This window comes from Pholcus phalangioides, unplaced genomic scaffold, assembly GCF_987345545.1.
Source record: "Pholcus phalangioides strain wild (caught in Gottingen) unplaced genomic scaffold, Ppha-v1.0 ptg000015l_1, whole genome shotgun sequence".
NCBI classification, from domain to species: Eukaryota; Metazoa; Arthropoda; class Arachnida; order Araneae; family Pholcidae; genus Pholcus; species Pholcus phalangioides.
In genome coordinates this window covers 64,087,694-64,195,658 of record NW_028301608.1, presented here as the reverse complement: position 1 = coordinate 64,195,658, position 107,965 = coordinate 64,087,694, and the positions used below count along the sequence as shown (strand labels likewise).

Below are 107,965 nucleotides of genomic sequence, written 5' to 3'. Positions count from 1 at the left end.
TTCGGATGTTTTTCCACTTTTGGCGCTCTCTCTTCTTTTCGATTCCCATTGTGCTTAACCCAATCTATCCTAATTTAAAAGTTTGACGATTGTTGTGGTAGCATTTTACGGATTAATTACCCCGTCATTTTTTTAGACGTGAATATTTTTCAAAATCTTACTGGGACTACGAGATAGATATTTCGCAAATTTCCGCCCATCCCATTGCGCTTTTTGCATGGAAAACTACACTATGTGCAAGAGAACTTCCTTCTGACGAACGAACAGTTCTGCAACTAGGAAGGGAGCGGGAGGGGTGTGGTTTCCCGGGCGTAGTATCAGAAGGGGCGCAAATTCCATCCCTTAAATTTCATCTTTTCAATTGTCCCTGAATAGTTTTTAATAACAAACGTACTGCCATGAGACATAGGCACCAGAACATGGCGGGGGGGGGGGGGGGGGGGCTATTTCAACCCCCAATAAATTTTGTGTTAGGGGGCTGAAAACCCCCTTCCCAATTAATGAATAAATAATGCGGGGCACTGCACCCTTCTGCATACGGGCTCGAGGCTCACCACGGAACGATTGGCAACTTTCAGCCCTCTCAATGTTTTTCATGCCCACGCCTTTGCCCTGGGCTGCAAAATGTAAAGGGTGGCAAATTTTTGTCGGAAACTGGAAAACCACTAAAAGATCATAAGTTATATACCACTATAAATCATTATGCAGTCACTGGGGCGGAAAAATCATTTCTTCCCCACAAAGACATCAAAAATCTTTTACAAAGAAAACTATGTACTGTCTATACCGGCGGTTCTCAACCAGTGCTCCACGTGCACTGGTTGAGGGGGCTCCGCGTTCACTCGATGAAAGTAAAATGAACCAGTAAATTTTATGACCAAATGAAAAAAAAAAAAAAACGTAGCGTACGGGGCTCCGTCGTAGAAATTATATACTAAAAAGGGCTCCGTGACTCAGAAAAAAGGTTGAGAATTGCTGGTCGACACTAATTTTCTACTCAATACTGAACATGTTCTTAGAATTTCAACAAAAAAATTTGTAGAGATTTTTCCATGAACGTCATTTCAACGTTTTCCAGGGTAGGGGGGAAGGCAAAGAGAGAAAACACGCATGAACCCAATTTATGTATATCTACTCTATAATATAAAACACAAACTCGAAAAGTGCCTGTTTCTAAGCAACCGAAATTAGTGACGATTCTATGTTACGGAAGTGGGTGACGTTTTTTGAGTGGCGGAAATCTGTTACGATTTTGGGTCAAGTATTCATTTAACTCTAGCTTATTCGGGACCCATTTAACCCATCGGGACCAAGTTACGTGCATTTACAGAGAGGCTCCCACATCCTACAGTAGGGCACCTAGACTGGAATAGATGGCGAGCCCCCAAACCAGCTTTTCAGGGGCCCTCTATGGTTAATTTATAGTGTGAAAAATCAAAAAGTGATAAGAATCGTTCCGGCCCCTGTCAGCCCTGCCCTTGTGTGTGTGGGGGGGGGCATGTCGAGAGGTATAATATACATATAACACCAGTGCTCCCAACACACAGGGTCGGGGTATCCGGGGGATTGCACGTATACCTTAATGGGGAAGTTAAAAGGTTTGATTTCCAGGGCCCTTGATGGATCTCGTTGTTTTCTTGCTGCTTTAACATTGAAAAATTTGCGATAGCGGAAGCCCAAGATATATCCAGTCTGGGGACCCCATAAAATTTGCGAATTCGGTCACGGGTAACTGAGGGGGGGGAGGGGCTGGAATTTATTCGTTGGTAAAATAAATAAAAATGAACATTTGCCATGGCACTCACAGGGGGATGTATGACAAGCTCCGAGTCAGAGGACCGTTTCATTTTGGGAGCCTGGATGAATCTCATTTTTTTCTGTTATTTAACATTTTAGAATTTGCAACAGCGAAAGCCCGAGATAAAGCCAATCTGGGGGCCCCCACTAAAAGTATGCGAACTGGTGTCCCAGGTAATTGGTTGGGGGCCTTGGACTTTATTCGTTGGTAAAATGAATACAAATGAAAATTTTTCATGGCACTTGCAGCGGGGAATGACCAACAAGCTTCCAAGTCGGGGCCCCATGTTTACAGGTTTCATTTTGGGGGCCCTGGATGAATCTCATTCTTTTCTGTCGTTTAACATTGTGAAATTTGCAACACATCGATAGCCCGAGATAAATCCAGTCTGGACCCCGCTAAAATTCAGCGAATTGGAGTCTGGAGACCCCATAGGCAAGTTTTCTGGGGGTACTTGATGAATCACATTTGTTTTATGTTGTTTTATTATTGTAAAATTCGCTTCTTCAGTAAGCTGGTGCTTTCATATGTCCCTTTCCATAACGCTGATGAAGTGGGACGAAATAAACAAGACATGTTGTGATGAGAAGGGGGGGGGGGGGTGGCCGCCAAAGGCTGCAGGGGCACAGAGCCCCTAGTATATATATATTTTAGTATATATATATATTTGTATGTACATATAAAATTTTTATTGTATTTTCAAAAGCTCCCCTCCCTCGAATGGCGCCCCTTGATTTGTCAATACGTTGATGGATTAGCAGGGGTTCTCAAACTGTGCGCGCCAACCTTCGTCAGGGGTGCAGCTTCGCAGTGGTCCTGACAAAGGTTTTTCAAAGAAATGCTTTGCTTACAACTGTTCTTCACATAGGCGTACGTACGGCAGAATTTTCTCGGGGAGGGGGGGTTCAAATTTGTTTTTCCTTCTGGGGGTTTTACGTTTTTTCCGGCAAAATAACACTATAATCTTGGCTTAGGTGGGGGGGGGGGGGGGTTAGAACCCCAAATCCCCCCCCCCCTTTGCGTATGCCAATGGCTCTTCATAAGGGAAATGGGTGACGCGGGTGGAAAATGTTTGAGATCCCGTTTTTTTAGGAAAACGAATAAACACCGTGATGATTGCTCATCGCTTACTAACATTGTCGAAACATGGTTTCTGTTTTTTCTCTTTTATTTTATTATACTGAATACTGTATCTATTATTTCCGTGGATTTGAATTGGAATGTCGTGTGTTATGAAAGAGACACAAGATTTTTTTCTGATGCAAATAATGAACATCTCACACACAATACATATTTCTGTATTTCTTAAAAAATCGAAACCAGTTGATTGCAGCATCCGTGCGTTCATTGAAATTGGTTATGCGCAGAACATGCCGGTTATAAGCAGTGCCGTCGTAAGGCATGGGCCCACCAGGGCAAGGACCGTGGGACCTCAAGATTAAAAAGGCTTCACAAAAGTGAGATGTGGTTGAGATTTTCGGGAATTTGCCTTGTAGTGCCTCAGAAAAATCCTTTGGCCCTTGGGCCCATGATGCTCTTAAGACGGCCCTGCATATAGGAGGAATCTGTAATTCTGGGATTTTATAAATAATGGATCCACACTGATAATTTGTGCTTAACCACCACGTATACATTTATCGCTAATAACAATCATTTTCATAATGATACGCTGGCCATAAAAAAATTACGGTTTCATCATCGAGGTGTATGGATAACTTCATCTCATTAACGGTGATATTTTGTTTTGAAAGTATCGAAATTAGCTTCTGCGGATTGTAGGCATGTAGTGTCTAACTAATTGTATTGTCTCTCTATCTTGATTGAAGTATAATTATTTCAATCTTTATACATATTGTGCAATAATATTCGAAACAACGGTTTGATACAAGAAGTCATTAAAAACATATATAAACAGGACTTGTAGTCTTTTGAGAATTAACGCGTTTATTGCAGCGCTTCTCAACCTTTTTTGACCCACGGAGCCCTTTTCCGGTATGTAATTTCTATGGCGGAGCCCCAGACGCCTATTTTTTTTATTTATTCATCAAAGTTTCTGACTTATTTTTATTATTCAAAAATATTAATTATTTTTTTCAAATTTACTGTTTTTTTTATTTATTTTCCTCGAGTGGCCACGGAACCCCTGGCAGTTTGCACGGAGCCCTAAGGGATCTGCGGGGCACCGGTTGAGAACCGCTGGTTTATCGGAATCCTCCAATATTGCCAAACTGATTGATTTGGCATGAACAGGCTGGTAGGGTTACTAGTTGGCGAGATGTCACGTTTCCCGCTCAAAGGCTTTTCTTCTTTACCCTTCAGAACGCCTGCGGTCATTTTCGCTCTCCTCTGCCTCCTCAGTATGTTACGGGACATCGATTCTGATCTCGATGTATTTTCTCTTTTGAAATCGCTCTCTTTGTCGTCTCCCCAGTATGTGTTCGGCCTTACCCTACGTGTTCTCTTTCTCTCTTACATGCATATAATAGAAAGATACAAGGCCGTAGCGAGGGGGCGACTTGGGGTTGTGGTTCTTCCCTCCCACCCGAAATGTGAGAAAATTACCAAAAGAAGCAGAAACATGACCAAATCTATAGTTCTATCACTTTGTTCCCCCTCCCCCCCCCCCGAAATGAAAGTGGTCTTCCTTCGAACGAAATTTCTGGCTACGGGCCTGGAAAGATACATTATGTGTCTGGGAGGAAAATCATTGAAAGGAGTATAAAAAGGAAGGAGGGGAAATTAAAAGCAATTTCTGTATAAGTAGGGTTATTATAAAGCTAGCGAAGTTGAAGAGTGAGGAAAGAAAACACAAAGAACTTTTGTTTGAATTTATTTCACTGGTGTTTGGACGTAATAGTACGTTTGTGATCGTAAAGAGGTTAAGCTAAACCCACCTCTTCCTCCTAACCAAAGCACAGCCGCTCTGTCTCAAGGAAGAGATGCAGTGATGCAAGAAATTATAGGGCCTGGTGAAAAATGGCAATTAAAAAAAAGTGGCGCAGAATTTTTCAAAATTTTTATCAGGGATTACGAATTCAATGAGAAATGACATCTTGAAAACTCATTCGAAAATTCTCAATAGTTTTGTAGCAAAAAATTATTTTCTCTTATCATAAGGATGTAAGTTAAAGAAAAAAAAAAAGCAATAAAAAGCCACTAATTTTCTCGCGTCTCTTACCTAATTTTCGTATCCTTTTGGACAGTTTTCATATCCTTCTGGGAGCCTCTCGTATAATTCGACACGGTTGTTTTCCGCGAAGCTCGATTCATAAAAATGGGACGGGACGAAAGGGTCTTACAGAAAATGATAAGGTCATCGTTTAAAAAAAGTGTAAATCAATTTTTCGAGAAATTGGTTAGAATATTATTATGGCTAAGACACTACTTAATAATTTCCTGAAGAACAACGAATTTTATTCTGGGTATAGAAGGGAACGGTCAGGCAGTTTTCTTTAACAAATTGGCTGAGAAGAATAGCAATAATTCAAGATGTGAACATTCTTCAGAGAAAATTTCGAACGTTTTAGAACTCTCTTGGACCAGTAGAAATACCCACAATAGATGATTAGGATGCCGCATACCATGTGTTCGAAAAAAAAGTCTTCCCTGACCACCCAATCTAAATTTTGAATTTCCATCAATGCTGAATTTTTATTAACTTTTATAAATCCTGAATTTTTATTAATTTTTATAAATCCTGAATTTTTATTAATTTTTATAAATCCTGAATTTTCATTCATTTTTATAAATCATGAATTTTCATTAATTTTTATAAATCCTGAATTTTCATTAATTTTTATAAATCATGAATTTTTATTCATTTTTATAAATCCTGAATTTTCATTAATTTTTATAAATCATGAATTTTCATTAATTTTTATAAATCATGAATTTTCATTAATTTTTATAAATCCTGGATTTTCACTAATTTTTATAAATCCTGGATTTTCACTAATTTTTATAAATCCTGAATTTTCATCAAAAATATTCATTCAGCCTGGGATCATTTTCCCGTTAATGAATTTTGAATGAAATATTTTTTTTTTTCGCCTCAAATTTATTTAATAACGGAATCATTTTTATTCAGTTATTCAATTCTGAATTTTAATTAATCGAGGAACAACTTTTTAATAAATCTGAATTTTTACTAGTTTTGAAATTATTCATCAATTTCAGATTGTCATCTTTCTCTTTTTTTTCTCTCTATCACTCCTGATATTTAGGGTGACCATACGTCCCATATTTCCCGGGACAGTCCCGGTATTTTCTGTTTTTTTGGCCGTTCCGACTTTTTGGCAAAAGTGTCCCGGTTTTTCCCGTATTTTACACGAAGCCTACTTGAATTTTTATTCTTTATTAAAGTCAAAGATTGACATTATTTTTCAACTCATAAATTATTTTACGATAATTACAACTATATATGAGAATATTAATCTCCCACATTTGTCTTGAACGTTTGTTTTTCGTGGAATACATTTTAATCCACTGCAATTTGCAGCGATGCATCATTTCCCGCCATTGTGATTTTTTCGTAATTTCACCAATATTTGGCAACTTTGTTTGGTTTTGGCGTTGTTTTTGGCGATAATTGGCGATGTCCCGTATTTTCCCGTATTTGGAATCCCAATGTCCCGTATTTCTCTCGAGAAAATATGGTCAGCCTACTGATGAGAGAGTGACGTCAGTATAAACATACTAACGTAGTTTCATCAGTTTATCATATTTGGCAAGAAATTATACTTTTCTATCTTAGAAATAAGTCGCCAAGATGACCTTATGTTGCTATCTTTCAAAACAGAACTCTATCGGGAAACCTTATGACCATGTAATCTGTATTTCACGGGACAAAATTACATAGAACTCTGAGAAAATTTCAAAATTTTCCCCGTTATCACGTCATTTCTTGTAAAAATACGCATTTTGTGGATTTTCGTCTTCGAGAGAAAAAGGTTTTTTCAAATCGGGAATTTTTAATTCTAATGAAAATTTCCCATCCATGAAATGTCTCGTTTTGAGATAATGGTAGGGTGACCATACGTCCCGTATTTCCCAGGATAGTCCCGGTATTTTCTGTTTTTTTGGCCGTCCCGACTTTTGGGCAAAAGTGTCCCGGTTTTTCCCGTATTTTACACGAAGGCTACTTGAATTTTTATTCTTTATTGAAGTCGAAGATTGACATTATTTTTCAACTCATAAATTATTTTACGATAATTACAACTATATATGAAAATATTAAACTCCCACATTTGTCTTGAACGTTTGTTTTTCGTAGAATACATTTTAATCCACTGCAATTTGCAGCGATGCATCATTTCCCGCCATTGTGATTTTTCCGTAATTTCAACAATATTTGGCAACTTTGTTTGGTTTTGGCGTTGTTTTTGGCGATAATTGGCTATGTCCCGTATTTTCCCGTATTTGGAATCCCAATGTCCCGTATTTATCTCGAGGAAATATGGTCAGCCTACTGATATTCCATTTTTTTTCACGTATTGTTATATTTGAATATTTTCAGAATTCCGGTACTTTCTGTTTCAAACAATATTATGCCCCTCCCTTTTTTTAATGCCGTTGTTCCCTTAAATATATAAGGTGTCCTGTAAGTGTTAATGCGGCCTTTACTTCATCAACTGTCCGTCGTAGAGGTATGATTTCAATTTAAAACATGCTTAAAATACATTCGAAAACCAACCTATGCACCAGTTTTGAGAGTGAAAATACAGTGTGTTAGAAAATGTAAAATCTAATTTTTTATGGTTTCCCCCCGCCCCCCATCCTCCGTCCTCTAACTTCCAATTAGAAAATTGTTACCCTGTCTTTTCTGAGTCCAACAGAAGAGATCTATGTTTTTAACTGCAATATTCGCTAAGATATTCGAATTTAAAAATCGGACAAAGGTTGAGAAAGGACAGCATAAATGAGGGAAAGGAGCGTTGTGTCCGTTAGTTTTTGCATTTCTCTGGAATTATTTCTTTCATTAATTACATTTTCATAGGTGCTGCAATTGTTGTTGTTTTTTTAATTATTTCTAATTCATCGTGTCTAAAATTTTCATCGGTTTCGGGAATGTTTCCTCTCATTGGTTTAAAATTACCTTTAGTGCTGAATTTCCATCAATTTTAGTCATAATTTACACTTCAATTGTGTGTTTAAAATTTTTTGTATGGACAATTCTCAGCCGTCCTGTACATTCTGAAAAATGCCGATTTTCGACCCGCACAAAATATATAAAATCGAGGTTCTAAACATTTTTGGTCACCCGAAATTGTAGAGACGCACCGGGCCCCGCGTCTGATAAGGGCGGCCATGTTGTGAGGCACCTTTCCAAACCGATGTCAAAAGCCTTCAAACTTTTGACAGGGTCGGAAGTAGGGCCGAAACTTAATACTTTTTCCGCCGGGGCAAACATGCATTTTGACGCACTCGTGCAATGTAGAAAAAGCAGTTAAAGGGTGAATTTAGCTAACCCTCTAGTCCAACGTCCAGGAACCACACCTGCCTCCCCCCCCCCCCCACTTCGAGTTGAGGCCCTGGTCAGAATTTATGTCAAACCTGTGGGTGCCAAACTTGAGCATTAGGTGGGGGGGGGGGGGAATTTTGATTTCTGTATCATAATTTCTGTGGCAGTTTGGAGTAATACCACAAATTACTGTGGGTGCTCGAGCACCCCGGCTCCGACGCCACTGAGCTTTGTTCAAAATGCATCTAATTGAAAGAAAAAATGCTTTTTCAGGGCGATCATTTTTGTCACACCACGTCATTTTCTACACTAGGGCTAATTAGATCGGGACCTACAATTTATTGCCGATTCCGAACGGCAGACTTGTTTTTATACTCATCGAAAGGTTGGTGCACTAACCCCTCAATGGGGGACTCTCTGAGGGACTTTTCAGGGCGAGATGACGTAAATCCAGTATGACGTAAGTCGAGGTAGAGCCCCTATAAATGTCCCTGTGATGAAATCACAAAAGAAAGTGAACTTTGGGGGAAAGAGGGGCCTCAGAGATCCAGAGTCGTCCTTATAGGGATGTGCGACAGGTGCGGTGACCCACTGGTCCCTTCCAGCACCTCCTAGAGATAGAAGGCCTCCGCACTGTTTGCCATAAACGTCATTCAGACTTCTTCAGACGTTTCTTCTTATTTTGGCGTAGAATCTTCCTGATTGGCTCACAAATACCGCATAGTGATTGGATGTGGGGCACGATCATTTCTTTTCCTCACAACGATGATACTACTACTTCACCAAACACCAACTCTGCCCATATCGCTATATTGCAATTTACTGCCATTAGTGAGATGGGCGCCTCGAGTTCGATATCCTCCCTTGGGTTCGAACCCGGGACCCTGACAACAACCTTCACGATGGTGGACGAGCATCTTACCGCCATGCCACTCGGGCGCAACGATGATACTGACACGAGCAGGGAATTTTTTCCCTGAGGAAAAATGGACTACTTGATGACGTCACAAGCAGACTGCGGTGGCAGACGGTAAGTTACTATAGAGTCTTTCACCAGTTCTTAAATTATTTCTTACATTAGTTCTTAATCTTCGATCATCTGCTTATTATTATTTCTTCCAATCATTATTTCCTCATCAATTATTTCTTCCATTTATGCTGAAGTTTCATTTACGCTGGAATTATTTCATTCAATTATTTTTAATTCAACAGTTCTAAAATTTTCATTAGTTTCGGGAATTGTTTCTCTCTTTAGTTTAAAATTACCTTCAGTGTTGAATTTTCGTCAATTTTTTGTGCTAATCTACTTTAAATGGTGTGAAAAAATGGATGACGATTTCCTTCCCCCATGAAATATATAAAATCGGGGCAAACATGTGGGGAGGGTTAACATTTGTTATGCCCCCGAAATTGTTGAAACGCACCTGGCCCTGCGTCTGGTAAGGGCGGCCCTACATAGATCACTAAGTTGCCCGGCGGCCCATGATGCTCTTAAGCCTGGTATTAAGCCGAACAGACTTTCACGGGGGCCCCTTTATGATGAATTTATAGCGTGAAAAACAAAAAAAAATGATTAAAATCACCCAGGGCTGGAGCCTTGTCAGCCCACCCCTTGTGGGGGCCAGGGACGTGCTCAAGTATTTTGCGGCCAGGTGCGAAAAAAAATTGCGGCCCCTCTGAACAGAGGTTTTTCAATACCCCAGGGTGTCCATGGATACTCTGGTGCCCGAGAATGACTATAAAGCTCCTTCGGAGTCATATAAAAATTCCATTTGGCAATAAATATGGACAAAAGTGTTCGCTTTCCAGTGAAAAAATTGCAAGTGCTTCCCCAGGCACTCGAAAATTTGGGGCTCTCCGGGCTAGAAAACCGATTATTTCCTAAAACCTTAGAGGATCTCTATCTTGGACTGAATTTTAAGCTATTGCTTTGCTAAGAAGTTGAAGTCAAAATGTAATAAAAACATTTTTATCCCCTTTTGCGACCCCAAAAATTTAGCGGCCCGGTGCGATAGCACCCTTCGCACCTGCCTAAGTCCGGCCCTGGTGGGGGCCATGGACAACCTAGAACCCCTTTATATACGTATACGAAGGCGTCTTAGGAAAAACCGCCTTCGGCAGAAACGTGTCATTTTATCATTTGCGTAGCGCATCATCTGTGTGTGTCGTCTGCACATCCACGTATTTCGGAACAGTAAAAGAAGACAGAAAGGAAGAGGGAGAGAAAACGACAAAAGTGAAGAGATAAGGGGAAAATGCGCGGCGCACAACGCATTTGATTCCTCTTGAAGCGATCGGCCGATCCCGCCCGACGTAAAGCGCTGGAGCGAGGCGAGTTGCGCTCCCTACAAAGTCGCTTGAAAGGTCTCTTAATGCAGCTTTGGCTCCCTAGAAAAACAGTCTCACCCACACCTTTGGTCTCACCGCTTTTGCTATTGGTGAGTGGACGGCGTGTCGCGCAAGGCGATTCACGTTGCACGCCGCACTGGAAAACCTGCTCCGACTTTATTACGTCGTCACGATTCACGATTACTTATGACGTCACTTCCATAAACAATAAAAATGAGCACAATCGGACCCTTCTGTGATTGGACAATCTGTATGATTTTTTTTGTTGTTGTTTATGAAAAATCTCTTTGATAGGGTGAGAAACTATGTGACGGTGCTTGAATTGAACACGTGATTGCAGCTTTGTGTGTGACATTCATTCATTGTTAATGCAAACATTAGCGGCAGATTTCCAACAACATCTGAAAAATGGATGATGTTCCCATGATAAAGCTAATCCTAGTTGGAGACGTCGGTAATTTATTTCACTCTTTCTTATCTTTAATTAATTTATTATAATTTTTCCGCACAATTCATCGTAATGCAGGGCAGTAGTGAGCCTTCTTGGCGCCCCGGGGAAGAATTTTCCTTGGGGATCCTCTTGTGCGTGTGAAAGTGTTATCATGCAAAACAAATGTGAACTTTTGTGGGCCCCAATTTCGGCTCGGGGGGCCTAGTTATTGCCGTGTCATAATTTCAAAATCGCTTTTCTAAATTTGTCTTGATTGATCTCTTGGCATATTTTGGGAAGTTCACCACAAAGCCGTACGTCATGTGGCTGAAAATTTCTATTTAGCAGATGTGTACTATAAGTATTTATAGCAGAAGTTCCCAAACTGTGGGTCGTGACCCCCCCCTGGGGCTGGACCGTCTTAACAACATCTGAGGTGTCACCTCGGCAAAGTGGTTTTTCTAAGGCCTTTACCCATGGCCCCACATCCTGTAGCAGGGCCCTTCTACAGTGAATTTATAGCTTAAAAAATTATGGTAATTGTCTTGGGCCCTCTGGCTGGAGACATGTCAGCCCCGCCCTTGTGGAGGCCTACCTTTATCCACCTAAAATACTCTCCCACCAATTTGTGTATAGGCTACTTCAAAAATGTTATTGGATCTTATCACGAGGCTTTCTCTGCACTTGAGATTGATTATGGGCCCATGCATTAAGATGGCACTGCCTGGAAGAGGGTGTAAATAAGTTAGAAGGGTCATGAAAAATTTTCCAAAATTTAAACGTAAAATAAATTAATTTTTTTTCTTTCGCAAATAAATATACTGTAGGCCAATATCCAATCTGATACACACCCTCAACTCTATGAGCCATAAGTGCCGAAGTTTGGGGGCTGCAGTCATTTCAGCCCACCCAATAAATTTTGTGGAGGGGGCGGCAGCTCAGCTTAATAATAATATATAACAACACACTCCCCTTCTCCTCCTACATACAGGCTCAAGTCTGTATATATGGGATGTCTGACAAATTTCAGCCTCTTAAATGTCGTACCACTCCAATGTCAATGCCTCTACTCCGAGCTTTCTTATTATCCATTTATGGAGAGGTGCTTATGCCCATTGGCACTCACTAGTCAAAAGGCACACAACTAATAAATTAGAAAGTACAGGGTGTCTGGAAAAGGGAGCATGCCTTCCCCCCACATCCTGGAGCAGGGGCTTCCAGGACTGGGGACTTTGGCAGGCCCCCAGACCAGAGACTTTTCATGCCCCCCATTTGTGAATTTATAGCATGAAGATACCAAAAAATGATGAGAATCATTCCAGGCCCCAGCGCTGGAAGGGAACTCCAGTATTAAAATTGAAAATCTTGAAAACGATAAATGAAAAAAAAAATCCTTTTTCAAAATTTCAAATCTAATTATCAGATTTGGCAAAATCATGTATATATATAGTTGCAGATTTCGATGATAAATTAAATTTTTAGATAAATTACTAGATTAAATTATTGCTGAGGTTGAAAAAAGTGGGAGGCTGTTGCCAAAAAAAATTCTTGTCAAGGGGGGGGGGGGGTCATGCTTCCAACAGTTTGGGAACCACTGATTTAATGTATAATCTCACTACAATAAAACTCAATACAACGTTGAATCCTTTTGCAACTCCGTTTTTTCTGGGTCTGAAGAGTATCATTATATTAAGAACTTAGTGTATTTGAACCAGTGCTTCTCAATCTGGGGGCATGAGGTTCCCTAGGTGGTCCTCAAATATTCTGAGGAGGCCATAGGTGATGATGATGATCATGTGAAAAAACTTGCTGGCAGGCGGAAAAGAAAGGCATGGGCCACCAGTTAACCTGTTAAAAAAGGGCTTGGCCCTGAGTAGTAAATTTATGGTTTAAAAAAATAATAAGATTCATCAAGGGGCCTCCAGGCTGTAAATTGCCCCAAGGAGATATGCCTGGGTTGTTATTGGCCATAAAAAGAAAGGTATGAAAATTTTATAGACAGAGGCACATTTGTGATTTTGTCGCCTGTTGTAGAAGGAATGTGGCAGATGAAGACAAACACTTCCTCTACAATTCAAAGATATACTTAAACATTTATTACACACATAATTAAATTTACAGAACCTACAAGAACGAGCGGGCCACATGACTCTCTCGTTTGAGTGGCAAAACGCAAATCCAGTTCCACCATCGTGCAGGTGCGCTCTTTTCCTTATTCTGAGGTCAGTGCCATCCAGTGGTGGGTGCTGTTGCCACAGTGCTTAATTATATCTTTGAATTGTAGGAGGAGTGTTTGTCTTCATCCACCACATTCCTTCTACATGCCCTTCTTCCTGGTCTAATTTTTTTGACCTGCTTAGCCCATGCTCTTGTAAATATGCCTCTGTCTCTGAGTCGCTTTTTTTGTCACTCACATGCTTGTATACTCTTTTGGTCATTCCCATTCTCACACAATCTTTAAAGTTACTCGTTTGGTTACTCAAATATTTTTACTCTAGGTCACTTGGGCAGTCACCGACCTAGTACCACACTCTCTTGCTCACTATTCTGGTCACTCACTGATCTGATCCCTTACACTCCAGGTCATTCTTTTGGTGATTCACATGCTTGCACACCCTCTAGGTTACTCACATACTTACAAACTCTCTAGGTTGCTGGTTTGGTCACTGACTGACCTAGCTCTTTGCTGTCTCGGCAGAAGCAGATCTATGACTTCATTACCTAGTATACAAATTTTGCAATCACTCATTTCTCAAATTTACCGTTCCTCCGAACTTGCCGCCTTGGGCTATTGCAGATAAGCTGCCCTTTAAATACGCCACTGTTTATAGACCATAATTTTACTCAAAAAATCAGTTCAACAAATAGAGGATGAGGGTGCTGAGGGACGCATACACTATGGGGGGGGGGCACGAGCATAAAATATGGGCAGAAGGGTTCCATGGGGTAAAAATATTAAGGAACACTGAGTTATGTAATGGTCACAGAAGGTAATTTGCCCTTGTGATGACTGCATATATATATATATATTTCAGTTTAAAACACTAGTATTTACAATACGACAATGTATTTAAAATAATCATTGAGGAATTTCAGATTCCAGAATAATGACACATTTCGAAACTGGTAAAATTCAAATGTGATTAACCAGGGTTGCGAATGGTCAGGAGAGTGAAATTAGGTAAAATTCCTATATAGGACTAAAAGCAAGTAATGATAGGCCTCTATCATTAAATATTAAACTTATTCAAGTAACTTATAGGCCTCTATCTAATTATTCGCATCAGCTTTTATGTAAGCTTCATCTAAATAGCATTCCATTCACATTTGAAGTTGGATTTTCTTTTTTTATAATTTGCAATCAAACATTTTATGCTTATATTTGATTTGACTTCAGGTGTTGGAAAGACAAGTATAATAAGGCGTTTTGTTGAAGGAACTTTCGGTAAGCATACGAAATCACTCTGTATTGTACTGTATTTTCATATGGAGAACCTGTTATTACAGTGCTAACTAATTGTTTGAAAAACAATGTTTTTATTTTTTATCTTTAATTAGAACTGAAATGACCTATCGAATAATTTGTGTAATAATTATTTTTTATTATATTGATAGTGGGATGGAATTAACCACACTTTAGTTTGGATCATGTCCACTATTAAACGGGTACTTTCCACTTTGAGAATACATAATCTATGTAAAATTGTTATTAAAAGTTAATTAATGATTAATTCATACAATAAAAAAATAGATATAGATAGATATAAATAGATATTTCATTTTCTCTCAAATTCTGAAGGGGGAAAAAATCATTACAGCATCGTGACTGTGATATGATTTTTTTCTTGTGTGAATCAATTTGAAGATAATCACTATATTAAAAGCTGTCTCCCCCCTCCGCTTTGTTTGTGATTGGGGGAATGATCCCATAAACCATTTTGTGTATTGCACTAGCAGTCGAATAGCACACATCTAAAAGAAAAACAAAAGAATTTATACAGTGAAACCTGTATGAGACAGAACGTAAGAGACTGAAATAATATTCCATTTTAGACAGATTTCCGTTTTATAAAGATGCAAATCAAAGCGCTAATAATTGAATGAACTATATTTTGATTCCATTCAAGACAGTTTCCATCTCATACAGTGTCGATCTTAGACAGGTTTCACTGTATTATTCATGATTGTTAATTTATTCATTAAAAACAGGCCTTAACGGTTCTGAGAAAATTAATTAATTATAGTGGTTATCATATCCACTATTAAACAATTTTTATAATTCAAACAATATTTATAATTCAATTATTAAATTATAATTATATTATTTTTACTAGCAGACGCTTAATTTGGTTGTTATTTTAAACATCCATCAGTTTATCAAATTTATAGCGCTGCAAAGTATTCAAATTATATAGTTCCATGTACCTCGTCTTAACCAGATCATGGCCTACTGCTCTGTCTCAATGAAGAGATATAAGCAGGTGATAAAAGAAGACTTGGGCCATACTGGAAGCTGTGAGTGCACATTTTGAACCAAATGTGAAGTTTGTTTCTGTATACCTAGTGCTTATTATAGCATTTCCATCCGCCATCAATTTTTCAAATTGTGAGTGAAGTGTAATGATTGAATTTTTGTAGGCATGTTGCTCTCTGTATCAAGACTCTTCAACCGTTAAATTGGCTTTTACATTCATGCCTCAAAGTTGGGAGCCGCAGAAAACCAACTTCAGCCAACCACCACAGCGGTTACTTCCATGTACCAAGTGCAAAGTACTCCAATTATAGTTTAGTTAAATATTTCCCATTCATATTTTTATTTATTTTTATTTTCTTCTTATTCTTTTCATAATCGGTAGATAAAGATTTAAGAATTAGTTGTTGGACAACGATAAAGTCAGACAACCTGCATGATGTATGAGATCAACTCAGAAATTCAAAGAAGCTGGTTTCATATTTTTATCTCTATTTTACCCTGTAGTAAATTTTCTAAATTTGTACTTACTGTATATTATTTTAATACTGTGTTGTATCCATCTTTTCAACATCATATTTTATTTATAGATACTCACACGGAAGCAACTTTGGGACGGGAATTGAGAATTCTGTATAATATTTTCATAAATGGTGTGAGATGCCTATTTCAGCTATTTGACACTGCAGGGCAAGAAAAATATGAGAGTTTGACCGAGAGGTGAAGTATATATATATATTTTATGAATTGTATCAGGACAACATTATCTCCTTTCTGTGGACCAAATCCAGCCCATCAATAGGTACTATTCAGTCTACAGAATGTAGCGCCAGAGTGGCATGTTGGTAAGATGCTTGTCTACCACCATGAAGGTTGCCTCCCAGGTTCAAACCCAGGGGAAAATATAAATAAGATATTATCGCCGCTGTGGTGGTCGAGTGGTTATAGTGCCGGACTCGTGATGCGAGGATCCGGGTTCGAACCCCACAGTGGTGGTCGGCTGAAGTTGGTTTTCTGTGGTTCCCAACTTCAAGGCGCAAATGCGAGCCGATCTCCCCGTTAAAAAGTCTCGCCACAGAGAGCAACAGTCCTACAACGGTAAATCATTCAATCATAACACTTCACTCATAGTTAGTAAAACTGGGGGCAGATGACCGCACTACACATAACAAGCATTACACAGAATCAAACTATACGTCAGGTTGCACTACACGTACACGCACATTCCCGCATTTACCGATTCGTTGGGGGGTTCCGCGGGGGGGGGGGTGTGGTGTAGCAGTAGTAGGTAGGGGCTCGGGGATCCATGATGTTCTTAAGTCAGCCACCTCGTTGGGCAATTTGCCTGTTGTGGTGTTGTATTTGTATTTGTATTTGTATTTTCCTAATGAGCTTGAGGCAACCACTGATAGATGGTGTCTTCATTTCCAACCAAACTCATTGATGGCAGTAAATGGCAATATATCGATATGGCCAGAATTGTTTGGTGAAGTAGTCTACAGAATGTATTCATAAAAAATCCACAGAATATAATAGATAGGTACACCAATTTGTGGTCTGTCAGGGAGACAGCCATCATGGGCAGAGATACGGCCCCCCCCAGCATCAATGACTGAGCTGACTAATATAATGCATATACATATATCATATGAATTGACATCGCCGTCATATTCTCTTTCCCCCCCCCCCCCCCCGCAGCCTTTGAAAAATCTAATAATAAGCATAATGCAGCAAGCCCCAAAGAAACTGGTTTTAATTGTTTTGATGGCCATATGTCTTTTCAGAATTTTTTTTCTCCAAGCGTTTTAGCATTATCCCCAGAAGGTAATTAAGTCCATTGTAAGCATTTGGTGGGTACAGGTCTGCATATAAGAGATACATAGGGTACATATACAATATAAGTTCTCTCTATCACATTTCCTGTAGAATTTTCTTTGGTGTGGTGCTTTGCTTGCTGGAAGTGTCAAATCTGCCATTCATAAAAATGTCGAGAAAACAAAAAGTGCTTTCTCTAAAAAAACTGGGAATTTTAGAAGAATTTTAAATTAATAACTAAAGTTGATCTTGCAGTTGATATATTCCTGTATCAACTTTAAAAATTATTATAAAGCAGAGAATCAAAATCAAAGACCAAGATGGTGGTTGCAAATCATCTACTGCCAAAAAGAGACTCCCAGATGGGAAATTTTCTTAAGTTGAGATTTTGTTGTAATTTTTCACCCAATGTGTTGTGTGCCAAAGGTAATGTTGTGCTAAATTTTATTTCTTTAAGTGATTTGAAATGTGATTTAATTTTTTCTCCTCAAATATGATTGAAATATTTTTTAACAGAACTGGAGGGGGAAATTCCTTTTTTAAAGAGTTTCAGTTCAATTCAACTTACCCATTTATATGACGTTTTGGCTTGGCCTCTTGAATGCCATATAAACGAGGTTCCGCTGTATCTCTTATTGAGTAGGGATTCTGCCAGGACCAAAGAAAATATTGCTATAGATAGTATCGTTATCAGGGCCATAACTTGGGGGGGGGGGGGGGTCAACTGGCCCAGACAACAAAATTTAGAGGGCAGCAATTTAAGGTAGGAACAAAGAACACTGATATAAAATTATCAAATTTTGAAGTTGTGGGGCCGACAAAAATCCCAGTTACAGACCTGTCATTATACACAGGTTTCACTGTATTAAGTGAAAAAAATTTATAGCAGGAAGATTAATTTGCGATGAATAAGTACTTATGTCTATTTTCAGGCGATACTGACAATGCTGATTTAGAAGAGTTGTCAACAACACAAATTTGATGACAATTGTTGTCTCTCAATATAATATGATACTCGCACTGCGTTTTTTCTTTGTCTGCAAAGTATCATTATATACAGTTAGCTGATACATTGGGAGGTCGTCATATCTGAAGTTTGAAAAAAATTACCTTCTTGAGACAATTCCATATTTAGAAAGAATGAAAAAAGCCATATTGCTATATTGTAAGCATTTCTGCGGTTTTCCAGCTTCGAGGTGCGAATGCAAGCTGACCTTCCATTTAGAAAAGTCCATTAAAAAAATGCTGATCTCACCACAGAGAGCAACAGATCTGTAATGATGAAATTAATCAATTATTTGTACTTCACTCATAGTTAGAAAAAATTGACAACAGATGGCAGCACTACACTGAAACAGACTTCACCTTAGGTTCACAACATATTCCTGCACAGCTCCAGTATTCTTTGATCACCGGCTAAAATCTTTTCATTGAGACAGCGGCGGGATATGACCTGGTTAGAAGGAGGTGTCACCCTTATTAAACCACCAAAGATTATTGTGATTTTGTCATATGCAGATTCTCCTAATTACAGCATTTTAATAATGCCATTTTTTTTTATTATTATCAGAGAAGAAAAAAGAATTTGTTTTACTAAATATGAAAAATTTTGAATATTTCTTTGTTGATAATTTCTTTTACAGTTACTACCGCCGAACCCACGGTGCAATTATTGTGTTTGACGTGTCGGATGTTGAGTCTGCGCACTCTGTTTCTTCATGGATGGAAAAAATAAAAGAACGCTGTGGAGAGGCAGCCATTCTTATTGGTAAACTGGTCAATTACTTTCTTACTTTCTTTGTTGTGAACAAATGTAATAACAAAACACAGGTTCGTTACTAATATATGACCAAGTTAAATAACTTCTGTCTTGGTTATTATTTTGGAGATGAAATTACATTTTATTTCCCATTCATCAGAGACAGAACAGACCGAGCACGACCAGGCTCTGTCGCTCACAAAATTTTAAGCTCCATCAGAGACAGTATAACTTTGAGATAAAGATACAGAGTAAATTTGAAGAATTTGGTACATTATTTATATTTTTACATAAATGTATGATCTCAGCACCTTCCCAGTCCTGGTGGAAAGGTCATGGGAGAATGGTGAAGGCCAAGATTGTCATTGTGATGTAGTTCATACATTCACTCAACATACATGCTCATCAAATATATTGAAATTCCACACACTTTCATAAAAAATAATTACATTAATCATTAAAAATAATCATAATTACACAAATCTTATATTCCAACAATAAAAAAAGTACTTGTAACATACCCAGGATGTTTCACAAGAAGTGCTCAAAAGTAAGGTGACTGTAAAATATCTAGCAAAGGATGCATAGTCCTTCCCCTTAAAGTGGAAAAACCGGTTTTTTGTTCAAAGTGGCATCTAATCATTAAAAAAAGATATGCAGAACAGCTATGCTGCTGTAGTGATAATATTTGAATCACACTTTGTACAAGGATGGGGGGGGGGATAAGCAAAATAGGGAGAGCAGCTTAAGGGAGGGTGCAAGGGCATCTCAGTGCACCCAGGGGACAGGTTACTGTAGAGGGCAGCAACATAAACTTTAATTTGATTCCAAATGAAAAAAAATGTCAACTAATAAAATTTAGCCTTTCACTGTTATACCAAAAAAAAAAAAAATCCTGTAACAATTAAATGAAAATTCCCTTGAATATCTGCTTGAAATTCTTGATTTTTTTGCATTCTTCAGTAATTTTAAATTGACAAAAAAATCAAGAATTTCTATCATTGATATTTCAGCGGATTTTCACCATGTGTGTCATTGTATAAAAATTTATTATTTTAGTATAATAAAGAGAGGCACAAATTTTACTTAGTGACATTTTTTGAGATCGGGAGTCGTGTAATAGTTTTGAAATTTTTTACATTCTTTAATTACAGTTCTACGGAAGTACTACTATTACAAATAAAATTCTTCGAGTTTGCTGGTAATTTTACATATTTTACTTTAGTATTGGCTGTAGACTTTTCATTTTTTCCAAAAACTCTTCATAAACCAAGAGTGGCAAAATTGCAACTACTTTGAGTGTTTCTTTGATGCTTAGGAAATTGTGTAATTCACGAAAGTCAACTCTTTCTCTTTTCCCCCCCACCTCTATTAGAAGATCCATCATTTGATAGATCAACTTTAACATACAATTTTACACTTTTCTGATAAGGGGGGGGGGGGAGAATTCGGCAAAAAATGTGGTCCCATCACAAATATCATTCATCTCGATCATTAATGTCTCTATGAACTCCTTCCTTTTTTTTATTTGAAGTCTTCGATCACACCCTGTGCATTACACTGATAATTTCAAACTAAACCAAACTCTTCAATACAAGTAATCAAGAAAGAAATTCTTATCAAAGTTAGGGACCAATATAAATCATTTTGCTGTTATGAATACAGTCTAACCTTGTTAATGTGAAACTCAAGGTTCCTCTAAAATTTTTCATGTTAAACAAACTGATAAGCAGTGACAGAAAAAGGATTTTTGACATTCCATTTACATTAGTCTGAAATTTAAAACAGTATAAATTTATGCAAATATAATGCACTGAATTGATCATCAAGTTATTTTTTAAAATGCTCTTTTTCTCACAATTTTCAAAGCAAAAAAATTGCATACCAGCAGCATTCAATAATTTTTTTGAAAAGTCTGATAGTCCACTGCTCTACAGCTTCATTTTCTTTGTAGTACACAGTTGCAGAAACTTTTCAATTTCATCCAAATAATTCAGCATACAGGAAGCATTTTCTTAGTCCATTAAAAAGTTCCTAAGTGGCTTCTGAAGCTTGATTTCCCGAAACATCTGGTCAAAAGTCGGCTTCTGGTTCATCATCGAAATCATCTGCTTCTGTCACTGCACCATCTATAATTTTTAATTGCAGCTTTTGAAAACAAAACAACAATGATCCAACTCAGAGATAAGAGAACGCACATCACTCCACCTACCCCTAACACATGCTCAGAACCCTGTCCCCAATAACAAGCAAAGTCGTACCCCTGAGTCTAGCACATTAATGGCATTCACCCAATTCATTTTAATGTTCTTCACGGAATTTTTCTTAAGGATATTTCTTTATTCAGGTTGACAAATCCTTTCATGTTAAGCGACCTTCCATTTTAAAGATCCCCGTGGAGGCAGAGATGAATTTTCTTCCTAAAATCATCCTCTCCAAATATATACAGTCTTTTGAGGAATTTTGTATGAAAGGTTGATGTTATGAATATTTTTAACATTATATCGTCATTGAGAATGACAAAACCAAGAATTCTTTTCATGTTAACTAGAGTTCCTTGTAAAGCGGGTTCACTTTAACTAAGTTTGACTGTATGGTAAAAAATAATGTTTTAAATCATGGTTATCATTTTTTGTTTCAGTGGGGAACAAATCAGATAAACTGAAGGAGGAGGATTGTAGTAAAAATGCCAAATCAATGGAACTAATTGATGAGCTCAAAAAATATGAGTACATCGAAACAAGTGCCAAAACAGGTGAAAACATTAGAGAGGTAAATGTATTTATATTTCCGTATTCTTTTCTATTTTTTTGTTATTTTTAATAATCAATGAAAAAAAACCCAGAAAAAATACATATTTATGCTGTTAAATATTCATGTTATTCTCAATATCTTTTAATCTTGAATATCAATTTACAGTAGTTCATTTCAAAAGAAAATAGTTTGTCTTGTTATCTTTTTATATTAATTGAGCTTGATGATTAAAAATATGTTATTGGCAGGCATTCTCTCTGTTGACAAGATTAATACTCTTCAAATGCAATCTCATCGAAGAAGACAAAGAGATCGATATTCAGGCAGCAGCATGTCACATGAGCTCACCATTTGACGAATTTTGTGATGACTATGAAACAGTAGAAAAACAGAAACTTTTCAAACAGAACCTCAATAGACTCATTCGAAAGGAGGTCAATATTTCATTGGAAGATACTGTCAATAGAGCCGAACATTTAACATCAACATCGTTCACAAGTGAAAGGACACAGAGATGTTGTCACAATTAGATATACTAATAACAACTGACATACAGTGAAACACCTGTATAACGGTAATCAAGGTATCAGAGAAACATATTGTTATAAAGGAGGTTTTTTTCACAGATGAAATATATTAACTTTATTGAAATGCATTGGGACTAGAGAGTAACATCATATACTAGAGCAGCGGTTCTCAACCTTTTTTGACTCGCTGAGCCCTTTTTAGTAAAAAAAATTCTATGGCGGAGCCCCATAGGTCCATTTTTTAATTATTCATTAAAGTTACCGATTTATTTTTACTGTTTAAAAATATTTATAACTATTTTTAAAATTTTACTGTTTTTTTTTAATTTCCTCGAGCGGCCGCGGAGCCCCTGGAGAGTACACAAGGAGCCCCAAGGGCTCCGCGGAGCACCGGTTGAGAACCGCTGTACTAGAGGATACCGTTATATAAGATTTTCACTGTAGGCATCTATATAGTTATTCTTTTATATTAATAACTACGTTGCGGTGAAGAGCAAAAAATATTTATGTAATTTTGCATATTTTGTAGGACTGTTGGTGGCGCTGCTGTAACTTATATATTTCACGTTCTTTGCTGTATGAACTCGCTTTTGCTTACGCGCCTTCATAGCAGCTGGCTGCCTTAACATTTTAACTCGATTTTAATCATTATTTTGTTAAATTTGAACAATGTTTTACTAATGGTGAAATAAATGTTAAAATTAAATTCTCATCACATCGATTCTTGATTGCTGATATTACTACAATGATGGAGTCAGATAGTCACAGAATAGATTGATAAAAGATATTAATTATGATCCTCAAGTTACACTGGTGATTGCTAAAACTACAGTGGAACCTTTCCTAACAAACACTCCCCGTTAATGGACATTTTCTGATCCCAGTCCAGTGAAATAGGACTTTAAAAATTGGGTAAACTCTAATTTTTTTTCCAAACTATAATTTATTAATTTTGTTCGTAAACTGCGAATATATCATATTTAACTAAGATTATGTTTAATCCCAAGCTGGTGTTGATAAATATGATAAATCATCAATTTATTTATTTGATTAACTGATTATAACTGTGGTCCAGGATGGTGAATTCAAATAGTTATGTTTATTTTGTTTGCACAACATTACAAGACTGTTAGTGTTGTTATGAATGTTTATTTTTTCTTCACACTTATTTTATTTAAATTTAATTGCAAAATATATGTAATGCATCTATCATGTATGGGTAAAAATAATTAATTGGTTTAATGAAACTACTGAAAGGTTTAAATTTTTCCATGTTTATCAGACTTTCCAAATTTATTTGGGAATTATGCATAATCACCAGTAAAAGTAATAAATGTAGTGAAATTTAATCAAACTTTCTTTATTGAGATGATTGTTAATCATGCACAACCACCACTGAACCACTTTCACACACAGTAACATATATATTTTAACATTAAAATGTATAAGAAATAATTGTGACCAAAGCTAAACGTCATATAAATGTAAAAGTCGTATAAACGAGGTTCCACCATGTATCCTACCTCCCCATTAGCAGACACTCCCCGTTAATGGAAAAAACTATGGTCCCATTGGTGTCTGTTATCGAGAGGTTCTATATTATATTGATGTATAAATTTCTTTTCCTTCTTAAATAATTTTTGTTGGTACTGTTACTGTCAAAAATTTTAAAGAAAAAAAAACTTTTATTTCCATTTTAACAGGATATGTTGCCCTTTAAAATAAGGTAAGAGAGTGAGAAATGGTTTCATATTATTCAAATCATATACTTATCATTCCTGTGATTAACACTAATGTTTGTAAAAAAAATTACTATAATAATACCTGAAACAAGTCTTCCAGTGAATATAGCTTGCATTTACAGTGTTTGATTGCAACCAAATATAAAAATTTATGTCTAGACTGAATTTTACATCATTTCTCTCATGTATGATTTTTGGATATTCGAGTTAATGAGAGATATACATGACTTTTTTTCTCAGTCCAATGTATCAAGGAAACAAAAATTCCTGTATGTTATGCTAAGGTGTATTCGAAAAAGAAAGTCATCTTGTCTCCGCTGGGATTTGAACCTAGGCCCTCTTGCAATCTGGGCAAGCATGGATACCATCTACATCACTAGAGACATGACCCTGCCTTCCTTATTTTATGCACGATGGCGTGAGGTGCTCAAGTAAAAGTATTAGTGGTCTCTCTTAACTTCAGCAAATGCCCCCAGGTGGAATGATAGAGATATATATGGACAGCTTCTTTCCCAAAGAGAAACAAGAGGGGCCTGGGTTTGAGTCCCGGCATAGACAACATGATTTTTTTTAGAGTTCACTTCAGCATAATATCTAAAAAACACCTGTTTCTTTGATGCATTGAGCTGGAAAAAAAACTGTCTATATATCTCTACTGTCCCACCTGGGGGCCCATGTGCTGGTGTTAAGAGAGGCTACTAATGCCTCTACTTCAGCACTGCAAGCCACAGTGCATGAAACAAGGAAAGCAGGGTTGTCTCCAGTGGTGTATGCAAAGGGGGGTTTTGGGGTTCTAACCCCTTCCCCCCTGAGCCAAGATTATAGTGTTATTTTAATTATATTAAATTAGTGTTATGTTAATTCGAGCGGGTCTCCCATTTGCGTAGTCTCTTAGTGTATAGAACAGGCAGACTTTCAAAACGATACTTACGTAACTGGAAAATTCTGACATTTACTATTTTTCTCTTGAAAATATAGAAGACAGATGGCAACACCAGTGTAATGCAGGCAGCGAGCTGCCAGTTTTCTTAGTCGTTCTGCTGGTGTGGCTTATACACCCGAGAGGTGCCAAAACTATGTGTAAATAAATTCATAGTTTGAAAGAGGGAAAAAGTCATTAGTTCATTTGATTAGTGTAGGGGTTCTTAACCTTTTTCAGAGGTAACCCAAAATCGCAACCAATGGGACTGTTTGTTTTTCAAAATTAGTGAAACCAGTGATGCAATAAATGCATTTATGACAGGACTGTAAGTGTATTTGTACAACCCATTTTGGAGGCTTCTGCAAATTTAAGTTTGGGTCATGACCCATTGCTCAAGAATCCGTGGCTTTAAGTGGATTCATAACTTCTTGGAAGACCCTGCGAATCAAATTTTGGTCGTGACAAATAGCTCAAGGATTCCTGGCTGTAAGCAAATCGCATAACGACCCATTTCGGAAACTTTTGTGACCCATAGGTTAAGAACCTTTGGATTCGTGCATAGCTGCAAAATTACACGGTTTCGAACCACCGCGTTTGTTTTACAAAAAATTTTGCATTTTCCCCACCAATAAATTGTGATAATTATGACGGAAAATATTCATCTCACAAATTTTACCAACAACAAGATTTTCAACATTTTTTAGAATCCATCTTGATCCACTGAGGTTTGGCAGTAGTTTTTAGCAATAAAATCAGCAACTTTTCTCCATGTTTCCCCACAAGGGCGAGGCTAACAGGGCTCCAGCCCGGGACAATTACCCAAGAGTACCTATCTACACTGCTCAAAACAATTAGGAGAGCACATGGTTTTAACAAAATTACGCAAAGATGTATACCGATAAGTAACATAAAATGAATCATCCATAATTTAAAGCCTAGCAGGAAACGGAAGAAGAAACTTCATATGCAAATCAAAGTTCATGACGTCAAAAACCAGAAAAAGGAGATAAGGGCAGAAATCGGGATGTTGCAGAAACGTCTGTTTTACTGCCGTAACTGGGAAATTCGATTGCGCAGTATTTTTTTTTTGAGACAAGGTGACTTGAGGATGTCTCAACAACGTGATTTACCAGAATCCATGGCATGGCGTGTTATAGGCAGACTGGAATCCGGGCAAACACAACGTAGTGTCGCGGACGCTGTTGGAGTCGCCAGAAGTGTTGTTGCAAGGCTGTGGAATCGATTCCAAGAAACAGGAAATGTTAGACGTCGACCAGGGCAAGGTCGGCCACTACAGCAACTGATGACCGGTATGTACGGTTAACAGCCCGTCGAAACAGAACAGAGAATGCTACGCAGCTGCAAAGACGGTTGCTCTTGGCAACAGGACGAAGGGTGTCCAGCCAAACAGTACGTAATCGGCTTCATGAGGGAGGGCTCTATGCACGTAGGCCAATGGTCTGCATTCCGTTGACCCCACGCCACCGTGCGGTCCGAAGAAGATGGGCTGCTGAACATCGAGTTTGGGAGCAACATGATTGGAGCCAAGTGCTCTTTACAGACGAGTCCCGATTCAGTCTGGAATGTGACACCCGACGTGTTCTGGTATGGAGGGACAGGGGCACTCGAAATAACCCCGCATTCGGTCGTGAAAGGTCACAATACAGACGAGCTGGTTGGATGGTATGGGGTGGAATCAGCATAGGCGGACGTACGGACCTGCATATCATTCGGAATGGCACTTTGACGGCCCGAAGGTATGCAGACGAGATACTGCGACCTCGTGTCATCCCTTACGCTGGAGCCATTGGAGATTCCTTTGTTTTCCAGGATGATAATGCCCGACCGCATAGAGCTCGTCTGGTGGAGAACATGCTTGAAGCTGAAACAATACAGCGTTTGGAATGGCCAGCGTGCTCTCCTGACCTGAATCCTGGACGACGCATTGCTGCGCGACCAAGGCCGCCTGTTACTGTCCGAGACTTGCAGATTGCACTTCTTGAGGAGTGGAACAGTATTCCCCAAAGTCTGATCGATAACCTCATCGCATCCATGGCAAACAGGTGAGCAGCAGTCTTAGCTGTTCGAGGAGACCACACGCCCTATTAAAACTCATGCATCATGTCTAAACAGTACTTTTTTTTATCGTTTACATGTAACCAAATTGTTGCCCTAAATCATCTTTTTTCCATATTTTCAAAGAATTAAAGCTTAATTCCAAATTTTTTTACGTCTTTTTTCTGTATTGCGCATTGATACGCGTGTACTATCCATTGTATGCCAATACGTGGCTGTCTCGCACGGTTTTCTTCACTTTTTTTGCTTGCTCCCCTAATTGTTTTGAGCAGTGTAGTTGCGGTCCGGGTAGATAACCAGTTCTGTAACCCCGGCAGTCCCCAAACCTTGAGTGCTTGTAGGTAAGTGTGCCCTTGCAATTTTTTCGCAGAGAAGCGGACACTCGTCCAAATTCATTGTCGAATGGTTCTTTTTATGACCATGAAATTGTAGTTTGGCCCCTACAAGGGTGGGGCTGACAGGGCTCCGGGCCTGGGACAATTACCTCCATTTTTTTGTTTTTTTCATGCTATAAATTCACTAGAAGCAGTGGCGTCGGAGCCGTGGGTGCTCGAGCACCCACGGAAGTTTGTAGAACGGGTCCGAGCACCCACAGAATTGATTCAAAAATCGAAATTTCCTACATGAATCTCAAGACCGGCACCCACAGGTTCAAAACACTTCCGACGCCCCTGACTAGAAGATACCGTGGAAAGTGTCTTATTGTGTGTGGGGAGGGGGTATAAGCAAGTGCCGTCTCTGTCTTAAGGCATGGGCCTCACAAAAATGAGATCTGGCTGAAATTTTCAAGAATTTGTCTGGTAGGCCCTCAGAAAAATTACTTGGCCCAGGGCCCATGATGCTCTTAAAACGGCACTGGGTATAAGTTTGATATTTATTCACCCATGTAAACCTCATGGCGTGCACCAGAGTGTTCAGGGGCAATTGGGGATCGGGAAACCCCCTTTTTTTTAGGGGACCGCTAAATATCTGACCTGCTTTTCTTACCGCTATTGATGTCCCGTATTTTTCTTCTGAAGGATATGGTCAATCATACATACATAATGCTTATAATGGGAGAGGTGTCACGTGACGAATCTATTGACGTCACTACACGTCTTGAAAGAGTTAAACTGCAAATCTGGTTTTACGGCTCTCCATACAACCTGTTGCTAGGCGCCAACGAAAAGAAGGCTGGAGCGGCGGTGAGTGAAGAGCAAACTGTTGCAGACGACGTCCCACTGTGAAGAAAGAAAAAAAAAAGTTTTTTTGTACATAAAAATTATGTACCACGTGTACCGCCATATTGGAGCGACATTGCTGAGAAACACCAGGGCCGTCTTCCATATACGCACCATGTCCAGCGGTTTTCTTATCGACGATCCCAAGTATTCATTCCTGAAGGAGCTCGGGCTGGAAAAGAAGAACTTGGGTGTTTACAATGGCACGTGGACTGCTACCGGTCAGGTAAAGCCTATCGTATTTTCTCCGGGCATTGGCCAGTTCAAACATATTCAATGCGTATGAATAGCTATGGGATTTTCAAGTGTTTATTTTAAAAATTTGATCTCTGGAATCCCGTGCACAAAAATGTTCTTCAGGTCCGTCAAATGGATCCCGCTTATACAGTTTGTTTAAAAGAAAACCCTCCATGATAAAAACCTTATTAGGGCCTCTGGATGGGTCTGGCACCCTGGGCGTCAAACCACAGAGGGCGCAAATTTGATACTTTAACTCAGGGGTGCCTAAACGCGGCCTGCCAAATGTGCTCGGATAAGCAACAGGATAAATATTGTGGCTGACCATATTTCCTTCGCCAAGATGGAGGGAAATTATGATCCATACAAGATATCACCAAAAAAAAAGAAATGTTGCATATGCAAGTAAAGTCACCAGTGCAAGCCAAAGAAGTTGTCAAAAGCAATTGAATTGCCAATTATAGTCAGGCACGGATCTAGGACAATGTGATGAGAGGGGTGTATTGTTTAAGTTCGCTCAATCATCCCGTTTTTTTTTTTAATGAGACGGATAAATTTTCCCATATTGGGCCTCTCTTAGGAGGGGTGGTCATTCCTATTGTCCCTCCTCCCTCTGGAATCTTGCCTTAGTGCAAACAGACATCTTCAGCTCCCAATAAAGTAAAGGCAGACATCTTCGGATTCCTATAGATTGAAGGTAGACATCTTCGGATTCCTGTAGATTGAAGGTAGACATCTGAAGTTGTGAATGGTGTGGACAGGGCCACAACTAGGGGGAGCAGGTGGGTCTGGTGCTCCGGGCGCTGGACCAGAAGGGGCACTAAATTCACCCTTTCACTGCATTTTCTACATGGCAAGGGGTGCCAAAATGTCAGTTTGCTCCAGGTGACAAAGTATTTAGTTGCAGCCCTGGGTGTGGAGGCAGGCAGAACCAAGGTAATATGTCAGAGAAGCTACTGATTGTATCTGTGCATCGGATCATCCCATATTTTCCCTGTATTATTCAGCTGTTGGGAAGGGCAATCGCCCCATCTGGATTCATACTTAATTATAGTAGAAAAATGTGTCGAAGGCAAGTAAATTTGCCAATTACAGACAAAAACAATTGTCAGAGGTGAGTACAGTTGTAAATTATAGCTATAAACAATTTTCAAAGAAAATTAAAGTTGCCAACTGTCACTAAAATTGCCAGTGGTGTGAATTGAAAGGTTACTGTAAGTTGCAATGGGCAGGGCTGGCAAGGTTTTGGACAGTACGGTAAAAACCCTCCTGTCCAAAACTGTCCAAATCCTCCTATTTATAACTAAAGTGAAAAACTTTGCAATTTGATGAAGAGGTGACTTCTATAATCAAATAATAAACTTTATATTATATAAATAATATTATATTATTAAAATTACATTAAATATAATAAAATTTTGAAATTCAAAACAGTATGTGCAAAGGGTTATATGAATGAGGTTATCAAACAATTGAAAACTGAACTGTCTTGAGGTTAAATATTAGATTTATGGAAACATGAAAGATACAAGAATGGGATAGAAATTTGTCACATGAAAATTAGAAAAAAGCAATAGATGTGACTGCAGAATGAAATTAAACTTTTGTAATCGAGCACTAATAATCAAGCGCAGCTGTGCCTTTTAACATTCAATAACACATAATTAATTTAGCTGCCCTGTCTGTGCCAAGATAATTTCGAAGGTAACAAAATTTGAAAATATTCTTTCAATTGATGCATAACTTGGGAGACATGAAAATAAAAAAACAATGTATTAAAGACAGTCTTTTGATAAGCCTTCTTCCAGTGTTTTTCATATTGCTGTCCCCCATATGATAGAATTGTAAATATAGCTTGAATTTATTCGGTGAAATATTAGCTCCTAGCCTCATAAGAGCAGCAATTTAAATTTAACAAAATCTTTGGGTCTTGAAGTCTTTTATCATCATATAGGCGTAATCAGTGTTTGTGAAATTGTGTAATGTTAGTCATGAGTAGGTGCTACATAGTGGCCTCATTTTCTTCGGATATTTTCCTTTATTTATTAGTTTTTAAAAATTGAGAATGTAAAATAGATCAATTTAAAATTTGAAGAAAAAGTTTGAAAAGTCAAAATAGAACAATTTGCATCAAATAAACACTACACCATTGATATATATTCACATCATTATATTGCTATCTAATAAAAAATATTTATGCTGAGTTTCACAATAATGCAACGATTATAACTGACTATGAGTATTTGGTACCTTCAATATAATGTATTTTTTAAAGAAAAGTGTTTGGAGAGATCATCTCCATTCGGCAGGGTTTTGGATAATCACTGTCCTAAATACAGTACCTGCTTCATAATCATACATGAAAAATAAGATGTGAAGTAGAATTATACATTGTATAATTGTATACATTGTATACAATTGTACATTTATAACAAACTAAAAAAATTGAAAACAGTATTTATTTAAACAGTTATATGAGTGATATTAATTTACTATCAGATTTCCAGCTTGAAACCATCAATTTGGTGAAACAATTTACTTAGGGGAAAAAAAAAACAAAAGACACCTTTTTGAAATATTTTTGATTTAGTTTTATTTTCTGCTAGTACTTTTTTTAATAAGTTAGTATCATGAAAAGAAAAAAAATCCAAAAGGTTTCCACATAACATTTTGAAACTTGGGAGGTTTTGAACAGTTTCAGACACTTTTGGACAGTTTTAGACAGTTTATCCCACGTGTCCTGTCCAAAACCCCAACCCTGGCAATTGGTAAAAATGGAATTGACCTAAAAGCAAGTTGTGGAGGGGGTGGAAAACATGTCATTTGGGAAAGATTATTACTTAACCTTACATGCACCTTGTACACATACACAAACTGCCATCTGCCATCAATTTTTCTAAATATGAGTGAAGTGTAAGGGTTGAATACTCGTACAATTGTAGGCTTGTTGCTATCTGTGGTGAGACTTTTTAACTGGGAGATTGCCTCTCGTATTTGTGCCTTGGAAGTTGGGAACCAACTTCAGCCGACCACCACTGTTTCAAGACGAAAGACTGATGTACACAGCTAGCTGGGATTCTCATTTGCCAAAAAGGAAAGGTTTAAGAACCCGAGATATTTTGGAATTGCCAATATAAAACAAATCAAGTTAGATATGGGATATTTCGGGATTGCTATTGGAAGGGTAAGTAACACCAGAATACATAATAGAATACAGTCAAAACTTTAAAATGCTGACGTGATAAGCAAAATGAAATGTAATCCTCGTGGTCTGTTAAGAGTTGTTTAACTGTATACAATTCTTTAAAATATAAAAAATGATTTCAATTCCGAATTTTCAAATCATAAATTTTGTCCTTTCAGCTTATAACATCAGTCTGTCCTGCCAACAACCGTCCTATAGCGGAAGTAGTTCAGGGAAGTGTGAGTGATTACAACAAGACTGTGGACGAAGCTAGAAAAGCATGGTCAGTTTGGACGGATATGCCAGCTCCTCAGCGAGGCGAAATCGTCAGACAGATTGGAGATGCCTTGCGGAAGAAAAAGTCTGCTCTAGGGAAACTTGTGTCTCTTGAAATGGGAAAGATTTTACCAGAAGGCGAAGGAGAGGTAACATATATTTTGTAGCAGTGTTGGCAGGTTTTTTTTGATGGTTTAAACCATCACTTCAAAAACCTCAGATATTGCTCTTCAATATTAAAATTCCCACTGAAAATACACACGATAATTGTAGGTAATGTTTAAAATGGCTATGTCATGCAAAGAATAAACACTTGATATGATTGTAAAATAATTTTTCTACTCTACAGAATTATTTTGGACAATGATTATTTATTTTTACTTGTAAAATATATGATTTGAATGGAGCCTAGTATAAAAGCTGAAGGGAAAACTGGAATGATTCTATATTCTTCAATTCAAGATGATTCCAGACCTTCCAAAATTCCTTCAATTGGTTACATATGTGTGTTTAAAAGCTGCTTTACTCTTTTTATAACACATAGGTGTTAAAAAAGTTCTTGTACACCATATATGTAATGTTGATTTCTGTTATTAAATTATCTACACTGCTCAAAACAATTAGGGGAGCACATGGTTTTAACAAAATTACGCAAAGATGTATAACGATAAGTAACATAAAATGAATCATCCATAATTTAAAGCCTAGCAGGAAACGGAAGAAGAAAACTTCATATGCAAATCAAAGTTCATGACGTCAAAAACCAGAAAAAGGAGATAAGGGCAGAAATCGGGATGTTGCAGAAACGTCTGTTTTACTGCCGTAACTGTGAAATTCGAGTGTATGAAATAGCAGTGCTGAGTTAAAATAAACAAATTAATTACAGTAAAACACTTGTATTACAAATATACAGGGAGTCAAAGAAACAAATAGCTATGAAGGAGTTGTTGTTATCGATGGAGTACATATTAACACCATGAAAAGTGCAATGGGACCAGAAAATAATATTTTTATACAGGGTGAACATGAATTATCTGCCAAATGAAAAGCGATGATAGACGAGGCCATGTGTAACATTAGTTTGCGTATAAATCTTTTAGAAACTTTACAACTTTGGGTTTTTCTCAGATTTCATGCATTTTTCCCCCATAATCAGTTATTCACCATAACTCAAATGGTTCAAGATAAGATAGGGTTGGCAGGGTGTTTCATGTTCCACTTGGGCTCGTCTATCACCCCCTTTTGTTTTGCAGAACAGATCATGTTTACCCTGTATAAGCAATTATGGTTATAGAGGGCATCCTATTCGAGATATTTACTGTGTTGTTATTTGCTTACATTTTTGTTGCATTATTGTTTTTTTAAATAAATAAATTGCTATTTCTTGCTGCAGGTTCAAGAATATATTGACGTGTGTGATTATGCTGTTGGTTTATCGAGATCATTGTCAGGCCATATTTTCCCATCGGAAAGACCATCCCATGCACTGTTGGAAGTTTGGAATCCTCTTGGAACTATTGGCATCATAACTGCATTCAATTTTCCCGTTGCTGTGTATGGTTGGAACAGTGCCATTGCGTTAGTCTGTGGCGATACAATGATATGGAAAGGGGCTTCAACAACAAGTTTGACGAGTATTGCTGTGTCCAAAATTGTGGCTTCTGTTCTTGAGGTCAGCGTGGGTTTGTTGTTTTTGATCTCTATTTTTCATAGAACTACAATGTTTCATGTCATGTCTGTACAAATACATGCAATACATACAATACAAATACTGATGGAAAACTTTTTAATTTTATTATTATAATTATTATATGTATATTCTGCTAGGGTGAGCAAATCATTGAAAGACTGTTTCTCAATTTGTGATTTTTAGGGGAATAAGCTTCCAGGTGCAATCTGTTCATTGGTTGCTGGTGGCTCAGATGTTGGTGAAGCCATGTCAAAAGATGCACGTTTGCCTCTGATCTCATTCACTGGAAGTACCCAGACTGGTCTCAAAGTTGCTCTTGAAGTGCAGAAAAGGTTTGGTAAACAACTGCTGGAACTTGGTGGTAACAATGCCATAATTGTTGCTGAGGATGCAGATTTGGACATGGTTATTCAGTCTGCAGTTTTTGCATGCGTTGGTACTGCTGGTCAGAGGTGCACGACGACAAGAAGACTGATAGTTCACGAAAAGGTGTGTTTTCAATATTTTATTTCTACAAATGTGTAAATGAACTAGTTCAACATTGTATATTCATTCACATGTATGTGATAATTTTCATATGCATCATTCACATAAGACAAGGGTCTTTAATACTTCTTGAATTACGAGCACTGCCTATGCTTATCAAACAGAGGGTATCCCTTACAGCAAAATTTACCTACTAATGCCTGAAATCTGCATAATCTTAATTCCTGAATGAAATTTTTACAGGGTATTTAATTCAAGCGTTAATAAAGTGCTTATGAGCACAAAATTGGGCATAAGCATTGAGTAATCTTGGTGCTTCAGAGAATACAAGGTTGAAGATGGTTGACATAATATATCTGACTGACCAAAATTTGATTTGGTGGTGAAAACATCTTTTTAGGTTTCAGTTCATAGCTTTGTGAATAAAAGAAATTAAATCTCTGATTAAAGGAACTTGTTAAAACTAGGAACATGGGCAAAAAATGTAACATCAGAAATGCATCGCTCCTGTACGACCTACAATCACCTTTTATAAAAGTATGGTTATCGTCCTGGTTGATAATTGTCTGGGGTAAAGGAATGTCATTTCTGATTCTGTTTAGAAATTTATAGTTTCTTTCAAATCCTTGTTGGTTTTTTTTATTGTAGGTATATGACCAGGTTGTTGATCGACTGAAAAAAGCTTACCAGAAACTGAAAATCGGTGATCCTCTAGAGCCAGGTGTTCTGTATGGTCCAATGCACAATAAGCAAGGTGTGGATTCATATATGAATGCTGTTGAGGAAGCAAAGAAAAATGGAGGCAAAATTGAATGTGGGGGAAAGGTAATGTGTATAAAATTTCCCATGAGGTTTCTGTTTTTTTCTTTCCTGGTTTTGCTCACCAAATTGCAGTTACATTTCTCAAATGTTATCAGGAAGTAAATATGAAAATGAATTACAGCAGCATGCATAAATACCCACATTTGCGAATTGCATGAATTTTAGATTTTTATTAAAATTGTATCATGCCTTGATTTATTTTTTTAAATAATTTAATGCGACTTTGCATTTTACAGCTCATAGATGGACCTGGAAATTTTGTTGAGCCAACAATTGTAACAGGCTTGAAGCATGATGCAGATCTTGTTAGAACAGAAACATTTGCTCCAATCGTGTACATTTTGAAGACGTCTAGCGTTGAAGAGGCCATATCTTGGAATAATGAAGTTGAACAGGGACTGTCCAGCAGTATCTTCACCCAGTCTCTGGGCAGTATATTCAAAGTCAGTGTAGATATATCTCTGGGTGAAAAACTCAGTTGCTAACATGAATTATACAGAAACCAGTGTTCTTCAACCTTTTCACACCCACAAACCTGTAAAATGGCTTAAACAATTTTGTTGACCGGTGGAATGAAATGTTTTGTAAATTGGCAGAAAATCTGGCAGTTAAAGACCACTTATTTAAGGGATCTCGCTACCCTTATAATCAAATTTTCGAAAATGACTTCAAAAATATTTCATTGAATCGCAAAAGAAATACTAAAAATTTTGTGTTAATCTGTTAATTTTTTCTTTCATAATTAAAGAAAGAAATACTGAATTATAGTGTAACTGTATACAAGGAAAACACTTTGAACACAATTTTATAAGATTACAGCTTTTAGCTCATCTGTAAAATTAATAAAAAAACGACTGCCCAAAAAGTCTAAAATTTTGCAGAAATATTTATTTGATAACTGTTTGTAAAATAGACCTCAAACTTGGATATCTGATTTCATTAGAATTTTATGAATGTTTAAAGTTTGAAAAAAGTATGTAAATTTCAAAAATCTAATTTCAAAATTTTTTTTACAAGTACTTCCCATTGGTCAATTGCGAAGTCTGTGGTCCATTTTACTAATGCATGTTGAATAAATATTTTTGCAAAATTTCAGAATTTTTGGGCAGTAGTTTTTTTTTAATCTTACGGATGAGCTCAAAAACTGCAATCTGAGAAAATCACATTCGAAGTGGTTTTTTTTTTCCCTTGTATACATTTACACTATAATTCATTATTTCTTTTATTATGAAAGGAAAAATTGACTGATTGTTGCAAAATGTTTGGTATTTATTTGCAATTGAATGAAATATATTAGTCATTTTTGAAAATTCAACTTTAAGGAAAGCAAGACCTCCTTGAATCATTCAAACTTAAATATAGAAGTTGTATAGGTGGGCATTCGAAAATCTGGCACCGATAATTGAATTCCTTCAGATTTTTCCGGCGTAGATTTCAGAGTGCATTTCTAAATTGATGGCGTTGGTGCACCCACTGTTTTCTGGAGGCATCGTTTATGGTTTGATGGTGCTTTAATCAATATTAGTTGCTGTTATTGCTTACATATATTCCTTCTTATTTTATCATTTATTTCTGCTGCTATATAGTCCCATTATGAATTCAGTAAAGAAAAGAGGTGGCTGAGTCATAAACATTGTGCGTTGTCAATTGTAGAGAATGATATGCAAAAAAACTAGATAGTAGCATATCTGTGTGAACTGTCTGTAAAACACGACATTGGCTTTTCAGCAATAAATGATATTAAAAACAGGGAAACCAACTTTTTCTGTTAGTTGTAGAAAAGCAGATGTTAGTTAGAAATTCAACGGTGTAAGGGTTTTCACCCACACCACCCCTTTCCCACAATCAATGCTTATCTGCGACTTCCACAAAGAATCACTTTGAAGAACCCTTGTCAGGGACACCGCGGTGCACAATTTCAGAACCCCTGGTGTAGGAGGAGAAATTTGGAACTGAACAGAGTTCTCATCACATGGTGCAATCTTTGTTAAATTAAAAATGTGAGGCGAGAATATTCTTGGGAAATAAGAATATTCTGGATATAAAAATTAGAGAATTTTATTTTTCTTGGATATTCTTTTTTCTTTTCTAAATAATTGCAAAAAAATCACATTTTGGTTATATGAGGCATGTTTTTCAAGTAAGTACCATTTTGAAATTCCACCACTGCAGCCCTGCGGTCAGCATACCGCACAAATGTGTGTGTATCTACATCTGTTGGTAAACCAGACGCAATTATGGAAACATTCGGCCATGTTTAAGTTAGTGAGTATTTAAAATGCCTCTGCAGATTAAGAATGCCTCCGACTGTGAAATACGCACTGTGATGCGGGGGGGGGGGGGGGGATTTCCGCCGTAAAGAATTTAAAATCAAACATTTCATTCCTTAGCCTCCAAATATTTCATAGTGATCACGACAATAGTGATCTCCATGATGAAAGAGTTGTAGGCCCTTAAATAAATAATTTTGGGTCTGGCGCTCTACATCACAGTTCACGGTCAGCCTCAAAATAATTTTTATTCATTTCCTCTCAACAAGGTTTAAGCTGTGGTTTTAACCCTGATCAATAAAGTCCATCTTGTATTTTCAAATGATTTTTTTTAATGTATAGATTCAATAGAATATTTAATACTTTTAATTCATTTCAGTGGATTGGGCCTAAAGGTTCAGATTGTGGAATCGTCAATGTAAACATTCCGACGAGTGGAGCAGAAATCGGTGGAGCTTTTGGTGGAGAGAAGGTTAGCTAAAATATTTCATATATATAAATATTAAATATATTATTATATATATTTATATATAAATATTAAATTATTTCATTTGTTTTACGCATTCTGTTGAGATATTGCTACAGATTCTATTTCAATGATGTATATACATATCATGTTTCTAATCCCTAAAAATGTGCTAGTTTGTAAAGTTCCAGAGCAACACTTAGTGTTAGAATCTTTTTAGTACAATTAAATAGACGTAAACACTGACTTATTGTGTATAAAAAAGTTTTTGAATTGATAATATTGACAATGTTTTGTATGTTTTAATAGATGAAAATGTTTAGAGCAAATATTCTCATGTTTGTTAGCAAAGTATAATTCATTCATTGGAGGTAATGTGCATGCTCGACCACTTGCAATAATTTGTAGTACAGGTCGAGCATATCCAGAATTGTTTCATAAATCAAAATTTCCTACTCAAGATGAGCAGTGGCAGCGTTGGAAAATTCTTGCATTATATGAAAATGACTAAAATTTAAATCAATAGGCTTTTTGGATATGATGTGGAGGTGAGCTTGGAAAAAAAGGTGTTCCCGCCACCAGGAATCAAACCCAGGACTTCTTGCACTCTGACCATTATATCACAGAGCAACCACCTTCAACCTGTTGCTCGCGAATACCATGGTGCTTCCCAAAATACGAAGAGTGCTCTATGCTTGTTCTCTCAACTAAATTAAACATTATGTATAAATTACGTCCAAGGATGTAAAGTTATACAGATTTCAGGGATACTTATGTTAAACTAGCCATAACGATGCTCTTTTCATGATGGGTATCGGCAATGCTTGCGACTCAATAAAGGTTGAATCCCCCCCCCCCCACATAGAGAGATTATACTTTTTCTGAAAGCATGCACAGTACTATGACTTAAGAGAAGCTGCAATGCCTCTACTACTATAACTTCAGTTAATGGCTTCCAGGCAGTGGGCAGTAGAGAAGCTGTAATGTGTGTCTACTCAGCAAAGGTTAAAAGACATTGCAACTAAGTTCACTTTTTTTTCAAGTTCACCTTGGCATAATATCCAGAAAGCCTATTGTTTTTCATGTTGGTTTCTAATCCACTTAGCATCTTCAAGCTTATGATTTCATTAAGGTCTTCCTCTATCACATTGAGTCAACAAACACTAAATTACTTATGTATTACGTTATGGGTGTATAACCAGTATTTTCCTCTTTTTAAAGCATACTGGTGGAGGCAGGGAGAGCGGAAGCGATTCTTGGAAGCAGTACATGAGGAGATCGACATGCACCATAAACTACGGAAAAGAACTTCCTTTGGCTCAAGGAATAAAATTCGAATAAGAATTTTTTTTTAATTCATTTCCTTTGCTAACTGATAATAGCAATAAAGCAAACGCTTTTATTTTTTATAAGAAACATTTTTATTAAATTTTTGTACAATCTGATCATAATTGTTAATCGCCTTTACATATCAACTTCAAGCACACCATATGCAATTAAAAAAAAGTATGTGCCAATGATTTTTTCAAAATTGTTATTTATTAATATTGTGCCTTTATAGCAGTTATTTTGATTTGATCTTCAGTTCAATTCTGCTCAGATATGTTCTATTGTAGACTCACTCTGTTTATATTCCTTATTCTCTAAATAATTTGAATTATTCAAACACTCTTTTAAAAATATAATTATTTCTTGAAGTACTAAATTTTATTAGTTATGTGATTTTTAAAATATTTTTCAACTGTTCTTTCTCAGATTTGTAAAATACATTGATTTTTGTCTTTTTTTAATCCTTATATGACTTATTGAATGTAAAAAAATGACCATTATTATAATGCACCATATGATTTTACCAGTGAATATTATTGATTTTTCATTGTCAAAAAAAAGGATGTATTGATTATTGTGCCATGTACCTGTTAACTTGTAATGCAGCCCATGAATGTATTTCAATGCTTTTGGAATTCCATCTGGTGTTTTTTTTTTTTGTTAAATGTTGGTATACATATCAATATTTTTTTTTAAAGATTGTTACATTATCAAAGGTGAATCTTGATTTCAGTATCTTTTGAAATGGTTTATGGAAATCTGTTTTTTCCTACTTTTTGTTAATAATAAAACTTGTTGCACCAATCAGTTTCATTTATTGTTTTCTTTGTGAACAACTTACTGAGGGTTTTGTGGACTTTTTCCTTAATGTCAAGGGCCATTTTTGTAAGAATAAATAGATGTATCAATTCGCTATAAATTCCTCAGAATATTTATACACATACAGGGTGATTTCATAATTTTCGTTCCACATTTTACTGTCAAACCATTGATCCTAGAGGCATACTTCTAGTTAGAGAAGTATCCAAATATATTGTGTAGAACTCTCAGATACGTGTCATTCATATTGCAAGGGGTTGTAATTATGAAAATAGAAACTTTATACAGACCCTCAATATAACCCACAATAGACGCATTTTATAATGTCCTTAAAAATCTAAAAGTTACCTGTCTCCTGTGGAGAGGAACCCTAGAAACGTGGATTCTTTTTGTTGAGCTCAGAAGAGTTTTTGAGAACAACAATGTCCGTATAAAAAATTTTACAACCTCTCGGAACATGAATAACGTATCGGAGTTCTGTACCTTATTTGCATACTACTAATTGGAAGTATACCTCTCTAGGATCTCTCGCAACTATTCGCCAGTAAAATGCAGCTGACTGACAGGTTCTTCAGTGATTCTTTGTTAGATTGCTTTGGACGAGTGGCGGATAAGCATTGACTAAAGAAAATTGGGTGCTTGGATGGAAAAAACTCACTAGTCACTGTTATACAACACGGAGAGGAGCCACAGCAGATCGGCGCATTCGCTTTAAGCATTCCGTCCCCATCGCTATCACTCACTGTTCTGTTCCTCGCTCTGTAGGTAATTCTTTTGGTCATTAAAATGGTTGGTCACTCTTTTGCCCATTCACATGCTTGCAAATTCTCTAGGTCATTTTTATGGCCAATCACTGACTTTGGGCAGAAGCAAATTGATTGAGGGTTATACAAATTTTGCCACCCTTTTCCCATTGTACTAATTTTCTTGGCCACTCATTCCGCAAATTCTCCGCCCCTCTGAACTTGCTGCCCTGGGCTGTAAATACTCCAAGGGGTGGGTGGCCCCTACCCCTGTAAATACTCCAATGCCTTCCACGTGAGCTAATTAAATTTTAAAAAAATTAGGGCCCGAATGTGTGTGTGTGTGCGTGTGGCTGCTTCAAAGATTGTTATAGCAGTGTTTTTAAGCAACCGTTGCAGTTTTTGTCACTATCGTCAATTGAGTGTTTCTTGGAGCGAAAAGCCGTCGACGTTTTGCACAACCTCATTTTCTTGAGATTTCCCTGACGCTGGTGGTTGGCATCATCCGGCGGTGTCTAAATTTCACACTGATTTGTTGCTTGCTCTTTAAGGTTTTCCAATGACCGCAGTGTGTACTCATGTTGCGACGTGTAAGGTGCTGCCTTGTCATGAGTGGTCGTTGTGGATTTGAACTGATGTCTCAAGTGTTATTCATATAACCATAGAAGACTGAGGGAACAAAACACACACTAAATGATCCGATTGATTGTCTCACTCGTTTTTCTGGTGGCCACAAAATAGAGAGGATCTCAAGTTCTTCGTAGTAAGGCTCCACTTTTCCTGCTGAGCTTCATTGCTTCCTCTCCCTGATTGTAGAACTTTCATTTTTAAATGTTTCAATTTCTCTCCTTTACTAAATATATAAATTCTTACGTGATTGCTCATTTTGTACTAAGCAAGAATTTGCATTTATACCCCTTCTTGGGCCATGTGTGGGTGCACCTGCCTAGTTATGGCACTGCTTGAAAGTCTCAACCCTTTAAATGGTTTTTAAAATTTTCCTGATCCGCATATAACTGCCACATTAGGGGCCGTTCAAGTATTACGTCATCATCGATGGGGGGGGGGGGTTTCCGATTTGCTGACTTTTGATGACAAGGGAGGAGGAGGGGTTTGGATAATGCTTACGTCAGCAACCACCCTTTATGAAAATATGAGTTGGGATTCAGAGGAGCAGAGCTGATGACGAAATTTTGCTGACTTTTGTTGACAAGGGGTGGGAGGGGGTCAAAAATGGCCAACAATTTGCTTACGTAATACTTGAACGGCCCCTTAGAAATAAAAGCATGTTAAGAACCAGAGATATTTCTGGGTGAATGGAATAAAACAGATGCAGATTTAGTTTGACGATATCTCAGGATTGCCGCCGTAAGGGGTAAATAAACATTGATCCACATGGTTATGTACAAGAATTTTTATTACAAATTATAAGCTATACATTATCTCCTCGGAATAAATACATTTTTTTAGATGTTTCAATTAATTAACAATTCTTAAAAATTTTTCTCTCCTGTGGGATGATTTTTTTTGACTTGAATAAATCCATGTAACATAATGGTGAATGAATAAAATATATGTAAGCTAAAGAACCATGGTTCTTCACCATAGTTGTGATCGGTTATCTTGATATCCTAACGGCTGCCCGGGATTCTCCACGTATTGCTCTCTGCACTTGCTCAAGGTCCTTGGCTAAAGTTGAAGCTTCTCCATCTATTGGATCTATAATGAATTGAAATGAATGTAGCATCATTTGATAGTTCTGGATTTACCCATAATTATTAGTTGAGAAACTTCTTGAAAGAAATTTACCTTTAGATTTTTTTTTCATTTATGATAGCAATGCTTCTATGTGTGCCTTTCACATGCTTTGATACACGGAAAATCAGAAAAGAATTCCCTTTAAGGCACACACAGTTTAATTTTTTTTTCTTTCATGTGTCAAATAATACACATACATTATTTTTCACACTTTTTTTGTCAAGTTGTATTTCACATCACGAGGACCCAGATTCGAACCTTGCTTTGTCAACTTGGTTAATGTTCTGTGGTTTTCCAACTTCAAAGTGTGAATATGAGCCGGTCTTCCATCTGATAAAGTGTCTTCAAAGGGAGCAGCGCAAAACTTCAAACCAATACATACTTACAGAAAAAATGAATTTAAAAAAAAATAATAACGGGAAGAGAGCGATAGAAATACATCGTTAGGTGCAACATGCTTGAAAAACAGTGAATTTCGATACGGGTTCAATTTAAGCATTTGTTACAAATTTTTTTTCAACAGATCGCGCTGCACGCAAATATAAAATACAAAATATCCATCATTTGTAGCAACAGCACGGTATGGTCTCGGAACGAAATTCGTAGAAACCCGTGGAAATGTCTCAGCTCCTGAATTAAATTTACACAAAATTCCCAAATTAGTTACAAAGTTCCCCAACAGATGGCGCGGCAATATGGAAAATTAAAATACGATATTTTCAAAATTCCAATGAGAGACGTTTGCACGAGTTTCCGCAAATTTTGTTATTAGATTACACCATGTTCTCGTTTCAAATGGTGTATATTTCGGAAAACTGCAGTTATTTCTAGGCTACAGTGCCATCCGTTGCAAAAATTTGTTACTAATTTGGAAATTGACTGAAAATTGACTTTTCCAAGTGCAATGCAGCAAATGATGCAGTTTTATAGCTTAATTTATTTTTATTATTATTGTTATTTATTTTCAACTCTACCCTGCAACTCATTGGGCATGAACACGATAATTCAGATATTTGTCCTCTCACTTCAAATAAGGAAGACAGATGACTGCATTTCTTTAACACAAAGCACGCACAACTTTGACACTTTCCAACATGCACTAATTCGTTTGAAGTTTCCCGAATAATGTTTACGCGGTGTAATAGTAGTCTATAGAGGTCTACTACGATTTTTTTCGAATGGAGCACAATTCCGGTCTACCGCCATGGGCAATTTACTACCGAATCAGTTGTGCCAGAAGTGTGCATGTGTTACTAACAGCTTAAGCATGTATCTATTGTTGTGCATGAATTTTTAGTGCTGTCATCTATTTTTCAAACCATGAGTGAGGTAGTCGTGGCATTCCCCCGCCCCGAGAGAAATTCGATAATTCATGAGATTTTCGGAACGTCTTTATGATAATATTGCATTCAATTAATTCGTTAGAAATCATCAAATAGATGTCAGCAGATGTTCGCGATAACTCGAGCAATTCAAAAATTCATATGGAGAAAACACACACTCACCTTTTCTTTTCTTCTCGTTGCCATTCTTGGAGGAGTTCCTGCGCGATCCTGGCATAAGCATGTTCAGTAGCGGCGGCAATTTAGACGGTGGCGTTTCCAGGCCGTCTTCACTCTCACTGTAACCATTCTCCCGGCTGCTCGTACAAGGTTCTTTAGGCGGTGACTTGCTCTTTCTGGAAGGATCTATCGGTTTCGGTATTCCACTGCCCCAGGAGTTTCTGCGCAAAGTCCTACCAACGTTCTTGTCAGCGAATCTTCCTAGACCTCCTCCTCCATGGTCCGTATCGTTCTGGTTGGCTGAGATATCGTTCAAACTAGTGGAAAATATCGGCAATGAGTTTAAACACTTAATGTTGTCACCGGTTACTTATTTATTTTTTATGTGAATACGTCTTTTAAGTCATCTGACGATACTGGGAGCACTTGCGAAAAGTAGCGTGACGACATTCTTTAAGCGCCCATATCTCAGGAAGTGCCCAGCACAAGTCAAAAACAACGGTATCGTCAGATGCACATTGCAAAGATGCATTCAACGATATCACTTCGGTTGCAGCATCTCTTCCCATCTTTGCACGACGAGGCTAGCTGCTCTGATTCGTAACAAATTGTTTTCCATTATATCTCGAGCAGTTCACAACAAAAATAGACGGCGTTGGTACGGTTTCTTAGCTATTCCAAAGACAAAGCCGATGATAATGATTTCATTATGTCAGTACCTACCACGCGATTCAAGGCACAAAAAAATCGTATTCACGTCTAAACTTGCGGACATGTCTATATGACACAGACAACCCCCCCCCCCGCCCCTATTTGTTTTTCTTTCGGGAACCTTTTCCATGTATAGATTCAGTATTTATTCAAAGCCAATTTATCATCCCAAAGGTGAGCATATTAACCCCTCTGAGCTGCATTGAGGAGATATCTTATCTTCTTCAAAGCTTCTAATTTTAACATTGACAAGCCCAGATATTTTGTAAAGTTGATTTCTCAATGAAACACTTTTCGCTATACACCATATATGCTCGATCCATGACCCTGTAAGCCAAATGTGGCTCTTGGGGTCATCTGATGTGATCCGCGATATGAAACTTAATTTTGTAGAAATGAACTAAGTGGCACATTTCCAGATCACTAAACTGAGTTGCGGTGCAGTTCCACATTATTTAAGTGGCCCGTGGCACATTTATATATCACTTAAATGACCCGTAGTGCAGTAATGCGTCACTTGAGTGGTCCCGACACATTCCCAGATCACTTGAGTGGCCCGTGCAATATTTACAGATCATTCAAGTAGCCTACTGTGTCGCATATAACAGGTCAATTGAGTCACTCGTGATACATTTACCGAGCACTCAAACGGCTTGCGGCTCGTTTACAGATCACTTAAGTGAGCTGCAATGCTGTACCAGATCATTTCAGATCACTTATTTAAGTGGCCCACAACACATTTTCAAATCAGTGAAGTGTCCCACACTCTCCTAAAGGTTGAACATCCTTGCCACACATCTTACTTTTCACCTGTTGAAAATCGGAAGAAAGCCCACTTCATTAAAAAAAAAAGGATGTGACATTTTATAGGAGGTTTAATGATCTCTATTATGCTACGGAAAGGGTTAATTTTTTGTAGAAGATCTAAATAATTTCAGTATCGCATAATTACCTCTTCCCCATGCTGTCTTTCGTCTGTGATAGGTGACTCACATCACCGTTGACTATACCTGCTCCTCGACTATGGACTGTGAACGCATTATTACTGTTCTGATTTTTGCCGTTTCTTCGGTTATTGATGTTGTTGTTATTGACATCATTCAAATGCTCGATCTGGAATAATTAAAATAATTAAAAGAGAAGAAACCATGAAAGAAGAACTAATCGTCTGAGGAAAGAGAGACATTCAAAAATTTCATTGTAGAAGACAGAAAATAACAACACACAAAGCCCCGTTTTTCCAGTATTATTAAGGTTGAAAGTAGAATCATTTCGTCAATAATTCATAAAATAATTATGCCGCATCATTATGTCCGACCGTGAAGTACCGTTCGGTGAATGGTACGGGCTCGACATTAGTTATACGGTACGTACATATTCTGTGTAGTAGACTAATAATAGGGTAAAAATGAAGAGAACACGACAGAATAGGGTTTCATTTGTACGAATGACATGAGATTTTTCGATCGATCATGCTATATTTAGCTCATTTCAATACCAAAAAAACCTTATTATAATTTTTCTGAAGTAAATTGACGAAACATTTTCGTATTAAAAATAATAATATTTTAATAGTAATATTTCCTTCTTATACTCCACAGACGCGTAATTAATTACAAGTTTATAAATACACTGGAACCTCCCCTAACGGACACCTCCCATTAACGGACACTTTTTTGATCGCCGGTCTTATGGAATAGGGATTTAGTGTATTTCACTCCCCGTTAGTGGACACTCTCGATAGCGGACAGTAAAATCAGGCAAACTTTTATTTTTCTCCCACTCTAATTTAATCATTTTTGTTCGTAAACCGAAAATTTATCATATTCAATGAAGATGATGTATAATCCGAAGTTCGTGTTGGTAATAAATCGTCAATTAATTACTTCATTAATTGAACATACCTAATTCTTGTCCAGGATGGTGAATTCGAATGGTTTTGTTTGTTGGTTTCGTTGGTTTTGTTTGTTGATGCGTGTGAAGGAAGGCAACATTACAAGATTGATGATGTTGTTATGAATGTTTTATCTTTTTCACACTTATTTTTATTTAATTTTTATTGCAAAATGTGAGTAGCGCACGTATCACGTGCGGGTAAAAGTAATTAATTGGTTTAATGAAGTGAAGAAAAGTTATAAATTCTTCCATATTTATCAGACTTTCTAACTTTATTTTGGAATTATGCATAATCGCCTCCAAAAGTGATAAATGTAGTGAAATGTTTGAGCAAACATCCTTAGAGACGATTGATGGCTATGCATAACCACCGGTGTATTTCTTTTTCCAGTAGAACTTATTTTCATCCAAACGTCCCAGAAAAATACCTTCAGATAAGACGCAGTGGTATGCAGGGTGTCCTGTAAGTGCTAGCACGACCTTCATCTCATCAACCATCCGTCGTTGAGGTATGATTCCAATTTATAAAATGCCTAGCAGGCGTTCAAAAATTACCCTGTAGCAGTTTTAAGAGTGGAAATACAGGATGTCACAAAATGAAAAAATCTAAATTTTTATACGTTCCCCATTGCCTCTGTATCTCCCGATGCCAAAAAAATTAATGTTTCTAAGCGCAATGTTCACAGAGATATTCGAATGAGAAGAACAGAGGAAATTTGGGAAAGAACAGCGTTAAATGCGGGTAAAACGGTTTTTCCGCGTTCAACACTGCTCTATTGTATTTCTTATAAATAACTCTTGGCGAGGAATGAAATGCTTAGCAAGACTTCAGTATATAAAATTTATTTCACAAAAAACAAGACTATGGTAAATGAGTGCAATCTCACACATTTTCCATAATTATCATAGTATAATTTATAAGTTAAGTAAATTATTCTTATACCTGATTTTAGCAAAGGTTAAAAATAATCAATAGTGATGTAAGATTCGTTGGGAAAACGGGGCAGAGAAAATATGTTGGGAGGGGCAAAATAACGGAAAAACACGGAATGTCATGTATGCGGGTCGTATCAACAGTCAAGTGGGGAGAGTGTCAAACATTCCCTCAGTGTGATGAGGTCCAATTCTAGAAAATTCCATAGGATAATACTATTAAAACAAAAAATGTGACGCTACATATACAGGGGGATTGTAATTAAAGTTCCCGTGTACTTGGTAATTTTCCTCAAAAACTGCTTATCCGAACAAAGCAAAATTTTTAGGATATTTTAATCAGACCATGGGAGAGAGCGATTTCTGAAATTAAAAAAAAAAGTTTAATTTTCGACCACCAGGTCTAAAGCGGCTCTTTTTTTAGTTGAATTTTCCCTTTTTTTCCCATGGACTATATAGCTTACATACCAAGATTCAATGGAATACGTCCACCAGAACGGGCGCTACAAATGGATTAAAAATTGAAGTATTATTTTTTATTTCCCATGATCTCATTAAGATATCCTAAAAATTTGGATGTATTCGGATAAGCAGTTTTTGAAATAAGAAAAAAAAAACCTATTCATAAAATACCGTTACAACCGAGATCGTTATAAGCGGGTTTGACTGCAAATGATTTGGTTGTATGGGAACTTGGCTGGTATTTACGTTGTTGTGTGTACGTATTTTATTAGTAATAAGCGTGTGACTAACCTCTTTATCGACGTCTATTATCGATCTCCAAGCTCCGTTATTCCAACCATTCGCCGTATCGTGTATAACTGTGTCAGATGAGCCGAGGACAGCTCTTGACGTGTCTATCGGATTCCTTCGTCTAGAGAAAGCTGATCTTGTTCTGATAGGAGGATAAACCCGAACACATTTCCGATTAGGATGTGGTAATTTATAAAAGGGGAAATAACTTCTCTTTGCTTTTTTTTTTTGGAATAGGAGGGTAAATCAAGCATTTTATACATTCAATTTTGCGCATTATTTTACGCATTTTAATTAACATTATACATTGTGTGGTCTAGAAGTCCTGACATGATTTGAAAAAAAAAAAAACTATATTGAAGATGAGAGTCAAACACGGCCTGAAGCATTTGAAAGAAAAGGTTTTCTGTCTCATTTTTTTATTTTGAAAAAAACGCAACAAGTAAAAACTGATACAACTAGGCAAAAACAGAAATATGCACGCACGCACACACACATATATATATAGATTAGGAAAATTCACTCAGTAATCCAGTAGGTCTACAAAAAATTATCTATTGTCTGTTGGTCCATGACAACCGTCATTCATTTTTCAAGAATTAGTTAATTTATTAACAAATTTAATTATTAAATTTAAAATTATTAATTTTTTTTTTGAAATATAAAGTATCACAAAGTGAACTAATAAATAGCAATTTATGTGTACAGTTACATTCTATCGCATTAGTGTAATCGGTATTACATATACATTTCTCTTTTTGTCCTCTTTTTTGATCAATAAATAAAATTTGAAATATGCTCATGCATGAAAGAGGGGGGAGAAAGAGACATCTACATTTACACTGTGCAGTGATTGTAAAGATCAACTTCTTTTTCTAATTACTACAAAATTTCTACACGTACAAACAAAGACCTTTAGTTACACAGAGGATATGAAGTCTATATAGCATTTTTTTCCATTTTATATGAGAACATGGGCGTTGCAAAGAATGAAAGTAATGATTTGAAAGTAAAAAAAAAAAACTTTGAAACCTTCTCTTTCAAAGTTTTAAGTCGTTTGTCTCTATCTTCAATAGATTTTTTCAAAATTTTTTTTCCCAAAACATTCCAGGACTTCTGGACCACCCAGAATTTTATGCAAGTACAGATATGAAAAAATTAAAAAATCCTGAAATTCATTCAAAAAAATTAGTGGCCACAGACCAATAGAATAAAATGAATAATTTATTTTTAAAAAATATTATTTTTCATTTCCATCCAGATACTTCCATTCTATGTAACACCCATGTTACAAATAACATGGCAAGAAATGCTATATAAACTTGACATCCTCCGTTCACTAAAGGTGCACATGTAGTAATTTTTTAATAAATTAAAATAAAATGAGACCTTTTCTTTCCGAATGCTTTAAACCGTTTGTTCTATAACATCTTTCCTTTTATATTATTTTCAAAACAAGCCAGGACTTTTAGACCACCCTGTATAATTTTAATAATGCGGAAATCACCTGTCTTTCTGGAGACGCTCGTTTTCTTTGTTGACTCGCTCCAATTCTCGCGTTAGAAGATCGTTGGTGAACCTCAGCTCCGCATTTTCTTCCCTGTTAACATTAAGAAAACAATATTATGGAATATATGCGTGTGTGTTTTAACTGAAATCTCTTCTTCAATAAAAATTACAATAACAAATAATTTAGGTATTTGCTACTTCTCAGTACCAATTATAGGGCACGTTTTCCACGTCTGAAACATAATGGTAGGAATTTATTGAATTCATTTACTCAAGGGTTTCCCAAAGTTACTGAATAATTATTATATCAAAAAACAACTGGGTTAAGTGAATATAAATTTTTTTTGTTCCTTTTTTTTTCCAATAGATTATGAATGAAAATACGTTTATTTCAATGTCAAATATGCACTAGAAAGTAACTGCTTAATCAATTCTCTGGAAATTACAATGATACCTCGGCTTACGAATTTTTCGGCCAACAAAATAGTTTTTCTTAGATTTCGCTGCCTCGGCTAAGAAATACGGATTCAGCTAACAAATATTTTCGTTGATATGGATATACATGCATACAGCTAAATTGTGAACTGAATTTTAGCTCCAATCGTAAAATCACAATTACTGTCACTAGAGCCCGATAAACTCATGTCCACCTCAGAATCTTTCTTCAGATGAATCTCCACTACTGTTTCTGAAAGATTTTTAACCATTTCATGAATAAAAGATTCAACTACTAGAAAATTCATTAAAAAAAGAAGCCCATGTTTTTAGACATTCATTGAAAGAATGCATGATCTGAAAAGAGCAGTCTGGACATTCTGGACGGCTGTTTACTAAACAGCTCCACAGCTTTGCATGTTTTAGTAAACTTATCTGTAAATTTTGGGCGCATATTGGAACGAATTTAATCATTTTCTTTAGAACCTGAGGGGAAATCACGTTTCGGTTAACGAACATAATTCCAGAACGAATTATCTTCGTTAACTGAGGTATCACTGTACTAGAAAATGTAAAGAAGTTTACCTGAGTGATTCGTTTTCGTTCATATATTGGCTTAGCATCACCTGCACCTCGTCGGGCTCCATACCTAGTCCAAAAAGCAAAATTAAACATTATATTTATTTTATTGTTGATTTTTTTTCCATGGTCGAAACTTGAGTGGATAATCGATCAATACTTGAATCGGCTTCTTAAATTAAGCCCTGAATGTTTTTTGAGGTAATGAAAAACATTCGAAGCTGCCAAATTGTTTGATTTTGGTTTTTGCTCATGAAGAAAAAAATGTTGACTTTAATTCATAACGTGGCAAAAGTTAAGAATTTCAGTCACCGATACCTTTACGAATTATCATTCGATTGTAACGGGATAAATTTCTTTCGTATAACATAGGAAAGACACAAATTTTACTGGTTTTCGATTTTCTGATTAGGGCTAGTATAATTTTTTTTTTGTTTTTGCATTCCCTCTAATAATTATTCTCCTCTTTCTGTTGATCATTTTTCACATTTTACTTGAATTTTAAAATGAATCGTAGAATCTTTGTTTTTCTAAAACACATTTGGTGAAACACCCTGTACAGAATTATGCTATTTAATAATCACATATCGTAAGTATGATTCATAATTTCTTACTTTCGGTCGCCGCCCTCATTCCAGCTCCTTTGTTCGTTACCAGACCATTGTCCAAGTGGAGCTAAATTAAAAGGAAAAATTGAAGGATTTAGAAAAATGTGGAAAAGAATTCCAGCGAGTGGATGGAGAAAAGAAAAAAAAACCTTTCATATACGAGTACAATATTTTGAAATGAATCACCTTTTTATCAGAAACTCAAACAGAGCACATGCAGGGGAAGGGAGGTACTACAGGGGGGGGGGGAGGAGGTCGTGTCCCTTTCTCCAAGCCGACCAAAAATAAAAAAATTAAATTTTCGCATAAAAATAAAATATCAAAAGAAAATGCCTCTTATATTAATTATATATTATATTATATATATTATATATATATATTTACTATATTTATTATATTATATATATATATTTATTATATTATATATATATATATATTTATTATATTATATATATATATATATTTATTATATTATATATATCATATATATATATTTATTATATTATATATATCATATATATATATTTATTATATTATATATATATATTTATTATATTATATATATTATATATATATATTTATTATATGGCTATTTTAATCGATTTCTGTTAATTTAATCGTTTTGAAGGGTGATAACTCGTAATTTCTCCGAACGAAAATTTTTGTGTCCCCTCTAAAAGTCGATCCTGAGTACGCCCTGATTCAAATATTTGCTTCTGAACGACTTTTATTACGGACATATGACTCGTTTTCAGATTCAACTACTCACTTGCTGCCTCAAAAAGCTGTTTTCCATCCGTAAGACTCTGACTTCCCTTTTCAGGCTCATGATCAGCTGCTCTCTGGGATCCTAAAAGAAAAAATATGTTCGGTGTGGTATAATGAATAAAATATTTATTCATATCGGAGTTCTCACCATTAAAGAATAAAATGTAATTTATATTATAATATTTTCATTACCATGCGTATCATTGGTTTCGTTTTTATCCTCTTAGCTCTGGAAGCGTAGCGTAAAGTGTTCAATGTCTCTGATAGATTTGCTCGACTTGGCGACACACAAGCTACCTAAAATAGGAGGATTATCAAATGATGGACTTAAAATATGTTTTTCACTTCATCCATTCATTGCATCAAATAGTTTTAAAAATAAAAAAATTTAAAGAAAGATAATTGTCGTATTGAAGTTGAGAGTTGGGAAACTTTCAACAATGGTTGTATATGGTTGTTTCGAAGTACGGACAAACAGAATAAACGAATCGCAAACTGAGGTTGATTACGTGATTGCATACTAAGGTTCTATATGATCCTGTAGTTCCTGTGTGTCGATAAGTATTTGAACTATGGTCCTTAAAAATTATCAATTTCTGGGTTCAAATCGTAATAATTTTCTACACTGACTGATTTTTAACTATGTTTTTTTTTGGTTGAAAAATATTCCAGAATCAAGAATTTTCGTGTACAGCTTCGTAATGCAGTATTATTTTTTTTATTTGTTAAAAAAAGAATAAAAAAACTGACGAAAAAAATATTGAGACGTCTAATTAAGATACAAGACACGGAAACATTGGGTTCGCAAGTAAGCCGACTATAACCGTATATAATTGGGTGTCATTATAAAACCAATCAGATACAAAATAAAACGCGATTTGATGAAACTCAAGGAAAAACGATGCCTCGGCTTAAAAGAAATGGGTTCAATTCAATTGCGCTGCACTTTTGATCGAAATTTCGAGGTTTTCAAAATAACATTGCAAAATAATTTAGCAACATTGGGTTGTAGATCAATACGTTTATCGTGATATTTTGCCTAAAACAGAAATGCGCTGCCTTACCATCAGAGCCAACCCACTTCCGCCAAGGCTATCAGCCAGCAGTTTCGTTAACGTACTGTCTCGATATGGTATGTGCCCGCTTCTTTTCCGTGGATCAGCCAAGGCTGATATACAATTGCCTGAAATGACACGACCATAACATAATTACAATTGATTAGTTTTTAGAACATTTTGCGTTTTAAACTACATTATTCACAATCAGAGCAACTTGATCTGTTTAGAAGAATGTTCAAGAAAATACAATTACTATATATGTATATACACACGCACACTACCCAGATTCAGCCATTAAATCCGGCCCCAGTGGTGCAGTGGGGGCGCGGTAACCCGGTGGATAAGATACTCGCCTAAAGTACCAAAGGATGTTTAGAGGTGTCATGAATTCGATACCCGGTTCGTCCTTGTAAAAAAAACTTGCCATACACAGGGGTACAACAGAAACGGCGACATGACCACAGAAAAAATTGTTACCGCAGGGAGTCCCCCATCGAGGGATTAGCGCGCCAACTCTCAATGAGTATAAAAAACAAACCTGCAATAAATTGCAGGTCCCGGTCTAATTAGCCCTCGTGTGCAGAAAATGACCGTGATGCGACAAAAATGGTCAAGTGCTGCAGTGGTAAGATTCTCGTCTTTCACCATGAAGGTTACAGTCAATTTCTACGAGCTAGAGTCCGGGGAAGAACATCAGGAGCAAGTTTTTACCTACCGTGCCTGGGGCGACCATCGATAGATGCCAATTTCATTTCCCACCCAAATCCACTGGTTTTAAATTATGTATGGCGATATATGACCGGAGTTGGCGTTCGATAGAGTAGCCATTAAATCCGTACGAGGGTGATAGTTTTGATCCACCAACGCTGTAAATTCTGTAGGGCCGAGGAAATTCAACATTCAAAAAATTAACACTGATCTTAATAACTGATATCAGCAGGTACTTGTAAACACACACAAGTACAGTGATACCTCGGCTAATGAAGATAATTCGTTCCCGGAATCACATTCGTGTTAGCCGGAACGCGATTTTCTATAGATTTTCATAGAGTATTGACGACGTAAATGCGGGATGACTAAGTGGGGGAGGGGGGGGGGGTTTAGCGTTTACGAAAATATTAAAATAAATGAGACTTGACAATGAAAAAGACCTAACGTTATATATAATACCAAAATAATGCCTTACCTATAGCTCATGCTTCGATTCACTGCCCTGACTGATAATTGAAGAAATACGGTATATATTTTACATAATTTCGTCTGAATAAACGGATATTGATTATTATTATTTTAATTTCCAACATGGATGTTAAAATACACCAACGGTGCCATCTTGACACTTTTCCGAAATTCCGAATATGCTTCCCACTGCTAACATTTTATTGGTTTTTATCCTGGGTCGGAAGATACGCCGTGAGTCTCTTCAGTGATAATTCCAGCCCGAATGAGGCAGATAGATCTACTTATCTGCGTTATTTCGTATGTGATAATGGTTGGGAAGAAAGAGTAGTGAGGTGGTAGTGAGTGCACAAATGCCTGCTTCATAAATCAACGGCTGAAACGAGACGACCATGCCCTCATACTAATATATGATAGAGGAAATGAGTGCTTGCCTTAGCCGTTAAATATAACTTGGCTGTCATACCCGTACACAATCATACCTGGCTTCTAGCGATACGTCATTTATAGAGCAAAACTCGAGCTGGAGTAATGTGGGTGGGAAAGGAGAGGGGAGAATTCATTTCTATTGCACGTATAGGATAATAAAGCTCGTCTCCGGATCAACTTGAAATAAGAAGGATTAAGTTGCCATCAAAGCGAATATTTACGAAGTGTCGAAAAGTTTGCGAAATTGAAAGCTGATCATTAAACTAACTTCGAACCACACACATTTGTAACAATAGTTACTTCGTTTAGTAGAATTATAACCTCATGTAACTTCTTACTGTATTGGCCTATACGCACAGTAAACATTCCGAAATTATTTTAACGCGAAAGGCTTATGGGAATGGAATTTGCGATGTTTTAATGAATTAACAAAGCCGCTAGGGATTGGATTTCCGGATTTTAATTGTGCAAAGACATGTAAGGTCATGTTTTACCAAAATCTTTGAAGATTTAAGTGTGGCGATACGCATTTGTTATTTTTGAAACAAGCTATTTACACAGCATGATAGGTCTAGTGAACCCATATACTGCAGTGTACAATCAATAATGTAACACTAACAGTGTAGAACCAATTTTGAAAGAGTAGGAAAATATTTATGGGTTGTGTGTGTTTTTTTAACCGGAATTTAGAGGTTTGCTGCAAACCACGTAATTGCTAGTTTATCCGATACATTACTCCTTTTTTTAATGTTGCCCACGTTTTCGTCCAGGGAAATTGCTAGAATTAGCACACATTTATGCTCGAACAGCCGAAGACTTAGCGCGATGACCACTTCACTCGGAAGTTCATAGCAATGCACTGTGTGTGAAGCTTATATTTTATTTTTATTGCATTAAAAAGAAAATTAAATGACGTACAGCAGGGCTTTCAAACTTTTTTGGTTGTAGCGCGCGGTCAAAGTGGCCTACAACCTTCCTTGTTTTTACCTACTCGGACCTGTTGTTAATCCTCATGCATAATTTGGACATCTACGATAGAACTAACAAATAATTTTCGATTATTTTTCTTTTCCCATAGTTTTTAATCATTTTATTTATAATTTTGTATCAATACCACCAGAAAAAAGAAAATATGATTAGACAAAAATAATCATAATTTTCTATTTTAAAAAATGTGTTTTTACTACATACATCTACTTCGTAGGTCGTGCTATCATATACAGGGTGTTTCAAAAAGAATCACCCGATTTGGAAGGCGTATATTACGAAAAAATATTGAAAATAGACACTTTTAAGATTAATTTTATATTACACATAGCTAATCATAAAGTGTTTTACAAACCAAATTAAAGGTGCTCAATATGTCCACCTTGGGATGCACGGCATATGTTTATACGGTACTCAAATTCGTTCCAAACTTTTGCGAGCGTGTTTGCATCCACTGCGAGTGGATTTCTGTGAACTACGTGCGAAACTCTGTCGGATGCGCTCCACATTTTCGTCTGACATGCGGAGACAGCCAGGGGATTCCCCTGTACATAGACAACAGGCATCTCGGAATTGTTTACTCCATCGCCTAATGCTCTGATCGGTAGGAAGTTTAACACCAGGGTATTGTCGACGAAAAGCACGATGAACAGTTGTTACGGACTCACACTTCGCGAAGCTTAGAACACAAAACGATTTCGGTTGTGCAGTCGCCATCTTGACAAACACTTAAGTGGCGGCCGAAGGAGCGCTACCTGTCGGCAACTGCGTGAAACTCGAGATTTCCTTCTTTCTACCCATATATTATTTGATCAAAAACGATTAAAAACTGAATAGTTATGATTTTTTTTTAAAATCGGATGATTCTTTTTGAAACACCCTGTATATTCATGATCAACATAAACACAAAAATAGAAAATAAAAACATTCATAGCATGTGCCACCTTACTGCCACAGAGAGCAACAGGCTTAAAAAACGGTACAAATATTCAATCATTACACTTCACTTCTGAAATATAGATGGCAGCATTTAAAAAAAAAAAAATCAGACATAACACTAGATACGCACTCAGATTGTTAGGTACATACACTCACACTTCCGGCACAACTCACTCAATAGTAAATTTCTTATAGCGATAGACCTAAATTGTGCTCGGTTTGAAAGAAAGAAAGATACCCTTTTTTTATAGTAAAAAAGCAATTTTTACTATAAAAAACGTGATTTTTTTCGCATAAAGCTATTATTTGGTTCATTGGTTCTTGACCTTCTTTCCTTCCCGCACTTCCAATGCAATACGACTCTTACTTTATCTCCCGCATACCCCTGGATAAGATGTTTTTTATCTGTTAGAAAATTCAGGGTTTTTTTCTGTGATTAATTACATTAGTTATCCAATAATTAACTTCTATGAATTATTTACTTAATTTTTAAAGTATTTTCTGCTTGGCTAAAATTTAATTTTAGCTTCATTTTGTTTTTTTTTGAAAATTAATTTAAAAACAAAACTAAATAAAACACTGTTTTTTTAACTTTTTTTTAAGATTTGTAAAAACTATTCCTTAAATAGTTCTTCTCTTATTGATTCCAGCCGCAACAACTATAAATTAATGTTTCTTTGACACTTGACAATTTTTTGACGTTATTCCTTAGTCGTGTGTTCACGACGGTTCCAAATCTAAGCCCAACATGCTACCTACCCAACACCGAGTAATCAGTCAACTTGTTCTAATTCCCCCCCCCCATCTCACCCCCCCCAAAAAAAAAGATCTCCCGCACCTCCAGTTGAGATCTACTGACTTAGACATTGCTAACACATACGTATATTTTATACGTATATTTCTTGATCTACAAGGAAAACATAGCCAGCATTTGCCACCCTAAGGGCCCTTTCACACGGAGCGGATGCGGATGCGGACGCGGATGCGAATGCGGGTCCGGAAGAAGTTTTAACAATTGGAATATACTGCGCCTTTCAGACGAGCCGAAAAATCTCCGCACCTAGGAAATGTTCATGCGGGTCCGGACGTCGTCCGCATGTGTCAAAACCTAAGTGCGGGCTCCGCATCCGCACATAGAAGTTTTGACAATAGGTTTATTCGGCGCTATTCAGACGATGCGGATGCGGAGCGAATTCGCCCGCATCTTTGGCTACTTTTTGAAGGTGATTTTGTACGGAATTTTTTTAATTATTTGCCATAAATACCCTTAAAAACACCATATGATGGTCCCTGCTCATTAATATAATGTACCTACATACGTCTATCCCTCCGTTTCCTTCTGAGATGGAGATATAGCAACTTCAACTGCCTTTTGTCCATATTTCACAATTTTATACAATAAAACCTGTCAACAAGGGCCACTGACGGGACCAAAATTATAAGCCGTTCTGTTCATTATGAATATTTAATTGACTACATACTTTAATAACTTTCAATTTTAATTTAAAAATTTTAATTTTTTTCTTTTTAAATTTTTTGAATTATTTAAAAATATAAATATCTGAAATATTATTTTAAATATTTGTTAATTTTTTAAATTTTTAATCTTTTAATTTTTTTAAACTTTAAAAAAAATACTTTTATTAAACAACGTTATCCACGTACGGTGTTCACTCAGGGCCGGATTAAGACGTTTAAAGACCCTAGCGCTTGAATAGTTTTGGTGGTTCCCTCGATACCTACAAGTATATTTTACTCAATATTTAGTCTATAAACTTAAAAAAATGAAATTTTATATTTCAGAAGGGACTAATCTAAGGATGGGATTTCACTCCAAAAGGTTTATGAAAGTTATTTTATAAAACTTGAAAAAAGCAACTAATAAATTGCAAGTGCAACCGATAAATATATTAGTTGCTTTTTTTAAAAGAATTATTATAAAATTTTTATAGTGTAATCCATACTTGAGGCCGGGATTATACTATAAGGTTTTGTAAAAGATCTTTTATAAAAGTTGAAAAATTCAACCAATAGGCGCATCGGTTGCATTCAAGCAAATGCAACCGGTGATCTTAATGGTTGAATTTTTCACGTTTTATCAAAGAGCTTTTACAAAACTTTTATAGTGTAATCCCGGCCTAAGACAGAATTGTGATGTGAATATTTCTAAGCACAGACATTTTGAAAGTCCCAACCCCTCCCTTTTTTTATACTTGCAAATTCTTTGATATTTGCTGAATTTTTTTTTTTTTTTTTGGAACATCGAATGTTTTGGATGTTTTTGGATTGGATTTTTCGAACATTGGATGTGTTTTTGAAATTTTCTTTCATATTTTTCCGAAAAGACAGATTTTTTTTCAAAATTTTTTGAAAATATTTTAAGATATTTTCTCCCATCGACTACTTGTGAGGATCGGAATGGAGGCATCTTTAGGCTCAATGATAAAAACCACCAAAGAATGCCTCTAGGCTGCCTATGGGCACTGAATCAGGGGTGAAGGAGAAAAATAATTACAAAAATTGCGAAAAAACAGTTTTTATGCACGAATTTCGAACTAAAGATGCGGGCGATTCGTCCGCATCTTCAGTGCTCGTTTGAAAGGGTATGCGGACCCGTGTCCGCATCCGCTCCGTGTGAAAGGGGCCTAAGGGCCGTATTCACCGACATGGTTTAAACCTGTAGTTACAATTTTTGGATAAGATATCAACATAGATTGGTTAAAACACTGAATTTAACCAATCCGTGTCGATCTCTTATCAAACAATTGTGGCTATAGCTTAAACCATGTCGGTGAATACCGCCCTAAGTGGTACGAATTAAGTTCATTTTCGGAATTGGTTCATGGACTGAATTGCAAAAAATAACACGCAACAACGTACAATGTAGTAAATTCTCAATGAAGACAAACATTCCATGTATGCAGAAACAGGTTTGGCCTTACGTGGCGGCACACGCGCATAACTTGGGGGGAACATTGGTTAGGTAACAGCTACTATGAGCATGTCTACATGGGTCTTCACCCCCATACCCTAAATGTACTCCGGCAGTGAAAAAAAAACGTTTAATTTTTCCTTTCAAAATTTTCGAAGTTCTACCGTCTTCCCTGAGAAATATCGGTGCCTACCCAGGTCTCACAGTTTAGAAATACCCACGAGAGAGGTTCCACACGGTAAGATGTTGCTTTATTGGATATACTGCATTCTTCGAAACATGGAAGACAGATGGCAACATCACTAAAACAGGAAACACGTATAATCCGACAACGTAAACACGATTAGGCCATACAATGCACTCAGAACCTACGTTCCAGCATGTACCAATTCGTTAGAAATTCCTCACAGGAATGTTCACGAGGCTCATATGTACTCGGTAAAGTAGGAGTTGGTATTAGAGTTATGGGTCTTACCGAGAACTAAGAGGGACTTGTTGATGTTATTGGCTTCTTTGAGTGTTTCGCCGCGGCTGTTGGTCTTCTTAGTCTTTTCGGAACCAGCCAAATCGACTAGGAATAATTTTCCGTATCTGCGAATGAAGTGAGTCTGGTCTTCGGGATCTCTGAATTCGGACGTCAAGGTGAGAACCAGCATGGTGTGACTACGGCTCGAATGCTCGTTCATGTTGTGGCTTCTTACTTGGCGATTCTTCCTCCCTGGAAAATGCAAATTTAGAAAATATCTCACATGGTCAGATATCAACCTTCACATCAGAGGTTCGTAACCATTTTCAGCCCCCAACCTAAAATCTAAAACAAGATTAGCTTCGCGACCCATGAGACAGTTTTTCTAAAGCCGTGTTTTCATCGAGCTTATATTACGTGGCATAAGCTCGATGCGTGTTTTTCTAAGAGCAGATATAATATATATATATATACGGGGTGATTATAAAAAAACTATCCCGACATATGGGCCCCTAACTATCATACCATTCACAGAAACTGAATGAAATTTTGGCATAAGGTATTTTGAGGTATGCGCTCAAGAATGATATGGAAAACAACTGTGTCACTCTAACAGTTACGGTTACAGTGAGAAAATTTCGAAAATATCAAAGGGCAACACCAAGTTTTTTGTATTGGAATGCGATCTCCATACTGAAAAACACTAAATAGCGTTGGAATGGCACCTGTAGCACGAAAATCCCCGGAGCTAGGCAAGGAAAAAGTAAAAAGGACTTTGCCGTGCACCAGAGCATTAATGTTCGTTTCATTCGTCACACCGTTTCTTCGGCTGAGATCCCAGCCTGATTAGTCCTCGCTCCACAAGGTCATGTGGAAAATTTGTGAAACACAATAAAATGCTTTATTTTATGCTGCTTCTCTGTCCTTATTGGTTGTCCTCACTTTTAGCCTATCTGATTTTCATGCTACAGTTGCCGTTCGAACGCTATTTAGGGTTTTTCACAATGGAGATCACATTCCAATACAAAAATCTTGGTCGTGACCCATAATTCAAGAATCCCTGCCCGTAAGCGGATTTGTACGACCCATCTCGGAATCTCCTGTGACCCAAGTTTGGGTCGCGATCCATAGGTTAAGACTCCCGTCTTCACATTTTTCGGTCAACATTCAATGACTCTTTCGTGAACGTCTCGGAATCAATATAAGCTTAGTTCCTAAATATGTGATGACCATCACCTTCGTCGAGAACACCTTCAAGATCTCCAGCATCTTCACATTCGACAATGAACAGATTCTCCGCGTAGAAACCTTTCTCTTTCGACCAGCGGACATTCAAGGGCTTCGTAGAAGGATTCAACAAGTCCAGTACCTACATGGGAAAAGAACGAATGAATTAATTTTGTAATCTTTTTTACACTATATTACGTTTCTCTTATACGTATTTGGATATTTTTCCCGTTTGAATCCCGTTCTAGACAATATGTTAGATCAAAGCAAACATTCGCCATTGTCAGGGATACCTTATTTCATGGGCACGACACGGCCTAGATCAATATTCCTTCAACCTCGGTCCGCGATTATATGCTGCCGTTCAGCGAAAAAATTCGCCCAATTCAAAAAGATGAATAATTTGAGACTTAATTTTTAAATACTGTATCTTATCTATGGTGGTTTTTGTTTGTGTCTTAGCCCATCAGCAGAGATCTGTGAATTATTTCTCCCATTTATTCAATAATATTTTGCCTTCCTGTAAATTATTCCTATTTTTTTCCTGATCCGCAAATGAGTTCTATTCACTGTACCTTTGCCGGTCCGCAAATCATTAGTGCCATTTATTTTTTGTTAGTCCGTAAATTATTTCCCCAATTTATTTATTTCTTCACTGGTCCGCTAATTATTTCTCTCATTTATTTAGTTTTAGCCGGTTCAAAAATTAATTCTACCATTTATTTTTTTGTCGGTCCACAAATTATTTCTGCCATATTTTTGCCGACTTAAAATTATTTCCTTATTTACTTTTTTTTGCTGTGATCCGCAAATTATATATTTTATTTATTTATTTTTTTGCCGGTCTACATATTATTAGTAACATTTTTTTGCTGGTCCGTAAAAATATATTAGTTCTCCCGTCTATATATATATATATTTGCTGGTCTGAAACTATTTCTTCTAATTCCTCTATTAAGATTTTACCGGTGTTCTTGATGGTGCTGAGGGAACAAGAACACCTCTTACATGATTTTATACTATTTGGCAGTATTATTGATTAGCTTCGGAGTCTTGATGATTTTCTATAGCCTAAATATGAAAATATAAAATTTATTTTCTGTCTGTCTGTCGCTCTGCGTGTATGTTCTTTACACAAATGTACAATTTTGGACTGATCACTGACAAATTTTTCACGTTTACCAAACAGGACCCAACTTGAACGATAGACAACTTTGAAAGTTCGTTAGAGCAGGGTAAATGCTCGAATTGAGCAAAAAAACGGTCAGCAACAATGGTTTCAGGACTTCAACAATGACTTTTGAAATGTATACTTTGGTTACCGTGGTTCCCCCTAACAATAGTCTCAGACATGTTTATTCCTTTACAATGTTTCTCGCTTCTTCAATGCACCTAGTATATAGAGAAAACCCGGGCACAGCGCCGGGTATTATAACTAGTACAATAAGTTATTTATATTACGAGATTCGAACTATATGCGTCTTTTGAAGTCATTGACATAAAGATATGCTGCATATACGGGTACATACCTGCTCCTTGTATATTTCCATGTAAGACGCTTGCACTGTGTATTCCACATCTTTCCTCTGCTTGATTTGATTGAACAGGTACGCGAAAGTCATATGCACGATGCCTGGAGAGTGCCTTTCTCCCGGTCTCGGCAAATCGTCACTCTAAACACATACATTAAAGCAATATTATACACGCAAGTATTTTCTTATAGAGTGTATCAAGAGTTGCAAAAAATTAAGATTTCTTTTCCGTCTCAATTCGGGAGTAAATTGCGGACATACCTGAGGGCCAGTCAGGGTGTACGTTTTGCCTGCTCCTGTTTGGCCGTATGCTAAGACGGTGCTTGCAAATCTGAAAGATAATTAAGAAAATAATACTGTGGAAGAATGATAATAAAGTCGAATTCGGTTATAACGAACTCGAGGAACAAGCTTATAACGTAACTTCGGTTATAACTAGCGTTAGTCCGATAAATCGACCAATAGGATCGGTTAATCAATCGGCGCACAGAAGGCAACGACTCTAAATCTTTCCTTAGAGCTCGTGTGTTCTGAAACGGGATCGTACATGGACGGTCGGACCTAACTCAGGTCAAAGTTCACAATTGCTGACACTGCCACCAGATGTCGACTCATGCAATTATGATGTCACTCTCCGCTATTCATAGGAAGGTTTTTAACAGCTGGCTTATGTGAAGGTGAATTTAGGAGAAAGAAAATTCAACTGCCCTTTCAGGGAATCGAACCGACCCTGAAGATAGGACGTGGGTTCGATTCCCTAAATTCATCTTCGCATCAGCTAACTGTTTCAGCCAAAACCTTCGTATGGATAGCGGAGATTGGCATCATCCTTGGATTAGAATTTATATCTAGGTATTTCGATTCTGCCGAATGTGCGAGGTCGTGTTTTTCAAATCATTTATTTTTCTATTTCAGCTACTCCCTCTTTCTTGAGGCCTGAAAACGGGAAAGAATGCAGTCGTTGTTGTCCCGACTTTCCCAAATTTTTTAATCATCCTGGTGTTCATTGTGGTCGTACCGATAAAAAAGTTTGCTGTTGCTGGAGAGAAGAAATAAGATCAGAATATATTATTTTTTCTGAGTCTTAAACGATTGTATCACGGATACAGTACAGTTAATTTTTATTTTCTGAGAATAAATATCTTCACGTATGCAGCTTAATTTTGTTATTTGGTTATTGAACAATATATTTCGCATCGCATTGTCACTGAGTGTTTTGCTTGCTCGGCTGATTAAGTATCTAGTTGCGGCCTTGTAACTACCACCCGTGTGAAACATGAAATTGATGAGTTTTGAAGAAATTGATAATTTTTTTCTAAATGTTATACAAATAATGATAATGTATCGTTTATCATAGGTCAATATTAATAAAAAATTAAACTTCCTTTAATCTTCCAACTTATTCAACAATATACTGACATGTCTGTATTTAGTCTGATCATATTTCATGAAACTATTTCAGATGAACAAACGCTAAATGCTAAACATTATTTCTAAAAATGGGTTGGAGAAAAACTGAAAATTTTCATTTCCATGCAGTTGAACTTGTTTTTTTATCAGGGCGTACAGTCAAATCCAGAGCCTTGATTATGTACCCCATGCATATTTAACTCCATATTTTAGCTCCGTATCATATAAATGCATAAAATCAACGAAATTTTAGAATAAGAGCATAAGAGTTTAAACATTTTTTTCTATTGATCACATTATAATAATGCTTGCAAAATTATTTTTTCATCTTTTTATACTCTTAAAATTTTATCTAATTTCTTCAAGACAATATTTTACCGTTGCGTATTGTTAATTTTAGGGCATATTAGGGATTTTTAGATGCATATTTTTGCACTTCTATAGATACACGTGTTCTTAGGTTAGGTCATACTTCAGTGCTTTTAACATGCATATATATTTTTTATTTCATTTTTGTGCGTATTTTTCATTTTTAATGTCATACATGATGGATTTGTTTTCATTTTTCACACATATTAGTCAATTTCAAGGCACATATTCTTTAATTAATATTTCGGGCTATTTAATTGCAGATTTATCTTTATTTTTTAATGCATATTTCAACGTTTTTCAGTGCATATTTTGCCACTTTTTAGCGCCTATAATCCGGGCTGTAGTCATATCCTTAGACACTCTTTATCGTTTGAACCGTTGGCGAAAGAGAAAAATATATTGGCTATTTTTCAGTGACAAATATTAGTTTTACTTAATTTCGACAACTTTATTTGGAGATAATTGTACATGTCCCGCATTTTCTGGTGTGGTTTTTTGATTCCCTATATTTTTATCGATCAAATATGGTTAACAAATGAAATATGTATCGTAGTGGTACTTTTCTACCGAAATATATTTCGTGGGCCTGATGGAACCTCTTGGAAGGTCGCATTTGGCCCACGGGCTGGAGGTTGGGAATCCTGCTCTGTGAATAAAGATCACACTAAAATCTACCACTAAGTATATTGATCATGTCTTACCCTTCCAGAGACATATCGATGAGCTTTTTTATACCACAATGATCGAACACTTCTTCTTGAGTGGCTTCAGGTTCAAATACCACATGGAACGTGAAGAGTCGAGGCTGAGGGGAAGTCGGATCATCCAACTAGAAAAGATGTTATGAGACAGATGTTATGCCTATGATAATAGAAACCCTTTTCTAATAATAACCGTAAAGGCTTCACACCATTTTTAACGCTAATGCCATTTGTGATTCTGAAATTCTTCATTCGTGAAACGGTACATCAATGAAAGCACAGGATGTCCCAAAACTAACTAGTGGGGAAGGTGGCTATTTGAAAAAATGAATTTTTAAAAAAAAGGTAAGCGATAAAAATGCACCGTTTTGCTACATTGTATTTGGGAAAACGGTAAATTTTCAGTCAGACATAATTTCTAAATTAGTTACAAATTTTTACAAGAGACGGAGTCTCTCAAGAACCAAAATATATTTCTGAACTATTCGCCATTTGCAGCTTCATCAACAACACGGTATAGCTACAGTCTCAAGAACAAAATTTGCAAACGTGCTATCCGGGATGGTATGCATTCAATTCAGACTAAATTTTGAAATCAGTTACAAAGTTCATTAACAGATGGCGCTGTTAAATACAGAAAAACTACACATCGGCAAAAAAAAATACTGAATAACCAACACGTTCTAACGAGTTTCTGTAAATTTTGTTCCGAGACTGCATTATGTTGTTGCTGCAAGCGGTGGATGTTTCTGATTATTTCTAAAACAATGGTTCCCAATCTGGTTTGCGAGAGACATTTTTGGTGGTGCGAGATGGAAAAGAAATTAGAACATGTTGACTCTCTCTGATTACTCAGGGAAATTTAAATGATGATAAAAATTGAATTTTTCAATTCCTAAAATAATGTGAATCATACTAATATTTTGACGCCCCATCTTCTGACTTTTGCTTGCAAAAATGTGTCCTACGAATTTTGCGTCGTAAACGTTTCTTTTTCGATTAGAGATTACAATTTTTTTTCCATTTCGGTTGAGAAAAATACCATTATTTATCTGAACTATTGCGTGGTTTGTTTATTTTGGTACCTCTTGTTATCAGCATGTTGTTAGATTCGGAACTGTCGTGAACACACGACTAAGGAAAAACGTCAAAAAATTGTCAAGTGTCAAAGAAACATTAATTTATAGCTGTTGCGGATGCAATCAATAAGAGAAGAACTATTTAAGTTTTTACAAATCTCAAGAACTGTTGAAAAAAATAGTAACTTGTTTTTAGTTTTTTAAAAAATTAATTTACAGCAAACATGACGCCAAAATTAAATGTCAGCCATAGCCGAGAAAAGACATTGAACAAATAAGTAAAAGAATTCATAGAAATTAATAATTGGATCATTAATGTAATCAATTTCGTGCTCGCGAGCACTTGATCAACATTCTAGTTAAAACACCTTGCAAAAATTGTATTCAAGGATTGAAATCATCCGGATTTCATGCATTCGAATGTTAAACTGGCCGTAAGTGTGGTCTTCTGTTTATGACGGGCACAGGCAGTGTTCGCGACTGGGAAAAGGTTCAAGACCTTTGGCATAGGGGATATATGTACTTAACCGTAGGGGATATGTGTACCATATATGCACCTCGTACAGATTCCTGTGCGGAATTTCTAAAGCATTGGTAAACGTCGGGAAATGTGGTTCCTTATAATTAATGTTGTTAGAATTGTGCTTGCTGTTTCAGCTGGGATTGTTTAAGACTGCAGCGTCATCTGTTGCAACCATTTTTAGCCAATCCTGAAATTTTGTCTGGCTGATAATTTATTGTTTTCTCATGTACCAATTCAGCAAATGGTGCATTTCTCTCACTGGATGCTTTTTTTTTTTAAATGGGCCCCCATCAATTCTGGGATACCCTGTACTTACGTGTCGGTCAATATCATAACTGGACATTAAAAAATTCTTTCCGACAAATACAATTTTTCAATTATTACCAATATTTGTCCTTCGGCTGGGAACTGTATGGCTTGAATGTCTTTCCGTCCTTCTTCCTGATGTGTGAGAGGACGGACTCTGTAATTAGACATGAAAAATTTGTTTGTGTTTATACTGATCACATTTCAAAGAAATTCTTTCCCTATAACATTTATTGGATTTTGTATGCTATTATTTATGTAAAATATTGTTCATTAATTTTCACATTTTCCTTCGCTTATTTTCTATGTTAGGTGCTGTTTACGTTTTAAACACGGTATTTGAATAATCTCATACTGCTGCATTTCGTTATGCGTAGAGTCTGTACAGAACAGAACACGATTAAACTTGAATTATATTAGGAAAAATGAAATTACCGAACAACGACGTTGATGCTATTGAATCCTCCGCCATCTTCCGAGCCTATGGACATCACAGAATCCTCAGAAGCAGCTGAGCTAGGCCTAGCAATGAAAAAAAAAATCGATTATCTCAAATTCGTATTTTTCCAACAAAATTCTTTCTTTCAAACCGAGCACAACGCAGGACTATCGCCATGGGCAATTTACTACCTAAGGAGTTTTGCCGGAAGTGTGTGTACCTAGCAGTCTAAGTGCGTATTAAGTGTTGTGTGTCCGATTTTTCAGTGCTGTCATCTGTATTTCAGAAGCGAAGTGTAACGAAGTGTAACTGAATGTTTGTACAGTTTGTAAGACTGCTGCTTTCTGTGGCGAGAATTTTTAACGGGGAGGTCGGCTCGCATTGATGCTTCTCGAAGTTGAGAACCACAGAAAACCACCACTGTCGCGCCTGTGGGGTTCGAACCCATGACCTCGCGATGTGAGTCCGTCACTATGACCACTCGATCACCACAGCAGCTCTATAACGAAATTCTAATGATAGTTTATTTTCATCAGTGCCAGGCACGGTTATATGGCTGGTACAGAGGATTCTTCAACTCATGGCCCGAAATTAACATGTTGCCCACGAAGATTTTTTTGCAGTAACTTGAAGGCGAAAAGGCTTACACAGTTAATGAATTATTGAAAGAAAAATATTGATTTTAGAATTATAGAGAGAGAAAAACGATTCCAGAATTAATGGGAGAAACTATTTCAGAATGATTGTAAAAGTAATTTCGGAATTAATGAAAAATAATTTCGGAATTAATGAAAAATATTTCCGGAATTAATGAAAAATATTTCCGGAATTAATGAAGATTCATATTTAATGAAAAAATAGTAGAGCCATGTTCGTGAACTGGCCATTTACTATTAGCTGACTGGAATGGTGAAAGTGAGGAAAAAAACTTTTTGCACTGATAATCATTTGAAAACTAGAGAATAACTTTCAGAATTACATGTCACAAAACATTCACAAAACATGTAGACGTTGCACAGAAAATAAAAGTAGAGTTAAAAGAAAATTTTAAATTAAAAAAATAATTTCAGACTTTTTCCATCTTTATTCCCACATTTTCACGCGTATTAGCCTCCAAAAATCTCCATTATATTTTTCATGAGCTCTCCCTGATACATATGCTCCAAGTCGAAAATTCCTTGGTAAAGGTGCTCTACTGAATGAGCACCGATGCTTGTTAGATGAATGTGGAGGATGTAATGTGCCACTTGAAGAGACATTGGCTATTCCATTTTGTAAAGATTTTTCTGTCTTTCCCACAAGATAAAGATGGTTTATGATCCCGCGATTGCCTAAGACGCCATTAACCATGCAAACAAGCTTCTTTTTTCAGTCTCGGAGTATCCATGCACGGTTAAGGGCGGTATTCACCGACATGGTTTAAGCTTTATTCACAATTTTTTGATAAGAGATCGACACGGATTGGTTAAATTCAGGGTTTTAACCAATCTATGTTGATCTCTTATCCAAAAATTGTAACTACAGGTTTAAATCATGTCGGTGAATACCTCCCTAAGTAGTAGTAATAGCAGTCTCGGAGTGTATTACCGCAACTTCCTTGTATCCCACGTTCTTAGGGAATTTTCATCAGGATGGATAAGAGAGACCATGAGTAATTAATAGACCGCCAATCAACTGCTTCGACAAGGGGACACCAGTATAGATTGGTAAGGGATAATTCTAGGTTGGGGTGTCGCGAGAGTTGTGTCTAATAGAGTTGTGAATAAATGGAATAGCTTATCTCCTGGGGTTGTGAATTCTAACACGACTGACACGTTTAAAAAGTAAAAACAATAAACATATTGGAATAAATCGAGAAGTTATCCACATACTTAGACATGAGACAACCATAATTTTTCTTACGGGCGGTATATTTATATTTTATTACAATTATTGATTTTATATTGCTCTTTTTGGGTTGCTGTATTTTTGGTATAGTTTAGATATATATCCGATAACCGTAGTTTTATGAGCATCTTTTTTCAGCCACTTCGTTGGGCATTTTGTCTGTTGTTGCCATTGTTTTTCATGCCTTTTGATGTGATATAATAAAGCCTCTCTTTTAATCTTTGACTCAGGAAACGTAAGGAATATGTTGTAGGCCTTTTTAATGCTACTCATTTCTCACCTAGGGCTTTGAGAAGTTATTTAATGTAACCAATTTTTATGTATAATCTTGGCATTAGTACTTTTCCCAAGATCAGACATGCGAAATGAGCGAAATCTAGCAATTTTATAACATCGCATGACACAATGCCCAATATTGAAAAGCTGTGACTACGATTACAGTCCGCTGTTTTTCGTTTGGTTTAACTTCGCTTTTTCCAATGGATGGCAATGTGACCGTTTTTAATGATGCATTGGTGACGATTGCATGTATGTCCCGTATTAGGTTAAATGAAACATAGTGACCATTGGGTTCCATGATTTGCCAGAAATTGATCCTTATTATAAGATACTGGCAATTCTAGCGAAAAACTACCATTTACAGCATAATATTTTCGCGATACTTCCTAAAAACTTCACATGATCCCGCTTTTTGGGTACTTAACCTCAAAAATAACAAAACTTTGCTCTTCCGAGTTCAAAAGCAAAGTGCAAATCATAAAATTTTTATTTTTATTCGTATGTCTGATAAAGACACGTAAATTTCGCTCATAAAAAAAAAAATCGAAATTTCGTGAAAGTTTCGAAATTGGTTCGCCTATATTTGCTACAACAAAAAAATTCAAATAAAAAATTTTGCATTTGTTCGCTAAAAAGAAAATTTTTTTCAAGTATAATTATACGGCCGTTTTTCACAATTATGGTATGTTTTTAAATATTATAAATTAATATCCACCTCGAGAAAAGTTCATGTACCAACTTTTTTTTTCACTTGAGATCCACTACTACGATTTCTTAACCGTGCATTCAACTCGTGAAATGTCCAACAAATTGGTACCATGCAGGAACATGGTGTGCATATATGCGTGACCCTAATATATTTATGTTGCCGAAGTTATACATGTTTTGGTTTTACCGGTTTGCCGAAGTATACCGCTTATACTGGTGATATTTGAAGTCTGCATGACATAAACAGTCCGTTGGTTTACCCCACCAGAAGTAGCTGTCTCTATTAACACGATCGTTTCCTCCTATCCCGTGTCACGTGTTTATAATAAAAAATATTTTTCGGAAAAGGCTTCCAGTAATAAATTTAGATACAATGATGACATAGGTGGCGTCAGATAACCAAATTATTTATATGCTGGTAGGCCTCATTCGTTGCGTTGAATACCATGTGTGTAGAATCAATTTATTTGAATAATTATCGGCTGCTGTCTTTAGCATAATATATATATATATATATATATATATCGCACCCCCTCTTTATTTCCCAATTCTCATTTGCCAAAATTTTTCTATTCTTCTTTCAAAAATGATCTTACTTCGACGTGTGAAAGATTTCAAGACCATTAACTTATTTTACAAGAAAACAGATATTTTCTGGATTTTATGCCGAAGTGAACTTAGAAAGAAAAGGCGTCTGGTCAGGCAAGCATACTACCCCTCTTACTATACTACAAGACTTGTGCGAATGAGTAGTTTTTGATCGTTCCAAATTGTTGATTAATTGCATAATTTCCTTGGACCAGTGTGTACCCGGCCTTACAGAACTCGGAAACAAAAGTTAACAGAACACGCATTATACGAGTTAGAACTTCATTTTTAAAACTGAGGAAGATTACATGAACCAGGCACATATTTTGCAAAACAATCACATGCAAAAAGGTGATCAAGTTTTTTTATGCCAGAGAAATTGGCTTTTAAACCACAAGGCACAAGTACGGAATAAAATAATGATTAGTTTTTGCTTTTAAAAAATCAAACTATCCATATTTCACGAAAAAATAATAAAAGATCAAATTTTCACATTTATTCGCCAAAATTCACAAATTCCGCATCCATTTCGTGAATATGAAATTGACGTATCCCTAGCCATTGGACAATGAGGCTTGTTACCCCCACGAAGAAAAACCGTGTTACATGGTCTAATTTATGGAGTAATTTCCAACAATGGATACTCTTGATAATACCTCATCTGTTGAACTTCATTTTTTTAAAGGCTTTTTTTTTTACTATAAAAAAAAAAAATCACGTTTATATTTTCAAGTTGAATCAATAAAATCACCACACATTAGACGACCATGACATTGTAAACTTTTCCAGCATACACACATTCAAAGCTGGCAGCTGTCAAAACGCTACACAGTTAAATGAAATGATGTTGGTACTTATAGCTCATCTTCAATGCCAAGGATGTCAGTTTGCATGATACAGACCTGCAATGGTACAAATATTCAATCATTACGCTTCACTCAAAATTTGAATTATAGATGGCAGTACTGAAAAATCAGGCACAACACTAGTTATGCGCTCAAACTATTAGGTGCATACACTCGAACTTTCGGCAAAACTCAGTCAGTCATTAATTGGTCATGACGATAGGACCGGGTTGTGCTCGGTTTGAAAGAAAGTAAGTCTGCATGATTACGACAGATTCAGCCAACAATAGATAAAGCGAATGGGTTGTTTGTTGTGTTTAAAATTTATTTCCAAGTAATTACACCGGAAGTATCTCTCTCGTAAACACCAATGACGATGGAGAGGGAAAAAAAAATCTATTATGTCTAGTTTCTGTTCAATATGCTTCACCGTCCTTCCAGACGATTCGTTCCACAAACTCATTTCCTGCGAACACCGTTGCTGCAAGTCATGTCTGGAGAGTCACTTGAAGGTCGGAATAAACGAAAACCAAACTCTGTCCTGCCCAATTTGTCCGCAACCACTTCACCCGCAGGACGTACTCTCCATTCTGGGCCGCGGTGAGCTATACGACAAATACGAAGAGTTCGCGTTGAGACGAGCGCTACTTCAAGATCCGGATGTAAGATGGTGTCCGGCGCCGGACTGCGGATACGCTGTAATAGCCAACAACTGCGCCGAGTGTCCGAAACTTCATTGCGAGAACCCCGAATGCGGGAAATACTTCTGCTACAAGTGCTATTCGAAATGGCACGAGGGCGAACCCTGCAAGACCGAGGATCAACGGGGTGTTCGTATCGAAGACGTAGATCCAGCCTCGTCGTCATCGGCCGAACTAAAAAAGTGTCCACGCTGCACGGTTCCGGTCTTGAAGGAACCGCAAACTTGTAACATGATGACCTGTCCTATGTGCAAAGTCAAGTTCTGTTGGTTATGTTTGCAGCAGGTTAACTACATGCACTTTTTTGATCGGAATTCCGGTTGCAGCCTTTACAGTGAGAAACTCCCACCGATCTCGAATAGAGAACTCCTTTTGTGGGAGTTTGGCGCGCTGCTTCTGGCACCTTTCGTGATATTGCTGGTGACCGCCATCATAACCAGCGTCCTGCTGTTTGCCATGCCGTGCTTCGTCGGTAATCATCTTCGTAAAAGATACGGCAGCTTCCAGATGGGTTGCTGCAGAGTTTCTTTCGTCGTTTTCGTCGGCGTAATCATCTACACCCTCGTCACGCTGTCGTTGCTGCCATTCTTCGCCGTGGTTTTAATTCCGCCGGTATTGATCTGCATTTACGTGATCGCAATCTTCTCATTATTTCAGACTTTCGTCGACATCTTGTGTAACTGTTGTTGCCGAAAAGCCGATCATCAGCGCGCAGCGGAAGAAGCCGCTGATCCTCTAGCAGCTGATCCAAATACATCCAACGATGCTACACATGGCTCCAGAGAAGTAATCGTTGATGTGGAAGGACCCGTTTATGCCATGATGGCCGAAATCGAGTCTGATAAAGCTTTCAGCTAATTATTCCGGTTATTTCGTTGATAACCGTGTAATTATTTAAAATAAAGTAGAGTAAAACACACAAGGTCACGTGTGTGTGAAGATCACGTGCGTTTTTTTACACTTAAATACGGAGAGGTTGTTTTTTAACCACAGTGTCATTTCTTTCATCCTGTCGGATAATATTTATACAGGGTGCTTCTAAATTCCTTGGACAAACTTTAAGAGGTGACGCTCCTAAACAAGTATTTTTGGTAATAGAATGTGCGGTCGAATCGCAAAAGCAAATCCGGTAGAGGATGTTCTTAGACAGTGAATAGTAGCACTTCACCAAAAGAATATATATTTTTCCAGACGTTATTTTCTGCGATATGTGCTATCAATTATTCGAGGGTGCAGGGGGTTGTAATGTTGCAGGATTCCTTATGATGCAACCTGGTCAACGGGAAATCTACCACAAGCCATTGTATCGCTTCTCACATCAAGGATCCAGAAAGAGGTGATGGGGGCGATCACTCCTCCCAAGAGCTGAATAATATGGAAAAAAAATTGCTGTGTCCCGTATTTTACAAAGCCCTTTTTAAAAAGAACTTGCACACAATATAAATCGCCTTCCACCCCATTTTTCTGGATCCGCGCCTGGCTTGTCATTGTTTGGCACAGTATGACCTTGATGGTCCACGCACGAATAAAAACCAAACTTTTTGGTCTAAAAAAAGTCTAGTTTTTATTGGGTACATAATTTGCCCCGTCGGATTGGATTGGAGTTTGATTTTTATTCGTGTTAGGACCAATCCGAAATAATTTGAAAATTCATTGAAATTGACAGAGCTGTTGTATTTGAATGCGCGTGCAGGCTGTGAGTCCAGAGGAGACTAAAGATGGATGTCAGTCGATCGCTGAATGCGTTCGTGGGTTCGCTCACCACATCCGGCATATGGGGCGCCTGTGGACACATCGGAGGATCTTGAAGCGCAGATTGTTGTCGCTGCCGCAGACATTAAAAGCATACCTAGTATCTTCGAGAGCATGCATCCGGGAATCGTTTTTACGTCGTTGTAGATTGTGCAATGACGTCAGTAGCCGCCACTTCCAACAACTCTTGTAATAATTAATCAAATAAGTCTTTTTGTAGTTATTATTGTACTGCTTGTCGTTCCAGCGTGACGTTGAAGCCTGCATGCGTTTCTCGCGATTTTCACCCTCTCAACGTGGTTTGCGGCACTATGTTCCATTGCAATTTTTGTTCCTCTTGATGTCTACTAACAACCCTCTGAGTTTGTCGATCCGTTAACAGAACACCCTGTATATTTATATTGTGTTATATTTGAAGAAAAAAGAAGATATTGAAGAAAGTTTCTCTCTTGATCCAGAAATCTTAGACTTGCTTTTGTGCAGCGGTTCCCATCGACAAAATTTAGAACTAAATTTTTTTTTTTTTGTGCGGAGAAAAATCCCCGATCGTGAGAATAACTTTATCGCAAACCACATTCAAATGTACCCATTCCTTCAATTTTTTAAATTTAAACTATTTACGAATTTATGTGGCACCATAATAAAAATTGTGGCAAATTTCTGCCATGCTTTGTAGAAATGTTTGCGTCCGTGCAGACCAATATCTTTTTATTATATACTCAAGTACCGAGAATAAATTTAAACCTTGGTCTAGAGTCTAGACTAAAACTTCAACTACACACAATAAAAAGTGTGCTTCGTTTATAATTATTGACATCATTAATCAAGTTCATAATTGCCATGTTTCTATCTCAAAATCACGAATGGTCATTGATTTTGACTTCAAAATGATTGAAACTAATTAATTTCTCAACGACGCTAACCACAGAATATTTATTATTTGTTTTCTTTTGCGATTATAGCTGTTATTCACGCGCTTTACAGCCGCAAAAGATTTTTTCCTCACAAAACAAAATCATACATCGATTTTTCTTGATTCGCATATTTCCAGGACAACAACGGATCGACCGTGACCTTCATTTCACTCCCTTTTTTCGAGATGTCATGCAGAGATATCGCGTGACATGAAGGCAGGATCCATACAGTAAAAGGCGGACGGTGCAAATCTTCGTCAGCATGTCCATCAAAATATCCAGGTCAGGTTCAAGATAGAACAAAACTCAAAAACTTTCGATGGAAACTGAATTTAAAATTCATATTTCTAAATTTATGACACTGTCGAGAATTGTCATAAGTGGGGGAAAATATAGATTTTGTTCCAAAATATTCCCAGAAAGTTTTTTTTTTGTAATTTTGCTGGTATTTATGTATGCTTAAATATGCCAACACATTTATATGGTATGTGCAATTTTATTACAGGCATATCTAGCAAATCAAAAAATTATGATCAGTTTTTGTTATGTTGGCATTACTTCTGGAGCAGCTGTTTCGGTTCATTGTCAGGTGATGGTGACGAAGTGTGCGGTGCTCGAGCTACTGTTTATTGTGAGCGAAGATAAGCGGTTTTCTCAAATCTCATTGTTCCGATTGATATAATCGCGAATTTTTGAAAATTAGTAGAATTCTTCTTGACTCTGGAGTGAGTATTGTTACAGGATTTTCTGCGCTGGAAGCAAAGAGAGCATCCTCGAAATGTCCCCTAGGCGAAAAATCTGATGAATTTAGTTCAAAACTCGGACTGAATGTGAGTGTACCGCTTGTAAAACGTCGGCTGATCACCATGGACTTGTTTGCTAATCTTCCAAGTGAAAAAAAATCGTTATTACTTAATTACAGAAGGGAAAGAGAGAGGAGGAGTTATGCTAATTTTCATATTGAGGAGAGAAACAATCCAAAGTACAATTAGGTTTTATATGACACATATATGAAGTATTTACAGGCTCTTATAGGTATTTATAAGGTAATTATTAAGATTATAGGTTCTTGAAGTTCAACACGAAGACGAAACTCCTCTGCTAATGATTTTGGTATACTTTACTTTATAAAAAAAATACAAGGACAAGTTTCGTTTCAAAAATATATTTCATAACCACAATGCCATCCTTTACGACATGCCGCATGCTACTCTTACCGATATTCTAGCAGGAGAGGTTTGTGGGTGGTAAAGTCAGAGTCATAACTTAATTTACTATCAAGGATTTATGGATTGAGTTCAATAGTTCGAGTCCGAGTCAAAAATTATCTGAATTCGATGAATTTTTTTTTAATCGTGCGAAAAAATAATGGTGGGGAAAATACTCACTGATTAACTTATTGAGTCCATACCAAAACATGACAAGTAGTTTTACAATCTAAGCTGCTTCCAGCAAAGTTTTGACTCATTCCACTTTGTTAAGGTGTCAAATGCATGACTGTTTTGATTAATTAGTAGGTGTTTGCTTTTTTGTTTGGTTGAGTCAAAAGAAACTTTTGAGTCAACGTAAACGTAAATTAATTTTTTTCTGGATTTAAAATGTTTTAGATACGCAATTTTTTGTTCACAGTAGATTGTAATAAGACTCGGTGTTTATGTTTATATGAAACATAAGCAAAACTGAGTTTCCCCTTGCAAGTGCGCGACAGGTACAGTCGCACCGAGCCCCGCGGTTTAGAGGGCTAAGTAGCCCCAAAAATATTTTCGCACCGGCGTCTGATAAGAGGGACCCTTGTTCCATAGGAAACCAGGGTTTTTCATTAAAAAATGTAAATACAAATTTTGCACACATTTATGGTTATCAAAAGGCTTTTGAGCGCTACTATGCATATTAAAGTTAGAAAAGATCAAAAAATGAATGTTTTATAATAGGAAGAAAAAAATCTTTTCAAGAAAATACAGAATGCTAAAAAACAGACAACGCTTGTGTCCACGCGTAACAATACTTCATCAGCAAATTCCACGTGTAGTAAGTAGACGTAAAAGAGAACATACATCAGGCAAGCAAGAGTCAGTTTCCAAAAAGTTCATTGGCTTCTCTTTGTCTCGCTAAAAATAAAGCCCCTAAACATCCACTACATAGAAATTTATATTCTGCCCGTTGACACGCGGAAATGGCAATTACATTGCCTCGTCGAAAGAAAAATGTGAAAACACCAGAGAACAAATATTTTCCTTTTCCTCCTCTTTCGTTCCACCATCAATTGTTGATCTTCGATGATCAATCTTCAACGAAAAAATTTTGCATCAAATATGTACAATATCCATGTTTCATTTTGGGGGAAAACTTGTAAAAAAACTGTTCGAGACGGTGATATGCGTGGCTGATAAGACTGCATTTTTAAGTAGGATGCATTTCAGTCGTGTCATAAATGCATATTTGAAAACAGAAATGTGTCCATTGTTGTTTGAATGATTTATCACTCTTAGAAAACTTTAATTTTCAAATGTCATATCAATATTGCTATCGAGCGTATGTTATTTTATCCCTTTCAGACCCTGGTGCCAAAAATATGTGGATTGCTTTTCCTCACTGCAGAATATTTTTCTTTTTACCTCAGACTGTTGATCCTTGACATGAAGGATTGCGTAAGTTTTGAGTTAGAATGCTAGTTTGGAGGCTTCCATTAGAGGTCAGCACTTAAAGTTCAACTTCGAGGAAGCTTTTGAGATGACTTCTAGGAGAAAGTTTGATTTATTACGTAAAATTTAGCAATGAAATTCTGAAAAAAACTGTATGTGAAGATGAATGCATATCATCTTGGCTGACGAAATTTGAACGCAGTGGAATTATTTCTTCACAAAAAAGCAAAACATTTGAAAAAATACTAATTTGCTGACATTTATGTTTTAATGCATTTTTTGAGTATGAAAATTCAAAAACATTTTGAAAATTCCAAAAAATGATGCTCGGGTCTGAAAGGGATAGCGCGAATCGTAAAATTGTAATATTGTTTCAAAAGAGGAAGTATTGTTTTTGTACTAAATTCATTTTATACTCGCATTTTTTCATTTAATTTATACTCGTATTTTCTTCATTGAATTCATAATTATACTTTCTTCATGGAATATGTGACCGCTGTTTAAAAAGGAACTAATTTAATTTCGATATGATTGAAAATAAATGTAAATTAAAAATCGCACAATTTTAAGTCAAAGCAAAAAAATTCGTGAAAAATCCGAAATAATTTTTCTCTATTTAAAAATTAAACTTTTTTTTTCAAATCTCATTAAGATTTGCATCTGTGATGAAACGTACAATGAGATGAAATAATATTATTTTCATAATAATTGCGTTACTTAAGTTTATAATTAAAACTTAATATATTATAACGTACCGATACCAATTTAACCTCTCTTCTCCAGATGAAAAAAATAATAATTTTTGAAAATAAGCCTAATTTGTTTATTTTTTTACGTATTTTATTTTATTTCATTTACCATCTATTTCACATTCCAGATATTGAGATCCGCTTTCAATTTCATCCTCAGACTTTTTCTCTTAAACATAACTCATTTTTTTCCCTCTGCTTTATCAACTCAATGTATGAATTAAATAAAGGGAAAAAATTCTGTCAAATAACATACCCAACATTTTGCTTTTTCGTTCAGAAAACTTAGACATTTGCATGCATATGTACTGCATTGGCATGGATATCCATTATTATATTATACATATGTTGATTCATGTTCTTATATCTCATAAGCGTCACAGTACCTTCAACCCCGTTACATGTTTGTTATTCACACCAAATGTGTATAACTGCCACTACTTATTATTATACACTAAATTCAATTACATTTTTCTCTTTCCTGTACCGTAAAAAATATATTAAACAAAGAGGAATTTAAAAGAAAAACAGCATATGATTTGTTGAATATTTCATTTCAATATGCACACAATCTCGTTTCTTAAGAAATTTATTAAATCATTATGGACAAAAAGAACATGTTTGTACACATTTGCCGAATATAATATGCAAAAAGCTGCGTAAGTAAATTGGTTGTTTGTCTAAAAATAACAAAAATGAAAAATGCAGTGGATTTCCTAGCAAAAGAGGAGCTGTACGTATGCGATCAAAAATAGTAATTTACAAAATGAAAAATGAAAAAAGCAAGGAAAAACCACTCGATCGGCGGAATTGGTTAAACGAGAGGGTCAGTGCACTTGTGGTTAGTGTACGAATTAGATGGTGTAGCAGTACAAAAACAGCCACTACTACTACTGTTACTCCCATTCATCTATTTTGAGGACACAACCCTTTACATTCTTTTTGTCTCTCTCTTATGATCATTATCTTCTCTTCTTTACGTCAAACGTTCGGGTATCAGGGTAATTGAAATCGCATAGGTGATTGGGAACCTGGGTGCATTTGGCACTTCAGGTTCAGGTATCAGGATACACGATGGTAAACCCTTTTTCATTATATTCTTCTTCATTGTCCTGAGAAGTTGGACCATATGTAAACTTATGCCTTTGATTGCAATACATCTAATACAAAACGATTTCAAATTTATAAAACAGTTGAATCAAATGACATTCAAATCACGAACTTGCATTTTTTACTACAATTAGTATTACGAAATTTCATCTGAAATTGAATTTTGGTCTGTAAATTTTCATATAATAAAAAAATTTATTCATTGTTATGTAAATTCACGAGTGTTTTGAATTATAAATTTTGATATGTTTGTGGTAACGTTTAAAGAACGGCCACCGCGCAGATGCGGTCCCCCCCCCCGTTTTACGCCAAATAGTAATTAAGTTTTAATTCGGCCCCTCTCTTACGGTCGAACTTTTTCGTTCCGTAGGCAGTTTTCGCAATACAAACCTAGGTGCGTGATTCACGCATCACAATTCAATTTTACTCTTCCAAATTTCGTTGGGAACTGAAAATACTACTCGATTAATCTTAAATTTTAGGTAGTTTTTTTAATAGAGTTATTTTTCACCAATGAAAAAATTACACTTTTTTTTCATTGGAAAAGTGAAAAAAATTATACTCTTCAAAATAATTTTTTTTTTCAGATAAAACTACCCGTCCGTGAAAGAGAATGTTGCACTGTATTCACGTAGTAATTATTCATCTCGTGATCTTTTTCTAACCATAGCACATGGATTTGAGGATAAAAAAAAAGAAGAGTTGCACCATTCGTACATTGAACTAAGTCAAAAACTTTTATTTTTTTGAAATAATTTTTTTTTTCATGTCTCATGTATGATACTTTCCAAGCAGGAAACTTGAATCCTACTATTTTATGACCAGGAGGTGATCACAAAATAAATACTCGGTGCATTTAAGAAGTTTTATCGAATGAATGAACATGTCTCTGCATTACTTGACAAAAAATTGTTTGAAATCATGGTAACCAAAGTTTCGAAAGTCATTGTTGGAGCCAAGCAACCATTATTAATGGCCAGTTTTTGATCATTTTCGATGTTCGAGGTTCCGACAAAGTTTTAATGCAGCTCATCGAGTCATCTATGCTGGATCAGGTTTAGTATAGTCATTCAAAGTTTATGTGCGATTTGTTGGAAATTTGTATTGGAGTCATATAGACACACAGGCAAACAAACGGAAAATAAATTTTATACGCAATAGATATGTGATGTTTTTTTTATAGTTGTCAAGAATGTAGAATCGTATCCCTCGGAAGAAGTGCTGCATGGGCGTATGCACGCACACACACACACACACACATCGCATTTTAAGATGATAAAAATTCTACTTTTATAGATTACTAATTTCTCATATTCTTCAAACGATTACACAGGTCTGCGATGAAAGAGCTTTCTTGAAAATATTTAGTGTGTTTTTTATAGCTTTTTGGATGGCAATTACTAAAAAAATAATTAAAAAATTCCATTATGTCTGGTTTTTGAGATAAAATGAAAATTAAATTTCACCAGTAATGCATAGGCAGCATACAAATCACATTCAAACTGTGCATTATTTAGTCAAGATAATTCAGTAGTTTTAGAGTGATTTTGGGGGCGCTAATTCCGAATCTGGCATCTGTTTTGTCAGATGAGCTCTACTTTTGAAAATGTTTCAAATTTCAATGAGATAACACATAAGCAGCATACAAATCACGTTGAAACTGTGCGTTATGAATAAATATAATAAATCATTGTGTGCCAAAGATATTTCATTGATTTTAGGGTGATTTGAGGACTTATCATTATAATGACAGAGCTAGGATATGAATGTCAGGTATGATAAATGAGGTGAAAAATAAACATAAAAGTTTCAAAATATTTGGATTTGAGTTATTTTCCCCAAAATATGAAATCGTTTTGTGAAAACACCTTACTTGATACAAAGAAAATGGGTTGCATTTTTTGAATCAACACAGAAAATAATAAAATAATCAGTTAATCAAAGCTAAAAAATTGTCTCAAAAAGTATTTTTTGTACACCTGTGTTTTTAGTCAGAAAATGCTTGCGAAATGCTCGAAACCAATTCTGGAAAATTGGATAATTACTAAATATTGAAAAATAAATACAAGTAAGGAGTCTAAAACACTATTGTATAATCTGTTTCAGACCCGATCATTCACTTTTTGGAATTTTCAAAATCTTTTACATTTTTGATACTCAAAAAATACATTAAAAACGTAAATGTCAGAAAATCAGTATTGTTTTCAAATTTTCAATTTTTTGTTAAGAAATTATTCACTCTGTTCAAACTTTTTCAGCCAAAATGATGCAGAGTATATTCATCTTCACATAGAGTTTTTTTTCAGAATTTTATTGCTAAATTTTATGTAACAAATCACACTTTTCCCGGAAGCGCTTTCTCCTAGAAGTCATGTTAAAATCCCCCCGAATGTTCAACTTAGTGCTGCCCCCGATGAAAGCCCCTAAAGTTCATATTCACCATATTTTTAACTCCAAACTTACACAATCCTTTAAATCAGGGCTTAACTCTCTGAGGTCGAAAGAAAAAATTCTACAGTGAGAAAAAGCAACCCACACTTTTGTAGCACCAGGGAATGAAAAGAATAATTTTATACAAATACAAATACAACGCCACAACAGGCAAATTGCCCAATGAGGTGGCTGACTTAAGAACATCATGGATCCCCGAGCCATTTTTTGGAGGCCCTACCTACTACTGCTACACCCCAAATGCACTCCCCCCCCCGGAACCCCCCAACGAATCTGTACATGCGGGAATGTGCGTGTACGTGTAGTGCAACCTGACGTAAAGTTTGTGTCTGTGTAATGTTTGTTATGTGTAGAGCTGCCATCTGCCACCAGTTTTTTTTCTAACTATGAGTGAAGTGTTATGATTGAATGATTTATCTTTGTAGGACTGTTGCTCTCTGTGGCGAGACTTTTTAACAGGGAGATCGGCTCGCATTTGCGCCTTGAAGTTGGGAACCACAGAAAACCAACTTCAGCCGACCACCACTGTGGAGTTCGAACCCGGATCCTCGCATCGCGAGTCCGTCACTATAACCACTCGACCACCACAGCGGCAACATCAATCCAACTACATATAGAGTTGGCTATATTGTTTCGGGTAAATAATTTTTTAGAATAACTTTTTTTTTCTTTCAATGAAAAAAAACATTAAATATGAATCTTCCACATGATTTTTGTATTTATAAGTTAAATTTATATTCATGTATGTAAACATTAGCTGCAAAGGGTCAAGAGTGCTTCATAGAAGCAAATATACTTAATGAAGATGTGCCCTTCATGAACGTTTTGTTTTTGTTTTATGTAATATGTGTTACACAGGGGGAGTATGAAACCTTGATAAATTAAAACTACTTTCGTAATTTTACTCAGTATTTACTGGGAAAATAAAAATTTATCTCCATCAACATTGTTATCATAAAAATTTCGTATTCTCAGTGAAATGCCAAATGTAACTCTACTTCCAAGGTCCTATCGTCACAGTCGTTAGTAAGCGTTATTTTACGCCTAGAGAATACCTATTTTAATACCTAGAGAATTCTCATTGTTAACTCAGATCGTGTTGGTTTTCCCACCGTGATAAATTTCCATATTTATGCTAGAGGAGATTCAAAACTACGCGCGCGAACATTTATCGCAATCACCGAGCACAGTTATGGAGGTTGTCGTATTTAAATACGAGCTCTCGGTAGAATTTCAAATCGAGTCGTGGGAAGTAACGTGTTCGAATTACCAAAATATTTTTCGTAACCATCACAAAAAAAAGGGTTTTCTTTTTTCTATTTTTTTCCTCCTTAACGACGAATGAATTTCGCCATTAGGATGAACAGTAGGAAAAAAAAAATACCGTATGAGCATTTTTTTCTCTTTCTACCGAAGTTAATTTCCATTCACTTTAAGCTAATAACAGTGGTCGAAAAAGAAAACTGTACAGATATTCTTATATGACCTTGAAATAAAACACTTGATATGTTTTACTGTGATGTGTATCCAGCACCAGAAACAGTCTTAATACTGTATTACAGTGAGACATCTGTTAGATCGTTAATCTTGCCAAGAATAGATAGAGGTTATACCTATAAAAATGGACTTCATACTCTGCGACGCAGAATCTGCCGTTTTTATAGAAAGAAAAGAATACCTACAAAATGCTCAAATACACACAGATGAAGAGGGTTACAATTGGCATACGCATTCACATCGCGTATGTATTTGATAGATATTTCAAAACCAAGAGTAGAAAAAAACCTGGTGCTTTTCTGTTAATAGAAAGAATTATTAATATTTTTGTCTGTTAAATTTTCTATAATTTAAAAGCGAGATAGTTTGCAATTACTGAAAAAATAATTAAAAAATTCCGTTATGTCTGGTTTTTGAAATAAAATGTGCGTTATATAGTCAACCATTTCCAAAGATAATTCAGTACTTTAGAGTGATTTAAAGTAGTTTTTATTTGTAGTTATTATATAGTAGTTATAGTATAGTTTTCATTTGTTTTTATTTGTAGTTTTAGAGTGCTCATTATTGTACGGTGCTTGAAGTGTTTAAGATGCTAAAGGGGATCGATGGGCCTTAAGTTATGTCAATGCTTTGACAAGGAAACTCCATCATCGATTAGTTAGGGATAAATCCAGGTTGTTGTGTCGGAAAAAGAGTTTTTTTTCCCCAACAGTGTGTTGTAAATACTTGGAGTAGCTTACCATCTCATGTCTTAAAATCCCCCATAACAAACATGTTTGAAAAAATTATATTCATGGTGGGAGGAAACGAAAAACTATCTATGCTAAGATCAATGACACCCGTATCTTTAGGTATCTGAGGCAAGGTATTTTCGTCAGTCACTTTTCAATATTTTTGAAAAAAATCTTCAGTTATACAATAAAAAAAGTTAAATAGATTGATTTCTCTTTTTTGCAGAAGCATTTCATTCAAAACGTGTAACTCGGTTTTATAGAAACATTGCAGAGACAGCAATAAATTCGCTTTTGAAAAAGTTTTTCGTGATATTCCTTTTTTCAAATTAATCCCGATGTTTATCAGAATCACATACATTTTTTAAATACTTCCTCTTTTCCTGAATGAAACTCTTGTAAACCGCTCTATTTCTGTCATTAAACCCCTGAATAGATGCTAAAGTTTTGCTCATTGTAGGGAAAAATTCAATTTTCCCAAAGATTTCAATACCGTGTATCATATTTTAACGTGCGTGTATAAGGAACCCCTGTTTGCTAAAAATTGGGTCCGAAAAGCAGGGAGGGTTTCTTATACACGGATAGTATTATAGGTATTAACAAATTACTCAATTCTTTGCAATTTACGATGAGAGTGAGTCTGATAATGAAATAGCGATATAGCCGATTGTGATGTATCAAATGAATCAGATGAAGGTGATGAGGAATACAATGATTTCTATGATGAATAAAAAGAAATATAGTTTTTTATATATCTTAACAATATCTTTGGTGAAAACTTTTCTCCCAAAATTTAAGCCAAAAAATTCTTATATACGTTAAATTACGGTAGATGCATAATGATGCAATCATCGACGGCTCAAAAAATATTTTTTTAAAGCATCGAGCATTTGATGCATCCAGAAAAATGTACAGCTTTAGAACTATTCGTGTACGTAACTCATGTATATTCTCGAGTTACGGATAAAAAATTCAGTAATTAAATAAATGTGTGTGGGTGTAATCCGTGGTGGCACAAAATAAGCAGATAAGAAATTGCCAAGAAAAGAGAAAAAATATCATAAAATGATGTAGTGTAGAGTATATTCTACACATGCAAATTTCTATCATCAAAAATGAGATATAGTATCAATGTTCGTTATGAGACCGCCCCACCTCATCCCACGACAAACGGACGTCATATTGGGAAATCGTTATATAACAAAATTGGTTTGAATTCTAATAATAAAATTGTAATGAGTACATGCTAACACCTATGTACTGAATTCTCCGATCTGTAAGGTCAGGGTCGAACACTACTTTGGGAAACACAAAAAACACTGATTTTCTTTATTTCTTTACAAAAAAACGAGGGGGGAGGGTGGGACGTAGACTGTCCACTTGTGAAAAGAAGGGGTAGGACTCGGGCGTTTTATTCCATTGAATGGTCTCTGTAAGTCGTTATATTCAAGGAAAAACAAGATGGGATAGATTCGGAAAAAATTCGAGAGTTATCGTGGCAGTCGTTATGATGAAACTGTCGCAATCATGCATAGTCGTTATAGGTTGCTATAATGGGAGATTTGTCGGGGTTGAGAGTATTAAAAAATGGAACGGGTCGTTGTTCACTAAATATTTTCAAGTTGTACAAAAAAAAAAAATGTTTTGCAATTCGCATATATGTAATCTTTAACCCTCTATGGCCTCGTATGGATTTGAATATGACTCCCCCCCCCCCCCAGACCCGAGCACTAATTTTTTGGAATTTTCAAAATGTTTTTGCATTTTTGATACTAAAAAAATGCATTAAAAACATATTATATGGCAGCAAATCTTTTTTCTATTTTTTTTCGAACTTTCAGTTTTTTTTGGAAAGAAATAATATTCACTTTGTTCAAATTTTTTCAGCCAAGACGATATGCATGGTATATTCATCTTCACATACAATTTTTTCCAGAATTTTATTGATAAATTTTATATAATAAATCACACTTTTAACGGTGGCATTTCTTCCTGGAAGCCATTTTAAAAAAAAAAAAACCCTAAATTTCAACTTTAAGTGCTGCCCTCTGAAAGTTCATATTCACCACATTCCTAACTCAAATCTTGAACAATCCTTCAAGTCAGGATGTAACTCCCTGAGGTTTAAAAAAAATTCTGCAGTGAGAAAAAGCAACGTACATATATGTGCAGAGAAATGTATGGCAAATGCACGGTCAAAAGAAACAAAACATTGCAGCAATTTCTTTTCTCAATTTTTTTTTGGTGTTTCAGAGAGTACATCTTTTAGTATGATTTCATTACAAAATACGGGCTACATAAGTACAATAATTTTTAAATTTAGAAAGAGAATCGATTCTTTCCTTATTAGTGTCTTTTTTGGGAACTGATTAAGTTTTTCGTGTGTCCAGAGGTTTATACAAATCGCATCAAATTGAGGGAATTGAAAATAAAACTCAAGATAAAAAACTATTCAATTTTGCTGATCACGATTTTATCAGTTATCAGTTCATAGAATAACAGTAAGATGAACCCGAAACTCTATATTACGTTCTTAATTAAAATTTTAGCTGATAAAAAAAAATCAAAACTAATTGATTAAATTGCCATCTTGATGTATTGCTTCAATTAGAGATATGCTAACAGCAGCAATTTACATTACATTTTGTAAAAAAAAATAATTTGATACCTTTTTATGGGACGAGGGATGAACCATAGAGTGTGAAGGAATTGGTTTTTTATACATTGATTTGTTCATTAATATATTCCAACCTCTGAGTAGAAACATTCAGATAAACGCAATGGCGTGTAATCCGCACTAAGAAATTCAGGAGTTTTTTTTACTTATTTCCATGGATTATGAACAAAAAACTTCGGCACTAGCTTTTTTCTTCTTCTTAACTTCCTTTTCTCCCTAGAACCATTTGACCTTGGGTGATATGAGTGACATTTTTAGAAACCAGACCCCCAGACCATCAAACAACGTAAGTCACCTTTACCGCAAACAATAAAAAGACTACCTGAATAGATTGAGCGTAACCAGCTCGCAATCAATTCATCGTATAAGAAACGGTCGAAAACGTTTGCAAATTCACCTGATACTTCTATTCATACATCATAAAAGAAAGAAAAACAACATAATTATCGAAAATCCATTAATGCGAAGCGAAGAACAAACTTCGCGAGGGAATAAGTCTTTTTATTCTACCTCAAGGACATGTTGAATGGTTCCGATCGATTTACGCCCTTTTGAATTGTCCATGTTCGTTATAAGTTATATACGTGGAAAGACTCATAGAATGACCGTACGAAAGACATTACCCCGGTCAAGACAAAAAACACAACAAATAAAACAAAATACCACGAATAAGGAAGAACGTGAAAAATTACTGCAGCCTTTCAAGTTCAGTGCACTAATGTACGCGTACAATGGTGATTTCCTCTTGTCCGACGGCTTGAAAATGAATACACGATAAGTCAGCACGTTTTTCTTATATGAATCACGTCCGTCCGTTCTTTAAGAATTCGTTGTCGGGGCGGATGAAATGATCTGCCCCTGGAACGTGACCAGATTCCCTAAATTTCCTAAAAAAATCAATTCCCGTTATTAAAACGCAGATCACGATACTCTTTAGCATGACTTGAAGGTGAAGGTTTATTCCCTATGAGAATAAATACTTGAAGGTGGCTGACGCCCTGTTTTTTACCGGATACGAAACCATTAATTATTGGCGATAAAAACACCCGGCCACATTTACCACCAACAATTCTTTGAATTGATTTTTTTTTTTGTCATTTTCAATTTCCGATTTCGTACGATATAAGTATAACCGTTTTTATAGTTTGACCTTGTCTAAGATCAAACGCGTATGAGTCGCATTCATCTAAATATAGAGAAATTGATGTTAGCAACAAGTTTAATGAATAGTCATTGGAGATTTTTCCCGTTCATCTTTCTGTATAATTAAACGCCAAATCAGAAAAAAAAATTTACAACCACATCAATCCTACGCGTCAAGAAAATCGAGGTGATCCTGTTGAACAATAAGGCCCGTCACTTACCGGAAATCACTTGAAACGATAAACAAATCGCGCAGATGTCTGTATTCGCAAGACTAGTCCCATTGCACAGAAAATATATCGTTCATTAGCAGTGATCTTCAGTCAGTGATTTCCAGCCAAAAGAAGGCGATAAAAATTTCCGATTTGAATGGGATCTTACTCCTCTTGCCGTATCTGCGCGGGCGCAGAAAACCTTTTTACTTTTTTGCACCACTCTTGCTCCGTTTTTCCCTCTTCTCTCTCCTTCCTTTCCCGCAGAACATAGAAGCTGAAATTTAATTATTGCCATTCATGGGGTGTGATGGTAAGTAGTATATATATAATTAATTAAATATAATTATTTATTTATTTAGAACAAGAACGTTTTCTTCGAGTTTATGCCATATGTCTCGTTAAATATGGGCTTGATAAGCTTTCTGGAATTTTTAGTTTTTCAATATTTCCTCAAGATTATTTAACGAGCACATTCATCTAGATATAGAGTGCAGTCGAGAACTGAATAGCGTATGACATGCAATACTTCCGAAAACGACAGCAATTGCCACAATTTACGCTTAGAAATCAGCATAATTCAGTTCACTACAATTGACTGCGATAATTTTATCGAAAATAAATAACTTTTAGATTTATCAAATACTATAGCAGTGAAGAAAATCGAGACTAAATGTTAGTAATTTTTAATTAAAAGTAAAACTCTTTGAACACGTTGATTCAGTTAGGTACATAAATGAAAATTTTTTGTCAGTTAATATTTCAGAAGTTTATTGTTCTTACTACCGCCGAGAGATGACAATGTAGAAAACTCTATTATATCTATCAGTTTTCTTTATGCACACAACAGATATCGCTACTTTAGCGAGATAAAGTTATGACTGACCAAAGTTGGTCCCGTTAGAAAGGATGTTTTTCAATGTCGGTTTTTGCCACTCACGTAGCTTACCGCATGGTGTCGTTTCTAGTGGACGAACGGCCTGGACCGCTATAGCAGTCTTGCGCATACACGCGACTTGTTTCCGCTACTAGTAGCTCCTAGTGGACGACCGGCCTAACAGTTAAACGATGTTACCTATAACGTCAATGGATCTCTAGGATCAACTCAATTTTACTTCTGGAAAGAAGAGAAGTGGATGTCTACCTGAAGCACTGAATAGAAAATGTTTTATTCAGTTAAGATCAATAGCCCATCACGTTTAATATGAACAATGGGTGCAATGACATCATTCTGGTACATTGATGACGTGCTAAGTCTGATGTCTGAAACTCTACTCTATATAAAAAAGAATATCAATTCTACAAGATAATGCACTCTCACTCAGCAAACATAAACAGGTGTTCGGGCTTATGTGTCCAGATAGTTCCTTGTCCAGCATTGTTCTCAAACTTCCCTCAAATCTAAACTCTATGGAACACGAATGGCCATCGAATGAATGGCTTTACTCTCCTGCAAACGAAGCACAAACTAAAACCTCTTCAGAATAACTTGGTCAGCAATGCCTGAACATAATAGTAAAATGCTCATCCAATCATTACCCTAGCAAAGTAGTGAATGCATAAAGATTTATGGTGGTCTCTTATTTATCGATCATCTTATTCATTTGGGCAATCTAAGCACATGTAATTATAAAATAAAAACCACTTGCTAAGAATGTAATGGTGATTCATAAAATAACTTCATTGTATATTCCTTTAAAGTTTTAAAATTTTTTATCTACGGATTTAATTTTTGTCCACAACAAACTTATAAACATAGTGGACTGTTTCATTTCAACCAGCTTTTCATAAAACAAAAGTTTATATATATATATATATATATAAATTTTTTTTACAAACCTCATTCCAAAAAATTTTCCTTTGATTTTCATGAATTTTTAAACTATTTATGAATATATATATATATATATATATAGAATGCGGTTTGTGAAAACAATTTTCTCGCAAAGGAGATTTTTTTGGGCGGAAAAAAATTAGTTCAAATTTTTTCCTCTATCGACGTGGTTGGACATGAAACTTTCTGCCCCCGAAACGTTTGTAAAACTTCAGGCGATGATTTCCGGCCGAGGTAAATAGCTGAAATAATTTCAACAATAGTGTAAATTTTGTCCACCGATGTCAACATCGCAATGAACACCCTATAAAAGCACCGGTCTCGGGAAAATTCAGAAAACAGCTTTTAATCGTATATACTACATTTTATGGGATTTGCATATTTCTAGTATTCTAGGTTCGTTCATCACCCTCTATCGACAAAAAAATTTAACAAAATTTTTTTTTCACCAAAATAATCCCCCTTCGTAAGGGAGAGAAACTTCTTCACAAACTGCATTCAATACCAATTCAACATTCTGCATTCATATACCAATCCCTTCAATTTTTATGAATTTTTAAACTATTTACAAATTTATGGGATATCTTGTATTTAATCAATCGAATATCGTTCTCCCAGGCAATGTTCAAACCCAAATTTATATATTTCAACAAAACGACATGTAACAAGTAATAAAATTATAAATTATAAAGTGTATAAGCATATCAATCATAACCAATACAAATGCCTATGCAGCTTATAGCGATATATACGGTGAAAAGAGCACTTTCGTGACATTCATACACAAACGCTAGCATGGAAGCCAAAAAAGATAAAAACATGATACTGTGAGGTTGAAAACGAAGAGGTTATCAAATGATAATCCAAAATAAAGAGGAAGAAGAACGCACAATAATGTCATTGCTTGACTTTTAATTGAACAATAGCCTAGATGTAGTGCAGTATACAATACAAATACAAAGACCAAAACAGACAGAATGCCCAACGAGGTGGATGAAAAAAAGATGCCCATAATAAATATGGATGTTGAATATCGTATATCTAAACTATATCAAAAATACAGCAATCCAATAAAAGCAATAAAAAACCAATAATTGTGATAAAATATATATATACTACCCATAAAAAATTAGGGTTGTCCTATTCCAAGTGAGGACAGCTTCTGGATTCATCCCAATATGTTTATCGTACTTCTTTTTAAACGTGTCAAACGTGTTAGAATTCACGACCACCAGGGGTAAGTTAAATTTATTAACAACATTATTAGAGAAAAATACCCTGCGCATGACAACCTAGAATTGTCCCTTACCAATCAATGCTGGTGTTTTCTTGTCGAAGCAGTTTATTGACGGTGTATTAATAACTCATGGTCCATTTTTTTTTTTCCATTCCGTTGAAAATTTCAAATACTTCGATCATATCCCTCGACACCTGCGTTCTCCCAATGCAAATATATTCAAGAATATATTTGCTCTTGTGCTCTTGTGCCAACAAGTGCACGCGTAGCTCTTCTCTACATCACCTCGACCAATGTCCCTCTGTAAGTATGGCCTAAATTATATGGTTATTTGATTATGTTATTAAATTAAGATGGTGTCAAACTACCTCCCAGTATACATATTTTATGTATTTGTTTGTTGACGGAATGCCTTTGGAATATTCAACGATTCCTCAAAACAAACCAAGTTTAGGAAGACATCAAACATATTTCCTATGAGGCTTTTTTGCAAGAACACTTATGTTGCAGTAAACACACTTTTATAGGGGCAGCGTAAAACAATATACAGTACAATAACCTCCTCGCCATTTCATTTTTAACGGTTTAAAATGGTTTTTAATAATTCTTTTTACAAATTAAGACCTGAGGTACACATGTATGGATATAGCTCCAGTGCTCGCCAATACGCATCAAAATTCAATTTCACTTCTCCAAGTTTCGTTGAGGAATAAAGATACTCCTTCAAGTTTTCGGTATTTAAGTTATTTTTCACTGATAAAAAAAAATTACCCACGTTTTAAAAATTACCCCTCAAAATTTTGGAGAGGAGTGAAATTAGTCTTCAAAATTATATTTTTTGATAGCACTAACTCAAATGGTCCTAGTAAAGATACCGAGCCAAATTAATTAGTTAATTGCGGCAATTTAAAAAAATTCTTAAAAGGCATTTTTACTTACAATAAATGCAAGTCAATAAAAAAAAGCTTTTATAAAATCATTTTTGGCTCAGTTGTGAAGAGGATAAAAGAAGGGACGACAAAACAGTCAATCTCCTTCAAAGTGGAAACTCGAACCAGAGAGGTCAACTCACTCTGGAATCTGTACGTGCGACTTCTTAGGCTGATATGTATTCGAAGCTTAAGTTCCGATTTGCAAGTCTTTATTCACTCAGGGGATCAGAATCTGTATCTAAATTTGAGACGTCAAAAGAAAGAAGCTAAAACAAGTATCTGTTATCTTAGCATCTATTCAAACCACTCTTTATCAAGTTCGTCGGATCGGGGTTCCCGTAGCCTGTCTCACCTTACCCATTAGGGTTGTATGTCGAGCGTAAAATCAATATTCTTTTTTAAAGCTAGGCCAGACAAGTTTGGTGGACTTCATCTATTACTCAAAAAGGATGAAGCTGAAGAGATAATGGCGGGTTTCGATCTGGATTATTGACTTAAATTTATCCACCATCTATTTTTTTAATTACAATATTATTTACTGAAATCAGGAAATACAATTACTTCGACATTTACACGAATCACAAAAAAGCTGCCCAAAGGTGTTAAGGTTGGATGAAAAAAAAATTGATTCTATCAGGTTTTTTTTTCAGGGTAAATAATTGCTATTTAACTAAGTAATAATCAATTTTCTGTAGTACACAACTACGATCATCTTTAATTTCAATTAAATACGGCATCCAGCCTAAATTTTTTTTCAAAACAAGGTAATTTTTACAGGAACTATATTATTCCAAAAATTGTTTGACGTTTTAAGTAACAATAAATTTATAGAAAAATTTTCAATAAATTTATAGAAAAATTTATTGTGACTTTATTAACAATGTACCGAAATCTTCCGTAATAAAGCCGTTACTTATATGAAAACGGAAGTTAATTTTTTGGCTCTTGCAGCTAATTTGAAACTAATTCCTACGAAATAAATTCTTTCTCACATTTTGACATTTGGAGGATTCTAATGAATTTTTATGAACTTTTTTTTTTCATGTTTTTATTTTTAATTTTTGGTAGAAGGTAATGAGGAGGGGAAAAAATTCAGAAAAAAAGTCAGCATTTCATTTTAGTTTTTAAAATTCTTTATTGGAAACTGTGAGTGGCGTATAAGAAGTTGCATGTGAAGAGCGACGAAAACTTTTTTCAGTCATTTCTCTTGACATGGTTTGTTTACACTTGGAATTATTACACAGATTTGTCAATATACGAGTATAATACGGAAATTTGTGTGGCATTTACACAGCAGATAAAAATAATTTATTTTTCTATATGTTCCTTGAAACAATTTCTGACACTCTTACATAAACGAACACGTTCTATTTAACCTTTAAATGCGTAGCTTCGCAAGAAAGGCCCCTTTCTTGTAAAGGGTCATTTAGACATTCATTAATGAGCTAGTTTGGCCATCAAAATTCAGAATTTCCTTTGCACGTAAGGTGAGGTCATATTCTTTCCATTCAGTGTTTTTAATCTGCCGGTAGATGTCCCAATTAACGACAACAAGTCTATATTTGTTGCGAAGCCTGTGTGGCCTGTGATTTCACTGATTTGTTGAAATGCTTTGTTTGCATTTCTTTTTTTCTTTTTTTTTCATCTTGAAGTTTGCAACCTGAATTTTTTTTTCTTACTATAGTGTGAATCACAAAAAAAGGTAGTTATATATACATGACCGTAATATTACTTCAATACATTTATTTTATGTGCAATTTTAAGGCTGTATACGGCTTCTTTAAGGCCCCGTATAAGCAGTGCAATTCAAGGTACATTTGTTTTATTGGTTTTTCAGACTTTCTATACGTATCATCAACTATGAAAAAAAGTATCAGCTCGAAAAAAAAATTGAGCACTAAGTGTTAAACTTGTGAAATATTAATTTTAGGTATAGAAAAAAATATATTTTCTGTCTTACTCGTAGCATGATCCAATGGTTCGATTCCTCTTCAAATCCTTCTTGTTTTTTTTACGGTAAAATTTCGGAAACCACTTCTTGTTGGGTGCCATCACTTCACCTACCACGCACAAAACCGAAACGTAACATCAGACCGCGAGTGTCGAGCAAGTATTTGCTCGTATCCTTCGGAAACTCGATCTGTATAAAACTGACCGTTTAAGTCCATCCTCGACCTCAAAAAAACTACAGCGCTGCATTTGTTCGTCGGAAAAGAAAAGACAAAAACAAAAGAAAGAGAAGAATTCCGAGTAGTATTAAAAAAAATCTTTATGCAACCTTGACACCTGCAGACAGCCTTTGGTGTTCAGAACATTCAGTCAGCAGCAGTTAAGTTCTAATCAGGCTGAGTGAAGCTTTTGCCCCGGCCAGTTGTTTCAGCCGATTCTCTGGGGAATTCCACTGCCCACGCGTGGACTATCATTAAGTATATCTCGCTTTATAAAAGCCGGGATATATTTCGTTATCATTGTCCGAGGAGAAATTGCCGTCGCCAGCGAAAAAAAAAATAGAATAATCCTTTCTTTTCTAAACCGTATACGTAATGATATGGGTGAAGGTGAAACTAGATAAAAAATAAAGGTATATTTCACAGCTATTATCATTTATGAACATTACGAATACAAGAGAATAGCATCGCACCTGCTACAAACACTTTTTAACAACATGAAAAAGGGGGCACTGACATAATTTTCGTGTACTTCGATCCAGAAATCGGTATCTCTGTCCTCATTATCAACTCCGATGTGTTCATTATTCCACAGTCATGGCACACGATTTTTCATTACATTACCTGTGCCGTATTAATGAGATAATTGCAGCCTACGCCACTTAATGTGATCACATCAGGGCTTAGAAATTCTGATAACAATAAACGAACGATAACTATATCCTTGAAAGTCCTATTTGCAAGTATGGTGGTCACACAGCCCGCTTAACCAAGCGGGACGTATCGTGAACGAGTATTGGTAATATGGGACTATGTTTTTATTTCCCGCATAATTGGTTGCAAAATGTTCAATCTGATTCCATTTCCCACCTCCCTAAAGCTTCTTTTTTTTTTACGATATTTCTTAAATGTACACAATACGTTTTATTGATCCCTTGAGAAAGTCTCTCGGAAAAAAATTTTGAAACTGGTGAACTGAAAGAAACTGATCAAGAACTGGAGGGAAGCGCTTTTTTTTTTGTCATACATTTGCCTCCACTATAGGAAGGCTATTGCAAAATCGGTTCCACGCGTACATGAATTAAAGCGAATACTACAGACCGATTAGAGAGGAGAAATATCCTCCGGAGAAAGAGAAGAAAAGTGAAATTCATTACATAAAATTTCGAAATAAAATTCTGGAAATGTCTGTATGTGAAGATGAATACACGCTGCATATCATCTTGGCTGGAATATTTTGAACGAAGTAAATTATTTCTTCAGGAAAATAAATTGAAAATTAAAAAAAAATCTCTCTGCTGAAAGACATTTATGTTTTTAATGCATTTTTTGAGTATTAAAAAGTGATTTGTGTGTGTGTGTGTGTGTGTGCGGCACCGGGAGCATTAAAATCACTAATGTATTAAGTCCAAATAATAGATTCTACCGTGTATTTCTGTAGAATTACTTTTTATTGAAATAGAATATCAATTACTATATTTTCTGCAGAAATTCGCTGTTTTTATTCATAGAATCTTACGTGAATGGAAGAAAATTAACTCGGAAATTTTATTTGCGCTTTTATTTTATTTAATTTTTTTTGGTCAGTCACTGACTTTGTGTACAATCTCTCAAAGTACACGTATCTTTTAATGAACATTTCATGTTTTTTTAAAAATGTTTTTTTTTTTTTTTCTGTTTATGAAAAGTAAGGCAGTGAGAAGTTTACTGGAATTAGAAATACGTTTTCTATTCGAAAATCAGTTTCACAAAGTGCAGGTTGTTCCATGAGATCGTAAATAGTTTAAACATTCATAAAAATGGAAGGAATTGGTATATTTGAATGAATAGGTAGGGATATGTAAATTTCGTATTTCGAAACAGATGCGATGAATGCGAAATTTGTGAATCTGAGCGAATAAATGCGAAAATTCGATTTTTTTAACATTCTCCCAAGAAATCTCGATAATTTCCAGTTTCTAAAGCAAAAATCGGTCATAATTTTGCTCAGTATATATGAGCCTTGCATCCTATCATGTGCTTAAATGCAAATATTCTCTAGCATAAACAAGATCACTTTGTTGCATGCGTTTGTTTTGCAAAATATGTACCTGGTGCAGGGTGATTTTTCCTTCGGTTTTTCGAGTTCTAGCTCATACGATTTCAGTTGACTTTCGCGTTTGAGTTCTGTGAGAAAATTGTGGAACTGGTGCACAGTATGGAACCATCAAACTATCCTTTAGCGCAACTTTTGTGGAGTAAGTTTACAGTCTTTGAATCTTTGGAGCGCAATTGAATTTAAAAAAATTTTAAATGTGAAGTTTTTTTTGACGTGAATAAGTCTTTTTTAAATCATCTGACAGTACTGGGAGCAATCGCAAAAAGTTGCGTGATGAAATTCCTTAAGCACTCGTACGCTGAGGAATTACCTATCATAAGTTAAAAGCAAAGCTAGTCATATGCACATTTAATGATATTACTCCGGTTTCCTCTTCCCGTTTGGACACCAGCTTCGCTGCCTTGTTTCGTGACAAATTGCTTTATGCTACATCTGGAGCAATTTACAACGAAAATAAGCGACATTAGTATCGTTTGTAAGCTATTCCGAGCTCTTACAATGTAAAAAATTTTAAAAATCAAATCTCTCTTCATAGCTTGAGCCCCGTGTGCTAACAAGGGCACGCGTAGCTCTTCTCTGCCCCCCTTCAACCATGTCTATGTCCCTCTGTAGGTATGGTTCTCCAAAACCTTACAGCATACTCCAGTCCAGGGTGAGCTAAGCCTCCGAAAAGCAGAAGAATGACTTTAGGAGAACACGGAAGAGACCCTTTTGAAAATGAAACCGAGCATTCTATTCGATTTTTTGACCTCCGCTAAACAATGTTCAGAAAACCCAAGCCGCTCGTAAGTGAGAATTCCGAAATCGGTTACCCTAGTTGCATCCGGGATAGTGACACCATTCAACTCGTAAGATAAACGTGGATTGTTCGAACCAAAATGAGAGACCGTGCACTTGTCAAAGCTAAACATCATGTTCCATTCATTTGGCCATGCTCCAATCCTGTTTAGGTCGGTCAGAAACAACACTCTATCCCTTTGATTTCCGACTATCCCCCCCCTCATCTTCATATCAACTGCTAATTTGCTAACAATCCCATCGATAAAACAATACATGGCAGAATATCACATTAATATTTTGGAATGATACAACCAATAGATTTTTAGAAATCCAGTATAAATTTCAAGAAAATGGCAAAAATATCACTCATCGTGAAACGCGTTGAAAGTTTTCATTCGCGGATTACTTGCATGTAAAAACGTAACACTAAAGCGGGAGCAATAAGATCTGTTTTGGAATCACAAGATAAAGGCTTTTAAAAAACGAAAAACAAATGGACTTCCAAATTGACGTTATCAACCGTTTAAAAATGTCAAATACTTTAAACGATTCTGCAATCATTTCTTTCAGTACCGTAAAATGGTACAACTTTGTGCCAAGGTTACAACATTGGGCCACACACTCTTTCTAAACGTCAACGCTTTCTAGCGATGAATGGTTGCGAAAGTAGATGTTCGGAAAAAATATTGGTAGGAAGGTACATGTATGTAGAGGTAATATTGGGAAAGAATAGCCTTTATCCCGCGTGTTTATCAGAAAATTATTGGTGATTTGCAAGTTTTTGTTGTTCATGGAAAATTGAAAAGTCTCCTTTGGTTAGACCATTCAGGGTTTTCTGAGAGATCTGGTAAGTGTGTATGTGTGGTGTGTTGTTTTTTTTTATATTTTATCTCTACTACAAATTGGTGTATTGGATGTTTCTAAATGTTTTTGTGTTTACCTGTAGTATCACTTTTTATCAATAATCAGAACTTTATGCCACCAATTTTTTCCCCAATTTTCATATTTTTATCTCTTTTTTCGCTAATCGGGTTGAAAGCCGAGATGAAGTTGAGAGTGTCCACTTATTTGATGATGTAGAGAAGAGTGTACAAGGTGATGCACAAAACAAAAGGATGAAAATATTTACCTTATTGTGAAACATTATGGAAAGTTTTATTCAGGACTGAAGGTTTTCAAGCCAAACGACGAAGGAGATGTACTAGTTTCCGCTATGGTGAAGAAAGGAAAGTATTGGACACTGCTGACACCCTGCTGACATCGACTGGTATCAGAAAAATCAAATTGTAAGCGAAATAAGTCCACCAGAACAGGCGGGCAATAGCATGTACATAGTTGACATGAAACCGTGAGTGCTCTTCATAAAGGGGTTTGAAGTTGTTAAAGGTAAATATATATAATATATATATCACACCTACCAAAACAATTCCTCAATAAAAGAATTTTAATTAAAATTGTTTCATTGTTCTCTATCATTTTTCATTCTTCAATTTATAAAAACATTTATAAAGTAAAATAGGGTAAATAATGTTTGGAGGGTTTTTATTAAAGCAGATACGTTGAAACGATAAAAGCAGTGACATGAATGTGTCAGATCGAGTTTATAATACATTTTAAAGGCAGAAAAAAGGATGGCTCAAAGTTGTGCCGCATGAAAAAAATTCTTCCCTCCCCTCCTATCAAACAGATTATTTTTCCAACACACCATTCAATGGGTGAGATATATAGGTATAATGTGTAAAACATTCAGACAAATAAGTGCATAATTGAAGGAGATACTCTTTAAAAACCTCAACAAATCCGCTTAAAGTTTTACGGTAATTCTGGAACAATTTCTTCGTCTATAAAGTCATTTCTTTCTTCAATTTTTAAAGTAATTTTTTTTCTTTAGTTCTGAAAATATTTTTGACTATATAAGAATTTTCATCCATTACGAATTTCTTTTTCTTCAAAAATTCTGAAATAGTTTCTTTCATAGAGAAGAATTTCCGTAGATATGAAAATGGACGTGACATTTTTTCGCTCCTGAAAATTATAAAACCAAGGCCCCGTGCCCCCCACACTCATTTTAATAGTAATGTACCAAATGCACAACGTTACTGATGAATACTGTAGAGCCAGACATGGCCCAGGCTCTATCCCATGGAGGATATAAGAACATCACCCCGAGGGGTTAGGCCACGCTGGAGAACTGATGAATACTGGAAAGCACCTCACAGTGCTGACAAGACCCCAGTTTTGTTTTTACACAATAACTTCACTACAGAGGAAGCACGCCAAATAAGGGTCCGGCCCCAGCAATGTCAGAATTGACGAAACAAATAATTCCAGAATGAAAGAAGCAATTTTGAAAGTGATGAAAAAAATTATTTTAGAATTTGATGAAATTCAGAAAAGATAAAAATTTTGAACATTTTGGAACCTCTAAAAATAATACGAAAACATCCCGACAGCGACGAAAATCAAGCATTTCAGCTGTCGACATCTCGATAAAGTTTTGTGCAATTGTTAAAAATGTAATTAATTATTTTAATTTTAGTTTTAATTTTAGTTTTAATTTTAAAATTTTGTTTTAATTAATCAAAAAAATAAATAAAAAACAAATCAAAAAAATTGTTTTAATTTAGTTCAATTAATTAATTAATTAATTGTTAATTTCAATTGGGTTTGTTTAACTATTAATTTGTTTAATTATCGATTTGTTTTTTATCAATTTTTTTAATTGTTAATTTTGTTTTCTTACGGTATAATAAAGGCAAAAATCTGAGTACTTGATATTTTTTTCGATCGAGGAAAATAATTGTATAATTTCCAGATTTTCCCATATTATTAAAATTTTGATGGCAAAACTATCGTAGATAAAGTTTTCTCCTTTTTTCTCAATCATATTTCATATTTTACTTCGACTCTATAGGATGAGCCATAGCATTTTTTTTATTCATTTCTCGCACCCTTCGTAAAACATCCCGCGTATGAAGACATTAGGCATTGCCTATTCGTACAATGTATGTAATGAATTTTATCTATATCTAGTCGAAATAATCGCCGTAAGAAAATAGTTTATCTCATAATAATGTGCTATAGCGATGATTAGAGAGAGAGAGAAATCATCAATTTTTTTTCTCTCTCTCTCCCTGTTTCTTTCATATATCGGTAGGTCCGAAAATGTGGCCGAATATCGAGTAAAGTAATAAATGTCGGTGTTTCTATGGAGACGCCCTAGTGCGAAAAGAAAAACACCCATCAGCAGATGGTTGAGTAAACAACGCTAAAAACCAAACTTTTACAACCAAATCGACGCCGACCGATCATCGACTATCAACTTTTTTCTTTTTTTTCCCCGACAGTGCGAGTAAACCTTCATTCATTTATGATAAAGGAAATATTAGGTCACTTGCTCACGACTGAATCTGTCTAGGTGACCGGAAAGAAGACTGACCAAACATACGTACACACGCATGCACACTACAAACCAAACATTCGTATCAACGCTTTCTCTTCTTTGACGTTTTACGTATATTTTGTATACTCCAACTTCTATTTATAGCTCGACTTGAGTGAGCAAACTTTTACTTCAATTGCTAAAATCATCATGACACTTAGTTGTGATCAGCAAAATGCTTACAGGCGGGGAGATTGGCATTTACTGTATGCACAGGACGTCCAGATAATGATTATACAATTTTGAAGGTGAATTTCGGGAAAATGGTGAGTGATAGAAATATATCTGTCTGCTACATTTTTAATGGAGAGACGATAGGTTTTGATCAGAAAATTTTGCAAATTAAGAAAAAATTTTGCCGATAGTTGCGCGGAGGTTGTGGGAAAAAATTAAATTGCTATAGTTTTTAGGAATATTTATTTGGGGCGAAGGTTGGCCTAATATACCGTAATTTTCTGTTAATAATTCGCAGAATTCTCTTCGCTACTGTGAGAAAAATTGTCATTTTATAGTCCGTAGTGATACCTTCAACATTATACTTACGTAACATGAAAATTCAAGCATTCACCATCTTGACTTAAAAATACGGGAAACAGATGGTGGTACCTGGTAGAACACGAAAGAAGCACAACTCTGACCACATAAATGCGTTTTAGGGGCATATACATCAGACCATACATTCCGGTATGTACCAATTCGTTAGAAATTCCGCAGAGAAATGTGTGCGAGGTGTATGTACGGTCAAATAGCAGTAATCCGAGTGCTGTATAACTACGAATGCGAGCCGATCATTGCATTAAAAAAGTCTTGCCACAGAGAGCAGCGGACCCTACACAGTTACAAATATTCATTCATCGGACTTCACGCATAATTTAAAATATAGGTGGCAGTACTAAGAATTCACACAGAACACTAGATGGCCACTCAGACTGTTAGGTACACATGCACACTTCTAGCACTACTCACTCGGTAGCATATTGCCTATGGCAACAGACTGGAGTTGTGCTCGGTTCGGAAGAAGAAAAAAAAGCGGTGTGTAATCCGCATGTGAAAATTTCATTCATCAATAATAAAATTTTAAAGAATGGATAGGGTTATTTTTTTATGTTTTTGTAGTAACAAATGTCAATTTTTTTTTCTACCTACATCTATACTCCATTTACAAATCGTTCAAAAATGATTGAAAATTGCTTAAAAATGCTGTTTGCAATTAAGTTAATTAATTTTGAAATTATTCATTTCTATTTCACCTTTTTATAAAAAAAAAACCACAATACACGTACAGGGTGTCCTGTAAGTACTAATGCTCATCAACCATCCATCGCGACGTAGGGGTATAGATTCAATTTAAAAATGCTAAAAAGGCGTTCAAAAATTTCCCTCTACCAGTTCTGAGAGTGAAAATACAGTATGTAACATAATAAAGAAATTAAATTTTTGTATGATCCCCTCCCCTGTCCTCTAACTTCCAATTAGAAAGTTGTTGCCCTGTCTCTCCTGAGGTCAACCAAAAAAGAATTCCAAGTTTCTAAGTGCAATATTCACTTAGATATTCGAATTCAAAATTTAGAAAAAGTTGAGAAAGGGCATCATAAATGATGGAAAGGAACGTTGTCCGTTTGTTTTCTGCTGCTTTTTCATAACTTTTCTCCGCCTTTTGAATTTTACAGATATTTCCCTTAGAAGCACGGATTTTTTTTCTGTTGGCCTCAGAAGATACAAGGCAACAGCTTTCTATTTGGAAGTTAGAGGACAAGGGGACCGTATAAAATTTTTTTTATTTTTTTACGCACTGTATTTTCATTTCTGAATGTTTTTTGAGCATTTTTCAAATCGGAATCATACTTCTACAACGGACGGTTGATGAGATAAAGGCAGCGTTATCACTTATAGGCCACCCGGTATAATATTAATGATATGTCAAGTGTACTTGATTTAACAAACTGTTGCAAATGTGGTGGCCTTTTGGCTTCCTGCAAGGACTGGTTTCCCTTGTGGCCATTTTGTTTTTGTACATCAATTTGCGTGTTATTAAATTGAAAAAGGTAAAAAAATAATGCCATGTGCAAGGGTTCACGAGAGAAATCTTGTTAATTAGAATATTTTTTCCATAAAAAGTTACAATATTATTACGCTGATATGAGATAGTTAGAAAACATCGTTTCTGACTGTAAGTACAATGGTTTTGACTTTCTACTGATTAGGGTTGGCAGGTTACAATGTTTCCATGAAAATATAATGTGAGAAATATTCTATAGAAAATAACTGTATAAAAATTGATCTGCATCTCTCTGAAGATAAACATTTTATTTCTGTATTATCATTATTAATCTACTACTACTACTTAATCGTACTTACACTTCGTACACATTCCTCTACGGAATTTCTAACGAATTGGCACATGCGTGGAATGTAAGTGTACGTATATGTTAAGTTTCAAAGTGCCTGTGTTTAATTTAACGTGAAGTTTGTTTCTGTTTAATGCGTGTTATGTGTAGTGCTGTTATCTGCCATCAATTTTTCTAACTATGAGTGAAGTGTAGTTGAATAATTGTACCGTTGTAGGCCTGTTGCTCTCTGTGGCGAGGCTTTATAACGGAGAGATCGGCTCGTGTTGATTTAATCATTATTAGTCCATCGAATTTTGTAATTAGTGACCATTAATTACTTCGATATCAATGATTGCAGTTGATTGTGTTATCGATATATCACAATAATGTTAATTCGATATTCATTGATTCCAGAAAATAGAAAAATCACATTTTTTTCTTTTTTGCTTTCAATATAACTTGTTGAATGTTTTAGGCTTATGTTGTGCTTTTGTCTTATTTCATGTTAGTCCTTAATATTGTTTTTTTATTATGTTATATTTCATAATTATATATATCATTCAAAAAAATATTGAAAGATTGATTGCGTGAATTATATCATACTGCTACTAAATGAATTGGTAGTTATAGTACATATATATTATTTGTAAAAGTGCAAATCGTTGATAATCATTTCATTAATTTCGTATCAAGAAATTTTTTTGTTTAATTTCGCCTATATAAAAATAGTATAAAAAAATCTATATAAAAAAATCTATAAAATGCCTATATAAAAATAGTTCAATGTATCAAACACGAATTTTTAAAATTTAATAAATAATTTCCATAGGAAATTTATAAATATGTGAAAAGTTTTCACTTTTCATTAAGAACTTCTATATTTATTCTGCGTACAATATATTTCTCTCTATACCTTTCTTGACAGAAAATAAAGCAAATTCAACAAAATCTTTAACAAAAATTTCATTTATAAGATATATATCCATCATTATCGGATATTAAACATTTTAGCATGTGAACTAAAATTTATTTGTAATAAAAATATAAGAACAAATACCGACTGAGGTGTAATACGAGAATAGTTTTAGGTACGAACTATTTTAAATTGTTTTGGTTAGAATATAGAATTTTAATCGTAAACTATTCAAAAGTTATCAGTCATAAATAGAATGGAAGTTTAAATAAAAATCAATAAGAAATCAGAATTAGAAATGCATAAAAAATTGAAACGAAATGCATGGAAATTGAAACGAAATGCATTGAAATTGAAACGAAATGCATTGAAATTTGAAACAAATTGATAAAAATCGAAGCAAAATGCAAAAGAACTTGATTGAAATGCATAAGCAACTGAAATAAAATGCCTAAAAAAAGTTAAAATAAAAATTCATAAAAAATAAAAACAGAAATTTTAAAAAATTGAAATAAAATCCATAAAAAAATTAGTACAAAATTCATAAAAAAAATCAAAACAGATATGTTTGAAGAATGAAATGTATTGCATTAAAAATTGAAACGAAATGCATACAAAAGTTTAAAATAAAATAATAAGTATAAAAAAAATTTCAAGTTTATTTGAATACTAGTAATTTTAAATAATTGTACAATTTTTGTTTTTGAAAATACTCACAAGCTATTGGAATTCGACATTATGGCAGCAAGAGACATCGACGGAAATACGTTGTTTTCTCTTCAGAAAATCTTTATGTATATTTGACGGATATTATTATTATACATAAAGATCCGGTGAATTTCGTACAATTGTTTAAAATAAGACCTTTAACCGGCATCCTAACTAAAAACACGAGTAGAGAGTGAGTATGGTGCTGCTACATGCGGAAAAAAGTTTCCGTTTTTGATCCGATAAAATACTCCGCTCACTTTTGTTTGGTGTGACGAGTAGCGACCTCTGGTGGATCGTGATCCGGTAAAAACCACCACTGTCAATCGTACATATACATACACACAGACACCTGTTCTATACCTTTTGTTCGTGATTATAGATTATAATTTCCAGATGCACAATACTATCACGCAACCGATGCAGTTTTATTCTTTTATATTTATCTACCCGCTGTATAATAATAACAGCGTCTTTTTTGTCATTTCAATTTTCGGTCCCATGTTTTCTATTGACCTGAATCGCTATTAATAAACTGACTCGGGTGATTGAAGGGGGGATCCCCCACCAGTTCATAATTACATGTAATGTTTGCGCGATAATGTATTTACAGTACCCGTATAAGGGGGAGATGCCCCATGCATGCAATGACGTGAATGAACCGAAATAAATTAGATCTGCAAAAATATTGTGCAATGTGTAATTTTTGCAGGATTTTTCTTTGAATACGGTTCAAGTCCTTCAAGTCCGATGTAACGAGTACGGCTTATAGCGAGAATCTCACTATAACGAATGATTTGCACGTGATTGTCAAACATTTAATTTAAAGATACAAAAAATATTCGGTTATAGCGAGTTGAAAATTGGGAAGCAGTCGGTATTACGTCGGGAGAATTCTCAAAAAAAAAAAAAATGCTAGTTTTTCCTTCTCTCTCTCTCTCTCTTCGGGAATTGAGCAAGATGACTAGAACCCGGATTATATGCACTAAAAAAGTAGCAAAATATGCACTTAAAAATATGCAAATATGCACTTAAAAATATGCAAATATGCACTTAAAAATATGCAAATATGCACTTAAAAATATGCAAATATGCACTTAAAAATATGCAAATATGCACTTAAAAATATGCAAATATGCACTTAAAAATATGCAAATATGCACTTAAAAATGCAATAATATGAACTAGAAATCTTGTAAAAGTCAAAAATTTCGAAATACGTACAAAAAATTGAGAAAATATGCATTGAAAAAAATCACCATGCAAAAAAAAAAAAAATGTGTTTTTTAAAAGGCATCTTTTCTATTTCTTATTTAGTGCACATGTATATTCATTTACAAAAAAATATCCCCTCATATGTATATATATAGGCCTATACCGCATATGCAAATAACTTCTACATATTTTTTATTCAGGCATTTTTTTAATTTTCAGTTTGTTGTAGCTGCTCACAATAACGAAAATAGCAGTAACAAAAGAATTTCGACACTATTTCTAAAAAAAAATTTTACACTTTGATATATCTCTAGAAATAGCCTTACAAGAAAAGGGTTAGTATTCCTAAAATACTTTATAAATATGTATTAATTCACTAAATTTTACCTGTGGGAAAAAAACTGATGTTATGAAAATATTATGAACAATATTTATTTGAAAAATTATAAAAAAATTTAGTGAGCTTAAATAAACCTTCAAAAATATGCACTTATACTGAAAATTCTTTGATTTTATTCATTTATATGCATTAATGCTAAAAAAGGCCAAATGCATATGCATATAATCCGGGCTCTAATGATGACTCTCTTACATTGGCGCATACCTCTCGTAAAATTTAAGTGCAAAAATTATCTCAGAGAATTTACTGCTGCACGACGAAAAATCAATCACATGACAAACAAAAGAATACAACTGCGTCACTTCTGCCATTTGACAGTATTGAACTATTCGATGCAGTTCCCCATGCGACTGTTGCTGCAGAGAAGATTATTTTAACCCTTTAAAAGCAGCACTGAAGAGTATCTCGCCTCTTTGAAAGCCTCTTATATTAGCATTGACAAGCCCAGATATTTTGTGAAGTTGATTTCTCAATGGAACACTTTACTCCTTATTTTGCACCTGATGAAAATCAAAAGAAAGCCTACTTCATTAAAAAAGAAAAGATGTGATATTTTTTGGAGGTGGTTCAGTGATTTCTGCTGTGACGCTTAAAGGGTTATTGAAATGCGTGCAACAACTGAAAAATAGCAATTTTTGAGTTGTGCCGCTGATACAGCCCATGAGTTATAGTGAATATAGTACATTATATGTTGAATATAGTAAATAGAATATATATACATTGCATGATGAAATATGGTAGAACAAGATTGAAAATTTCTATTTTTTTCCCCATCAAAATATCATCTGAAAATATAATTCTTAACTATATTATAGTATCCAGTGACAACTTAATGAATCAAATTGATGTAAAGAAAAAATTTCTGAATTCGGAAAGGGGATACTTTATTCATTTTTCCATTTTATATTACGAAAACAAAAATTATTTTCGTGATAAATGTTTTAGTGGAAATTTCATTTTTCCCAAGTTTTATAACAGCCCCAATGATCAACTCTGAGATTTTAAATAAGGCCTAAGCGGAGTTTGTTTCAACTTGAAACACGAGAAAATTTCTGTGCATTGATAAGACACGTAATAAATTAATCACTATTTTATGATCATGGAAGAAAATATATTAGATTCTTGAAACTTAAAACAATATAGGTATAAATTTTTAACAAGATGATATACGTATATATACGTAGAATCTTTCATGATGCAAATAAAAATACAAAGGCCACAACAGATGAAAAGCCCAACGAAGTGGCTGAAAATAGACTGGTGGTCGTAAAAAAATACGGATGTCAAATATAACTAAAATACATCAATTCAAAATGAGCAATTATCACGAGAAAACAAATACAAAA

At 35.7% G+C, this 107,965-nt stretch overlaps 3 protein-coding genes across 4 annotated transcripts; 2 read left to right on the top strand and 1 right to left on the bottom strand.

Moving 5' to 3' along the window:
* The first annotated feature begins 10,638 nt into the window (after positions 1 to 10,638).
* On the top strand, positions 10,639 to 24,275 carry LOC149076497 (ras-related protein Rab-35-like). Of its 2 annotated transcripts, XM_089244073.1 has the most exons (7): positions 10,639 to 11,061; positions 14,435 to 14,482; positions 15,676 to 15,807; positions 16,099 to 16,228; positions 18,967 to 19,091; positions 21,724 to 21,854; positions 22,085 to 24,269. In XM_089244073.1, the coding sequence occupies exons 3-7, from the start codon at positions 15,792 to 15,794 to the stop codon at positions 22,364 to 22,366; spliced, it is 684 nt and encodes a 227-aa protein (XP_089100199.1). In that variant the 5' UTR covers positions 10,639 to 11,061; positions 14,435 to 14,482; positions 15,676 to 15,791; the 3' UTR covers positions 22,367 to 24,269. The 2 variants fall into 2 exon arrangements, with proteins under 2 accessions (XP_089100199.1, XP_089100198.1); XM_089244072.1 differs by lacking the exon at positions 15,676 to 15,807 and having other exon boundaries at positions 10,641 to 11,061; positions 22,085 to 24,275.
* A 3,966-nt stretch (positions 24,276 to 28,241) lies between these two features.
* Positions 28,242 to 39,890, top strand: Aldh7A1 (aldehyde dehydrogenase 7 family member A1). Its single transcript, XM_089244071.1, has 8 exons — positions 28,242 to 28,549; positions 31,924 to 32,169; positions 33,414 to 33,692; positions 33,894 to 34,199; positions 34,845 to 35,021; positions 35,255 to 35,461; positions 37,668 to 37,760; positions 38,976 to 39,890. The coding sequence occupies exons 1-8, from the start codon at positions 28,367 to 28,369 to the stop codon at positions 39,093 to 39,095; spliced, it is 1,611 nt and encodes a 536-aa protein (XP_089100197.1). The 5' UTR covers positions 28,242 to 28,366; the 3' UTR covers positions 39,096 to 39,890.
* A 2,157-nt stretch (positions 39,891 to 42,047) lies between these two features.
* On the bottom strand, positions 42,048 to 105,240 carry LOC149076495 (kinesin-like protein KIF12). The gene is made up of 18 exons (XM_089244070.1): positions 105,014 to 105,240; positions 67,673 to 67,759; positions 67,316 to 67,394; positions 65,330 to 65,457; positions 63,108 to 63,177; positions 62,844 to 62,987; positions 61,324 to 61,456; positions 60,097 to 60,339; positions 53,162 to 53,280; positions 52,290 to 52,394; positions 52,099 to 52,179; positions 51,336 to 51,396; positions 50,728 to 50,791; positions 49,706 to 49,798; positions 48,199 to 48,340; positions 45,569 to 45,729; positions 43,909 to 44,222; positions 42,048 to 42,364 (listed from the first exon to the last, which is right to left on the bottom strand). The coding sequence occupies exons 1-18, from the start codon at positions 105,049 to 105,051 to the stop codon at positions 42,264 to 42,266; spliced, it is 2,163 nt and encodes a 720-aa protein (XP_089100196.1). The 5' UTR covers positions 105,052 to 105,240; the 3' UTR covers positions 42,048 to 42,263.
* Positions 105,241 to 107,965: the final 2,725 nt, after the last annotated feature.

Excerpts from the sequence above, each read along its gene's own strand:
- LOC149076497 (XM_089244072.1), top strand. The coding sequence starts at position 11,016 with ATGGATGATGTTCCCATGATAAAGCTAATCCTAGTTGGAGACGTCG. Across the intron at positions 14,483-16,098 it reads TTTTGTTGAAGGAACTTTCG|ATACTCACACGGAAGCAACT; the intron begins GTAAGCATACGA and ends TTTTATTTATAG. Across the intron at positions 21,855-22,084 it reads CAGGTGAAAACATTAGAGAG|GCATTCTCTCTGTTGACAAG; the intron begins GTAAATGTATTT and ends TGTTATTGGCAG.
- Aldh7A1 (XM_089244071.1), top strand. The coding sequence starts at position 28,367 with ATGTACCACGTGTACCGCCATATTGGAGCGACATTGCTGAGAAACACC. Across the intron at positions 32,170-33,413 it reads TACCAGAAGGCGAAGGAGAG|GTTCAAGAATATATTGACGT; the intron begins GTAACATATATT and ends TTCTTGCTGCAG. Across the intron at positions 33,693-33,893 it reads TTGTGGCTTCTGTTCTTGAG|GGGAATAAGCTTCCAGGTGC; the intron begins GTCAGCGTGGGT and ends TGTGATTTTTAG.
- LOC149076495 (XM_089244070.1), bottom strand. The coding sequence starts at position 105,051 with ATGTCTCTTGCTGCCATAATGTCGAATTCCAATAGCTT. Across the intron at positions 50,792-51,335 it reads AATGAGGGCGGCGACCGAAA|GTATGGAGCCCGACGAGGTG; the intron begins GTAAGAAATTAT and ends TTTTTGGACTAG. Across the intron at positions 42,365-43,908 it reads CAACGAGAAGAAAAGAAAAG|ATCCAATAGATGGAGAAGCT; the intron begins GTGAGTGTGTGT and ends AATTCATTATAG.